This window comes from Mugil cephalus, chromosome 7, assembly GCF_022458985.1.
Source record: "Mugil cephalus isolate CIBA_MC_2020 chromosome 7, CIBA_Mcephalus_1.1, whole genome shotgun sequence".
Taxonomy (NCBI): domain Eukaryota; kingdom Metazoa; phylum Chordata; class Actinopteri; order Mugiliformes; family Mugilidae; genus Mugil; species Mugil cephalus.
This window is the reverse complement of record NC_061776.1, coordinates 23,563,266-23,678,653: the sequence shown is the minus strand read 5'-3', so window position 1 is coordinate 23,678,653 and position 115,388 is coordinate 23,563,266. Positions and strand designations below refer to the sequence as shown.

Sequence of the window (115,388 nt, the reverse complement as noted above, 5' to 3'; positions counted from 1 at the left end):
GTGATTAGTGGAACAAATGTCTGCCTGTCGCATTACAGCTGTTGTTTTGCCGGCCATTTGTAAAGCTTTCATGTCCTGCATGCTTTTCATTGGGAGATCATCGTATTACACGGTACGTGTGCGCATGTGTGCGTAGGTTTGCTTTAAATCAGCAATATCTCCTCGGCATCAGTCTGTGAATGAAATTGATTCCAAACCATGTAGACCGCATCTCGAACAAAAAACAAAAAAGAACATTTCCTCACCACGGTATCTTCTTTCCTACAGTTATATGGAAATTGCGCTCATTTATATTGCTCTGTGAAATATGTAAATGGGAATTATACTGCCCTGTTGGTAATTTGCTTTCTTCTGTATCGCTCCATCTCCATCTGCCTGTCTCACAGTGAATCAACTTGTCAGAGTTTATCTTTGCCTGCCATTTTGAAAATTGCCCAAACCTGTCAATTTTAGAGACAAAGAGATGGATGATTCAGGCACAAATATATTTCACGCAATGACAAAGAGCTTGTGTCTACATCTGCGTTGGTTTATGACTCTTCATTTGAGTTTCTCTCGGTGCTGTGATTCAAGAAATAGAAATTTTCTACTTGAAGGTTTGGGTCTACGAAGAAACGAAGTGGCAATAAAGACAAGTGATTTCAAGATCAGAGGTGGAAAAGGCTCAGTAGCCGGGTTGGATCCAGTGTGCTCTCTCTTTGATATGAAGGTGTTTTCATTTACAAAGCAAGTTGAGAACATTCCTAATTACAGCCAATCCCTATGGGAGCAGCTGCAAAGGGATGAAGGGTTTTTATTCAAACACAGGGGTGTGCGCGCGCACACACACACAGCCCAGAGAGATGCAGTCTTCCAAGGTTGCCCTCAGTGCAGTACTAATGGGACTGCGACTAGTTCAAGTGCACTTAGACAGTTGGACAGTGTAGTGAGTGGGTGTACAGAAGTAATTCTTCTGCTCATCTGGGGATTCAAACTGGCAACCATGACATTGTAAGACAAACTGCCTTGCTCCCAGTCTGCTTAATAAGGTTCTTTTGGTTTTTATGGCTGGAAAACACACCTTGTTAGCAAAGTTTATAGACCAATTTATGTGCAAATAAAAGTGTGTGCGCACTGCGCATGCATACAAATAACCCATACATTGTAATTTACCATTTGTTGCTTCTCCTTCGAGGTGAAATGGAACAAGTTAGGAGCAGCAGGACGTGAAGAAACATGGAGAAAGGAGCCCTATGCTCTTACAGCCATTTGAGTGTGATGTTAATTATCCTGATGTGGGTCGAAATAGGCCCGTGCTGGCCCAGAGGGGCTAGAGGAAGATCATTAAAATCTGAGCTCAAACACACACACGCTCAGCATCACAAAGACATGCAATTACACACCAACAAACGTACCTGTTCAGGCATGGCAACCTTTTCACATGTAACTATATGTCAGTGCTTATTCACACACAAATGCATGTGCGTGCTCAAACACACATGTACATAGCCATTAATCAAGCAAAGTGAAATGTGGGTCAGCGTGGTTTTAACTACTGCGGAGTGTGATTAGTGAGTGATCAAGTCATCATCAAAGGGGGCACGCACCCACAGAGACCCATGCACGTAATTCTGTGATTCTCCACCAGGTTTGGCTACCACGGCCTACCCCAGGTGGCCGTAAGCTTCAACGGGGTGCATTGTAAGATTGTGATAGAGCAGCTCTATTCGCAGAAAAACAACAAAAACAGAAATTGCTTTTCAATTGGAAAAGGAAAAAAGAAAAAAATCCACAGTGAGTCTGCTCTGACATTTCAACAACAGCTATCTGGTGCAATTGTTAGACTGTGGAAAGCATGTGAGAAGAAACATCTTAAGGCTTAGCTAAAACTAAAATAAAAATAGCGAGAAAAAAATGAACAAATGTGTATAAATAAATAAATAGAAAACAGCAAAATGTAATAAACCTGACTAAGATAGTTTAGTCATAAGCAATGAATAAACTGCTCAAATAGTTGCCTGGTCACTATACCAGGTAAATAGCTATGGATCTTTAAAAGCAACAAATAAATTGAATAAAAAGTATTATTACATAAATAGCTGCTAGACATAAGGTAATGTTGCCTATAATGTTAAAAAAAATTAAAGAGATGCACATACAAGATGGATAAATCCACAGATAAACAGCTAAAATAAATAATTGAACTATATTAATTAATCTAAAAAATATATATATATAGTTGTGATCTATACATTTATCATATAACACATCACATCATACATGTACGAACATATGCAATTTTACATGCTACCTTATAAATAATAAATTCAGGAATGTAATAAAGGCAGTAAAGGCAATATGTATGGTGTAGATAAAAGTAGACAAATTTTGTTAATTTCTGCTGAAAGCATCATAAATGGATACAAGACAGAAAAGGTAATTTTAAATAGTGAACTCTTTGGCTATAAATAGTGTGCCTTATTTTAGATGTCAGTTGTTTAAAGCTAATTTGATACTGAAATATGTTGTTAAGCTAAGTTGCTGATATAGCTAGCTAAACGTTTTAAATGTTTCGTAGTTAGATTAATTGTTGAAATGTATCCCACTTATGGAACGCTAGTGACCATTATGAACATCACGAAAAAAGGGCTTGCATTTATACTCTGAACATGACAGATGGTTCTAGAGTTACTGGGAAAGCTTGTGCACAAACAACATAAAAAATAAATAAAAGGGAAGCCAACCAGAGCCAACGCATGTGGCGCTCCCCCTGGTGGCTGGTTGCACAACATGCGATGTAAGCGAATGAGCCAAACTAAAACGTCAAACTTCATGTTCATGTAAATGTTTTCCAAGGATTGCATCAGTCATTTTAAGACGGTCTTACCACAGTTTTGTCCGTTCAACTATGCACTTCTCCTGGTGAGTTTAGTTTTCAGCAGTTATTTTGATGCTAATGGCAGGACGTTATTTGCATAGTCTATATAAGGTGCCACAGTATTATACAACACAGAGAATTGGCCTCCTTTCTAAACACATGTTCAAGAGAGCGCTTCATTTGTACAAATTGCTGAGCAATCAGCAGCAACGTGGGCCACCAGAGTGCCTGAAAATAAAATGTAACCTGAATGTAACCAATTCATCCTCTCGCCCACAAGCAGTAATGAGCAGTTGCCACCCGCTAGGACTGAACAATGTGGTTTCACAGGACACTGAGAGACGGCAGTTCAGCTTGGACTCACTTGCCCCAGGTCAGACAGAGAAGGTACTCTTTTCAACTCCTTCCGCCGTTTTCCACCCGTCGTCACAGCCGGAAATATCAGCCCGAGCGTCTCCCTTTCCTTTCAGCAACGCTGCATGGAGGATCCGCTTTAACACGCCCCTAACATTTCATAATAAAAGACAAGGCTGCTGTCCGTGGTGCTGAAATCAATCTGCTTCATTCTGATGTGTTGTTTCACAATAAAGCGACGGACATTGCAGCTAAAGTTATCTGGAACAGTCGGCTCCGGGCAGCCGGGAAACCCAGCAAAATATGTTTTGAAAGTGAATAAATGAGAATAAAGAAACTAAACATCACCCTCTTACTCGTGCACAAAAAAGGAGAGAAACAGGGAGATGGAGAGAAAGGGGGAGGGAGTCCATTCAAGCACGGATAATTAGAGGAGTGGGTCACTGTCGGAAGATCGCATTCGACGAAGGCAGGAGGAGAGGGGAAAGCGAATCAAAGCCGCATAACAATATCAGAGGAAGGGAGACAAGAGCCTTAATCACCGGCGCTGACGCCCAGCCTTGGCAGATGCGAGCAGTTCCCTCCTCCAGCTCTCAGCGTCCAATTACAATGGACGAGCTGAGCCTGTGCGGACTGTGAACCGCTGCCCAGTCAAAGAGCGAACCGGCCAGAGGGAGGGAAGCGATGTTCCAGCGCATCTCCCTGCAGTGATTTCAAGTGGGATTTTTTGATTTTTTATTTTCATTGTTATTATTCAATTTTTATTTCTAAATCCTCCGAGCAAGTGGAAAGACTGCTGCCAGAGATTAAGAGTGCGCAAGGAAACGGTAGGTCGCAGTTGTGTTTTGTGGGAAAAGGGGACAGTGCGCGCCTGGGATAGTAACACTGAGGGTCCTCACATGTTGTTTGTTGGCGACCCCGTTTGACATGTGATTCATTTTTAATCCCAAACCAAATAGCTTTTATTTGTTTTTGTTTTTTTGTTTTTTTTTTTTTTTTTTTTTTGTAATAGCCTGTATGTTGAATTGGTGATCGTCCGCGGTGTACTTTAGGAGATTACAAAGATGCGGTGAAACAACAGAGGTACATTTTTATTGATGCTGGAATAACCTCATGAATGGAGTTAAGATGAAATGAAGATAGCAGCGGAGGGCCACGAAGCCACAACTGAATGGCAGTACTTCCCTAAATGAACTTTACAATTAATGACCTGAATAAAAGGGAAATATCTGGATATTTACGAGTAAATAAATGAAGTTGATGAAACAGTATTACTGAAGTTTTTAGTCTATTCTCTTTATGAAGTGCAATACACACAACTCTTTAGATTCTTCAAACTGAGATTCCCTGTGAAATAATAATAATAATAATAATAATAATAATAATAATAATAATAATAATAATAATAATAATAATAATCTATGTCATTATGATAGAAGTAAAATTGCTGTAGTGATTTGATGCCTGATCCTTTTTGTGGTAGTATCATAGTGGCATGGGAAAAGATAAAAACACTGGATATAATAGCGTACAGCACAGCAATATCTGTATGACTTTAATATTAACCACATATTTGTGAAATGTGCCACCCTAAACTCAGCTTTGACAGGGTCATCATACTGACTGCATTAGCTTGGGCAGGTGTCCCTAATAAATGGGCCACTAAGTCCATATAAATAAATAATGAACCATACAGCTCGGCAGCACCCGTAACAACAGCCTTTGTGAAGCATAATAAACGCCTGCCTAAAAGCGCCGGAAAAGAAACCCTTGAGAAAATCTACCACCGTCACATTAGCACCGAAAAAGTTTGCCAAATAGCACCTGGGTCATCCTATGGAGTAACTATATATATATGTATATATTACAATAGTTAAAATCACTATTGTACAATTGTAGTGACAACATTTTAGAGGCTATGTTCACTGCAGAGCCACCTCACATTGATGATAGTGAGGTGTTGGGATACAAAAAAAATGAAGCATGATAAGATCACTGCTGAGCACAGCGCACACCCTATAGGGATCTGGCAGAAGTATTACAGAGACACTACAGGAGATGCCAAGAGCAATATGGTATGATTAGGTTACGATAGCTTACTATTAATAATATATTTCCCTACAGGAAGACCTCCATGTCCTCTCCTTCTGAATCTTCAGCATCACTGTTCCTTCCCTAATGTTGTAATGCACGCCCCTCTGGTTAATTGCTATTCTGCACATGAAGCAGCGTGGAGTCAAACAGCGGGCCCCTAGATAGGACCTCATTTGTTTAATTCCAATGGTGGGGAATCTGTCTTGCATGGACAGATCTGTGTGGACAAGTTGACTTTTTACGCCTGCAGAGATGTTTAATTTTTCATCGACTGCTGTCTGCCAGACAAAGATGACTGAAATCTCACTTGGCTGTAATTGTATAGCACCCTCAAATTCCAACCTGACTTGGGAAAGATATTGGCAGATGGCAAAGATCAGCTGAAATAAGAAATGCATGAGGGTGAGGGTTACAGATAACCACAATATAGGCATGTCACAGTGTAATTTGACATACGTCTGACATCCATCTCTTGGAGTCAGCGGATGCTGTCACTTCCATGGCAACAAAGAAACATAATTTATGAGGATTCAGTAGATCCTTCTGCAGACACCACTGCACATCCAATATCACAGAAATGCAATATAGTAAGATGATAAGAAGTCGTTATCGAAGCATCGTCATTTTATTTTTGGACACACGCTCCCTTTCCCACGCACTTCCATTGCTGCTTGAGTAATACCTGCACTTTCAACCGAACTGCCATAAACAATATTTACAATTCAGATTTACCCATCTGGAACATCAGGGGGAAATGCAGTAATGCAGCAGCTTAAAAGAAAACAGAGCCAAATAAAAATCCAGCCATGCAAGTACTTTTATTAAAACTGGGAGAAATATTAAAATGGAAGAGAGTGTTCTGCTTTTCAACAGAGGAGGACGCAGCTCCCCTTCATTCATCTTCCAACCTGTCCGAGCTCATCAGTCCCTTGCAACGTGAAACAAACATTTACTGGGCAACTGTCAAATGCAATTGGTGTGTGTGTCAGTGACAGACAACGACTGACAAAGAAGAAGAGGGCTGCAACCAAACTCATGAAAATGCATTATAAATAATACAAATCAAACCACTCATTCTGCTCTGGCATAATCAACTGGCTCATAAATTCTGCAGACCGTCAGATCAGGCTACTGTGAGAGAAATTGCTCTGATCGATTGCATCAACTAACCTTGACTATTACAATGGACAGGCAATGAGACAGGGAGAAAATTGGCATTTGAAAAGGGGTGAACAAAAAACACCAGTAAGCGTCAGACAGGTAATGTTGACACAGAGACTCTTCTGAAGAGGGAAGGGCAGAGAACACTGACAGTCACGTTTCAAAAGGTGACACAATTTATGAAACTGCTGCTGACGTGTTTACCAAAAGCATGAAAACAATGGGTGACAAAGACACGCATACAGAAACACAGACATGGCTGATGTCTCATTATTGGTTTCTCGGAATCTGCCTTATTTTTACTTTAAAGAAACGGTTGAGGACACATGGGGAAATAAGCTTTCTTGCCAAGAGTGAGGTGAGAAGATTGACACCACACTCGAACATGTACTGTCAATATTAATCTAAATCCACAGTTAGCTTAGCTTAGCATAAAGACTTGGCAGGAAACAGCAAATGGCTGCATGGTTTTTCCCAACCAAAAATATTTTTTGTTTCTTTTTCAAAAAACAAAACATTTCCTTTCTTTATGCTAAGCTAAGCCATCTGCTGCTTTTCCCATATAATGAGGCACCAGTGATTTACCTCTCTGCAAGAAATCCATTCAATGTATTCTTCAAAAACATTTCCCTCCAGTACTTTAGGATGGAATAGATGGGAGAGGTCCTTTATTGCTGTAGAGAGGTATGCTCCAGTCTCACAACCTAATAAGTTCTACAGTGCTCTGCTAATTAGCCATTAAAGATCTGTTATAATCAACTAATAAAAGCATAGCATTGGGTTGTCATGCTGTGAAAACATTCAGCTTGCTAGCATTCATCCCTTCTCTTTGATGACTAGCTCTTAATAAATGGAACCAGTTGCTTTTCTAAAAATTAAAATCTTTTTTCTTTTTCTTTTTTTTTACAACCTGGCAATGCAAAAGTTACTCTTAACTATTAAAAGCGTTAATAAGACCACTAGTTACAACAGTATGTCTTATTGAAACAGACAATCACAGTCAGTTTACATCACATACAACCTAAGTTAGTCACAATCACTGAAGGTATAATTATGTAGACTGCTGGAGAACCAGTAAATGTGCAGGAGATTTTGTCTTTATCTGTGTTCTAGTATGAGGGAAGCATGCTGAGAGCTGTTTCATAAAATGTGTTCTTTCATAAAAGGTCAGAAAATGGAATAATTCTTTTGCGATAGACTAATTTAATTTTTATTTATAAATAAATTCAGTACTAACAGCAATAAGATTTCAGCGCATAGTGCTGTAGTTGTTTTGAAGTCATAGATTTTTTACACAGCATTTGTTGCTTCTGTTTCATCATGCACATACAGAAGTGCCTTCAGAGAAATGGAAAGCACGGAGCAGCAGGGAAATTATGCAAGGCTACAAGAGGTTTAAAATCTCTTTTTAAGCTTTCAGCAATCATAATGTAGCATTCCAATCACCCCCTCCTAAACAGCGAGGGCATCAAATTTAAATCTTATGTGGAGAAGACAATATTGATTATGAAGCCATACAGTTGCCACCGTGCTTTTAGTTCTTGATTATGAGTCACAAATCACACTGAGTTGAGAACACACCAAGACTTGTCGAACCTGAGGATAGAAAAAATGGTGTCAGCCGTGCCACTTAGCGTTGGAGTGCTGCTGTTGGCTGCAAAGCGCAACTGTCTGTAAAGCAACAAACTAAATTGCATTTTCTGGATGTGGTCGAGCCTCCGTGCATTTCGTATCAGTAACTTTTTAGCTTTGCTTTTTTAGCTGGTCAGCTTACAAGGCGAACAACAGTTTCTCCTATACATCACAAACAGACATGTCACAGCAGTTTATCAAGTGAACTTGGAAAAATCTGAGATTTATGGAGTTTGCCTAAGTAAGGGGAGACCGAGTGAGGGTTTTAGACTAAACACTCCACTGGGAGCTGTGGGAGAGTGCTGCTGCTGCTCTGAGGGTTATTCTGCTGGAGGCAGCCTGACAGTGAGCTAGACACACGCATGCACACAACTAGGCGATCTCAGCAAGAAGCAACATGCACTCATTTACTCTGTTTCTCTACAACACAGACATTCACGAATGCCAGCCAAATCCCATCTGCTTTCATGGTGAAAATCAATGGCTGCAGAGCCCAACTGGACAGAGTGGTAGTGGCAAAATAAAGAAATCAATGCAGACTTATTAACTGAGCAGAGCATCCCTTACTGCGGATGCAAAAATATGTGCGAGCGCTTGCATCTGACTTGGCCTCTGTTTGGGAATGATGATGGCTGCTGCTGGTTGTGGGCAGGATTTGTGAGCGCATAAGCACTTGCGTGTCTTTCTCTGTGTGTGTCTCTCATTAAAGAGTATGTGTTCCTGAATGTTGGTGGCTGGTGCTTGAGTACAAGTGCTACATTGTGGGCGTGCTCTGCATGCTCATGAGCGTGTGTTTGTGTGTTTTTTTGCGCACACGATCGAGACTGTCTCTCAAAGTCAGCGCGTTACTCTTGGGTTGGTGCCACATTATTGTGTGTTTGGTGCCTTGGCCTCAGTCTATTTGTGGACAAAAGGATGCTCTGAGACAAATGATTTAGCACCTGTCAGTCAGAGCAGAAGGACAAGAGATGAGAAAAGAGAGAGGTCAGACACTTGGAAAAGGGAAAATGATGGAGGCTTTTCAGGGAAACCACGAAGGGAGCAGGAGAGAAAAGGAGAGACAGAGCAAAGGAGAGGAAAAAGTCGAACCCAAAGAAAGAGAAATCGAATTGGACCGAAAGAGAATTTACGATTTAGCTGCAGGTCATCATATAACCCAAGTGCCTGTGAGCAATTTTCAGCAGGAAATGACAGCTTCTATTTCTGCCGAGTTGTTTGCCTAACGCCAGCTCGCAGGAACACTGGCTAGCCTTCGGGCCCCGCCAGCCGACCTTCCCTCATCACAAGAGTTACCATAACAACGGATGAGGCCGACCTGCACCAGTGGCAGCGCAGGGATGTGAACTTTCCCTCTCCCTCCAGCACTCTGGCTGTCTGCTGCACCTCCGACACATCAACACCCGCCCTCCTTGAGAAAATAAGGCAAAATTCATAGCAGAGCGATGGGGCACACTTTTCCTGTAGTGAATGTTTGGTCAGCCAGGCTGTGATTGTTCAGCAGTGAATGATTTGTTTGGGGCATGGAAACAAAGAGCTGTGTCAAGAAATAAAGCAGACCATTCTAATTTCACAAATGCTCAAATACACAAACTCCTACCCAATCTGGAGTCCAGAGCAAAATGATGTTTGCGGATACGTGTGCGGATGCATTTTAGGAGGAAGGTGCTGATGGTGAATGCTGAACAGGCTTTGCGTGACGTGGGATTCATTAGATTTCCCTGGGCATTTGTTGACTGACATCTGCCCTGGCGGGTGCTCTCGTTTGACACTCGGATATGTGCGCACAACTTTAAGCTCTAAACATCCTATTTACGCATTCCACACAGTCAATAAAAATATATCGCTGACCTCGTTTTATTCCACGCCGAACAAAGCATCTCTATGGAAATGTCGACAGCGCCGAGAGCGGCTTAGCTAACAAGCATCTGATTGTGCAGATTACGCGTGTTCCACCGAGGATTACTGAGACTGAAATGAACAAATTGACCTTTTACCACTGAAATCCCACATCAGCATGACAAAAGATGACAGTCAAGCACAGTGAGTGCAGTCTGAATCTGAAACAGTGGAGCATATACTGTACCATAAAACAGCAGTCAGCAGCAGCATTATTTAAAGAGCTCCCCTGTTTTATTTTGGTCATTGTTCTCTTTCAGCTTGCCGAGCCTGATAACTCCACATGCTGTCCCTGGAATGCGCGTCTCATCAGGCTACAGTAACCCTGCATGCTCAGTATTATTGGCCGCTGGGATCATTATTATTTTTCTTTTTTTTTTTAAATAGAGTGACACTGAAGTGAACAGAGACATGAAGCTATTTCCTCTACATGGCAGGGTGTCATTCGCATTGATGTTGAGCTTCCATTGAAAGAACAAATACTGTATCAGACTCTGCATCCTGTTCTGTGTGTGTATTCTTAGCCGAGGACAGGCGAGTGTCTTCCTCTCCGGTTCCCTCCTGACACTTTTCAAGCAAGTCAAAGCTATTTAGAAGTCATCTCACTGTGAGACGTAACAAAAGCTCAATGACAGACCAAGGCCTCATTCAAAATTCAATTTCTGTGCTTTCTCTTTCCAACAATAGAAATCCATAATTTCTCTCCATGCTTGTTTGGAGAGCTCTGGAGAGGAAATGGCATGCTTTCGTTAATAAGTGTCTCTCTATTTTTTTGCTGCGAGAAGATGATTGAACAGCTTATGTAGGTCACATTGTATTAATCTTTCTGGCTATCCTCTTAAACGCACGCTAAATCAAACATGCAATATTAAAATTCAGTTCATTGCTCATTTGCCTAATAATGCAGTGTGACTGCACCGAGAATGACTTCTCAACTGGGATGGCGATAATATAGCTTAAGCATTAAATTACTGGTCTGGATTATAACACCACAAATGGCACATGCTTGATGTCTAAGTGTGACAGTTCAAACGCCCAGCATACTAAATATTTATCTGTTTATTTCGGGGACAAGACCCCTTCAGAAGTTTAATGAGCATGTGCACATCCTGTTAATCAATAAACTCTTCGAATCACTCAGAGCCAGATGTAAATGCTATCAATTATCTGTCTGAGTGACTCCGCAATCTTAAACAAACTCGAAATTTCAGTCAAAAAGTCAGACAAGCTTAATGGGATATGGAGGCGAGGCTAGGGTGCACATGAATGTTTTATAAGAATGTGAGACTTCAGATTGGATCAATTAGATGTTTGTAGTGGAAGACACTTCTTCAGGATGAGGCAGGCAAGCGTACCTGCTGTCACTGGGGCAGGATGGCGGGCATTTCAACATGTAGCTTATCCCCAGGGTGTCTTCATGTGATCTGGTGCTGATGAGCTATTGTTAACACCGCTGGGCTACATGGTATTGGTCTGAAGACATTTTGAAATGAAATGTCAAGCGTTACAATAATCTCTTCTGGGCTGTATAGTAAAGAAAATAAAAATAAAAAAATAAAAACGCACGGATGAGTCGCTCTGGGATGGGTTTGTGTCAGTGTACACGCATTGCTTTGAGGCGCAGAAAGCCGCCGGTGCTGATGGTTGAGATGATTAGAGCTGCTTAGCACTTGAGATTTTCCTTTGAGGAGGTAAATGTGGTTTCGAAGATTACATGGTTCAAAAGAGAGCCTCTGTTCCTTCACACGCCTGACGAACACACGTGTGTATGTGTTTGTAAGACAAAGAGAGAGGGAGGACAGAACTAGAGGGAGGTTGTGTTTGCGCCTGCATTAAACAGACAAGAGAGAGGTCCTTGAGGCAACCTGCACATCTTTTATCACATCTTTAATTAATTGAAGCCCATAATAGAAGTAGCTACCATTGCACTGAAGAGACGCAGCCAATTTGAAAACGGACGCAGATAAAGAGATACACATATGTTCTTGTGCCATTCTGCAGTCATCTGCACATACACAGCACTTCTGCAGCTGTCGGCTTATGTTTGTGAATTAATACACTATCATGAAGGCTTGCTGTTGTGTAACTGACTAAGTGGCTTACAATATCTTCTTCTTTTTCACTTTCTTTCCTCAGGTTTGTCTCTAAAGGCCTACTAAGAAACCAACATGACCCCCTTGTGGTTCTGCAGACTCCTCCTGATCATCCTAGCCTTCAGCCCTCCACTGTCCCTGGGATGTCCCTCCAGCTGTCGCTGCTACAGCCTCACAGTGGAGTGCGGATCCCTGGGGATCAAAGAAATCCCAAAAGGCGTCCCTTCTGTCACTGAGGTCTGTTGGCAATTTGACAATAAGTTAGGGCACTACATGCCATCGCATTGTGTCTGACCTGTCTGCTCACATCAGTGGTTTTCAGTTGATTTCCTCTCTGATCCATTCTTATTAGCCTGAAATGATTGTGGTTAATCAATTCTCCGTGACCCTCTTTGATGTAAGCCTGAGGGAGGGGCTGAGCTGTTGACTGTGTAATTATTCATTCTTGCTCAGAAAGTGACTCTTGCACACCCTCTGATCATCTGTTGAGAAGATGTTTAACATTACACTGTCTTTTCCTCTCGGGTTCAGGCCCCCCAGCATTACTGCGGCTCATGAATATTAATAAAAAGCATGTCCCGTATAAATTGTTCCATTAACCTCAGTCACCAGGTCTATCTCATCTATCATATTTTACCTCACTGTCCTGTGGTTTCCTCTGTGAAAACAACATAGACGAATGGCTGCTAACTATCAAGCAGACATCCGTGCACTGGGGACAAAATACAGGAAGGCCTCCACCTAGAGCTTCAGTCAATCTACAGTGTTTCGTTGGAATATGTTTACTGTGATTTCTGCACATATTTGCAAGAGAGCTGAACCACAAAACAGGAAAAAAAAAGCAGTGCGGCCCACATAGTCATTGTTATGATCATTTCACATTGTTTGTAGTGCTTGCATTAGCATACATCCAAAGCTCTGTGCATCACAGGGAAATAGTTTTTTTTAAGTGGGCCTGTACATTTTTCTGCTCACTGAACACAGGTCTGCATAAGGCCATGTTCAATTTCCTCCACAGAAAACAAAGCACCAAGTCAAACAACACATTATGCCATGCTTATCCTAAATCAATGATTTTGTGATCACTCTACTAATTTCATTTGCCCTGTGTCCCAAAAAGACTATCTTCCTCCAGGACAATGCCATAGTGCAAATACGTCTTCAGGACCTCACTCGCTTAGGAAGCCTTCATTACCTGTACCTGCAGAATAACAGCATTTCAGCCCTGGAGCCCGGGGCCTTTCTCAGCCAAGGGCAGCTGCTGGAGCTGGCTCTCAATAGAAACCTCATCCACCTGGTCACCCCTGACATTTTTAGGGGTCTAGAGCACCTCCGGGTCCTCTACCTCGCCGGCAACCAGATTACTAGGGTCCAGGACCATACCTTCAGAGGACTGCAGGTATGACTGAGATGAAGGAATGATTGATGAGTGAAAAGGGTTAATAAACACTTTGATTTGAGTGAAATATGAAGAAATATGGGATGTTATTAAACCCCTACCATACAGTAATGCAGTGATGACTCACATTTCTTTGACTTTTCACACATCATCTGCATTATTTCTTCTTGCTGTCTGCAGCGTCTGCAGGAACTTCACCTGCAGGAAAACAGTATAGAGCTGCTTGCAGAGCAAGCTCTGTCTGGCTTGTCATCACTGGCCCTGCTGGATCTCAGCAGGAATCACCTCCGCACTCTGGGAGCCTCGTCCCTCAAACCGCTTGTCAGCCTGCAGGTTCTCCGAGTCACAGGTAGGCAGAATACTATGACCAGCAAGCCATAACAGATTGATGTCAAGGAATGGAAGTGCCCTTTAACATATTTTACACATCCAACTATTTCAGTACGCTTACAAAACCAACAATCTAGCAGTCACTTCACACTGTGATTGTGTGCGTGACTGTGTGTGATTGGTGAGCTGTAGAGAGGTGTCAAAGGAACCAGGGATTAAACTCTGAGCTGAGCTCCTTTACTATTTCCATATTTTTTTTTTCACTTTTCATGTGAAAAACCACCTGTGGCACTATAAATGTCCTTTGGTGAGACTGTGACTGAAAATGTGCAGAGCTTTTCTGTGTTTAAACATCTGCCCTCTCTGTGTGACAGTTCTCTTTTCACCCTGCCATCGACTGGTCATTTGGAATGATTGATATCATTGTTGATTTTCATCATGGTCAGACAACAAACCATTCTGACTAAATATACCCCTTGTTTGGCCTCAAACAAAGTTTAAATTGGTGTAAACAAAAGGTCCAGTTAGCTTCTTTCAGTCTATCGGATGATCAGCGACCTATGGAGCTTGCAGAGTGGTCATGGACGTGTTAACAAATTCTCATCGTGTTTGCTTAAAAGTTTTTTCTCAACTCTGAAAACACAATTTGATTAACCTCGGTTTAACCCATTCATCCTTGTCTGTTTCCATTTATCTCTTCCAGAGAACCCATGGCGCTGTGATTGTGCCCTTGGCTGGCTAAGGACTTGGATCAGCAAAGACGGACAGCGCCTCTTGAGTTCTGCAGAGCAGCGCCGTCTCATGTGCTCAGAACCTCCTCGCCTCTCTCACCTCAGCCTGGTGGAGGTTGCTCCCAACAGTCTGGTCTGCATCCCTCCTGTGGTGCAGCTTGAGCCAAGCCACCTGACTGTGCGACTAGGAGAGAGCCTCCGAGTGTCCTGCCAGGCCTCTGGATACCCTCAGCCGCAGGTGACCTGGAAGAAGGCCTCTCATGGTAAAGCCCAAGTGTCACCTCGAGGCCTAGTTCAGGAGCTGGGACCCAATGGGGAGCTGTTCAGGCCTGGGGCTGGAGGGGTGGTGACAGCCTTGCCCAGTGGTGGAGGAGTCAAGATGGGAGGAGCCGGAGGAATCCATGAACTTGTGCGTGGGACTGAGGAGGGCGGCGAGAGGGACAGCTTTGATCCAGACATGGGCAGCGGCATGCTGTTCCTCAGTAATGTGACTGTAGCACATGCTGGCCGCTATGAGTGTGAGGCCTGGAACCCAGGCGGAATTGCCCGTGTTACCTTCCACCTGGCTGTCAACATGTCCGCTTCCTCATATTCATCCCAGTTCTGGCCTCGCTTGAATACACATTCCTATATTTCCTCTTCGTCTAACTCATTATATCAACCAGAGGTTCTGGATGTAAGCCAGGAGCCGCTGTATGAGCAGGACAGCATGGACTTCAGTGCCCTGGGCCCTGCCACACAGACTGCTATTGCTGTTGGCATCTCATTGCTGGCACTAACTGCTGTGCTACTCTTGATTATGATCTACACCCGTCACCAGCAGTATCAAAAGGAGGACAGTGGCTCCTACTGTACCAGCAAGGAAGAGAGCATCCTCTATGTGAACGACTACTCTGATGGACCCACCACCTTTGCACAGCTGGAAGAGTACCGCGATGACCATGGCCATGAGATGTATGTACTCAACCGGGCCAAGCCCGTCGTTGGTTCCACTTCATCAAGGTGTCCCATGATGAGTGGCTTTGTCCAGCAGAAGGGTATGAAGGAGGCTCTCCTGGACCACGAAATGGTGCAGACACTCACAAGATCAGGGGGAATGGGGCTTCGCAGAAACCCCGCAGACGGAGGAGAGGGACCCCTAACGACGGACCCAGAAGAGCTCTTCCTCAGTCAGAGTCTCCTCTTTGGCTCACAGGTTGCCTACGAGATTCACTGCTAAGGGAGTTTTTACATAGTGACATGAAATGAAGTGCTGATGGACCCAATTAAAGACATTAAAGGAAATCATCTCGGTGCAATGATTTGAAGTATCAGATTATTATCTGGCCTACCAAAAGAGAGGAGAGTGTCTGTCAGCAGTTGCTGGGGGGGAAACCTGGATCACAACCGGGCTGCCAGTGATCCTCTACTGACTGATTGTATGACATGATGTGTCAGGGGGCTGAGCAGTGAGTGGAGAAAAAAAAAAACAAGTGAACCATACCTTTCCGTCTTCAAATCAACCCTTTAAAGATCATTTTAAGTGGCTGACCTTATCATAAATGGTTAGTATGACAGTTAAATCCTCAGAAGAGAGGGTAAAACTCTACAGCACAGCGTGGCTAATGGTCCGTGTTTTGTACTGGTTTCTCTCTTTAGGTTTCATTTTCCATGTTTTTGTCTGTGTTTTTGTGTAAATATAATGAAGCTAATTTTCACTGTGAAGTACGTTTGTTTTGTGGACCCTGCTGCAGATCATATTAGATCTAAAGTTATTCTATTACAGAAGCCGCATTATCATATGTGTGTGTGGGTGGGGTGGGTGGATTTGCAGAAAAAGGCACAATCTGAATGCAACAGCTAGTCTTTTTTTTTTTTTTTTTATGTCTGTACCATAGCCTTGTATTCCTTGATGTCATGTTTGTTTTTTTCTACCAGTTATTTGCAAAGCTAAAAACAAAGATTTCTAATGCCTGAAATTGAGTCTATGAAAGCATCCATTCCATGAATATCACCCTGTAACAACCATACTAATGTGACTATTGTACATTTTGTCTTTGGTTTCTGCATAATAAAATGTATTTTAAAAGAGCCTGCGCTTCTCTTTATATAAGATCAACTGGTCACTTTAACACAGCTACTGGCAGTTTTATAGACTCACGGCGCACTGTATAGTTTTTATTCTCTTATCGACAACCCATGAGACATTGTAGATGGGAGTGAAAAATATATCTTTCTACCCATACTGTAGAGGTCAGGTCTGTGAGAAGTCCGTGGTTCATAAAGTCTGTGGTTCATGGTTCTATCTTAACTACTTGTCTAAGATAGAAGAGTGCTTTTGGAAATGTGGTTTGAAAAGGCAGTAATCTGTGCTTCACACCAAACCCCAGATATTGATTTTAAGTTGAAAAACATGTCAATATCCTTTTAAAATGGCTGCTATCAGAAACTTACTCCTATAAGCACCGTATAGCATCAGCACAATGTCAGTATGCAGTATGTACTGTTGAACACTGAGTTTACCAAGAAAAGGTGGTCAGTTTGATGGACAGATAAAAGATCAGTTCAATTTCTCAGGAAATACCCCAGAGCTCTGTCTATATGTCCCCCCCAGTAAAGTTTCATGTGTAGAAAGGGTTTTTGTCACAGATACATAATTGTGGAGAACGGTGAGCGAAGAGTCATGTGTTTCAAACCCCACCGCAAACGCCCACCAGAAGCTATTGCCAAAGAGGGTAATACTGAGGCCAATGGTGTATTTAGTTGCATAACAGTATTATAAGTAAATCACATCTACTTTTTGATTTTGTGAGCACGACTGCATCACAGTAGTGCAAGATACAGCCACAAAACTACAATGGGAACTCATGGGTCAAAATGTCAGCGTATTAACTGGCGTTGCAGCTCATTTGATCCCATTCTAAGAAGGACTCTAGTTTGGCTGAATAAATTATTGAAAAGTCAAATAAAGGTCTGCCATCTTTATCTATATAAAAGCATCAGATAAAAGAGGATTAAATGTATGCTGGTCCAGTTATGGTCCAATTATGTCAAAAAATTTAACAATCAAGTGTTCCTACTTGTAGAAGTCAAAGGATTGCAGGCTGGGATAGGACTTTGAGTTCCACACATAGTTAGTTTGAGGCAACAAATGCACACAATATTATGGAAAGGCTCGGAGTGTAATGAATGCTTCCTTATCATATTAAGAGAATAAAAAGTGCATTTTCTGTATTAGCGCAGAACACAACAAGAGAGAGCGAGCAGCTATTTAGCATAGCTCAACATAAATACTGCAATAAAGGGAAAACAGGAAGTGTGGCTAGTTTTGCTCAGATGAACAGTGTGTGCACTGACTGACCAACAGCAGCCTTCCCACACACAGCTGAGCTAATACAAAGGAGAAAAACAGAACATTACCCCTGCAATGGAAAAGAAGATGTGACTCTTCGACCGACAGCCCTCACAACACCTTCTTATTACAGCTGAAGGTGTATCATGCACCCTATCTTACACAATGCCACGGAAAATTATCTTATTCCAGCTGTCCAGTGAGGCAAATGGATTTCCTTTGTGTCTACTGTGATACAATTCTCAGGCTGTGTCATTACATGTCCAACAGAGCCCAGCTTACAATGGTTGTCAGGGGCACAATGGATTTGGTACATATAAGTAAGCAGACTAATGTTGCTGCAGCTGGCTGAGTCTTACTTTCTCTGTATGGCTCACAGCAAGAAGACAAAAAGGCAGAGCCGTGTATAGGACAGCACAATAATTGCGAGGCAAATCCGAACGTGGGAAAGCTTGCCGCTTGTCGCTTGTCTTTCTCTTATTTTGTCAAAATCTCTGAAGACAGTTGGTTTTTTTTTTCTTATCGCACCTTCTCTAATCACTCCATAATATTTTCCAAGATCCCCGCCGGTGTACCTGCAGGCATATGCTGTTGATGAGAGAACTCCATAATTGATTTAACAGCCAGAAGATTATGCAAAAATAATACTAATGATAGCAGTAACATGGAAATCGAGGTTTTAACGTGCTGCCGCTGCTCAAAGCAACCGGACTAAATATCATGGTGCAGGTTTTACCTTTTTTAAAAGGCACTGGCAGTTTGCAATTAATCGTAGGTCATTGTTCATGTGTAACTGGATCCATCACCCATTTTTCTTTTTTTTTTTTTTATGCAGAAGAAACTTTACGGCTTTCACATTTAAGATTCAGGGGCTGAATATATCTTTTCTAAGATTTTGGGTGAGATTAGTACTTTTGGGAACTTTCAGAACTGCTCAAGGGCAGTGTAGGACAGATGTCAACATTCAAATCAGAATTCTTAGCATTAAGAAATAAGAAGCAAGGAAACGGGAACACAGCTACACATTACCACCACGATATAAAATGAAAGCTGGGATGTTTGAACTGTCAGACTTTGGTTTGACTTTTTAAACCTGAGCTCATCAATCAACATGTGGAGTGAGGATGCTGCAGAGAAGAGTGTGAGCTCATGGTTCTCATACTGATGCTGCTCTTTTTTTTTCATCTTTTTTTTTTTCACCATGCTTTCAAGTATCTGTTCTCATCTCTCTTCGAACTTCAACACAAGGGAATGAATTTCTCTATGAGGTCAAATATGAGATATCTGGGACTGAATTATTGATGCATTTCCACCTGGCCTCTACAGTGACGTTTCCAAGAGGAAGGGTTTGTACAAAAATTCTTTGCAATGTTACATGTCACTGCCTGTGCACAGATTTTAGTTTCACATCAATGCAGCTTTGATGCAGTGATGAATGATGTTTAAATTATGCCTGGCAGTGTGAGGTCAGTCAGATCTATTCATATTAAACAGTTTTATTAATATCAGAGCAAGGATGGAAAGCGTGTGTGCACCTGCAGAGAAACAAGTAGAGCCAGCAATCAACCCCCCATGCATCGATTCAAGTCCTACAATAATGGTATGTTTTTTAACAGTACTGTTTGATTATAATTCGAACATATGGTTTGGCTTCATTTTAGTTTTTTGTTGTTGTTTTATATTCAAGGCATGAATTAAGAGCATGAGATTTCTCGCCCAGGATTATATGACTGATTAAAAATAATATTTTTTTTATATCAGCACTTCAACTGTGAAAAAGACAACAGGTATAAAAATCTAAGAAACAGCTTTTTTTCCCCACCTACAGGGTCAGCAGGGTCCTGTTGAAAAAAAAAGTACGTGAATTACGCTTTTGCTTCATATCTGACATTTCATCTTCTTCAGCTCTGCTGTCTCTTATTATGATGGACCCCAAACATCACAGTAATTGGTCACCGATGGAAAAAAGAAAGAAAAAGAAAAAAAAGCAGCTATTAATGTGATGAAATGCACATGAAATCAGAGCAGTGCCGACTTGTTTATAGTCAGGTCATGTCTCATGGCTGCTCATTACACATATTATGATATTTATTTGTTCATATCATATCATAGTTATTTAATTGTAAGCATTGCTGCCTTCCAATGGGGTGGTATTTACCATGTTCACAAGGAGAGTTCATGCGATCGGCGCCTTCGTTTTCCTTACATTGGGCTCTGTGGCCTCAAGATGCCATGCCTTGCCATCTCTTTAAGACTTATGGTTAATGTTACGACTTAAACACCAATAATTCTGTGTACAAGTCTTCCCATGTCATGACCATGAGCTCACAAGTCCCATTTGAAGGCAGCATTAATCACTCTGCATTTCACAATTATCAGGGATAGAATCACCTTGTATCAGGTCTTCTGGTTTGTATCATGTCTACATGCTGCATTTATGATTTATCTGGATGCATCTGTTTGCTTCTGCTATCCTCATCCTCTTCTCCCCTCGTCTCTGCTACGTCTTCATCTCCTGTTTTCTATCCCTCTACCTGCCTGCGCTCAAACTGATGTGTCTCCACATAATAGCTGGGTTTCGACTGTTAAGAAAAAAGAAAAAAAAGAAAAAGAAAAGCCCTAAGGGGTTGGAATTGTATTATTCTTGAAATAATGTAGCAATGATTTATTTATTTTTTTTAACATTACCTTCCTGGCAAACATGCAGCAGCATGTAGGTGTAATTGGTTTGCAGCTATAAAATAATTTGATAAAAATTAAAAATTTAAAAGAATATTTTGAAATTATACTTACATACTCAGTGTGCGTAAATGTTAAACTATGTGTAACTCAGTGTAACATGTTATGTTCGAGGCTGGGTAGTTAACAATCAATGCTAGCTAAATTAAGCCTGCCGTAAATGTTCAGCTGAACCAGAAAACTAGATAAATAGTTGAAATGCTTTAAGTATTGGAAATAATTTGATAAATATTTTTGCTGAAGTCCTTTCTGTGTAAAGTTTGCATGTCCTCCCTCTGGGCTTACGTTCTCTCCAGGTACTCCAGCTTCCTCCCAAGCTCGAGCAGCATTGTTGGTCGTTGGGTGCATTGGTGGTTCTAAATTGGCTGTAGGTGTGAGTGTGGTTTTCTGTCTCTCTGTGTTAGCCCTGCAATGGACTGGTGACCCGTCCAGGGTCTACGCCACCTCGTGCCGAGTGGCAGCTGGATTAGGTTCCAGCCTCCTTGCGCCCTCTAGAGGACAAGCAGAGAAGCGTAGTGTCAAATTTTCTAAAATTTCTAAATAATCTAAACAATTAGTTAAAAGCAATGGTGAAAAAAATCCTCCCATGGGGTCCCATTGCATTTAACTACTGATGTTTTACTGACGTAGCAAAATTACCAGTAACCACTAGTTGGTTGCCATTAATCGGTTTGGCAGCCTCAGCTGCAAAGTGAACTACTTTAAATTAATCAAAAATAATTTGACCTATCACAATAACCTGAATAATAATAACTATTTAATAATCTGACGATTTAAATTAAGGTCCTCTCTCTGGGAATTCAGCTACTGTATATCCCTAAATAGACACCTGGTTCCAGACAGAAGGCAGCATGTGTCTTGATCGCTAGCGAAAACACAACCTTACCATATCGCTCTAAGAGAACAATCTGCACAATTTGCAGCCACATTATTGAAACTGCCACAAAGGGCCAGCATTGCTGCATGGAACATGATGTGATGACGACAGCCGAACACTGTGGTTGAATGTGGAAGGAAATGTCCACTTCTATTTCAGGGCATTTCCCTTTGCAGGATGTCCCCTAATCCCACCAATGGACAAACTACCATTGGCTAAAGGTAACGGATAAAATGTTGAACTGTCCATCTGACACTGTGAGAGTTACTGTACAAGTATAATATAGAGACCTTACATATTTTCACTTGTCATAGTAGGAATAGTGAGGCAAATATTGTATAAAATGGCCCATCAATTGTACCAATAACCCACCAAGGTGAGGCTGCATTTAAACTGAGTCGTGTTTACAGTGTGCATGGGAAAAGGTGGATGGTAATTTATGCTGCTTTTAAAATGGAACTTGTGAGGTTGCGATCTGAACATGTGAAGATGTGTACATGAAACGCTTTGGCCTCAAGTGGTAACATTGATGATAAGGTGAGAACACAACTGCTTGGCAACTGTTGTTGTTGGGGTAAAGCTATTAATGCAGCAATGTATTGAACAAAGACTAACATTATATTAACTCACCATTTACCTCCACTATTTCTGAAAACATCAGCAAACACGTGGACTTTTCTCAGAAACACAGAAAACACAACCCCATCTGAATGCAGCACAGATAAAACGCAGTTGTGTATAATGTTATTAATTACACCTGTTCTTTTTCCTTCTTTGACAACCCAAAAGATGTTTTTTGGAAAGATGTGAATAGGGAACTGAAATTATGGCATTACCTCTGGGATAGCTTCTGCTCCCTAGTTTCATCAACTGCAGTTTCATTTAGCATTGATTTCACTGATCTTTCTGTAAAATAAAGCATTCAACATTTCTTAAGGCAACGAGAAACTGAAAGCTTAAAAAGACATTACTTTTCATCTGTAAAATAAATTACTACGTGCATGAAGAAGTGCACGATATGTGTGTAAATCTTCATCAAATTCACCAACAGTCCTCTCTAATGTTTGTAGTTATCTAGTGAAGTTTGTCTCAGAGGAGGGATAAAACATGGAGACCACAGGGGTCTCTTTAAAGTAAAAATCTAATTTATTGATGAAACTTGAATAAAACCTCAATACCGTGTGACGTGTGAGAATATGTAAGTCTGTATGTGCCCACAGCCCAGTGAAGAGAAGAGAGAGCCTGAGACTGCCTGCTAGTGATGTGCAGATCAATACTGAAACATCGATACCTCTGATACCAGGTCTTTATGCTCTAAAATTGATTCTCAAATCAAAATATCAATACGTTATATACGCCAATCATTCGAGGTAATCTAGGAACACAGTGGAAACTAACTGAACTATTGAGTTGTGGCAACACAACCATCCTTGTCAAACACCTCAGGTTAAACCACAACACAGAATACAAGGCATTTATGATGAGGTGGACAGAAGAGGAGTCTCAGAATTAAGTTTTCATTTCATAGTACTTAAACAATAATTTATATGAATGGTCTTATTATTATTTTCACATTTTTTGTGTGATTGTGTCCTCTGGTTTTTCTGTTGTTGTATTAGCTCGGGGCTGAGACCATTACCTCAATGTACTTATGAGTTTAAAATAAAGAAATCAATTACTCTGATGTTTTGTATTCTTCATGAACCTGTGATTTGAAATACACTACTTTTTTTTTTTCTTTTTTTTTAAACTTTTGTTTAGGTTCACCAGAGACATTAGGGTGTATATTTACACAAAGTATTGGTATCAGATCGGTATCGGCGCTACTAGCCTGAATTTTAGTCAGTATCAGATCAGAAAGGAAATCGGTCTTATCGAACATCACTGCTTCCTGCCCCAGTATTTATGTATCGTCAGTAGTCAGGGAAAACAGCAGGCACCCTAAACAGGAGGTACGCCTTCAGGCCCAAGGGGTGTCGCACATTATACATCAGTAAGGTTTGGTTTCACCTTGACTCTCAGTAACATCCTATTTAAAATAACTGATGGTGAACGGATAAATGTCTAATTGCCTTTGTGGCAGTGATGTAAATGATATTCCAGGAGCAGCGTCCTTTGTCCCTCACCGTCACGGTGGTTGCTTGCTTCCCATCATCCTCCTGGCAGGTCAGTGTTATGGAATGAAAATGTGAATAGCTCCATGCATTTGTAGACCTCAGCAGCGCTTCTGATAAGTACCGAGACACTGGACACAGAACAAAGAGGCTGCTTTTCTCTGCACCACTCAGTGCAAGGCAGCCTACCAATATAAACATGTCAAAGATAATGCATATGTTTCAATAAAGGTCAACCACATCAGTTTGATATATTTATTTACATAGTCCAATATTCTGGACAATTAGATTGAGATGACTGGGTTTGAATTGATTTAATAATAAAAAAAAAAACACTAAGAAAATGTTATCATGTTGCAGAGAATCTCTATAATCTTTCTAGAGAGCCAAAGGCATTAAAACAGTACATTTGAGAGAAGTGCAAGAACTCACTCGTTAGTGGCAGCTCATTGTGTTGATCCGCCACAAGTTTTCAGTCATTTAGTGAAATATCTCAACGGCCACAAGATGCGTTTGATGGAAAAGATTAAACATAAAAACATAAAGGTCAAAGTAGAAAGTGTCCAGCGGTCTGCAAATAATATCAATACAACACAACCAGTATACAAATCAGTAATTTTTTATACTGCTCTGAGGTATTTGACAGATATTTGTCAAGTAACAGAAAGCCCAAATCAGATGCATGAGCAAAAGTAGTAGCAACAGGAGATTATACAGCGTAAAGCCATTAAGCCAACCAAGCAAAAGCTCCAGTGCTGCACACAGCGTGCGGACAAAAGCGGAGACTTTTTCCAAATAAACCTGCCAGAAAAAGCAAACGGTCAGTGTTGCAGCAGTTTTACAGCAAGCACAGAGGCCAGCATGACAAATTGAAACAAGAGGACCACAGCAAGTCCACTGTTGCAGAAAATAGCAGTCCCTAGCTGTGCAAGAGCTGTACTAATGATAAGTCAGAGGAGAAAATTACTGTTTAACATAAAACCCATGGGCATCATCTGCCTCTAAATTACTAAACTCCCCTTAATATCCCCTTATGCATTAAGAGCAGGTCAAAATTGAGTTGTTGCACTGATAAATTGTACAGTGCCAATGGTTCTATAGAGGCATGAAATAGATATTGATCCCTGTGTGTGCCTCTACTTTGTTCACCATCTAGTCTCTGGCAGAGGGAGGCAATTATCTCACAAGACTCCACTCATAATTTGGTTAATTTTATGGCAAACGTTTGTTCATAATAAAAGTGCAGTGTGGGTTTTGACAAATTCAAAAGCCCGGTCGCAAGACAATTAGCTGTTTGCGTGCGTTAGGCTGTTTAATCCGTCAAAAGATGCCGCATCCAGCATCTGTGTGCAGTCTTCATCAAGTTAGTCGTCCTTCTGGAGCAGAAACATTTTACTATGCAAATTACCATTATGAGGTATTGTAATACATATACTATACATATATATATATACCTGATAAGATTCTGAAATCCAACTTTAGCAGCGAGCACACTGTTAGGCCTTCACGTCAAACTTGTCAAAGTCAGACACAGAGGCTGACAGAAATAAAGCGTTTCTCTTTCTATTTCCAAAATTCCATGAATGTTTTACTGACAATTGATTTGTGTCATTCAAGGGCATTTCCTTGCAAAAAAAAGATATTAACTGGACCAGACGCTGTTTATCAGTTTCAGAATTCACTGGTGAACAAAATTATAATTTATTCCATTAATCCCAAACAAAACTATGCAACATATTTGCTGCAGGAAATTGATTTGCACCAATCTAGTGTCAAATTATGGAAAACACTCAGACTATTTTTGCTGCGAACTTTACTTTTTCCTGCAAAGTAGAGATAGTGAGTGTCGCACGCATGATGGGGTTTAGCCTACCCTCAGTGACCGTCGTTATCGCTGCGCATTTTCTCCAGACGATGGGAACACAATGCTGCTTGACCCAGTTGGAGCGCATTGCGGGAATGCTGCTCCATACTGGCAATGACATTTAAAATCAAAATCCTCATTGTGGAAGGAGCTGAACCCTGACGTGATCCCACTGGTAAATGGTCAAAACAGTCCCTCTTCTTCTGGGGTTCTCCATGACCGTTTCAGCTAGGAATCAGCTTTTCTGCAGCTGTCAAAGACAACAACCTTAACCTTCTATCACACATTAACACAACTCTAAATAACCGTCTGCAACACAACCTTATTGCACTTCATAATTAAATTATGTGGTAACTAATTCAGCTGCTTATTAACAGCCTGGTGTACACACAGTATGTATAGAGAATGAATATTTATGAATGACTGTCTGGCTGGATGGAGATTCAGGGGTATGAGTCAGCAATGACATTATGCAACTTAAGTTCTTTTGCCTCACAAATCTTTTGTACTGCATTATTGGAAAGAGGCTCTGATCTCGAATAACTTATGCAAAGGGCGTTTTGTGGCACACATCGTTATGGTTACGAACCATTCAACACACCCAGTCATAGCTAATTGGAATACTTGCTTCTGTTTTACATAACGCTGCAAGAGATGACATTATACCCATGTGGCAGAGACTAAGAACCTTGCGGTTGACATAATGACTTTTTACCAGATCTACACACCACTGAATGGTGTTTCTCTGGCCAGCCTCTAAGCTCAAGGATGTACTTTCACACTTTCACACTGGGAATTATGATATATAATTATCTAGAATTATCTCACACCTGTGTCCTATATATCTATCTATATGTGCAGTTCAGTTTAAATTCTAGCAGGGCCATGTTGTTATGGCATGTCCCTGATATCATGTGATGAGCATCATGCCACTTAAGGCACATTTTGCGTGCAATGCCAAAGCATTTTCCAGGGGCAATCTCCAACACACAGTGTTAATCACGGCTGATTTAGCAACACTTGTAACTGGTGTGGTTTAAAGCTGCAGCTGACAAAACTGTGAGGGCGAACGATGTTTAATCACGACGTTAAGTAAAGAATTCAAGCTACAATCTGTCCTTGCTCCATCGTTCTGTGAACAGCGGTGATCCGACTGTATGCCGCGCACAGCGTGATTTGGGAGCAGCAGGGAACAGGGAAAGCAGGTGGTTGGAAGTGTGCGGAATATTTCCTGCAGCCCTTCATCTAACAGCTCATTGCGACTGCTCGTTTTATCACCTCACGAAATATTTCAAAAAGATCCACTGTCAGAAAATGCCAAAAATGATTAATGATAAAGGGAAGTGCTAAATTCACTGAAAAACACATTAAGTTTGCTCTGTCTGCTCACCCTAACAATTTAAATGCTTTTCATGTGAAGCAGGAAATGTCACCTGTTGTCTCAGGAGAGTTCTGCATTCAGATATCTGGTTACAGAGAATACATTAGGTGCATTAACAGTAGATAGCTTTTTTTCCGGTAAGGTCACCACAGACATATATATGAAAATATAGAAACATTACAATATATTTATGAGTGGGACATGGGATCAGACACCATGTGCTACTTCCTTTCACTAAAAATAGTGACTCAACAGACGTTTATGTAAATTAAAATATTTAAGTTTTTCGTGTGTGATTTGTGGGCTGGAAACACAAAAGGCATACTGATACCAAGCTCTTAGATGATACCAGGGGGCCTGAGCCGCTTGATTTTTTTCCCGGCATCCTAGCAACATCTCCTCCATTTCCACTGATCGTCTCTTTAATAGTTCATGTCATATAGAGTTAATATGTTAGTGTTTTGTAAGGCGTATCGTCCTTCTAAGGTCCTCCCTGTGTTGGAATTAGTTTTCTTTGTGTATCTTTTATTTCTCAATTTCTCATTAATGAAAAAAACGTCATCCTTTTGAAAATATAATAAGGCAGGCCATTGGTGAATAGGAGGAGAAAATACTGTAGACTGTAAGAATAAAACCAAGAAAATACATCTATGCGGTTCAGATTTACAGGGCTAATGATATTCATTATTTCCTTTGCACAGTGAAGATGAACACTTTCTTTGTCAGACAGGAGATATTTGTGCTCATTCTGGATCATATGCTAGGTATGTTGAACTCTGTCTTTTATGAAGCATCTTGTATCTGTCTCAACGTGCCACACTATTTCCACTAAGCCTCAGCTCTGTACAAGAGCAGCGAGAATATTACACTATTTTTTACAGGAAAAAAAAGCTGTCCATTGGGACCTTGAAAAAAAAAAAACGTAAACTACATTCCCATTTTCCCCACTACTAGATTCTTCCTGTAAACACCAAGCAATCTAAATGATAACTGTTAAAGAGTGCAGCGTGAAATCTTGTCTGAAGGTGTGTTAGCAGAACCATCCTGTGCCCTTCTCTGGCCTTGTCATACTCAGTGGATGGGAGGTTTGCTAAGTCTCAGTGGATTTTGTTGTTGCATATAATCTGTTTACTCTGTACCATTTCATTTAGTTTTATTTTTTTTAATGTACCGTTACTATAGAAACACTGAGGGAAATGATGCCTCTTTCTCCATGCAGTTTCAATTCCTTGACAGAGTAACCGAACCAAGACACAGTGAAAACAAAAAATGAAATCCTGATTTACAATATGCCAAAATTAATTGATGATTAAGTTCTATTTAGTGGTGTTAATGGAACTTTGTAGACATCAGTTTACCTTTGACTTATTTTTATCCCCATTAAGAAGCCTTCTAATCCTCCCGTCCACTTTAGTCTGTGCAAAGGTGCAGCGGTTAATAGGGACCTGGTATGCTCTGCAGCGCTCGGCCTTCATGCCAATTGTGGCAGAGCGTAGAAGAGTCTCATCCTTCAGCCTGGCCCTCCATGTTTCCTGCTGATGCCTTATTATCTGCAGCAGCTGCGCACAAGGTGAGTACAAATGTATTGATTGTTGATGCCTCTCAAATGCCAAGACTCCAGGGAACAGTCACAGAAGTGTAATTTCTAATGCAGGTAGACATAAGTCAGAATCAAAATGTTTTTGCATTCAACGAAACACACACACACGCACACACACACACACACACACACACACACACACACACACAAACAAAATGCCTGAATCTTATGGATAATTAAATGCTGTTCTTTTTGTCTAGAGCTCTGCACAGGGACAAGCACCCTCATTTTTCAAACTGCGTGCGGCGTTTGGTCAGAAAACAAAGAATCTTTTTTGAGCATGTATCCACACACACACACACCATCAATGCATAGTGGGAAGAACATATTTCATACAGGGTTGACCTCCATCTAGTGGCAGAATGGCTTCAGCTTCACATGTATTAAGATTAATGATGGAGTTCCTGTAACACAGAGGAGACAAGACAGTAGTGAGCCTGAACTAGATTACGCTGAGCTGCGGACAGTAGAATGGAAAACAATAAATTATCGTGGAACATAAGACAGAGCAGAATAAAATAAAATAAAAGTGTGATTTATGGAACAAGCCAAAATTGAAATAAATTGTCAAAAGTAGGAATTGTGATAATACATAATAAAATAAAAATAAGACATTAAAATAAGAACACGACAGTTTCATAGGCCTTGATTATTTCCTGTAAAATTTTGCAAAGTTAAATTGAAACTGTATGAAATAACAGTTCATTTTATATTTATATATGATGCAGCAACTTCTCTTTTAGCTGGCTCGCTCTAATTTAATTTTAAATTTCACACTTGTTTGGACATGTTTGTCTAATAGTTCAAGTAGCTGGACGTGACCTGTCGGACTCAAAAACAGCCTCATCATCCCACAGGCTGTGGGAAGTCTAAACACTCTCCCCACTCCAGCTGCTCCAAGGACCCACTAATCTCCGCAGCACTAACACACAGATACCCACACACTCAAAACCTTATGCAAGCCACTTTCAAACTAAAATGGACATTAGCACTATACACATCTGCTGAACAGCTCTACAGCAATGCACATTCATTATTCAGTTAAATCTTCCTACTCATAGAAATTCAGTGTTGTATGCATCTGGGGCACCTTTGCACAGCCTTAGATATTCACTTTACAGTTTGATTTCCTACTACAGAAAGTTGTTAAATAGTATATATTCATTCATTACCCATAACTGCTTATACAGGGAGTTGATGCCCACTAACTCACTTGGGTGCGAGGCGGGTTATACCCTGGACAGGTATATAGCCAACAAACCTGTATTTGGACTGGGAAGATGCCAGAGCACTGGTGGAAACAGGAACACAGAGAACATGCAAACTCTGCACAAATATATATATATTTATATATTATATATATATATATATATATATATATATATATATATATTATATATATATATATATATATATATATATATATATATATATATATATATATATATCTAGTTTGCAGTTTTAATGAGAAGTGTATGCACAATATGCAGTTATGATAATAAAATTAGCATGGTAGTAAAACTTGTTATTGACTGTGTCATGTGTGAATATATGTAGCAGTGGTACAGAGAGAAACTGTCTTTCACACCTCACTATCTTTTCATTAATCAACATTCAATCTTTAATTAAGGTTGGAAACCTCTTTTATGAGGAAGGCAAGTGCAAATTGACCACCAGTGTATTACTTACCAGCATTCTGTACCTGCAGAGGGATTTTTTTTTTTACAGATGCTTAACACAATTCTGTTTCGTGTGATTCAAACTCTGCGTCAAACAGAATCTGGTTCACTCTGCATTTCCTGAATAAGCTTCTGTCAGCATCAGCAGAAATGGTAACCTTTGGACTATTACCACCAAGTGTTCCCTATTCTTGCATTGTTGTTGTTGGCTCCAGATAGCCTGACCAGATACCCTGGGAACCAGAAGCTGTTTTCTAAAATGCTAAACATGCCTATTGAAAAGAATCAGTGATACATTGCTGCTGTTCACAACCAAAATTAAAGCACCTCTGTCCATGTGGTAGTGTGTGCAGGTACTGTATATAGGACACCACAAAGGAATATTGACTCTTAAATTTATTATTTTTTCTTCCTCTAGTGAAGGTGAGCCAAACATTAACATCAACATTTTCAAGGTCTGGTTGAATCTTGGCTCCACAGCTGCTGTGCCTGTCTCATTAGCCCGTTCAATTTAGAATTCACATTGTTCGCTCTTCAATATAAGAACAGAGAGTTCAAGCATGAAATGTGCTGTAGAGCCTTTTTCTTTCTGAATTAATTTTTTTGTGAACTCCCTTTAATGTATTCTGTCTCCATTAGTTTCGTTCTTTTCGTTTCGTTTCCTCTTCAAATAAGTACATTTCACAACTCCGTTCACATTATTTGCTTCCTTTTTTCCCCCCCTCCCCAACGCTTTTTCGGCCCACGACTCAAATGCATTAACTAGCCATTTTATGGGGATGTTATAACTTAGCACTGCAGTTTAGATATATTTTCACAGGGAGAAAAACGTTCTTCTCAATTCAGCCCTATGGGCTTTACCAGTAGACATCTTGCATTTAATAATCCTTCCGTTTGGATTTTGCAGGAACTAGCTCCACAATTTTTGAAGTGATTGTTTTGGATTAATAAAGATGGAACACATTGAGGAAAGGTTAACTGAGGAGGTTTGGAGTTACAAACATTTATAGGACTCTGCTTTGGTGCCATTGTTGAAAGTGAAGCAGTAAGTAGAAACAAACATTAACCCGACTGGCAAAAAAAAAAACAAAAAAAAAAAAAAACAGTGCCAACTAGCATGAGTACACAAGTATAAATGGCACACACTGGCATAGATAGCATGCACAGGTTACACCATTTATGTCCCACAGAGGTATGACCTGGACTTTAGACTTTACATTGTGTCGATGTTACAAAAGTAAGGCTCTCAGTGTTGCATCCAATCCCTAGGTGTGACAACCCCACTTCAAATAAATCAAGGTATTCCATAAATTTTGGGGCCTAGAAGACGTTTTTGGATGCCAGAGAGTATATGGTGCTATGCTGCATTGATAATGCACCCATATAACCTTGCCTTGTCTTAAAACACATCAAACTAGCAGCTAGCAATTCAAAACAGTTCACTATACAATACATCTTTCAAGGGAACACAAAAACTCTTTCTGGTCATTGTTCCATTAGCTAACACGTCTGACATTGCGGTAACATCGTAGCACTGACTGGTCCAAAAAACTTACAGTTTTGTTCTTTCACTCAGTCAGAGTGCTACATAACGCTACCACGGCTTTGCTAAGAAAACTCACAGACATAAACTGTATTCCCTGTAGTATTAACTAAATGTCTTCAACAAAAGCCATAGAAGATGATCAGAAAGTTACGACCAGATAAAATGAAGCATTCATTTCCCTATTTAAATAAAAATCCGATGTACAAAGAATGAGTTCTGTGTGTAATTTCTTACAGCCAATTTATTGAGTCTAACTGCAATGTGCCATATTCATCTTACAGCAGCCCTATCTCATGAGCTCCGCTGACTCTGCCGTTTGTATACGGAAAGTAGCAAAGCAAAACACAGTTCTCTTGAGAAATGGTATGATTTGTAATGAGATAATGGAAATACAATGCATATTCTGTGCAGTAAATGAACAAAAAAATTTACATTCACTGACAACGTCCACTGGAGAGACTTATATCAGAACACAACTTGGGAATCCCTGTTAACGAAAACAACAGTAGAACCCACGTCCTCTGAATGCTCCTGTGAGAGAAGAGAGAAAAATGAAAACTATGACCACTAATCCTTAATAATGGTGTTTTTAAGCTGTGTCTAATGCAATAGTGTGAGATACTGGATAGTCAGGGAGACTTACTTTCATAAGTTTAACCTGTCTCAGCATGGGATCCTTATCTAGAAAAGGATAATTGTTGGATATTTTCTTACTGTCCTCAGACATATTTACAATATAGTTAATATTTGAATACTATTTAAGTGACAAGTGGCCTTACTGTGCAGTTTCCAAAGCTTTCTTGCTAATATAGTCAAGCCCGTGAGGAGCACAAGAGATGAACACACCACCATAGCCTCCAGCATGTGACTGAAATACAAAGTACTATGAGTAGTAAGTTCAGCTTCAACATCCCTTTTGAGGATAGAAATTGTAAAGAATTGCTTAATTTGTACCTGTGACTGTTCCAGGTCTGCTGAATGATGGATTTGGGTGTAAGCAGGTACACAATGGACTGAGTCACTGTAGTTGCGGATGTCACAGGCACTGAACCTGGAGGTAGAGATATAGAGCCGAAAAAATGATGCACTGTGATAAGCCAAAGAGTGTTTGTAGCTCCATGCGCATATGAGTTCATAACAACGATATTCTTGATAGGTGGCATGTGGTAATCGATACTCTGTGAAGCTGGAGACCTGAGGGCCCCATTTGTCCAAAACAGCTATTGATCTCTAAAAGCTATTTCTTCTTATTTCAGCAGATTCATGCTGGCATGAAGAAAAGGTCACAGAGTAGCAGAATTCTGCTTATTTTTTATATCTACAATGGTTGATTAAAATAAAAGTGGCAGAACAAAGAAAACCGACGAAATCTTGGTTAAGGGTAATAAAAAAAAAATTTTTAACTTCTCAGTATTTTTAGCCATGTTGGCAGGGAGAGAGTGCATTGATCACTTTGTTGGCAAGTGCACCATTTTACAATGAAACACATACATCAGGGATCGGGGGTAACATTATAACCACCTTCCTAACATTTTGTAGGTCTCCCTTGTTCCTCCAAAACAGTTGTGAATCATCAGAGAATGGACATGGGTCTTCTAAAGGTGTCCTGTGGTGTCTAGCAGCAGAATGTTATTAGTTAGGGGTCTTTGGGTCCTATGGGTTGAGGAGAGGGGCCTCTGTGGGTCATCCCAAGGATAACTGATCAATTTGGGATCCAGTGAATCTTTGAGTTGTTCCTTAAGTGTTTTTGTGTGTTTGTGTGTCTGCGTCAGGCTGCATCCTGCTGGGGATGGCTGCTGCCATCAAGGAGTGTCATTGCTATGAGGTGAGATTGTCTGCTCTGATCTAGGTGAGTGCATGTCTAAGTAACATCCACATGAATTTAAATTTTAATAAAACAATATATATTCCCTTAATACAAGAAATATATGAAAGAACAATTTGATTTTTAAACTGTCAACCTACTGGTAGTTCGTCGTGGTGTGACCAACACATTCACAGGTATTTTGTCCTGCCCTGCAGAGCACCAGTACCAGCCAGTATCTCTCATGTGCAGATCCTTTAAGGTTACGGTGAAAGCCTTATTTCTGTCATCGCTGATGGTCAATGAAGTGTCTTCATAGCTCCCCTCAGAACCAGTCACCTTACAGGAGCTCAAGTCACCACTGCGACACCACTTCTTCTCACTTTTTCTGTTGGTAGGCAGCCACAGTTAGAATGTTGACTGTCCGCCAGCATTTGACTTGGATTAACGATGTTGAATAATCCTATTTCTAGACTTAACAATTAGGAGTATAAATGATCTTATTGGTAAAATACTAATAATCATTAAAGGAAATTCAAATACCTGTGTCCTTCACTGTAGAGGCATTCAACTGTGACACTACTTCCCTCCTCTCCACTCACTCTGCTGTTCACGATTGACATACCTGCAGAATTCATTGTCAAAATGCATGAAAATCATTTTTACTTGCCCTTGAATCAAGAATGATCAGTTCAGAGTCCATCAACAGCTCACCCTGAGTGACCTTGATGTGGGTGAAAGTGGCATCATCTGCGTTCCACATTCCACCTATCTCCACACCACACATGTACCAGCCCGCATCCCCCGCCTTCACGTTGCTCATGGTCACTGTGAACACCTGCTGGACGGGGTCATCAAAGATGCTCACTTTGTTCTTGGTCGAATTGATCAAACGGGGGCTGTCAGTTCGTGCTAAGCTGGAGCAGAATTCCCTGGTGCTCCCTTGACACCAGTATTTCACATTGCTGGCGTACTGAGGCTCGTAATGACACGGGACTGTGATGGATTCACCCTCCAAGACTGCAAACTCCTTCACTGTGGTTACTTTGCAGAGGATGGCTAAATGAAAGTGGAGATGAGTGGAGAGTGGAGATGAGTATTGAACACCAGTTTGAACTTTCAGTCATGGCGCAGAAAGAACACTTCTTGGACTTATCTGTCAAATTGCCGGAAGGAAGCCTCAAGCACCACCCGTGCACATTTACGGCTTCCATTTCCCTTTGTTACAAAAGCCATTTCTTACTTTAACTTCCCTCTCCATACTTCTAATTCCAAAATTGGATTATCCCTCCATAATGCACAAAATAAACATCAAACATACTGTGGCCAAGGGGCAAACTATACGAAAGCTTGGAAGAGTATCAAAAACACAAAAGCTCCCCTCGGGCTCTGGCAGAAAACAGCAGCAACAACATCCTTTCTAGTCTGTCTTTAACAATGATTAATTCAGAAAAGTAATGAAAGAGTAAAGAGAAGTGAAGCATGAAGAGCATCTCACATTGTAGCAACAGCATTTGGCAAAAGCACAATAAAGTGAGGGGGCGGAATTAATCATCCTCTTTTTTTTTTTAATCAATTATGCAAAGGCTTTTTGCACAACTCGTGTAATCAGATGACATCCGTTGTCATAGTTATTACCTGGGATCCATGGTAACAGGAGCGTGAGCATGAAAAGCTGCGACATCTTGCAGCTCCGGGTTTGAGGCGAGTGAATTCCTCTTCCCTGGGAAGGCTCTGTTCCGCAGGGTCAGATTCCTCTTAGTCACGTGACCACAAGTTAGATCCAGATGTTAAAGATGTTAACCATGTAGGTGCCTGTTGAATATTAATGGCTCTGTACTTTTAACAAGCATCTAGCTCAGTGAATTCTCTGGAGTGCCGGTGTTAGACATTTGGATGATCGTGCTGTTTGGGATAAACTTTTTAAATGTTATATTAAAAGATGCGAGAACAATGGAGAAAAACTCATTTTAGAATTTAGTTCTATCATCTTTCTCGTCAAAAGTTAGAAATGACAATTGATACCACTAACAGCTGTTAGCTAAGCTACAGCCAGAGGCATGGTCTCTAACATTAGCCAGTATAAAGACCAGAGAAAACTGCTATTCTGGGTCATGTACTTGTGCCATTACAGCTCGCTAATTAAGGACGCATAATATTACCATTAAAACCACAACTTAAGTTTTGCACATCTCAGTTTGTGCCTACATTGCACATATGCTAAGCTTTTGGATGTAGCTCTAGGGGGACTGTGTCTCCGTACGTAGCATAGAACACATTAAAGTTGCATTCATATTTAATTCTCAAAAGGACATTGCGTCATCATGTTTCCCAAAATATGAAACTGCCACTTTAAGGTTTTGTCTTGCATGTTAAAGCATGTCACACTAAATCTAAGCCATCTTTTTTTATAACCTACTCCCCTAGTCCAATTCATTTGGCAGACAACTGTGAAATTGCTTAATTTTGATGCCTGGAAACTTTGGACTTAGCCCAGTCTTCATTTGACGGATTAAGCAACTACACAGAAGCCCCTCAGCCACTGAATTAACATACAATTATTGCAATCCTCTCAGGTTTCTCTGCGAAAGATGCCCCTGAAGTCAACTGCTCTATTTTTTTTTTTTTTTTTTGCTGTTGTTGTTGCAGCTACAAAGGCTTCCATGATCATCCGTTTCCTGGAAAGATTTCAGCAGATCAGAGAAGGGAAACTGAACTTTTTCATTTGCCACTTGAGGCAGATGGGAGAATCGAAACCTAACATAATCACTCCACTGGGTTACACGTCTGTTAGAGGTGATTTCAAACATACATTTTATTCCCTCCCTCTGAGAACATGTGAAACTGATTCAATCACCATCTGTCTGGTTTTCCGAGTGTTTTTCTGACGCTGTTTTAAAGTCTGATTGTGAAATGTCTTTGTATTTGTGACGTTAACCAACTTTGCTTCCATGTGGTTCAGGGAAATGGTGATGATGCCTCCTAATGTTTGTTTTTATCATTGGGATTTTACTGTATTGTAGTTTCACAGTGATAACAGACTTAATAATAGACTTAATAATAAGCACACAGTTAATGACTTACATTTACTAATGTATTGTAAATTACTTACATACATGTAAATGCACTCTAAATGTTAGCTCCTACTTTAAATTAATTGTCTGTGTTGTTAATAATGCATACCGTTACGTAGCTACAATACTTGGAGTATTTCTGCAGAGTGGTACTGAGCTACCTTTAGTTGAGTAAAGGATCGTTGTGTATTTTGTGGTTACTTTTACTGACTACAATGATGATTACATTTATATTTAATATACACAAGTGTTGGGACTGCCTTTTTGGTTTCTAATAAATCGGCACAGAAGGCAATTCAGATCTGACCTTTCCAAGAGAAATCTGGGATGCCAAACTTGACGACCTATTTTCCATGTCTGAGAACATTTCATTTCCTATTCAAACTGGCCCCGCGCATTCACACCCTAGCCAAAACACAGCCCCAGGTCACTGCATTCTGTCACCAGCGTAAGCGAGGACTCGCTCTGCGCAGTTCAAAATAATTTCGGAGGAATGCCATTTCCAGAACGAGTGTCAGAAGCGCAACCTCTCTTTAGTCTGGGGCACAGTATTCTTGCTTTGCCCTCTCTTTTTTTCTCAACAGATGGCAGCTGGTACTGTGGGGAAACACATGTTGGAGTTATAGTATTCAGCTTAAAACATTTGATGCAGTCAGCATAGTTGGAGTGGTAGTTGGAGGGTGGTCAAAGAAATATCTACACCATTTAATCAACTGAAAGCAGAAATACTGCTGAGAAAAGGTCCTGTATTCAAATGCTGTAAATACATGAATCATTCATTCGAGTATGTAGTTGTGTTATTGACACCAATCAGACATAACATTATGACCACCTTCCTAATATCGTGTAGGTCTCCCTATGTGCCTCTGTGACGGTTGTGACTCATCAGAGAATAGACATGGGTCTTCTGAGGGTGTCCTGTAGTGTCTGGTAACACAATGTTGTTAGTGGGGACCTCTGTGGATTATCCCACAAATATTTGATAAGTTGGGATCTTGTGCTGTTCGGCTGTTCGTAAAGGATTTGTGTGTGTGTGTGTGTCTGTGGTTTTAATGTTGTGGTTGATCTGTGTATGCTATTTCAGACTGTATTTATGGTCATTTTAAATATTCTGCAAAGTTATCAAAGCAACTTTTTGTGGCCCAAGTTAGAAACTTCATCAATTCAACACACACTTAAGAGCCAACTCATACGCTTTAATAGCAGTATGTTCGCATTCCTATAAAAGAACTTTGTCAGAGTTGTAGTAGCCCCCATAATATATCATATCCAAATTGCAAGGGTTTAAAAGTAATTGGACAATTTGGCTGCAATCCATTTTCTGCAGACATGACTAAAGGCAGGAAAGAGCAGGATTAGAAGGAGCTGAGGATGTCTGAAGTCGCGGTCTGAGCAAGCATCAGCAGAGATGGCTATGAGTCTTCAAGCAGTCTTTAACTGCTAAAGATTTGCAACTAAATATAATGACTTTGTCTGGGTTTATGAAGATAAGGTCAGACAAAATCTATCCAATTACTTCTGAATGCGTAAACTCCCCCTCCCCCCAAGTTTGTTCAAGGGGCAACACCTCTCACACAGATGTAATTTTGGCATGAAATTTAAGCTAAACTCAAAGTGAAGATAGTTGCCTCATTAATACAGTATTCACTATTTTCCATCAGACTGAATTCGCTGAAGCAGAGAACCCGAGAAAGGCTGGACAGAGGCACAATATGGCTGAGTTCAATGGATGTTGGACTTTCTCTCAAGTAATCAGTTCTAAATCTACTAAACATGAAAACTCATACATGACAAATGAAGCTGCAAAGTCAGCAAAAAAAAAAAAATAAGGGATATTTGGAGATGTACTCGCTGGTGTATACCATCTGTTTTGTGCCAGATATGAGGCCTGCTTGCATTAAAAAAAAATTAAAAGTGCATTCACATTCATTATTTGCATGTATCAGGGCAGGATACACCAATGCAATAGTCTAAATGCTATGATTTTAAATTTCTCCGTCTCAAATAACAGATTCACAATTCAAAATAAATTTTAATGGAAACTAACCACTATTCAAGAACTGCTCCAGTATTCACAGTGCCACCATTACTGAGGTTTTTTTTTTTATTATTTCTTGTGTGTCAGTGCAAAAAGGGAATGCTTTACAAATGTCATCATTAAAAAAAATGAAAAGATTTCTTTCTTTTTTTTACCATTTTATCTGTGTATGGCAAGTCTAATTCAATTAATAATAAGTGATGGCGGGTCCAAATCAGCGGCACAAAAACAGACGTAGCATCACGTCTTCAGGGGGAGGTTTAATAACATCTCTGGTCGTGATCTGTGGAGAAAATAAAGCAGAGGTGGTTGGGTTAGTGGTATAGGGGTTATGGAAGTCGTTATTCAGAAGCAGCAACAGCGAAACAAGACAATATGGTGTGCCCCCTGGTAAGTGGTAAAATTCAATATCACTGGGAAAGCAATATGTGGCATCACGCAGACGTCCTTAGAGATACATCTTATCACATGTACTATGTCAAGCTATTCTGCAGAGAATGAAGTGAAGAACTGAAAATGACGGTTAATGTGACTGAAAACACCCGGAGGTGCATTTTCTTTTATATCTGTTGTTGTCCTCTGAAAGGCTAGACTGTATAGCCATGGATACATATCACCGATCTACACTGGATCTTTCTAGAGTTTCTTATATCAGCAACTTTCCAATCTAAAAAAAAAAAAAGAAAAAAAAAAGCTTAAAGGATTCTGCTTAGGCACCAACACTGTAAGTACCTGACATAGGAAACTATAAGCACCATTATTTATCCATAGGATTTTAGTTACCGTATTTGTTGGATTTCTACTACTGATTTTATTGATCTTAGGAGCAGTGATTTTTATGATCGATTATTATGTGCCCATGATCTTATTGTTTCCTTGGCTTGTTTGTTTATTAGACTGATTGCCTGTATATGGGATGCATGTGGAAAATCTGCAAATGAATTGCACTGTGGGGATAAATGAAATTCTGAGTGTGAATTATATATCTAAGAGACCATTAACTGGATCAAAAACTAACTACAGAAAATAATAAGCAATGAAAACCTGATACTTGGGGTTTTACAGGTTAACAAATATATTGGTGATAACAAACCTTTTCAGCTAGGCTGTGGCAACGGCACTGAACTAAATGGAGATGTTAATTATCCATCTCAACCCATCACAACTCATGGTTGAAATACACACCTTCTGGGAGAAGGATGGACGCCCATATCAGCCGATGAAGTTCATCACAACGAGATGGAGGACGGTGTGAGCAAATAGGAAGTCAGCGAAGGCTCTCTCCGGGGAGATAGACAGGAAGTCTCCTTTGTTCTGTGGGTTGATCTGGATACGGAGACACACTGGAAGAAGATAAAGAGGATTTAGAATGAGTTTCTTTGTTCTTCAGTCCATAAATAACCAGCAGTTGAACTGTCCAGATTTTACAACAGGAATAAACATTTTTACCACGGTGTATAAAAAAAAATGATTTTGATCTCTACAGCAAGTCTCCTCATTTATGACAATTCTATGGGAGGTGGATTTTATATATTGCATCCATTTAAATGATATCAAGGCTTAACGTGAAGCATAATTATGGCAATGGTTGCTTTGGAAGACAGGTGGATGCCATCTCTAGTTGCTGCCTCTCTACCTAAGCATCACTCTCGAGCACCCCATTTTTACATTTACATTTGCAGTTGGTAGTATAGCACTTAAATCATCACAAATGTGATGGCTTTCTGATGATTGCATTTATAGTTTCTAAAGTCTCTGAACTGAGACTAAAGAACTGATAAGGTTTCCATGGTTAGATTTGTAGTTCTAACAGGTGGCTCGAATGTAACCATTGTATTAAATTCAAATGACAAAACCACAAAACCTGGAAAGACAAGACATGTCCCAGCAATTAAAGTGCTGTTCAAAAGTTTTCAGTCGGTATGAAAAAAATGCTGCAAATTAAGAATGCTTTCAAAAAATAAAAGTAATGATTGTTTATTGGTTCATTTTTTTGTCCATATAGCCATATCTCAGCTCTAAGGTGTTACTGTCGTCTAATGGGGGAATGGCCACTGAAATAGTTAGGTTACTACATTGCGTTAAAAGTTTATTACGCATCCTGGTCGGTTCAAGTTGGGGTTTCACGTGCTGCTGAATGGAATTACATTTTATATCGAAGAGAATGATACTCAAGCCTGTCCAAACTTTTGCCTGTCTAAAATTGAGATTTTGTATTAAACTACAATAGTTTAAGGTTAATGTGGCGAAATTTGCAACTGCGTTTTATATTCATGTAGTGAACACTTAGAGATTAAGTTTGTTGGTTTTATGTTTAATATAACGACAGCTCGTGTCCCCATTTGTTTTAGCATAGTTAGCTAACGTGTGCCAGTGCTAGCTCACTAAAGGGCCACGACTTCTGCAACAGAGAGCCGTCAAGTGACGCACTGAATGCCGCCCTGCTATATAGAACAACATTTAACTAAATAAAGATTTACCTGCGAGAATGAAAGAGCCAACACATGAGATGAAGCCCGACAGAAAGCTATTGAATGGGAAGGTGCCGACGAGGAGACAGTACAGGAACTGCAGCGCTCCTGTCAACAAGATGTACAGCAAATATGCGTCCACCACTTTCAGCTTGTTGGGCGTCGTGGTGGTGTACTCCTCCAGAAACCGAGAGATAACAGATATGACCGAGTTCGACATGATTTTGCGTTCTTGGTTGTATAAAAAGGGTCGAGTTTTGCACGGGTGTTCTTCCTCAGTCTAACGAGTGACGTGTCCTGACCAACCGGAAGTTACTCGGTGTTGCAAAGAATATATTCCGGGTACCTCGGAACTTCAAGCAAGAAAAAGCAAATAGACGTTTAAAGGGACTCTTGGCGCCACCCACCGAAGAACACAGATGTGTAAAAATTAGTTTGATGATCTGCTACGTCGGTACTTTGAAATGTAGTTGTGTCAGCTGCATTCTTGTCGCTAATCAATGTACTTAACACCAGCCCCTTATTTTTAATCAATCGTGTCTGACGAATGTGGTTTTTCTTCTCCGGTTTTGAGTTTTACCAAGGGTAACACATGCCCATATACCGAGTAGTGTGTATAGAAGCAGCAAAACATCAAAATAATACATTTATTACATTTATTTGAAAAGAAACTGTAATCTAATACCTAGCCAGACCAGAAAAGATGAAAAATACGTTATCAGCTGACTCTCAACGGCCCGTTCACGATACGCATACGACTAATACGAGTAACACGTTTGGCTTTCTGATGATACATCTTCACGAGAGACGATCTTCGTGTTTGATCAGCTGGTGTAGGAATGAGCGAGTTACAAAACATTGAAAACCAGTTTACACAAAGGACATAAGTGTGATTTAACAGTGGACGCCGACCCTATGGTTAACAGCCTCGATTGAACTGGATATAGTAAACGGGATATGTCAACGAATGGATCCTGCTACAGCTACAATACCGACCGACTGTGAAGCAGAGTAAGTAACTTAGATAGCCGAGTAGCCTACCTTTCATAACACCGACTAGCTTCACTTTTAAAACTGTCTTTAAAAGCTGAACGCTCGTTTATCGGGCTCCCTGTGAAATATAACGTTAACTACTCCAAGGATGCGCGGTGTCATTGTATCTAAACCTGTGTTTAGCCCGTTTGGATACTACATGTAGCCATTTTCACACTGTTTGACTTAATTGTTATTGTGTACATAACTCCCAGGAAGGGAAAACAAAACAGTTATTTGAAATTTATTTTAAAAAATGCGCAATTGAAATGCTTAACTAAAATGACGAAAACCCATTACCACTTAGGGGTATGTGACACACACAAAAAATAAATGAATAAATAAAAGTATGCGGTAAATGACTGGATGTTGAGACTTTCAGTATTAAAGGAATTGAAAGAGTAGCATATTGTATTTAATAGTGATAGTTAGAGAAGCAGGGAGTCAGACTTTTCTAAGTGACTCAGCAAAACTGAGCTGCATTGTAGATTGGCAAGCAGGTGAAAGGTCTAGTGGTGTTTCCTTGTGTATTCATGGTGGAGGCAGGATTGTGCTTCCAGCCTGTTGCTACCTCCAGTCAGGCAGGTAGTAGTGGCTGACCCACCCCCAGCTTGCTTTACACACCCTTTTTTATCTTCTAATAGAAAGCGTAAAGATGTTGCTAAGTCATTATATAATGAGCGGTAGTAAAAGGTCACCAGGGTAAGTATGAACCACTCCCATCACTTGGCCCTGATTTTGATTGATAGTGCAAGGCCTTTGAAACATGACTCCAGGCCTTGTAGTGCTCCTGTGTTATCCATGCAAATTGTGACAACACTGTAACCTCGGACTTGCATCAAAAGCACTAGCAAAGTTCATTTGCTTTACCATCTCTTCACTCTTCCTATCTCTTTCTATCAATGTTGTCTTTGTTAGGTCAAGTTCAGTCTGGAGCTGGTGGCCTTCCTGGCGGCCAACCTCCATGTCCCTGTTGAAGACTACAGAGTCCAAGATCCTTGCCTGTAAGAGTTTCTTGATGTATTCACTGTGATTATATGATCATCAGATGCGTGCCAAAGCCTCTAATCCCACTCTTCTATGTCTGGTCATTACTAGGTATTCAGAATGACCTGTGGGCCAGGTTTGTGACCCTACCAAACCAGGACCGAATATGGACTCTGACCCTCACCAACAAGATGCTTCGCAAACCTGCAGAACAAGGTGCTGACCTCTGCCTCCTTCTTCCCAGTCTTTGTTTGTTTATATGTTGGCAACAGCAATCCAACAGAGCTGTACTGTAAAGGACGACTTAAAAGAATTTTTTTCTTCTTTCTGTTTGTCCTCTAGCACGTAAGACACCCTTAGTGATGGTGCATGGTTTTGGAGGAGGGGTAGGACTCTGGGTCCGGAACCTGGATGCTCTCAGCCGGTGGAGGCCTGTCTATGCCTTCGATCTCTTGGGCTTTGGCAGGAGTTCCAGGCCTTCCTTCCCTTCAGATGCTGCCAAGGCAGAGGAGCAGTTTGTTGACTCTATCGAACAGTGGAGGCAGTCGCTAGGTCTGGAGAACATGATCCTGCTGGGACACAGCCTGGGAGGATACCTGGCCACTTCCTATGCCATCCAGTACCCTTCGAGGTAATAGTAGTGACGACACTTATAAAGTAAACATTGGGACAGTTACTGAGTATGTGCAGCTGTAATTTAGAATTGTTTGTTTGAGGATTAAAGACTTTGGTTAGATGTCAGTAAAGGCTGAAACTTGATTTTAATCAACACATGGATTGCGTCATATTGGATATATACCAGGCTCATGAGCGGTTTGACATTTCAGTAAATGTAATCATTAGATAGCACCTATACAGGTGTGTGTTGTGTATATATACAATGACTGGCAGTAGCTGGCTAGCTTTGCTTGACACCAAAACCCCTGTAAAGTTTACTGAGATTCATATGTGTCGGTAGGCAGATTTTACTACCTGTGAACAGAGCAAGGATAGCTGGCTCTTGTTTCCAGTCTAATGTGCGTATCTCCCGTTGATCAAGGATGATCATTCTGCTTGTTGATACAGAGTGCAATGATGTGTCAGATTTGTAAAACCAGTTACAAATCGCAGGGCACAGTGTCCAGAGAGCATCAACAGGTGGCTGAACCATGCATATACAATATCACCATAATCAAGCAGAGGGTAACTTGTTTCAGTTAACGCCTCTGTCATGATACTTACCTGTTGTTGTTGAGGGGGGCTTAGACTTTCAATTCAATTCAATTCAGTTTTATTTATATAGCGCCAATAACAATACAAATCGTCTCAAGACGCTTCACAAAAACCAGCCTGCAACCTCCAGAGCAAGCCTGAGGGCGACGGTGGCAAGGAAAAACTGCCTTTTAACAGGAAGAAACCTTGAGCAGAACCCAGCTCATATGGAGGGAAACTTCTGACTAAGACCAGCCAGGTAGAAACAGAGAAGATAGAGAGAAAAGAAGAGCAGGAGAAACAAGATAAACAAACTTCTGTCATAGATACATACATCAAGCGGAAGGAAACATATAGGGTCTAGTAATATAACACATAGCTGATGATCTGTGACAGTTTGTGAGTATAACAGGAATCATGGGCAGGTTGGTGAATTGTTCATCTAGGTAGGAGTGGACAACTGGAGGAGGCCATGATGACTGGGACAGATGTAGTTTATGGAGCTCCACAGGTCTGATACACAGCACTCCAGACCATGAAGACTGGGCTGGTTGATGTTCCCATGTGGAAATCCTTTTCCATAGCCCGTCTCCATTCCACTAAGTCCACCCCAGTACAGCACAGAACAAGACACACTGTAAAGGACATGAGAGACACACATTTTTAAAACAGATCAAACAATATCAAACATTTAGCCGAGTCCACACTCTGACCCATTTAGCGAGGCCTTTTGTGCACCTCAGTGCTGTGTATCTTCTCCCTGAGGGGAGTGGGGGTGTGATGTCCTGTTCTATTGCAGTTCTATGTACTGTTGTTGGGATCTGTTAGATTTGGTGTGGGGAGATAGAGTATTCTGGGAGCTGTGGTGGTTATGTGTGTGTATCTGGCCTTGTTTTTAACATATAACATGTTGAAAAGGCAGGTGGACGGTACAGGAGTACAGGAGTATGGATTGGATCATACTTTTATATAGCAGCAGCAGCAGCAGGAGATGAGACTAAGATGGGAGGGTAAGGAGAAGGAGAAAAAAACACAAACAAGCAAGACATGTGAATATCCCAACTGGGCCTTTGTTAAAGGCTCAAAATGATAACCCAGAAACTACAGAAAGGAGGAGTACAACAAGAGGAAGAACACTGTCATCCTCTGGTGTTTCAGAGAAACTCGGGAGAATTTTCAGGAAACACCGCTTTCCAGTTTATTTCAAACCCAGTAATATACTTAGACAAAACCCGGTCCACCCCAAAGACAAAACACCCAGGGCATGCGTGTCCCAACACAGGAGAGCCAGCTCATCAGGGAACGACTCAGTGGTCAACCTACACCTGAAGGACAAAGGACACCCTTTTGAAGAAACCAACTTCAAAGGACAGGGAGGACAGATGGTTTGAGAGATTAGTAAAGGAAGTCACCTATGTCAAAGTGTAAAAACTTTCACTAAAAGATTGAGATTTAATCTGCCGTCTATGTACAATTCAGTCTTGACTTCTGTCCCCAAGAAGTTTCAGCGACATTCACACCTTGAGACTGGAGCCTCTGATAATTGATTGTTAGAGCACCATTCATAGAGAAAGGGGACAGGTAAGTATCCAGACGTTAATGGAAATTAGTTGCACCAGTTTCTGGTCGTTTACAGGGTTTACAGAAACATATGCTCATTTACATACAATTTGCATTGGTCCTCATTCAAGGCATGCATGAGACCTTGACTGCAGGAGTGTGTTTCAGGTTCCTCCCACAGTCATAAAACATACTTGTTAGGTGAATTAGTGGTTCTGGATTGCCTGTAGATGTGCATGTGAGTGTGAATGGTTGTCTTTCTCTCTGTGTTAGCCTTGTGGTAGACTGGAGACCTGTCCAGGGTGTACTCCACCTCTCGCCCAATAACTACTAGGATAGGCTCCATCCTGCGACCCTCTAGGGGACAAGCTGTTACAGATAATGAATGAATTATCTGAATCTTGTGGATATATATGCTATCCACGTTATCTGTTAAAGAACGTGGACCCCTCCTAATACAGGTGTTCATAATATTATAATAATCATTTTGTTAGTTGATTCCAAATAAATTCCAGTTAACATATATTCTGCTGTGTTTTTTTCAGAGTGTCCCACCTTATCCTGGTTGACCCCTGGGGTTTCCCTGAGCGACCACAGAACCAGCAGAGTCAAAATCAGAAGTCCGAGGAGGTGAAGAGGCAGTCCCCTCCTCGCTGGGTGAAAGCAGTTGCAAATATTGTTTCCTACTTCAACCCGCTGGCGGTCATCAGAGCAGCAGGCCCATGGGGTAAGGAGCGCAAATATCTGTCTGCTGTCACTCTGCGGCACAATTGTGGCTTTCCCCCCATCTCACAGTGTGTCATCGACTCAGGTCCAGGCTTGGTGAACAGATTCCGTCCCGATTTCAAAAGGAAATTTGAAGACCTGTTTGATGATGACACTATGACGCAGTACATCTACCACTGTAACGCACAGACTCCGAGGTATGAGGGGAAAACATGTCAAAAATACACGTCTTAGAAAATGGTGACATCTTCCAGTTCCTTCAATTTTTCTTTCTCTGCGTCCTCCCAGTGGAGAGGTGGGTTTCCGGGCCATGACGGTGTCTCTAGGCTGGGCTAAGAGGCCTATGCTGCAGCGGGTTCATCTGCTGCCCCCCTCCATGCCCGTCACCATGGTATACGGAGCACAATCCTGGGTGGACAGCTCGTCTGGGGATGAAGTGGTCCAGATCAGGAGCGAGGCTAACACCAAAGTACTGGTGAGTAGACATACAAACACTGAAATACATCGAGACATGGAGTTGCATACAGATCATTCAGTTATGAGTCAAAAGTGTGCAGAACTGCTTTGAATGACAGTGATTTTAATAAAGTAATTCAAGTAGAAACCTCAATATGGCTGGGTCACGTTGCTGTGTGTCCTTATTTGTTCCACTGCAGCTGATAAATGGAGCGTCTCACCACGTGTATGCTGATCAGCCAGAGGAGTTCAACAGAGTGGTCGAATATATATGTGAGTCCGTTAACTGAATGTATGTCGACAGCTCATAGTGATGGTTTTAGTTCTCTGACTTTTGCATGTGACACATGACTTTAGATTGGGGTAAAACTAGGCATCCTGAGCGTGAATGTGATTAAGTTCTGAATCATAAATGATTATTATTATTACAGTGAAGCTTTTTGCTGATGTTTGTTAGCCAGTATGTGTTGTGTTATCAGTAACCTTATTTGAAACAGGATTGGGTTCATACATAGTACAAAGTGAACTACTTAATCCTCCACTATATATTGTTGCTTTGTCATGTATTATAACTGAAACAGATACATTTTTATTTATTAGGCTACTGACCAGCCACATCACTCCTGATCTATTCATTGACATGTGCCTGACATAATGTTGTCTGTTTTTTTTGCTTTTCTTTTAAGTTTTTTGTATTGTATTAAACAACTGTTTTATACTGTGTAATCAATAAAAAGTTTAATTGTCAAACTACCTGCATAGGATGCACTTAATGACCCAACCAGTAGAGGGCAGTAACAAGCGTTAATTTTTCTAAGGTTCTGTCAGTCTGTCAGAGGTGGCTAACAATGCATGAGTAAGTAAAAGTTTCAGTATCAGAGTTAGAATACACTTATAAATGATAACAGCTCAGTAAATCCATTTGTACTTTTAATGCTAATCTGTAAAGTACTGTAACAGACAAATAATTGTGAAAAGTACAAATCTTGGTATGGGCAAACTTACATGGAACATCTGCTTTAAAAATGCTGTACTTAAATACAGAATTAAGGTTAGTTGAAGTTATTATAGTCCATCATTACAGTTATTGTCAATTTTTTTTGTTTGTAGCTCAGTTGAAGAAAGAAATCAAAAGGTAAAAACAGCAGAAGAAAAAAGTACAAGCCATGATTTCAAGAATCAAACCCAGTAGACTGATCCTATTTGTGTACTTCTTTAGCTAAATGAACTCTAAAGATCTCCTTTCAATCAGCTTGCCCAGTTCGTCATGAAGGGTGCACATGAGTGCCTGCTACAGGACCTGGCTCAGTCTACTCCCTTCCCCCCGGTCGGTCCAAGCCTCCAGGGCTAATTTTTCCCTTTATTTCTTGTTTTCAATCAATTTTGCCCTGACTAAACGTTGTGTTTGTTACACTGTACCAGTGTATTCAATCGAATAAATTAAGTGGCCATAACTTAGCTTGTGTCAACCTGCTGTCTGCACTAAAAACAAGCTTACAGAGATTTAGGATCGAAAAATTGGACCAACCCATTGTTTTTTTAGTTCAATCTCCTTAGAAACAGTACACGCTAGGATTAAGCGTGTCGTTTTTTCAACTTTTGCCCATGCTCAGATCAGTCTGCTTCTACTTACCACCTTTTTACTTGTTTCATTTGAACTCTGAGGAGAAAATGTATTAAGTGAGTGGCGATTATCCGAGCTTGTCAAATTGTTTATGTATTTAGCGCATTTGGAATAAAAACTTCTCCATGCACATTTTTAGACTCGTGAGTGGAAAATGAAAGGATGCCCATCAGACAAAGACCATTCGGATCAAGATGTAGAAAAGTCTATTTAGATTATTTGAATGGGTGTAATTACAAACTGAGAGTGAATCAAGAGTACATCTGATGAAACACTTATTACACATCTTCCTGGGGTTTTTCTTTCTTTCTTTCTTTCTTTCTTTCTTTCTTTCTTTCTTTCTTTCTTTCTTTCTTTCTTTCTTTCTTTCTTTTTTTTACAGTTTAAGCAGTGGGCTCAAGCTGTTCCCTCCTCCTCTGAGTCTGTGGCTTTCTGGAGGTGAACACATACTGTAGCTCTGTTAAGGGTTTCATAGACACACACACAACTGCAGAGCGTAGGTTTTCCATCTGTACAGGAACAAGGCACACAACAATAGACACACATAGAAAGTGACACTCTTTATGTAGTTTTGTCTTCAAAGTCTCAGAGTGGTGCTGGGCCAGAGTTTGAAGGATTTACAAGCCGTCCATTTTCTTCATTCTGTTTACTTATATGAAAAGAATAAATGAATCAGACTAAATGTGACATTGGGAACAAAACACTGACACACCTATGGTTTAAAGTGCTTCTGGAGAAGTTGAAAATGAAATGTTAACAGAAAATGCAGTTTTAGACTACACAACAATCTCAATATTTACCATCTCCTCACTAAAATTGACAGGATGCATAAATGTCACACTGAAAGATTTAATATCAAAACAACTAGCTGTAATGTAATGGAAGTGACATAAGATGCAGCCTTCTTCTCTACAGTCTTCAGGCTGGTTGACCTCTTTCCCGTTGAAAAGCAAGACAATTCTCACCCTCCTTTCCCCACCTTCTTCCATTACTCTGTGGTCCAGTTGTGATGCTCACATGCCGATTCTTAGTGCTGTCAGCGGTGTACAGGTTTCAGCATGGGTAGTCTGACTGGTCTATGTCTTGGCAGCACAGTACGTGACAAACTTTGATACACTGTGTACTCTGGCACCTTTCTATCAGAACATCATTAATCATCAATAATAATCAACAATAATCCTTTGTTTATTGTTGCCGCTTCACCTTGTTCCTTCCTTGGACCACATTTGATTGGTAACACGCCACAGGAGCTGCAGTTTAGAGATACTCTGACCCGGTCGTCTAACCGTCACACTTAAACTTGCTTTAATCCTTGCGCATTTTTCCTGCTTGTAACACATCAACTTCTGCCCACTAACAGATGCCTTGATAAAGAGATAATCAGTGTTATTCACTTCACCTGTGAGCGGTCATAATGTTATGTCTGATTGGTGTACATAGTGTTCATGTTAGATAACAGGGGTATTGTCACTGATATAATTATAATAATGATATGTTCTTTATGAACTCATCACAGCTATCCAGATCGGTGCAGTGAGGAACATAAGAGTTTCCTATGGAATATCCCAGTTTCATTCACTGCTTTTGCGTAGTGCCTGTTAATACACGAGTCACCCTGAGTGACGAAATGTGGCAAAGGTGTGTCACCCGCCTTACCTTGCACATCTGGAATTAGCCATGATTAAGTAAACCGTGTAAAGAGGACCAAACCTTTATATGGCAGACTGCTGCAATAAGTGGTTCTCTCTGTAGAGGTGGGATTACGTCATCCCATCCTCCCTCACCTCTAACCAGTAAGGGCTTGTCTAATGATGTATTGCAGAAAGTGACACTTGAAGACATGTTATTGTTTTAGTTTTATTATTGATACAGCATAGATGATAACAAAAAAATAAAATAAATGATATAGGTAGATAAATAGTATAAGGTTATTAACATAGTTTCCTTCACATTGTACTTTGAGTGCTGAAGGTAAAGAAACTAGACAATGTTAAAGCTGAGGTGACTTAAGGCCACTGAGGTCTGTTCAGATTTACATGTTTACTGCAGTAGACAGCAGGGCCGATGACAGTGTGAGTACATACAAATTAAGGTAAAACACACACCAGAAATACAAAGCATCATCCAGAGAGGAACACTTTGCATTTGAAAGTAACATTTCATTCTTAATGAGTGCTAATTAGTTGCTTTTTAAAATAAAGGAGGCGCAGGGGACTTTCCTATTTTAATATGTGTGTTCAATTGGTATGAAATACACCATAAATGAAGAACAGGAAATAAAAACCCCTAATGTATCCCTTTTTTTAAAAAAAATGTCAGCACCAACTTCAACTTCAGATCTTTCCCTTTCCCATTCATTCCACAGCCTCCCTTCATTTGAGCCATGTGAGCTTCATGTTGTCTGAATACTTTTCACATTATGACGAGCCATAAGAATATATTGTATTTACACAAAATGGTTGGACTTTCTGAACCTTCACGTGCTTTGTTCAGTGTCTTGAAATATTTTATAATATTTTAATACGACAGCTTTATGTGTTCAGGACACAAATACTTGGTAACACTAAAGCTCTTGGTTTTTCCTAAATACTGTCGCACACTTCTCCACAGCAAGGCTGATGTTTCAACAGATATTATTTAAAGTTAAAAAAATAATAATACTGATTATGCTACAGTTGTCTATTCATAGTTTTAGATTATCAAAGATTTCACCTAACTGAGACAGTTTAAGGTACGTGGCACACTTTATATAAGAGAAAGTAATTGCTATAGTTGCAGCACTCCTATTTTTCAAGAACAACAATGTCAGCCACTCCATGCACTTGTGTGAGCTGTTTACAGTCGAGGGAGGCCACCAGCTTCCTGGTCCCGGGTTGAATGGGGATGAAGTGCTCTGTCACTGTCACTGTGGAGTGACTGCCGACATCACTGAGGGGAGGAAGGAGGAGAAAAATGTTAGTCGAGGCGAGAAAATATGTAGGGGAGAAATAGACAGGCAGAAGATACGAGGAGGTGGTCTTACCCTATAACCACTTCATGGCCCTTCTGAAGGCCCAGGCCCTCCACTCTGAACACCACGTCCTTCAGTGTGCGAGGCAGGGGGTTGGTGAAGGTAATCTTGGCTGCCATCTCCTTACCAACCACAGCTTCTCCCACAGGCTGTCAGAAGACATAAATTAGTCAGGAGGGACAAAGTAAACCGAACAAGCTTCTCACAAATGAATTCATGCAGTTACAGCAACCTTAAAATGCTAATTATAAAATTCTAATAATAACCCTACCGCGATGATGAGGTCAGGTGTACGGAGCCTGAAAGTCGTCTGGTTGGCCAACACCTGCTTGGTCTCAGTGACTCTTCCAGCCAGGGTCAGCATCAGAGCTGCCTGGTCCACCAACTGGTTCTGGTACTGCTGATAAGGCAGGACCCACTCAATGGTCTTCTCTGTGGGGGGAAGTAAAGGGATGTGGTAAGTATACATTTAATTGTGCAAGTCATCCTTATTATTATATGAATGCTCTGACATTTGGGAATATGTGATGGAAATGAAAAGGTCAACAACACTATCTGTATGGTATATGTTAAACTACAGCCAGCATCTTCTTAGCTTAGCGTAGTTTAGCATAGCATAAACACTAGAAACATACAGCCTGGCTTTTTTTATGTGTGTAACTACACGTATAGCTACTGATTGTAACTTCAAAAGGCCCCTAGTAAAAACAACAGTTTGGCTACAACCTTTTCATCTGATGTGGCCTACTACAGCGTTTCATTTTAGCATTAACCTGCTGGAATTTCTTTTTTTTTTTGGCACTTGTCAACACAACACTGTTATACAGCATTATCACCTATTAACTTGAGAACACATGGTTTACATGGTTGATGATATCCCTTTTTAGCATTAGTGTACAAAAGGTTCAGAGGAATGAGAGTGGAAAAAAAAAAACAAAGTTGCAGGCCTTAAAAGCAACGGGTGAAAATTCTCTGTCACGTCTTTCACATATGACGGTTTAATTATTTGTGAAGTCTCTAGAAGTGCAAATTGATTAAAGCTCAGAAGAAATCCAACCTTCATTGGGCAAAAGCTCCACATGCATCTCGTCCTTCTTGATGGCGTTCTTCAGCACACCAGTGTAATACATGACAGCCACCTGGCTGTGCAGCGTTGTCCGGCGGGGCTGCGAACTCAGGTTCTTCACCACAATACTCAGCTGAGCATCGGCTCCCATCGTGGGGCCCTCACCCTCCATCTTCACCTCCACACACACATCCTCTGCTGCAGGTGTGGAGTAAACATCTGGCTTGCTGCCATAGCGACTAGCAGTCTCCACAGCGATGCGCTCTTCCTCCGAACCTGGTAGCAATAAAAGAAGGAGGAGGTGAGTGCATCTCATTAGATACAGCTCAGTCTTTCCAAACAAAGCAAACTTGAACATTGTACAGACATGTCAACAAACACTACTTATCAAGATAGTATCTGTTAGTGTAGAAATGATTCTGTCTGGTTCTTGGATAGCAATAAAAGGCAGATGTGCAGTTAGTCAAGTAAAATACCCCATCAGTACCTTCTGGATGTTTGTAGAGGTGTGTGATGTCTTCCCTCTTGTCTGACCCCACTGCTTTGGTGCTTATGCAGTGGCCAACAGCTTTCTTCTCACTGTGGATCTGGCTGAAGGTACCATCAAAGTTCCTCTGCCAGTAAATTTTATCACTATTGACCTGAAAGAAAAAAAGACCAGCTCAAGATCGGAGTTCATGAGACGTTCAGCCAAAATGTGCATCAGACTTATTATGTTATTCTGTCATTACAAAATGATGGGATTCAATTCTGGTTTTGCCTTGGTGATCAAAAAATGAATCGTATGTAATGCTACAAGAAAACTATTCCTGTATATCTATTATATGTTTGCCTGATTTCCAGCTCCAAGACCACCTTTGGAAATCCTAAATATTCAGTTTGGAAATGCATGGAATGCAATGGATAGGAACAAAATAACAAAGACGTCTTTTCCAGTGCTCTTACCTCAGCAAAGACAAAAGGCGTGTCGTGTTTGAGGTAAACTTGGCCAGAGCGGATGGCGTTGACAGAGGCAGGGCCACAGCGGAAGGTGCCCTGGCTTGTCTCCTGAGGAGTGGAGTCGACGGCCTGCCAGCCCCCGTTTCCAGGAGGCAGGTCTGGTCTGGCCATCCAGCAGTCGTTCCATACGTGGAAATTCCTATGGGTAGATAGGGTTTACGTGAGTAATTTGTTAACCACTTCTATTGGTCCTTTCAAAATGAAATAAAAAAAATAGCTTGGCATGGCCGGAGTTTTTACACTTTTACACAAGGTGAACTTAGCACACTTTTAGCATATCTAAGGGCGTTCTAAGGACACCAGTACCACTAGATCGGAGATAGCCATCAGATTAGTGAGATTGAGAGTAGATCATTGGAAGTGCTTGACGTCTCTGGGGTTTAAGGTTGGAGGGAATGATTCGGAGCAGATCTAAATATACGGCACATTCCTGAAGTACTGTATGGTTTAGCAGCAGGCCATTTTCATAGCAGGGTGCCCTGACCGTGCACACCTCCACATCTTACCAGACAGAGTCATTGTTGAGGACGTCGATCGGCTCCATACTCTCATCAAAATACACATCTGTTGTGAGGGATACATCAGTATCATGGGCAGACTGGAAGTTGGTCACACTGCGAGCAGGTATACCAAGACAGCGCAGCACTGAAAAGCAAGACAGACACACATAGATGAATAAAAACAGAACTGTCCTTTAATATTTGAAAATAATAAATTTAGCAGATAATAATACTTAAAGAATTTCTGCAAGGATGACACTGGAATGGTTCCTTAGTGTGTTATTATTCTGGTTGAATGAAAGCAACACATGGGGCTCTATCCGTGACAAAAGTAGGAGGTATGACGGGAATGTCTATGCGAGTTATTTTGGTTATATATGAGCTAGGACGTGCTATCAGGGGCACCGCTATGTGCTAAGGTCAGCTAGCTCTCATGTGAGGCTCCTTGCATGCACAAGCAATGAATGAAGTGTTTTGTGATGGAGTAACAGTTAGAGCTAATGAAAAGGGCCTGACAGACAGAGAGCCATGCTCACAAACATTTGGGAACTGGTAATTGAATTGAGATGACACTAGGGAAGTCTCTTGGATATTCTTTGTGGCTTTTTGATGTGCACAGACAGAACACACACATAATGTACGCTCCCTTCTCGTGCCAGAGAGCTCTCCACCTCCCGCTAAGCTTCAACCTGTCTCCATAAACACATCCTTCTCCTTCACCCTTTCTCTCACGCCAACAAGTGTGTGCGCCAACAGTTCCTCACCTGTTGTAGTGACCCCAGAGAAGACCCAGCACTGTCCGTAGGACACGGGCGTTCCATTGGAGGAGTGGTATTTCCTCAGGATTTCCACGCTGCTGCTCCATGCGGCAGGAGACACTCCATCAGAGTAGTTCCCTGACCAGTTCCCAACCAAGACACCAAAGTCATCCTGAGCGTTTATCTGAAAAGAGAATCAATGAATTTGATTAAGCATTCAGGTTGGTTTGCTTGCAATGATGTTTTTTCTTTTCTTTTCAAAAATCCTTGCTACAGACCTGAAAATAACAGTGGATAGTAAGACTCTTTTTTTCCATGTTTTGATGCTTATTAACTCACCATAGCAGATATGACTCTGACCACATTGATGGGATCGCCTCGACCAGACGGAGGCATGTCACTTTTCTCAAGGATGAATAGACACGCATCCAGTACTCCTTCATGAAACTGCAGCAAAGAAAGGGGAAAAAAGACTAAATTCTACAATTAAACTCCTAAAATGAAACTGGAGACTGAGCTCTATGAGAGTATAGTGGCAGAGACACCGAAATTATAGTAGGAACTTTGTGTTTGCAAAGGAGCGTCTTTGTTGCGAAAGATTTTAGGTCATAGCCATAGTGATGCAGCAATTTAGAGAATAATCTTGTCAGCTAAAGTTCATTTCCAATGCTCTGTACTGAAATGCCAGAAAAAGATTGAATCCTTGCTGTTTTCACTCTTAACAAGTACTACCCTTGTAGTCAAAGCCTGCTATATTTGTTTCCTCTGTGACATTGTTTTCCACAAACCTTGTAAAAACACACAGTTGTTCCACTGTTTTTTTTGTGTGTGTTTTGTCCCACTTACGACAACCGGCAAGTATTCACTTATGGACCAAATGTGGTCTAATGCTAGCGTGAATTGTCAGCTCTTCCATAATACAGGCATAATACATACAGCTGCAATAAAACTGTAGTGTTTGGGAACCAGTGTTAAACAGTAAAAAAATGGAACATACAGTACAACCTCAAGAGTGGCAAGTCTTAAGATGATGTAACAAGCTACAGCATGTTTCAGTCACATCTTGTTTTATGTATTCCATACCTGCCCAAAGTTCCATGTACGGGCACCGATCTGTTTCTCAGTGCCGTAGTAAATCCTCCCAGTGTCATTCAGCACATACTCCTTCCTCTCTTCCTCGTCATCCAGGAACACGGTGTCCTCTGCAATCAAATGAAACACATTATTGCAATACATCTCCACCTTTGAGAGTAGTTTATCCAGCACTGTACACACGTTCTTATTTTTCTATGTTATAACTAAAGTTCAATCCAATTAAAGCATCCTTGGCACGGAATACAAGGAAACCTTTGTGTGTAGGCCTTTAGGAAGAGTTTGTCTTCCTCCCTGTCTGTGAAAGTGACCTCTCCAGTGACTTAACCACTTAAGAATGTGATTTCTTTTCACATTTTACAAGAGCATGTCCCACAGGCCAGGAAATGGTTAAGAAACACAATGACACCATGGACCTTGCAGTGGGGCCACGCATTTGTGGGAAACAGCTTGTTTTGTGTGACATCAGCGCTACAGACAAGGGTGTGCCCCTCTCGTAGGAGCTTCACAAATCTTTGTATATCCTCTCCTCTCCCTTTTTATCCCTTGATGTCGCAACCATGACTACCCGTGGGTGGAGAAAATCAACTTGACAAATAAAAAGAAAAGGCTGGCTGTTTTAGAGTATTTAAGATAGGCATGAGAAAAAACAAGTGGAAGGAAGGGGGGGTAGACTGAGAGAAAGAGGGGAAGTTATGCTTGGAAGAGAACAGGGCGGAGGAAGAGAGAGCGAAGCACAGCATAGTGTCTTGAGAGTTTACAGGAGAAGGCAGAGGGAGTTGAAGCTGACAGCATCTTGCAGTTGTTATAACTGTGGTTTTCACTTCTTACTGAAAATTCCTGAGAGGAACTAACACACAGGAGGATATGGAGGAGGAGGCCAGCAGAGACGAGAGTGATGGGGTTATCGAGTGAGGGTGAGGTCAGCACATAGCAAGACTGGAGCTGGGTGGGAGAGGCATAAAACTGGAGGAAATACACATGGAGGCAGTAAAAGCGATGCCGAGGACAGGCTGCCAGCTGCAGGGATTACTCTGAAGTTGCCCCGTGGCGTTTTATACAGTAATTGTAGGATTTTGACTTTTATGAGCGTGAGGCAGAGATTGGTCTCGGGGAAAAAGAGATTGAAAGAGGGAAGAGGAGATTGGGCACTCTGCCAAGAGCAGCAAACCCATAATGAAAGACGGACAGTCTTCCTTATCAAATCCAGATCCACGTTTTGTTTTGTTTTTTATTCTGCTGCGTTGCACCTCTTTCTGTCAAATATCCTGTCTGGATAATTTGCAAAACTCAGGCAAATAGACAATGGACCTCATTTCCTAATGCTTTCTTTACTGAATAAAAGAATAGTACACAGAATAAAAACTAAGCCGACCTCTGTTTGCTTTTTAAATATGCCAGAAACAAGAAAATACTGATAAATCCCACCAAACCTTTTCATTTGTACATAAGCACCGTTTCAAACACAAGGAACTACTATCTGTTGGTCAAAAAAGACTGTAAAGGTAGTAAAAACAGCTGTACCAAATATACCCATTTGCCAGTTCAACAACAGTACTGCACTAAATCCTCCGACATGACTGTTAACTAATGTTGAGTTTATGTTGAAACTGCATCAGGAAAGTGGTAATGCTCATTCTAGAGGATGTAGTTCGTGTTTTCTGTTATTTACCCTAGCCTCTGACAAACAAAATAATAGACATATGTTTCAGTACTACTTAAGGGTCATTACTGTGGTTATCACAAAGAGTCCATATGAATGGCCTCCTCCTCTGGTTTTCAGAATGTTTCATTGTAACTGGAAATTTTCAATAAGGATTGAGTTCACAAGTTGTGACATGTGTGCTGATATTTTCATAAATGGTTGAATTAGCTTTCCTTAGCCAGACTGTTGTTACAAGAATATAATTATGGTAACATGCCATTTGGATTTCATTAAGAGGCATGATTCAACCCATACAGAGATAAAAACATCACATAAAGCCTATCCAAATGATTAATTGCCTTCACAGACCTGAGCTTAATCAGTTCCCAATGGAGGGTTTCCAGACCAGCTCTCTACCACAAATCCTTTGTGGGTGTGGGAGGTAAAGGCTCCTAGACTCCAGCAGTTACCTATTAGCACTTTTCTCACAACCTCTGACTCAGCCAAACAGTTTGAATGTCATTTTGTTTACACAGCTTCCCATGTGATAACCACAAGCCCACGAGTTCCATTTGAAGGAATCATCAGAAATGCCTTTTAACAGCAGCTAGCATGTGTTATATATCAAGTTAGCAATTTGGTACATTTAAATGAGCATTTGGGTCACATGTTCTGTGTGACAATGTTCACGTTTATCTTATTGTTGCAAAACTTAAAAATTAGCCTTCTTCTCTCCAGGCTAAGTCAGAAACGTAACTCATAACAAGTGTAACATTTGTGTGGACTAAGTTGGAAATGTGCAGCAGTATGGAAAACTGTCAGTTGTGCTCATCTGACCTGGGAACACTTTGCCTATTCTGACTGCTGAGTTAGCACAAATGTCACAGCCTCTCAGCTGTCTACACTGTGTGGAGATTCTATACAAATGGACTTTCTCTTTTATGTTTTTACGTACAATGTACTTAATTTACTAAAAAAAAATGACTATAAAAAATTTTTGAAATTGTCAAGAAGTTGTGCAGAAACTGTAGGTTTGTTTTTTTAAAATCTCCTTTTATCGCGTTTCCAAGGTCACAATAATTTATGTATAAACAAAAGTTAACATCGATATCTGTACAGACACTTTATAAATGAGGCAGCTCCATATCTCTTTTATCTGACAGACAAACTATTTTGATGTTAAATGTAGCTGAAAGCACTGCTTACGGGCCTAACCATGTATGCCAGAAATCTTGAATGGGAGCCAGTGGAGTTACATAACTCCAACAGTCACACACACACTCATGCTTTGGCTATTTGATAGACAGCATGGATTCTGCTGGCCTCCCTCACCCACGTGCAACATTGTATCAGGCCTCCTCTCAGAGATTAAATGACTAAACAGACATTTGTTATCAGATTGATAGCAGTTCTAGGAAATGAGCTGCTCCAGATTGTTTTTCTCACAGAGTTTTTTTTAAAGTATTCTATCTCAAACTTAACATTAATCCAGACAGTATATATAACACCACCTGTTTTTCATTTCTTCATTTTTACTACTCTTATCACATGGCCATGACTCAATTTCTTTCTGTGCTGTTTCGTACATTCCTGCCCTCAGTCAATGTAAACCTTGCTCCCGGTTCCCGCTCCACTACCAGCTTACCTTCACACCAGGGGTTGAAGAGCATGGTGACAGTCTTGCCGGAGTTGTGAGTAGTTGCAGCCCCGCCTTTCAGAGTGCAAGTTGTCACGGTGAGCCCATAGAGCCCAATCACAGCATCAGCCGGAGAGTTGACGGACAGCTTGATCTTGTTGCCGTTCTGCTCTGTGATCTTTGCCTCCCAACATTCATCCTCCAGGTGCTCCACTAGTGGAATGATGGCGTGGGTGCCTTTAGACACCAAAGGCAAGGGTCCTGCACGAGAGAGGTGATATTGTCAGACACACACTGAATGGTGCACAAGAAAACACGAACAAAACGCAAGTACAAAAAAAGAAGAAGCACCAAAAACATCAAAGATTACAAATCAAAGACAGATGTACTGCAATTTCTCTCATGTTCTGTCTTAGAAGGGACTGTACCATATGCTTTTCTGAATTTATGTTCACATTTCTACCTGATTAAATTAAAATTTCGACATTGTGCAACATGCATTTATATGTTTGCAAAACTGTATTTAAGGACATTAATAGCACAAAAGTACAGGAGATTGTTGCTAGGATTAACAAAAAGCAAACACATTCTGAAGCATTCTTCTCATTTCCAGCTTGGTTGCATGAAATTAAAATGGAACTGCTGTAAATTACAAGAACAGTAAATATTTAAATACAAAATTTAATACAAACTTGAAATAAATACTAATACTTTTCTTTCAGTTGTCTGTAAAGATAAAATATATTTGAAAAACATTTTGTGTCATCTGTGGGACTGAAAATGCAGATCTCATTGCAACATGTAGTTAGACTCGAGTTAGAGTAATTGTTAGTCTGATCCAGAGGATGACAACAATAACAAAGTGCAAGACATATGCATCGCAGCCTTTGACCTGGCTATGCACAGCTTCTCTGAGTAAACACATTTCTGAGGCTTGGAAGACCTTCATCACTGCACCACACGCACTTCCCTGTAGAAAGCGAAGCACAATTGTGCTTGTATTGTTTTCCCTCAAGCTAGATGAAGATGTACTGGATGCACCCTGTGGCACCCTGCTGGGTTGCCATTTGCTGAAACAAGTACGGAGTTGAAGAAACCATTGTTCTCCATCTGACAGCATTCTACCTCCGTCACCTTTTAGGGCTTATTCAAAAGGAAATCAATGAAAAACACTAAATCTTTAAATAAATCATATAATATGGATGACTGCTTTTAGTGCACTTTTTTGTGCACTTAACATAACCTTTCCCCAGAAAATAATGGTTATTACATCCTGATGAGTAAGCCTGAAAGTAAGTCAGATACTCCCTTACAATAAAGCCTGTCTAAGCAGCAGGTGACATAAAGTCACTTCTGTGTGGTGATGTAATGACCATTTATTCCCAGCCATGCAGTATGAGGCCTGCAAATACCAGAGGGAGGTGTCCGGTGTCCTGGGGTCTGGAAACTGTTAACGCTGTGGGCCAGTGGGTGGAATCCAAGACTTGTGGTGTAGCTCTGGCTGAAGAGCTGCTCGATTTAAACATGGCAGCTCTGCATAGCATTTTTACCATGTTTCCCATACTCTGAACAGTTAGTGGCTTGACCCTTTGTGTTTACATGTGCAAGTATGATTGGTAAAAGGGGCACTCAGCAATTTTACAAATGCTCATGGATAATGGCACTCATGCTGTGAAAACAGTTGTAAAATGCCTTCAGAGAGTCTAGAGCAGCGGTTCCCAGGATTTGTTTGTATTGTATGACGTATAACACAAACTCATTAAATAAGCCATTGAACATATTTATCCACAAAGCTAGCATTAGCTGTTTCAGTTGTTTATATAGGCTATTACTTTTAGCTAACAGCTATTCAATACTTTATCTTCTAACTGTACTTAACTATTTCAACCATTGCCTACACTTTATGCTAACTTAGCTATTTTATGATTCTATCTATTCTATTCTATCTATTTAACCAATACTTTAGGTAACAGCTATTTAAAAACTATTGCTTAGATACACTAAGCTGTAGTATTTCAGCTGTTCGTTATTTCATCCTCCAACATAGCTAGATGAAATATTTATCGACTGCTTTCAGCTGACAGCTCGCTATCTTTCAGCCACACTTAGCTACTTTAACCTTTTATTTATCCATTTTGATAACTGGGATGTTTAATATGCTTTTCTATTACTGCTATTTATAGGTATTCTCACAATTTCCTGTCCATTAATTTAGCCACTGTTACTTAAGGCTATAAACCACTTAACCACTGGTCTTCTTATTTCAATTGTTCAAGTTACTATCAGTACGTTTTAACTATTTCACCTTTTTATTCTTTACTTTTATTCTTTACGTTTTACCTTTTCACCATTTGCCCATTAGGCTACTTCACTTGCAGCGAATTTAGACTCTGATATTGCACAACAATGACTTTTTTCTGCCTTAAGCCATTTGATGAAACACAGTATATGTTCTAGGATATACATTCATTCTTGGTCCCACCACCACTTTGTAAAGAAAGAGGAGACTTCTGGACACCAACACTATTTCTTAACCATCTATATGTGTCTCGTACCAGTTTTTAGGTCCAGGTGCAGCTTATCGGTGTCAGCATTGAATGGTCTGTTTAGCTCCAGCTCCATCTGGAAGGTCTGTCCTCTACGGATGATCAACTCATCGCCATGATACATGTCAGTGTGATGCTCCCGTCGATTCTGACCCGTCTTGGAGCTCAGAAGGTCCACCGAACTCACCGACAGTTTAATTTCTGAGAGGAAACATAAGTATGTGACTGTGATGCTGCAGCCAATGGTGTTTGTTGAAAATACATCCTTCCTTTATGCACAGTGTAATAATCCAAAAACTTTGCATGGAGCTGGACTAAAATTATTTTTTATTTAACTGTTAAATAAAAGTCAGAGACATTACCTTCCATTTCCTTTGCCTCTCCATTCTCAGTGGGCTCTGGGACCGGGGCCGGGGCAGGGTCAGGGTCAGGGGTCAGGATTTTGGACAATTCTACCTTATCTGTAATGTCACGAGAAGTGCTATTCTGGCGCTTACAGCAGCACGGGCACATCTTCCTGAACCAGCGACGGCAGCCTCCCTCCTCCTGCTTCTTCTCTCCATTCTTGTGAATGGTCAGCTCTACCCTGGTGGGGGGCGCTGCTCCAGGGAAACGCCCAATCTCTGATGTGGCTCTCACGGTCAGTCGCTCACCTGGCATGCTGAAAGACAATTCACAAAAAAAAATAATCAAATTTTTGTACCAAACTCAGGACAGTTGTGGAGAATTGCAGTAACTAGTGGTACGAGGTCATTAGAGAAGCGCTGTGCCACAGAACATTTCATTCTGATGTGAAAATCCAAACATCTCTCCAGTTTTCTATTCTTTGTATCTCTCAATCAAGAAACAGTAATTACAGTTTTATTTTTTTTCTCCCACAATAACCACATATCTCATTTGGAACTGACAATTTCCCAAAGCATTCTAGGGTATTTAGCTGTTCAGCCCTACTAGGTACATTCCCTGTTTGATTTAACATAACTTCTTACAGCTGGAATCCATCTGCTGCACCCCAGCTGCAGCTGGAGAGTAATGTTGTTTTGGCGCTTGTTGTGTGTGCACATACGCCGTGGGGGTAGGTGTACAGTACTCGTACACCATGTGGACATTTATCAGACTGCCACACCCCAACCCTCACACACTGCACTAATAACCACAGGGGAATAAGATCATTTGTTTCACTGTAGATAAGCATGTCCTTCCTCCCCATCCCCACATTTTTAGCTCGGGTTCAAATGTCAGACACTGAATAGGAATGCTGGGAAAGTGAAAAATAAATAAACTGTTGAGGAGACTTAGATTGCTGAAAGGCTGACAGAGGAGGATTTCCATGTTACCCCCTCCCCTCTCTTTTTTTTTATTCTCTCCATCTGCATCTTGTCTCAATCAGAACATGAAAGCCACAGAGGCTGCAGGGCTCGCATGCAAAAATAAATCTATTTTGCCCAAACATTTAAGTGCCGGTGATTTTTTTTTATTTAGCTCTCGTAAACCACCCATGAATCCCTAATGAGTTGCAGTAATGTACACAGTCAGGAGAAATACAGCATTGCTAAGTAAACATGTAAAGGGGAATTATTGTTTATAGAGTGTTTGCTCTCATTTCTACCAACACCCTTTGCTGAGTTTCATCTCCCTTAGTGCTGTTGCCACTCCTGAAGCAGTAAGGTTGCACATGTATACGTATCTCCAGCTCTAGTTCATTTTATCTATATAAGTTCAGCTAATGTTATAATCAATGGTAATCATAATAATAACAATACATTGACTTGACAGACAATTGAATGTTAAACGACTGATGGTAAAACTAATTAAAAGGAAGCTAGCTAGGATGAATGGAGAAATGTGCAGTGGTATTATAAAGCACAGCCACAAATGCAGCAGATAGATTTACAGTGCAGGTGCAGGAAGTTTTTGCCATTTTTCAGTCAGCACCTTGGCTTCCACTCAGTGTATAAACAGGATTCAGTAGCACAGTGAACCTGAAACGTAATCTTTAGTAAAGCTGAAGATATGGTCCTTAACTTGTACGGTAATGTTAGGTTACGTCAGTAGGGTAGTAGTAAGTTAGAAAGCACACTTTTGGTTTGGCTGGCTGTCACCACTGTATATATTTCATCCTACAGGGTATATATTTGTTCTAGTTTTAAAAACTAACTTTCAGCTTTACTTTTAGCTGAACAGAGTGGTGGCTCTTGAATAGCAACATGAGGTGTCATCTGAAGAATCTTACCGCACAATTCACAGCAGCAACAGTCTTTGATAAAGGCTGCTTTACCATTGATTTTCATGTTTAAATATTTGCCCTTAGGAGGCGTATCAAACATACAGATTCAGAGAAAAAAAAAAAACAGTGATAGTGAAGCAATGCGGCAGAGTTCAAAGAGCAGGCAACAGCTGAGGAAGAGGTGGTGGGGAGGCACACCTCGCGGTTTCAAAGTCTGCAACTGAGAAGAATGTATGTGTGTGTGTGTGTGTGTGTGTGTGTGTGTGTGTGTGTGTGTGTGTGTGTGTGTGTGTGTGCGTGTGCGCACGTTTTACAATATGATACGTGACATTATGTTAAGCTTCAGAGTTCATCTGCTGGTCGGAAGATTTCCCCTCCCTTCACTGGTTTCCAAATCATCACAATTCATATGAACTGTGAGCAACAACAATGGACCAAATCAGCTTTATGTTTTGAAACGTGGTCTCCACCCTAAACTGAAGTCACTCCCTGACCCTGTAAATTCTAAAGAAAAGAAAAGAAAGAAAGAAAGAAAGAAAAAGAGGAACTAAGAAAGTAAAATACTCTATACGTTTATAGACATTCACAACCTTGTGTTAATTTAACTTCTGTTTCGATACCAACTTGCACTCGTGGGAGCAACATACACAGTTAGGATGTCAAAAGCAACGTGCAATTGACCAAAAAACACAGGGAATATTGGCTCTTTCAAAATATAAGAACTGAGCAAAGGTATTTTGTTTTTTATTTTTATTGCGTTAGCAATTTGTGTCAGCGTTATCTCACCACTGCACCTAGGTGGCCCAAAATTGGCCAATTAAAGAGAACCACTGAACCCCTTAAAACCATGAAAAGCCACCCCACAAGTCTATTTCTTGGCAGCTTTGCTCTTCCCTCACACTTTGATGCACATACTAAAATGGGTCTCTAATACAGGCATCAGCCAAGCTTGACACACACACACACACACACACACACACACACACACACACTCACACACACACACACACACACACACACACACATTTCATTTCCTGTGTGTCATGCCCATCCCTCTACAGTTCTACAGTCAGTTTGTGTTGGTATACCTTTACTGGCTCCTTGAGATAAATGCAAAAACAACAACATCAGACTTCCATAGCTTTTTTGTCTGGTCACGTGGGTCTCATGTAAAAGTTGTTGATCAAATTAATAAAAATAATACTGTAATGTTAATTTGTAAATGTAAGAAAGAAAGAAAGAAAGAAAGAAAGAAAGAAAGAAAGAAAGAAAGAAAGAAAGAAAGAAAGAAATTGTCAAATGCACACCCTGACAAATGGAGTGACTAGCTGATTGGTCACCAACCCACAAGGCTGAAGACATGGCAATGCCTAAACTAAGTGATTATGGTTTTAAGTGAACTACGAAAATGCTTATCTGTAGTTTAACTGTTGCTGGAAACCAACCAGATGTGATGCCAAAAAAAAGTTTCCCATGTCCAATAAACTTCACCAGAGTTGCAAGGCATCAAATGAAAGATGGGTGCTGGTGTTAAATATGTGGAACAAGAGCAAATCTTAAACTGTCCCGTTAAAAGATGTGAGCGTCCCTCTATCTGTGAAGAAGCGCCAGCTGCAGAAAGTAACCGAAAGCAAAAAACCGCTACCTCATGCGCGCACGAATTTACATGTGTTTTTACAGAACAAAAAGAGAAGTATAAAAGAGTAGTGGGCTTACATTATCTGTGTGGTTTCTTCTTTGGACCGGTGGTGAAACTTCTGCTGCGCCTTGAGTAATTATCGCTTAGTCTATGAAAAAGTTTTGAAAACTTTACTATGGTCTTGCTCTGCTCTTGGACCGGAGTTCTTAAATGCGTGTCCTGGAATGTACTGCGCCACTTTAAACTGATACACACCCCTCTTCCTCACGGCTCAACCCACCCGCCCCATCCTCTGAAATGAGCTGAAGTTCCCCACTCCCACTACGGGGTCCTCCTCTTAGATGCGCTTTGAGTCACAAAGCGCATGTATCATAACCAATGTTTAATGGTGCACTTCGTAATAACAGACGCGTAGAGGAAGAGTGAGGAGAGAATGGTAGTTATGCAATCCTTAACACTACTTTTTTCCGACACAGGAAGGGAGTGGAAGCTGGCACAGAGTGGAGAAAGATAAGGACCTTATGCTTGAATTTAGTTAAAACCAGTAGCCTTAATGTCAGCGTTAAAAACCAACCAACTTTTGCACATGTAAGTTCAAAGAACTATTAATACACTATAAGACAAACTCATCCAAATAATACATGTTCCAGAAACTTATGACCTTTGGACCAAAATAACCACAATTTGGCTGACATGTGCTTATTCTGTCTTGACTCTTCGGTCCCCTTCCAGTAAACCCTGTGTTGCTAGATCTCACTTCCTCTTTTGGTTCTTCACTGGAGATTTAGACGTATACTCAAATGACCCATTTACTCTGACCTCTGATCATTTCAATATTCCTATTCAAGTCACACCATAAGCTCAAGCCCCCTCATGACAAGGCCACGGTGAGAAGTCATGATTTGAAATGTAGCGTCACAGTGCCCAAACAGGTATGTATTTGACTACTCAGTAAAATCAAAAGATGATGAAATACTGGTTTTATGCTACCTGCTTCATTCAAAGTGCACCAGCAACTTTGTAGTTTTCCCAGGGACCCTAGCTAGTGAAGTCATGTCTGATCGGTGCTGACGATGATACCATGCAATCTGAAGCACAGATGCAAATATTAAAAAAAAAAAAAAAAAAAAACAGCCTTCCTTTATAGTCCCAGTTGAAGGATCATTGTAATAATCTGGTAGAGAACCTGTCTCCCAGATCATCTCTGAGGCTGTGCTAAGGCTTTGCAATAAAAGTTAATATGATTGCCATGACAATGCTAAACTGCACATATTTGGCAGGTATACGGTTTGCCATCACCATATTAGTTAGGTGTAAGATTTGGCTAATCTTCTCTAATTACCACTAAACCCAAAGAACAGCTGAGGTTTACACTAATGTCATTGGGGTAATTTTTTACAAGTTTCTAACAATTCCAACAAGAGGGACAACTTGGATCTAATAATGGTACTAAAGGACAAGTCAGTGAACAACCAAATTAAACATTTCACTGCAGTTTGCAAAATAATCATGATAGTTAAACTCAGGGTGGATGAGAAGAAACCAGGGTATTTCCAAATTGCCTATACAAAAGTACACAGTGGTCCACACTCATATTTTTGAGATTTTGGTGTGGAGTGACTTTTTCCTCAGTTCAGTCACGTTAACTGCTATGATGCTGCATGTGTTAAGGTTTGCTTTGTGCAAGGGGTGGCTGAAAGATAATCAATGCTCTGTCAGCCAAACAGATGAAACTGTCTATTCTGGTGCCGCTGGATGGTGCACTATCTCTTGCCACATGGACGAGGGTGAAGGGTCAAGGAGTCTGGGTCCCAGCGAAATGTGGAGAAGATGTTGGTGGCAACGATAAAAGTACCATATGGCACAAATACAATACAAGTTTTAAATTCTGTCAAGGATTTACTGTAAAAACAGGAAACCATCTCATCTTTTTTTTATCTAGTGACTATAGGTTTACACATAAATGGGACAGAGCCCATGATAATTATTTTGCTACATCTGATGATCTCATGTCATTGCTGTTACCAATGAAAATGTCTACTGTGAAAAGACAATACTTGAGTGAATAGTTGATATTTTGTCAAATGTATTATTCATATAAATAATTTGTATATAAGTTTTTCACTTAGAGCCATGCATAAGTTATTTTTCTCACGACTATTTGTATTTGTGAAAAATGCAGACCATTTATTGTGGATGCTGCTGGCTTGACGCTGGTGTGATAAATGGCTCGAGCAGCATTTGCTGCTTCTGCCGAACGGTGGGCGTGAGAGGAAACACAAAGGTGACTTGGGTTCTCCGAGGATCGGAGTATAACAGATGAGATAGGGTCCTGGCTCTCACTATGCATGGGAAACCAAACAGCCAGCAGTGCGCCAAGTGAAGGTTCCTGACTGTGAGAGACACGAAAGTGTCTCACAGTATGTACAAAGTACCCTTTAATTTTAACTAAGCACAAACAAATATAGCAATGCAACAAATGACTGCTGTTTATTATATGTAAAAGCTAATCAGTATGCACATGGATTTTTCTCTGCAAACATACAGTGGTAGACTAATATTACCACTGTGCCGGGGAATGTCAGTGAGAATAGCTCTGGTATGTGCTGTATTGACATGTCTCTGTTAAATAATAACCAAGTTCCTCTGACGTTTTCTGTAAGGACGAACAGAAAATTCTTATTATTTAAAATAAAATTAAAAAAAAAATGGAAAGAAATACAGCAGGTTCCATATGTCCATGTGATGCAAACGTCACCATCAAAACAACGAACAATCATATAAATACATTTTAAAGCAGGACATTAAACTTATAGGGTGTAACATGTTAATTATTATTATTATTATTTTAACTTTACACTAGGCTAAGCTAAGGAACTATTTGTTGTAGCTTAATTAACAGGCAGCTTTTGCACACATGGATGAAATGGTTAAATAAAAGTAGTCTACCCAAACAAATGAAAATAATACACAACACATTAAACTGACATGCTAATTCATATTTTTTTTTAATCTTCCTGCTAGGCTACTCTAAGACAGGCTACTTGTTGCTTAAAAATAGACATAGCCAGCTTAGCATCAAGAAAAGAGAAAGCTCCCCTTTCTCCCAGTTTTCATGCTGCTTTTTTTTTTTCTGTTAACCAGTTACTGACAAACTGCAGATGGAGCCAATCCTTTTCTCTCATTCATGTTAAAGTATATTTCCCTACATACTTCATTTACTGTAATAAAACCAGATTAGCTAACATACTATTTGTTATCAAATGTAATGTCAGTCTTTTTTCCTCTGATTCCTCAAGAAAATAATCATAATTTGAATTATTATTTCAAATAATTTAGGGGAAAAAAATAAAATAAAAAATTATTTAGGGGAAAATTTCACAATCACTCATTAGTGGCAGCGCACTTAACGCTCAAGAGTTTAGCTGTTGACCTGAGCCATGACTCATAGCCGGGTGCAGCCTCTGACATCAAGAGCATTTGTATTTTACAAAAGTGTGTTGAAATTTGTCTGATTACGTGTGTGACTCTTAGTTTAATCCATTACATCGTTCATTCAGTTTGTTGGACGGGGTTTGATTCATGCACTGCTGCAGTTGCTCGGGAGATGAGCACAAACACACAAAGCCAACAGGAACTCTGCTGCTCGATAAGTGATTTATCTGTTTCACAGACTCTGTGCTCTTATCTCCCTGTTCTTGCTGATCTAAAACAAAAAACAAAATCACTGAAGCATGTAAATATTCTCAACTATGTATTAAAGGCAGGGCTGTGTGCTTTCTGATGAAAATGCTTTTTTTTCTCAAAACCATAACTGAATAATTTACTAAAGAGCGCACTAAAATAGATTTTCTTATACATTTTGTCAGGCGTTTCTTAACATAGTTGGTTGTACTGAGAAGGAAAATTCTCAGAATATAAAAGACATCATACATTAAGAAAGATTACCCATTAAAAAGATAGATAGATAGATAGATAGATAGATAGATAGATAGATAGATAGATAGATAGATAGATAGATAGATAGATAGATAGATAGATAGATAGATAGATAGATAGATAGATAGATAGATAGATAGATAGATAGATAGATAGATAGAATTAAACTAATCTAAATAATGAGTAATTGTGGTGCTCTTATGAATCACTTTTCCACCTCACTATGAACTTGGTATGCGTATTATGTGAGATTCAGTAATAGGGTATCCGCCCTTCTTCTGCTTGAATATTTACCTGTGGAAGTAAGTACATGTTTCCGCTCAGATTACACAATGACGACATCTCTTACCTAATTCATAGTTACGTTCTACACCCAAAACATTCACTGTAGAAAGGATTTTTCACTCGAAGCATATGCCACAAGTATCATAGTTTTGGATCAAGTCCCACTGGAGAACTTAAAATTTTGAGAATTGTACAACATGTACGACCAATTAGTCTATTTACTTGTCCAAAGGCAAAAAGAAGAAGTAGATGAAAGAATATAATCAAAAGAGGTCTTTAAACTGAGCATTACTACACCCACACCTTATCACACATATTCTAGTGTGTGAGTAAGGGTGGTACATGGTGTTAAAAAAAAGGTTGCATGTCTTCATTTATTTATTTATTTTTTTAAAGAGTCACACGCCCAATCCAGACCTTTTCTTTGTCACTGATAGCACCCACTGTACTAGTAAAATGACCATACTGCCCTCTGCTGTAAAAACCTTAGTAGCTTTCAATAGCAGTAAAAAGTGGCCTAAATTTAAAATTGAACCAGATTTTTTTTAAAGGGTAAAACTGAACAGTGAATGTTGCAAATGTGATCTGCATTGACCTGAAATGTCAATTTGAATACGTTTTAATGAATTCATTATGCCTAACGTACTGTTTATTGACTATAGAATCCATTATGTTTATTTATTTTATTTTTTTTTATATTTGTTTTTAATCCCATATCACTTTCAGGACATTGTTATTCAAACGGCCAATAAAACGGTAGCGAGCATTTGTTGCTTTCTGGGGATTACGGTGGAAAAAAAGAAAAAGAAAACCAGGAAACGAAATGTTTCCAAATACTACGTCATCACTGCGCGTCACTTCAGGTCCGTGGATCTCACATGTGAGTATAGCTTCAGTTGTCTGCCACATACTCTGCTTTTGGTGAAACATGATTTGTATTTTGAATAAACCAAACGTCTCAATTCACGGCTCCTTTACCGTTTGTCAACCCGTGTGTATTTGTTTGGACAGATACAGAGATACTTTGTCTTACAGCGCATGGACTTCTCGTTTGTCTTATGGCCGAACTCCATGAACTGAATATGCCAGTTTTATTTGCCCTCACTTATGTAGACCATATTGACCTCGTAAAACATGATAAAGAACAATATTCGAATCATCAATGTCCAGCGTATCGGCGTACATTGATGTTACCTAACAAATTTACACCCCTTATTTACATTTGCGATCTAACAACCTCACGCTAACTTTTAGGCACTGAAGTGCAGATACTGAGATATTTTTCGTGGCTGTACTAATAGTCTTCAAGGTTATTAGTACCGCCACGAAAAAAAGCCGCTGGCTAAGCCAGTGCATATTTTCAACCAAATGCGTGCTGTGTGATGAAATGATTCATATCCTAATGTTTCTTAATATGTACATATGAACACATTCTGCACTCACTGCTTCTGCATGTCTGGATAGATGCTGCATTTTGGTCCCTTGTACTTAAACTTGTGTAATGGCATTTAGTTTAATCCACACCAGTTTCCCCTTTCAGCCAGAAGATCGAGGTGAACAAGACATCCTACTCGTGACTTGAATGAGTTAAGGTTTAAAATATGCTGGCCAAAGCAGAGGACAAAAAGCCACAGAAAGGAGGAGGAAAGAAAAGGAGACACACTGGTGAAGATGGAGGAGGTGGAGAGAGGAAGAGGAGGGGAGGCGCGGATGGAGAGAAAACCCAGGGAGATGGTGGCAAGAAACGACTTGACGCCCTGAGTGTGGGCTATTTCCGCAGAGTCGGAGAAAGACTCACCGAAGGCTTTGAAGATAATGAAGAGAGAGGTGAGAATGATTATTTTTCTGGAGATCTGAGGAATGTACAGCAGGACCCATCACATATTGTACTACATTAACATAATAAGACAAAATATGTGATTGGGCAGCATGATATGGAGAAAAGAAAGTCCAGGACTTAGGAATATTGAAAATCCTCTGCCAGTTTGTCTGGAGCTGTCACGCAGAGAGGAAACGCTGTTACTGAATATTTAGGTAAATGTTGAATTATTTTTCATTTTCTTATTCCAGCTTAAGAACTAATATCGAATTCTGTTTGTCTCTGAGCATGCAGTGCATTACACTTGAGATAAAACCTAAAAACATCAATGTGCAAAATATATCTGTAATTTACCATTCAAAAAAAAGGATATCATTTAAAACATTTACACAAAATCTGGATGCCTTTGTGAGAAGAAACTTGAGACGGAGAATTTCAAAGTCATGAACAACTTCAGTGATCTCTGTGTAAAATGACAGTAAATCTTGATGGCAATAATGTGGGCCAGGAATTGAAAAAAAAGATGGGGCCGATCTACCTACAGATGGTGAGACGTACAACGTTTACTAGCCCAGTTTTTCACAACACTAGGCTATTCGCTCCAGAAGAAACAAGTTTGATTATTTACAGAAGAAGCAATCAAATAATTCCTGGTGCGTTCAAAGAATTTTCTGGACCGTATTGTGTTTATTCCCAGTACTCAGTGTTTTTTTGACTAAATAAACTTCCGTACGTATCACCCTAAGCTCTCAGAGAGGGCATAGCTCTTGCTGTTGCTGTCAGTGTAAATGTGTTCAACAGAGTTTGTAAGCATGACACACAGTTTCACCTATAGCCTTCAAAATTCTTATGTTAGTCAAGCAGCTGTCATTTCCTGTTATTATATCCTGTCATATATAAAAAAGGAAAAAGGAGAAGGAGAGTGTGGAAATGACATATTTTAAAGTGACTGTAATTACACTTACTGTAGATTGACTTGTCATCAGTTTCCAGTCTCATTTTTTTCTGAACTCAAGCAGCATATTAAGGTGATCAGTTCATCATTTGGCCACAGGATGTGACATTCAAACTGGAGCAGGTTTTAGTCTGTGCTTTCTGTGAAACTGACAAAGTCCTAGTCCAAATATTGCCTTGAGAAAATAGTTTAAATGAGCTGCCATGATGCCAGTTGGATGTGACAGCTCCCTGCGCTGACCTTGAGATACTTGTCTGCATGTTGCAGGTTTGTTGCATCACTTTATCTGAAATATAACAGACAGGATATTCTGCCTCGGCGCGTGTCAAGCACTGCTAAAGTTCTTTTTTTAAGTCCAGTCACTGTAACCTTGGCCGTTACTCTCTCAACCTTTTTCTGTAGAGATGTTTGTGGAGAATGTTCTCACGGAAGTCAAAGGCAAGGCCGCGCTGGTGGCCATGGACCAGACGGGAAGCCTCACTCTTCAACGGCTGCTTACACTGTCCAGCCTCGACCAGGTGGGGGAGGTGCTGGCTGAGCTGGGTGGCGAATCGGGCTCTGAGTTTAAGACGGTTTCTTGCGACCGGTGTGGGGGCCATGTGGTGGAGAGTGCCGTCAGACAGATGTCCAGGTGGATGGGTAAGCTCTGTGGAAAATCAGTCGTATACTATCACTTTTCAGGTAGTTAATTGGAAAAATCTCTCATCACCAGCTGTGTTTTTTTTTTTGCTGTCCTTTTCAGAGTCATCTGCTAACACAGAAGAAGAAGAGGAGGAGGAGGAGCGCTGTGGCGTGCTGGAGGCCCAAGTGTTGTCTTTGAGTCAGGTTGTGAGAGACAACAGCGCAGAGTTCATCAGACACGTTCACGGATCACACGTGGTCCGCACTCTTCTGCACGTGCTGGGAGGCTGCATCGGACCAGCTCGCACCGAGGCTCGACCAGGTAAACAAACACACACAGATAATCAACGTACATCATTAAAGTATGTGTGAAGTTAGCCACTAGATACTACTTTTTAAATGTTCCCGCTGCATATTGAGACCAGACCCATAGCAGAGGGAAATATTCCTTTATCTGCATTTCTTAATCTGAGCAACTCTACGGACAATTGAGGTTAGCAACTTATATGAGGTGAGCACTTGAAAACACAGATGGTGCTTTTATAAAGTGATTCTGTTGTGCATGACAGTTTTAATTTTTTTATTTTGCTGAAGAAACGTACGGGCTTGTCCTAATGTTTGTAGACACACAACACGATATATGCCTCGTCATTTTCTTTTCTCTGTTTTGGAAGTTGTGGAAACCACTGGCCTAGAAGAAAGCTATCACTGGTTCTGATAGGCATGGTTTATGCTGAACGGAACTCAACTCTGTAGCCTCAGTTCCTAATAGTACAACAGTGACGGGACATTTAAAAAATTCCCCTCCCACTTATTTTCTGTGACATTTGGTACAGAGTCACTCCACTGAGAAATTATTGTGCTGCTGCAAAGATCTGCAGGCCAAACAAATTGCTTTTGTGATGAAGGGGAGAAGAGTAACCTCGCTGTAGTTGTAAGCGTCATCTGAGCATCATGGACTTGAATTTCTCAACAACAAAACGTCCCTGATTGCGTGTAGCACTGTCTAGTTGCACCAGCTTATGTACTGGAAATAAAAGAGAGAGACATTAGGAATCAGGAGCTCAACGTATTGAGAATATCTTCACCCTGAAATAAGTTTTCCCAAATGACCGTTTTGGACAAGAGGTCAGAACACATAGAGTAAGCTATGTTTAAAACATTATACCTAAAAATAATAATAATAAACCAAAAACTCATTTGTGGACACGCGTTACTTATTCAAGTTATGTTTATTAACATGAACTGACACTGAGTTTAAAGATTTAAAGACTGTGGAAATGATTAGACATGTTTTTAATGCAAATTGTGGTTTTAACGCATCCTAACTGCTACGATGAGTGACACTGTCACCTGCTGTCAGGTACCAGACAGAGGGAGAGCCGTCTGAGTGGGTGATCAATGTAGAAATTAAATTATTTCTTCCTTCTGGTTTGGGTTTTCACCTTGGCTAATTTTTCCTCAAAGAAATCCAGGAAGAAAATAAAGCTTTTGATCTTCTGGCTTCAGTGGCAGCACTTTGAGGTTGTGTCAAAGAGGCCACAGATATTTTGCCTTTAAACCTTTTCTCTTTGATATTTTTGTTTCTAACCAGGTGCAAAAGAACGCAATGCTGCCCCTCAGCTGACAGACTTTGAGATCCCAACGTCATTTTGGTACGAGCTGAAAAGCCTCACAGAGACCTTGATGGAAGACGTGAAGCGTGAGTCATCTTTCATCACTCCTTCATCCCTGCCTTAGCAATTTTTATGTTACCTGAATGTCGCGTTTTTATGGTCTGCGTTCCCACAAAGAGATACACCCACTTATGCAAGAGGGTCACAGGAAAGGTGTGTAAATAGGCAGAATTAATGTTTTTTCTGTCCTAAATGGGTTGCTGCTGCTACATACACACGTTGTGTGGCTTTTTAAATGGAGAAATAAACACGTCTGGGTATCGTATTTCCACAGTATTTTACCTCTATATGGAACATCTTTCATGTGGCTTTTCTTTCATCCAGCTCCACTCCGAGTGTACTTTTTAAATCCATTCAACATTCAGGCCTGATGGTGCTCAGAGTCAGAGCTTCAAATGCGAACTAGATAAAAGTAAATGTATTCATAAATAGCAAATAGTCTATCTGAACAATGTCTCAAAACATCAGTGTCATTATACTATATTTCATCAACATTATACGATTATTTAATAATTTATTTGTTTCTACATTAGTCTTCCACATTTATTAAACAGCTCATGTATGATTTTGTATATTTCCAAATAACTTTTTTTCGTGAAATGAAACATGGAAGACGAGACGGTATTTCAGCTTGTTTTAGTATCACTTTATTTCAGGATCTTATGTAATTTTCTTTCTGTGTATTTTAGTTTTAATTTCTGCCAGACACTGACAGCATAGCCTCCATCTTTTTTTCTGGACAGTGCTGACATTTTCCTTGGAATCTGAAAAGCATTTAGTACTAGTCTAATAATTCCCAAGGCCCTTAGTGGCAGTGTGTGATTGAATAGAACGCTGTTAAGCTGATTTGATAATTTATATGCTAATGTTGAAGTGGCATCATCTAGCACTGCAAGAGCTAATTAAAAAAAAAAAAAAAGATTTTAAAAAATGGTTAGTAATTCTTATAGACAGTCTCAGTCTGAGCTAAATTATCTATCAGATTGCCAATGCTACAATATGGAGTATGGATTCCAGAATATGGTTTGCTTATTTTTCCATTTTTATAGTGTAGACGGATGTTAAAACCATGACACAGACGGGGTTATGTAGTGATTAAGAAAGTCAACCACATAAACCAAATATGATTTATATTGTACGCTCCTCAGTGTAGTCATCATCATGTCATCAAGTCGGTGAAAAGTTAACTGGTGGAAAGAGGAAGAACAGCTGTAGTTCATGTTATGGCATGATTCAGCAAGGCACTTCTTGACATCTGGAAAATATCAAGAACTGCAAGTTCAGTCGCACAAACGATCAAACACCAGGATGAAACTGGCTCTCAAGAGGACCAGTCTAAGAAATGAAACTTTACACTCCTAACATAACCGACTGATTGGATCACTCTTCAGCCAAACTTGATCTTATTTATTCCAGGTCTGTCATAAACCAAAACATCTTCTTTCTCTTCGCATCAAAACTGCCAAAAAAGAAAAAAATCTTAATACTTAATAAATTTAACACAGTCACGGTCCACATGTGATCTCTGAGAATATTAAAAGGCGTCCCTTGATTTCGGATATGCCCAGACATCAGTAACAATATCAACTGTTCAAAGAAAGGATATATGTAAAGGATATACGGCTACTGAGTGTGACCAAGGGGAAGAACTGCTTTGGGCCAGAGGCACAAGGAAAGGACGTAAGGGCATTGGAAGTCAGGCGTGAGAGTCTTTGTCAGACTCGGAGAAGGTCAATGTGCATGTGCAGCTTTCCACCGTGAAGATGGATAGGTGATTTATTCAGAACATCAAGGCACCAATAATCCAGCATGATTGCAACAACATTATACTGACATACAATCTCATGTGGCTTGAGCTCCGCGTGACAGGTTTGATTAAGCTAAAATACATCTCCAGGCTCTGTAATGGCTGTTTGACCAAGAACTCAGAAGGAAGTAGAAGCGGCCACCACCTCAGCTTATGTGGGAGCTTCTCTTGGGCTGTTGGAAGAACTGGTTGTGAGAGTGTGTTCAAACTGGCATCAAAGCAAAATGAGCTAAAATTTAAAACACAATTTATAACTGTTGGCTTTTCTAAATTAACAATATTAAATCTTGAGGCAACCTTGGCCTGCTGTCCAGGGACCCCAGGGTACCCCCAACTTTGAGATATTCCAGGAGTTATCTGTGTTTGATGATAGTCCTGAAAGAAACCATCACCTGAATGAGTAAGAGCCTGACTGGAAACGGGGCTTTTAAGCCACTGCTACAGGGCACCCATAGGTTGGTCTGAAGAGGTCTCTCTTATGTTTCCAGTCGGCGTGACAGATGCTGTCGCCAGCGCAGTGTTCCAGACCATGTTGACTGTGTGTCACAGAAAGCGACCCAAACTCTGCAAACAGCTCCTCAAAAGCATCATGGAGTACCTGACGAGTCGCAGCGCTGCTCCTGGAGTTAGGTTAGAGACAAAACATCAATGCACTTAAGCACTTTGATGTGATGAATGCTGGTTCCTGGGAACATTTAAATGCTGGGTTTGTTTTCCCTGCAGTCCTCTTCTGGTCTTTCTGAAGGACCAGGCCTCCAGTCACCTCATCGAGATGGTCATACAGCTGGCCCACAAGCCACTTCTCCGCGACCTCTACAAGAATCACCTCAAGGGTCAGCTGGTTGACCTAGCCCTCCATCCCATCGCCAACTTCCCTGTACAAAGACTAACGGCAGCCGCTGCCAAACACAAACTGGTAGGTCAAACGTTCGGCGTTGAGCACACGAGAACAGCAATTTTGTAATTTCTGTGGATTTCTTCAATGGTTTCCTTTCTGTTTTCCTCTGGAAACAGTTCTTGAAGTTGTTTGATGAGCTGATCCAGGGTCTGGAGGCCATCTTGGCCGCAGGTCACATGGGTGTGATCGTCCAGCTGGCAGAAAGCTGTGCAGAAAGTGAAGAGAAACAGGGCGAGATGATGCAGTGCCTCCTCCACGTAAGCTTTGAAGAATATTTTATTAATGGAATACAAAGGTTCATGTGGATCTTAAGACAGTCCAACACTAGTATTAATTTTTCCCTACTGTTTTATAAGTGAAATTGACGGCTACTTAATGTTTGATCTGATACTGATGTGTTGGTCTTCAGGCTTTCCACTGTGCTGAGCCTGGCTCCCGACACGTCAGCTGCCTCCCTCTCTTCATGTCCCTGCTCACCTATGACGTGTATTACCACTCTGACTCAGAGGGCAACATACAGACGGAGGTAAACAACCAGAGAAGTCTAATCACATTATTTGTAGATGGACTTTAATTGTTGCCGTTGACATTATAAACGTAACAGCAGAGGAAAAAGCGCTTGTCCCTGAAGTCCCAGTGAGGTACATCTGGTCTTGTTTCTAGGTCCCCCTGTCCTCCATCTGTTACCACGGCTCCCGCCTGGTCCAGGCGCTGTCGAAGTTTAAGGATCGCTCACTCCTCCTCAGCAGCCTGCGCACTCTGAGTCCAGCTGACCTCCTCACACTGGCGTGTGACCCCGCAGGCAGCCATGTCCTGCAGGCCCTCATCACCACCTCCAGTGACAAGGGCAGGGGCAAGATCCTTAAGAGGCTGGAGGTACACGCGCAGTTGTGTTAACATGCAAACCTTATCGTTTTGATTACATAAAAATTACTACAACAAGCACATGAAACATTAATAATGTTTTTTCCCAGGGTCAGTACGTCAAAATGGCCTGCTCCAGGTTGGGCAGTCGTGTGCTTGAAGCCGTGTGGAACAGTGCTTCAGTCAGTCAGAGGCAAAGCATCGCACAGGAACTAGGTAATACTGATACACGTTTATGACACATTTCCTCTCAATCACTTCCCTATTAATGACTCCCATTTATGTGTCTCCTCCCTTTCCAGTTCCAAACGAAAGCCAGCTGAGGTCAGATCAGTTTGCACGTCACGTGTGGGCCAAATTTGCCCTCTCCCACTTTGCACACAGAAGAGCCCACTGGCAGGAAATACAGACCGGCGAGTCCAAGAAGCGGAAGCTTTTCAATGACATTCTTGCATGAAAAGTATATATTTTAGCTATTATTACATTTTTTTCAATGTAATTGAATAAAATAAAATAGTTTTTTTATTGTAGTGATTTTAAGCTCTTTATTTTAAATGCTGTTTAGTCAGACATAGAAGATATTTTTCCTGTTGGATGTATGAAGCAGTTTGACCTGTAGGGGGCACTGGAGGAACATTTTCCCATTGCCTAGCTCTGCAATTGAGTGAAGTAACACCATGTCAAGATAAGAGTCACTGAAACCCAGCACAGCTGCTTCTATAGCCTTTTTTTTTTTTTTTTTTTTTTTTTTTTTTTAACTGTGCTTTGTGCTTTGATTTTGCTGGGGGAAAACTGTTTTGGTCAAATACATTCATTGGGAAGGAGCCTTCTGGTAGTCACGCTTCCTTATAATTCCTTAAGAGGCACAAACAAATTTAGGCTGTTGGAAAATTGATCTGAGGCACAGCAGTGAGCTGCTTTTGTCACAGAACACATTTATTGATTGGGAATTGATTTGAAGAAGGAAGGCATTTATTTGGTAGGTGCTTGTATTTGGAGAGGGCAGAATGTGAAGCGACAAAGCAAGACAGCATGTCTCGACGGTGTATTACCCTCAAGGTAATAAATGATGCTCACTTTGTGCAAATTGCATGACATCATAGGTTTCTCTATTTCGTATTTTCACTCTCGAATGAGTACCCATCACCAAAAATGACTGAAACAACATGTTGTTTGCATCTGAGCCACATTTACTGAATGGCTGCACCCACATTTGGAGGAAAAACATTTTATTCACATTGCCAGGTTTTTTCAACTATTGAGGTACATCGTATTTGGGGGTGGAAGTTTTGTTAACCCACCACTTAAGTATGATGCTTTAATACTTAAGTAAAAACACTTAAACTTTCATTAGTTGTGCCTAAAGATTTGAAAAACCTAGTCTCTGGAGAAGAATCTTGTTTTGAGCCAGTGGACCTTCTTGCAGCATATAAAAATGATTTGTCCTCTTTGCAAATATGCTATTTCACGGTCTACAGGTCAGGCAGCTTTGAAATGGGCACATGTTCATATTAAGATCAAATGACTCGGGATCCAGTGTAGGATGGATGTGTGTCATTATATGCTGGCAAAGTTTTGTTGGTTTGTATAAGTTCAGGCACACGTACATTTGGATCAGACGGTAAAAATAGGCTGGCAGCACTTCATGTAACATCTGCCAGATTTAGTCTTTAGTTACTTTAGAGTATCACCTTCATGCATACATACGACGTTGGATGAGTACACAATAATGCTCTTCCGTAGTGACACCCCACAAAATAATAGATGTTAGCCAGATACAAGTATTGATCTCGATTAAGCTCTCTGTCGCTTGGTATCACAAAGTAAGTGAAAGAACTCACATTTTCTTACTTTAAAAAAGGGTCCTTTTAAATGTGTGATTGGTCCATTTCTGGTTTTACACTCATCCACTCTTAATTCTATTTGATGCGTTGCACAGTATCCAACATCAATGCTAATCCCCTTATTGAATCTTGTTTTAATCTTGATATACTTGGCAGTGCACATGCCTTTGGTGACCTGCTATTAATCCACATTACTTAAAGAGTGCGTGGAGTATTGCGTGAGGGATTCAGCCCATAAGCATTTCAATTTGTGCCTTCTTCGCCAACTCGTTATTACAATCACCAGGCCTCACGATTCGCTGCAGGTTTCCTGCTTTGACCAAGCCAGTTTTTAATTACAAGTGTCTCGAGCCGAGCGTGATATTCAGATGGTGGTGTGGCTCTTCATCGCTCCTTTTTGTTGTCTGGGTTATTACAGCTCTGTGCGTGTACTGTGTAATCGGCTCTGTTGAGACAAAGCAGGGGAACAATGACCTTCGGGCCATGATGAGATGTTGTTCCTTGAAAACAAATCACACGCATTCCCGGGGGATTCAGGATTCAGGAGACACTTCCTTTCAGTGCTGCCCCAGTGTATGGCCGTCTCTGCAGCCTCCACATGCCCCGGTCTATCCCCATATTTCCTCTTGCTTACGTGTCTACACCCACACCTCAAGAAAATATGCATCTCATTAGTTGCGCACAGTGCTTACTGAAAATAGTCTTCCTTTGGTGAAAAGTGAGGAGCAAGTTCGACAGGCTTTCACTGGCACACAGTGGGTGTTTTTTTTTGTCTTCTAAGCTCCTTCTGTCTTGCCTGCTCTCAAGAAGTATTCTTTTGCCCGAAAATCACAGTATATGCCCACAGAATGAGTCAGCGACAGAAAGACAGAGAGAGGGAGGATATCTGTCACGATTTCAGAGACTGATACGGTGTCACAGAAACAAACTCTATCATATTGTCCTCAGTTCCGTCCTCTTTTTTTCCCGTGGGCTTCTGTGTGGCTGTCAGAGGTATGCTATGATCTGACAGCTATTTGACCTATTAGGGTGCGATAAAATCCTTTGTGTTTTCTCTTCTGAGCGGCAAACTGTATAAACACCAGTTTAAAAAGTCACCCCTTCTGTGTCGCCTGTCGCCATCCGCCTCACGTTCAGCTACTGGGGGGGGAAGTAAGATCAACCAGAAAAAAAACTCCGCTTTCAGAAATCAACATAAATATAGGACATTTGAGATGCCAAAGGACTCCAGGACTCATCGTCTCCTTGACAACAGTCTCCAAGCAACCATTACTCCTCAAAGCATTTCTCCAACCCCGTCTCTCCCTCTGAATCTCTCGCTCTCTCCTCAACCCCTCTGTCTCGTTGCCAGTTTGCCTCCTTCTCGAGAGTCTTCCCTTGTAGCCACTCCGAACCAGTGTCAGAACCTAAAAGCACAGCTATCTGAGGTGATCTCATGTGACTGGTCGTTGGTTACAGTGTTTTTTGCTTTTTAGCCCAAGGCACTTCTCTACATCTGCTAAAACTTGGGTGGAGCAGAAAGATGGGAGTTGTTTTTATGGTTATATTATTTTCATCTGTGGCATTATGTTTTATAGAAAAACACCAAAAATGAAGTGAAACACTTTTACGACATATAACCAATATTTTTGGTGTGCTAAAACATCATTAGTTGAGTTAATGCATGATAAGATATTATGTACCAAATAGACTACATGGAGAATTATGTAACTGGATGTTAGTTTAGATCTAAACTAAGTGTTGTTTTATGGGCTGAATATCCATAAATAATCCATGTAGCTGGCTTCATTTCTGGGACTATTCCAGGTAACCAGCCCCTGCACAACTATTTTTAGATGTATTTTTTTCATTCAAGGGAGAAGGTAATACCCTAAAGATCACAACAGCGTTTTTGTTTTTTGATCAAACTGCATGGAAAGTTTTATCAAACAGGTATGAGGTAAAGTGTTGCCTCCCTCTTCTTGTCATGTCCCCCTTTTAAGCCCTGCCATCCTCACTCCCCAGGGCATAACTCTGTTCCAGTAGGGAAATCGTGAGATAACAAGGTTGACTTTAGTTTTTGCACACAATGGCAGTCTACTTTTTTTCACATTTCTTCAAAATACTTTTATGTGCCAAGCTTTGTGGCTAAATCGTTGTTACCAGCATCAGAGTACACATGGTTCTTCCAGCAGACCTTTCGACTTGTCATGCAAGAAAAAGCAGAACTAAAAATATTAACGCCTCAGTCCCAGCAATTACTGCAACACTATGGTGATTAATCCCATTTTTAGATTGTTTGACAAATCAAAATGTATGATGTGAAAAGGTTCTATTCAGTTTGATTTCCCTCTCACCATGTACTGCCTACTGAAATGACTCTGTGAAATTCTATGTGATTTCTTTGTTAGTGCCATTGTGTATTACATACTCATAGCATGAGTGCATAATTAGTACAATTCATTATGGATAAGCAGTCAAAAATGATTAACAACAAAATCAAATAATGCACTAAATGGCCATGTTCAGTTTCTAAAATTAATGGATAAATGGTTGAAATTGTTCAAATAATTGGTTTAAAGTAAATTATATATATTGAACAGGAAATGAACGGTAAAAATGAAATGGTCAAAAGTAATTATTGAAAGTGTTGAAATAGTCACATAATAACTAATGTGTTTGAATTCAAAGGTCAGTGCTAAATGGCAAACTAAAAATAGTTAATTATTAAAATGACATAAGGAGCTAAAATGTGGAGCTAAAGGGAACACATATTTGAAACGGTTATCTCTAGCCATTCAAATAATGGCCTAAAAGTGAATTATAGTGAAATATGCAGTGAAAATAACTGCTGAATGATTAAAGTACACTCAGTTGAAAGCTATGTGATGAATGTGGTTGAAATAGTCTGAAAGTTATTTGCTTGGCTGGAATGATTAGAGGGGAACAACATGGTTGAAATGATTAGCTAAAAGTGATAAACCCGGTTGAAATAGTTAGCTAAAGATATTAACATGCTTGAAATAGTTGGCTAAAAGTGATAAACATGGTTGAAATAATTAGACAAAAATCATAAACATGGTTGAAATGGTTAGCTGAAAGTGATAAACATGGTTAAAACTGTTAGCTGAAAGTGATTAAATACTTAGTTTAAAGTGATATACATGGCTGCTATAGCTAAAAGTGATGAATTTGGTTTGGTGTCAGTGCAGTGTCAAAATTATAGACAGACAGTTGAAATTGGCAGTCAAACACAATGAAAAGGTTAAAATAAATATAAGTAATGGAAAAATGTAGAAGGCTAATGGTCAAAAGCAATGGAGTAGCAGAAAGCTAAAACTATGCATTAGTGCAGTCCTATAAATGCAAACTTGACTAAACTGACCAAATACTGACACTTTAGAATAAGTCGTAATGAAACTGTCCAGGGTGATGTGGACAAAGGTGTAGGCTACTTCAGTTTATCTGTGAGAGACTGTGAGGCTACAACAGCCACAAAAGAAATTAAACCTACTGAAGACGAATTTTGTTTTGTTTTTTGCATTCTCCTCATTAAGCAAGTTATTCATCACATCTTCAAAAAAATTGTGTGTTCTATATACATCTTGAAGTCAGCCCACATTGCTTGTCTTGGGTCATATTATATCCTGATACAGTCTATTTTAAACCTGAGATTTTGTTTCAGACGCACAGTGTTGACGCTGCATCTTTTTGCTGCTTAGTCCTAAATGAGGCAAGTGTCCTGAGACTCCGGTGAGTCATTCGAAGGCCTGTCAAGGCATCCCTCAACTTAGATTTAACAGCTGTAATGAGACATTCACTTCCTAGTGCAGTCATAAAAAATGACAAAATGCTCACAAAGTATGTCAAACAAAAATGTATTTATTCTCAGTGGTAAAGACGAGAGTGCTCAGTAGACGGTGACGAACAAGTGAGGATGTGCCAGTGACGCCGCCACACTTGACGAGATATTGGAACAACGTTTCCAGAACGTTCTTTTTTGGGTCACCTGTGTGGCCAGCCCCCACAGAATTCAGTCCAAACACACAATAATGCCAGTGGGTAAAAAGAAAAACAAAAGAAATCATCAAACAGCCACAGGTAGATTAGGTTTTTGTCTTGTTTGTCCTCCTGTGAATCAAGAAAATCCCAGTGCTGTATGACTCAGCTTCAGCTGAAGAAGAGTTCAGTCTGGTCATCCCTGCTAATGTCTTTATAGCCATGTTATCCTTTGCTTCACATCCTACGGTAAAGGGTTTTTTGCGCTGGATGCTCAGGGTGCATTCAGCGAATATATGGCTTGGGTGCTGATGTTACAACCTTGTTTAAAGTCTCTGGTGAACATTAATGGTATCATCAAACATTTCTTAAAAACAGCATGGGACAGAAAGGGTGGTTGGAGTGTGGGTACTCTGGGAAAAGATGTGCAGAGAAGTAGAATTTCTACAAATAATTTGCCATTGAAGTGGCATTGCTAGAGATATATACTAGCTAGATTGTGCATTAGCTGTTGGCCACTGAGGTACATTAAATCCAGGGTCAGTCACAGGGTAACTGTGAAACCTACAGGGTCATGTCTTCGATCGTCTACTCTGCATGCTATAAAACAAGGTCTATAATAGGTATACATTAGATTGCTATCAGTTTCTACGTATTCAGTGCGTGCTACTTGGGTGTGTGTTCATTTGTGACCCCTTCCTCCCTCTCACTGAACCACATTGAGCATCAAATCAGCGTCCCGATGTGCTTCTTTCGCTAATTTTCTCTCTTTTTTTCTCATCGGGTAATACGTGCTTGCAGCTTCACCCAAGCCAGAGGAGCTAATCAAGCTTGCCTTACCTTTTTTTCTGTTTATCTATCTCTCTCTCTCAAAATTGGTTTTGCTTATTGGTTCAGTGCTGCAATCCAGGCGGATGTCTGCTCTATCGATTAATTTTTTTCTTCCCTTCTGCCCTGACCTTTTTCTGCCACAGTTGAATTTCTCTCCTATAGACCTTGTGACATTCCCACTCATGAGTATTTTCCATTATCTTCTTGTCTCTTTTTATCATTTATTCATCTCCATTGCAAGATCCTTTTCATTTTCCTCCTCCGTCTTTTTCACCTCCCCTCCCCCATATCCTTCAATCTGGTGTGTGTGTGTGTGTTTGTGTTCATGTGGAATGTGTTTCTTTGCCTTCGTGTGTGTGTGTATGTGTGTGTCACAGTGCGCTGAGGTCGTGGCAGGAACGGGACTTCTGTCGGAGGATCTTGCTGCCGCGGTGACGGCTCATCTCCCTGTAGCGACCCCGATCTCGTTCCCGGTCTCGGCCGTACGAGCGCGGCACCAGCCCGGCCAGGAAGCGCTTGGCCCTGCTTGTGAGGCTCTCCCTGCGACCTGACCCGGGGTCACCATCTGTCCAGCCGGGGCCCACACAGTCGCCTCTGGCAGCCCTCACCGCCGCCTCCAGTAGCTCGTTGGTCCCGTGGTCTAAGGAGGCTGAGAGCTCCAAGTACAGGCAGTCGAACATCATGGCGCTGGATTGGGCCTCTGGCGACAGGGAGAAAGAGCATAATTTTAGTAACCTTTTTAAACAGTGATCATTTTAAACAACCAGGGCTTCGCACAGTGGTAGCTGCATTTGCCAATTAGTGGAAGCAGTTTCAAATTTACAGTCCTTAGATCATGAAAGCAGCATGTTAACCACCCAGCTGCTGTGTGATGGGGATCAGCACAAGATCAGCATCGAGTGCTCACTGCTCTGCTGCTGTAAGGGAGACTCAATCAGCTTCTTAAGTGCTTGTCACTCCTGTCACACCAAATTGTGACAAATTAAATCAGTCTACAGCGCCTCACTGTGTCTGTTTACAACTCTTCTGAAATCTTGCCTCAAATATTTGACAATGAAAGAATAAAGTAGACGGGAGGCACTCTTTTTTTTTGCCATCATAAACTCAATAAGTTTCTCATTGAGAATAAACATGAAGATTGGCATTGATCCTAGAGATAATAATGTAGTGAAAAAGAGCATTTATGTGACATGTTCATCACCAACAAATGAAGTTTGCTCGTCATCGCTGGAGGGGGATCTGCTGATGTCATGAAAGCCATGTGATATTGTTGAAGGTTAAGTGGAAAAGTAAGTAGACCTTGGCCAATCTGTTCACATCAAGGAGTATGAAACTCTATATTCTGATGAAGAAATATGGAAAGCTTTGATAAACGGCTGTACATCCTGATTAGGAACATTCATGTTAATAGAACAAAAGCTTTTTTTAAAGAAAATTGTCTGAAGTCACACATCAAGAAACTATTTGCCGTACAGACGCTTATGAACATATGTGCATCCAATTTTCTGTGTCATTTTTTTCGTCTGTTTAGTCATTAATATAAACACAGATGGATTTCTGTGTTTAGACTAAATGATTTACTTTTAACTGCGCTGTTAGGCCCTAATGATTATTTTGTATATTTGTCAAATTTGACAGCGTAGAGAGGGACAGAGGGAGAGACAGTTGTGGCTGAAAGGCTTAATGCCTCCAGTAGCTCAGCTGTATAAGCTCAAATCTCTTGGCTATAGCTCAGATGGGGAAATGGCTCCGATCTCAATGTGACTCCTGGATAAGGACAGGTGACTGAGCGTGTTGTTGACAAGGCTCGGTATCTCTGCTAAAAGCTCCCTTCTGTCCCTGGTCAAACAAGCCAGCATGATAAGGAAAGCTGGCAGATACAGATCATTCTGCGACGAAATGGGCTTCATTGTCAGCTCAAATGGCTTTTTTTCCCCCCAAACTGTACTTCACCTCTGCTCCTCGCATAGCCAATATCTGAGAGCTTACAGCTGTGTGCTGAAAAGGTTTTTAAAGCTTATTATTGGCGTTCATAATCACAGTATGAAAAAATACTTAAAACGACTGGCAGCAGGAAGAGGCCACAGTCGTACATGAATTATGTGTAAGTTATAGAAAGACATTTTTTGTTGAGCGTTAGTTCAGACAGTGATTTTGAGCTCAGGTAGGGATAAAAATGCCAACGGTCTACTCACAGTGGGACCAAAACACAGCACAAAAGTAAAGCAAATGGAACAAGATAAGCACTTGAAAACATCAATAAGGGATGACAAGGGAAAACTATGTGGCTGTACTTTTAGATTGAACATGCCAGAATTACTGAGTAGCTCAGTTTTTGATTAATTGCCCTACTTTTTCTCATTTTGTCATTTTCAGCTGGCAAGTTGGAAAGGAGAATAATGCTTCCACTCATACAAATGTAAACACGGATAATTACCTAGATGGTTCACTGTGAATGTGTGTATCAACTTTGGCTCTTTGTTGATATTACTCTCCATGCAATTTTCAGGTAATGGGGTTTATTTCAATCTCTCTTTATTCAGTCGTGAGACCGTCAAGCTGCAATTTTATATTCTCATAGTAAAACAATCAAGATTTAAGTGATATAACTTCATCATCTGCGTAGGGTAGAAAAAAGGGAAAGTACAGCTAAACATGATTATCTCAAGTCTAGGTCCACTCGCTAACTATTAAACATTCTGTTTTTGGTGAATGAAGTTTGCACTGGTTCACATGCGCACTAGTAGCATGAAAGCTACCGTGGTGGAAATGATTAGTCTGGAAGTAAGAAGACACGAAGGGCTTAGGGCGCTCAGACTTCAAAATAGTTCTTTCCTCAGGTTCTCTATTTTCGACAGGTGAAGAGAGAGATCAAAAAAGGGAAAAGATTGCAAAGGCATTCTGTGGTTGACAAAGTATAAAAAGCCTTAATCTAAGCATGGTGTGGCTCCATGTGCTTTTAACCAGTTTCGCCACAGAGTGCCTTTGCATTCCTTTCTCCCTTTAGTCTGGAAGTAGCCTGTAAAAACTAAAACAATTAGCTAACTGTAGCCTGAAAGTCATCACGACAGCAACTGCCTACAAAATGCTTGCAGCTGAAAGTTGGTCTGGAGTCACTCTACTCTGAACTGAGTATGCTCTGGCAAAGATCTGTCAGGCTAATCAAATTTATGAGGTGATGGACACAATAGTGACAGTAATGCAGTCATACAAGGCACCTGGATTGAAATAGTCAGCTATAAAAATGGCTGTTGTTGCTTAATGTCACATTCTCTATCACTCTGATTGGTTGTATGACTATCCAACTAACTACAGTTTTTCCTCTCTGTCGTCTGAAGCTGCCTTATAATGAAATCCCGAGGGAGTATTACCTGACTCACATTATAAACAAAAAAATTGTCAGGCTACATAAGGCTTTTAATTATTTGCTTAATAGGAAAACATTAGTGCCTAATAACCATGATTTTTTTTTTGGTCTCTGTGGAATAAATACATTCAAGGAGGGACAAAAACATGGCAAAGCAAAAGGGTGAGTTGTTTAAACAAGGCTAGTACCGTTGAGAAATGTAGCCTGTCTGTTGCCCTATGTTTCTCGCTCTCCCCACTTGTAATTTTGCACCTGTTTTCGGGGCCTTTCTGTGTGGAGTTTGCATGTCCTCCCTGTGTCTACATGGGTTCTCTCCGACACTCCGGCAATACATGTTATCAGATCATTTTATTAAGGGTCCATGTAAACTGCTATGTTGGTACCTCTAATCAGAACGATTTCATTGAATAAAATGTTCTCTGTTCAAACATAAACACTGAGATAAATCCATTGGCAAAGGAGTGAACACCCTAGCTGAAGAGGTTGCATAGGCCCTAGTCCATAGCAAGACAATTGCATGAAGGGAGGCTACAATATATGTCAGAGGGAAAAAGCAGTAAACCAGAATCGTTACTGAAAAATATCTACAAAAACAGTCAGATTGTAGAATAACAAACCATGGGCAGATACAAGGATCTCAACTGAAGGTGACTCTTACTAATATTGTCTGAAGCATGCTGAGCTTCCTCTGTTCACATGGAAATGAATCTGTACCTGAAGGTGATTTACTAAAGCCTCTGTATATTAAATCTACTCTACTCTACACAAAACATTCTGAATTGCTGACATTGCACCGTAACCCGTTAGTCTGGCGTTGGTGGGACTGCATTAACATAGCATGAATATATATTGTGCCAGTATTACAAAGGCATTACAGAAAAAAAAAAAAAAAGACATAGATTTGATCTGGGTGTAATAATCCAACCGCACAACAGCTGTCGACCCGCTGCAGTCTCGTCTAATAGAGTATGAGATAAGAGCTGGACAAAACAAGGCAAATCCCAAACCAGATCAACAGGATCACACTAATACCTCTGACAGCTGATTGAATCACCTGTTAAAAGAATGTTTGGGAAATTAAACTGAAGAGGAGAGGGGAGCAGAAAATGAGATGGGAGGGGGTAGGATGGAACGGGAAGCGAGAAGAGGAGGTGAAGAGTGGAGAGCAAAGGAGAGCAGGAGGAAGATCAAAAACAAGAGGGAGCAAGGAGAGAAGACAGGATGATGATAATGAGTCAAGGCAAGAGGAGACAAGGAAAGAAGAACAGAACAGGACATAAGAAGTGAGGAAACCTGAACAAGGCCAACTAAGAGAGTACAGGGGAGATGAGATAATGAGAAGAGGTGGAAAGGAACAAGAGAGGTGAGGAGCGTATGTGAGGACAGGAGAAAGAAAGAGAAGATGAAAGTAGATAGGAAAACGAGAGACGAGGCGAGTGTGGAGTGGAACTGATTTGAGGTGAGGAGAGAAAGAGAGGGAGAGGGGAGGAGAGAGGAATCAAAGGATGGGATCCCAATATGTTCGCTGACAAGAAGAAAAAGAAAGAAAGAGGCAGATGGAGTGAAGTGATAGAGGATATAAAATGAATAGGGAGAAACTTGAGTCACGCGGAAAGACGAAGGGAATGCTGAAAGGAGCTGAAAGGCAAGATGGCTGATGAAACGAACATGAATGGGAAGAGGAAGGAAGCCAAAAGAGGAGAGACAGAGAGAGAGAATGTCGACTCAGCAAACAAAGGCAGAGTGCATGCTAATCAAAGCCCAGAGGAGCAGGGCCACACCACCACCACCACCACATTGAACCGTGGATAAATATGTTGCCAGTGTGACCGTGCGTGCATCACAGTGTGCTAAGGATGAAGAGAGATGTAGCAAGAGGGGGAAGGTGAGAGATGGTGGAATAAAAGTGTCACTGTACATGCCATAAATAGATTTTACGACTTCAGCACTCTGGGCCTGGTCCGGGGTTCTTTAAGGAGAAGTGTTAGTTAGTCAAGCAGGCCAGTCAGCTTCCTGTCAGGCTCAAATATCAGAAATAATACATGGGGTCTGTCCGGAAAGAACATGAGAACGTTCTTGTCAGGCGCCGCGGGAACGGAGATGGAGCATTTCCATATCGCTGACCACATTGGGTTGTTGTTGTTGTTTTGGTTTTTTTTTGGAGAAGAGAGAATATGCTGAGTATAGGCATCATTCATTCCCTGCCTCCCTCCCTGCCTCCGTCCATCTGCTCGTATCATCAAGCGTACGCCGAGCAGTGACAGAATTTGAGTTGACAGCAATGTGCAGGCACCAGTGTGCGAAACATTTTACACTTGCTGCCTCTGTTTAACCTGAAAAACACACTTGATGAGCTCCTAAATTGGTTCCACTGACATCTCCTTCCAAACTGTGCAATATCAATGTTTGCTTTTCCCAGAGTCAAGTTAAAACATGCTTACTAAACCCAAACATCAGGATCAGTGTCTTAATGTTGTTATAACTCTAATAATAATAATCCTAAATCATACACTTATTCTGATTCCTTGAGGAATTCGTCTTGTTGGGATGGCAAAGACCAATTTTAATAATTTCTTGATTGTCACAGAGTGACTCTTCCAACTTTCTGCTTCAGAACTTTTATGAATGGGGGGAAGTTACGCAGTCTCCTACTTCATTTTCACTCTAAAAATACATTAAAGCTGCATGTTTGCATTTTTGGCCACTAGGGGGCATAAGTACTACAAAACAACTCATCCATAGCTCCCCGTTAAATCATCACCTCAGCAGAGAAATGGATGGGCAAACACTATCGACTCTTCAGGCCTTTCTTTTTAATAACATTTAATGATTTACAAAACTTATGAAGCTACAGTGCGGAACGTCTGTCATTGAGAGCAGTTACACAAACACTACTGAGTCATGTGCACCATGTATGCCGACAGGGTAGAAGCCCTTGTCCACTATGTTGATCACTTACTTTTGTAGATTGTAATCCTTCCCCATACCCTTCAAAACTGTCAACCTGCATAACGCTTTTGTCTGACCGTCCTTAATGAAGTGATCATATTAGCAAAGTATCACTTATTACGTACCTAGCACACGCCGAACATTAGCATCTCCAACATGATTCTGCCTGTTTCTTATAACTGTGCCTCCGGCTGAGCTCCTGGGCAGAATACCAGGGCGAACTAAAGTCTGGCAGAGACGGGTTCTCAGTCAAACAGAAAATCATAAAAGATGGAATATGCACTTCATAAATAACTAAAGGACTAAAATCTGATGACTTGGAGAGACCCGGAAAATTTAAAAGGAGAATAAAATAAACTTTATACAATGGTGTTCCATAAAGAGGTTCCAATCAAAACAGTGATGCTTGACAAACCCAGTGTATGTGAGAGTAGACACAGAGCCTCCTCATGCTAAAACATCCTCAGACAGATGGTCTAAGAGCCCGAAAAGGTTCATTCTAGGACAGAAATATAATCCCGCTCCCAGAGCACACACCACCACACGTTCAAACAATGTGCCTCACATATCTGTTCAAATTGCGGCTGTCATTCATGCACACCATTCTCACACATTTGCCCTTCCCCGTGTCGCTCCTCTTCTCCTCGCCTCTCTTATCACAGCCCTTGCTTTGAAACAGCCCAGCTGACATCGGGCATAGAGAAGACGGAGAAAGACGAGGGTCCTGCCTGTTAACTCGTCTGATGTGTTTATGTGCGCACCGCCAGTTGTGCGCATATGGCGAGGACAAACATACATAAAGATAGCAAAAGCAGTGGTGTCCTGTAAGGGGGAGATAGTAGGAATGGAGATGTGCCATCTGGAAGACAAAACAAGAGCTGAAACAGCCGAGGGACTCGCAGAGAGTGGATTCATTTACATAGAAAATACAGAGAAAATTGCAGGGAGGACTGTGAAGTTTTTCAGCAGGAGCCACATATACAGCGCAATAACAAATTTCCAATCAAGGTTAAACTGTAATGTCACTCTTTCATCCTTTGCAGCTGCCATCCATCACTCTGCACCCAGTTTCTATTTGAAACATAAATGAAATTTAGATAATGGGCTGGGCTGGCAGAGCTCCATAAAAACTCTCTTAGAAAGTCCGTCAAAACTCTAACCTAACTGGATTCAGTGCAGAACTGTGTGTTTCTTCTTCAGTGGATTCATTATGCCAAGTCTTTGCTTCAGTGTTGCTTGCCAAAAATGTAAGGCTTACTGCCCAGAAGTGATATTTACTGAAGTACAGTGAACTCTTACATCTCTTGGATTTATTTATTTTTATACCGTTACTGCACCAAAGCAGTCTTACCACATGCTTACAAAACGTCCTATTCCCTGATGTAATTTTTGCTGAATAATCCCTCAAAGTACGGGCGCATTTGACCAGAATCTATCTGACATGGATTACACATGACATTTAGTTTGTAATATTTGTGTTGTAGAAACGCTACGTGCAGCACTTAGAGGCCTGAATGCAGCAAAATTCTAATGTCACCGTGATAATAAGCTCACCCATGCTGTATTTACAGGGACACAAGGATTCCACTAATAATCTGAATAAAAAGCGCCATCGAAATAAAGATGCCTCGTGTGACCGCCAAAGAGACTGCCCTTGATCTGGCCTGATATGAAGGGAGAGGGTTGGTGTAAACCCTTGATAATCTGATCAGAGGGAAAAGATCAGCAACTAATAACCATGTAAACATTTCATCTCACTGTTTGTCTCTAGATGGAATAAACAAGTTTGCCTTGTGCGGGGTAAACGTCACGTGACACAGCGAGTATCCAAGAGACACAGAAACTGGGCGTTTAAAAGGACGAACAAAACTGAATTAGAATGTAGGACGTGTCTGTTTTAGTCCCTCTTGGTCATGAAAAAAGCAGATTCAACGCTCCACAGAGGGCAGACCACCACATCAAAATCTTATCAGATCATTTTGTTGGAAATTCTGAGGCTGGTTTCAATCTGATCAAAGTTCTAAATATATCTAAATACAGCCAGTGGCAATGCTGACGGGCTAATGTTTCACTAGTTTAATGGATTAGCCTCCTTACATTTCCTTAATTATAACATACGATGGCTGAGAGTGATGGGGATGTCCTGAGGTGCTTAAATGATTGTGTGTGGCAAATTTATAGGAAACTATTCCAACAGACATTGCACACAAAATAACAAATTTTTCTATACTATTCAGGGATCATCAAAATCCTCATACTGTGACTATTTATCATCGTTATCAATGACTGTGTCTTTGTGAATAGAAATGAACGAATGGCAACAACTTGGCTCCCGTGTGTTTTAAGCCGGTCCCACAGAGCCGAAGAAGAAATAGTTTTTGATTTTTATCCAATTGGGTCAATTTGCAGATTTGTGATTCAGCGTGGTAAACATAAAAACGGCAAGGGAGTCAACGTATGTGATCTCAACCTGTTCCAGACAGAATATGTTTCCAGCCCTCTTCAGCAACATCGGATGATAGAATTCTCTTCCCAGGAGGACTTTGAAACGGAGTATTTATTGTAAACAGTGAAGAAATTGATTTTACTGATCAAAGATAGATCCCTCAAGAGCGCTTCTAATGGAGATGATGTCAGCCTCCAACAGGATTCATGGTAAGAAAGCGGAGCAGAGAGACAGATGAACAGATGAGCCAAGACAGAGAAGAGGATAAATAGGAGGGAAAGATGAGTAATTGTACAAAGCACACTGTCATTGTTCTCTGGGGAGAACATGTGTGTGTGCGTGTGTGCCTCTTGTCCATTATAACCAGTAGCAAAAGCATCAGTTTTGAACAGATCACTGTAATCACAAAGAAAAAGTTCCACTTAAGATTTTTCCTTATGATTAAAAACTAACCACTTACAGAGCCTGCCCCCCCCCCCCCTTAGTTACTGTTGCTATGCCTGTCCAGCTTGCTGTTAATTCAGTATATGGCTTGTTACGAACACTGACAGCTCAAACACTAGAAATTCCCATTCATTCAAAAAATGCCATGGGTCAGTGATTTCAGAAGGAAGTATAGACAAAACATGCAGTCATCAAATTTGTCCACTGAACAGTCTGGCTGTCCCTAGCTAGAAAACTCAATAGACATAGACTGAAGCTCTATGGGCATTTCTCAACAATGTGTTTGGTGACTCGTTTCATGTGTTCATGACAATAAAAGGCAGTTTTGCTAGGAAGCTAACGCAGGCATGTGTGTGATAACAGAAAGTGCACACACCTAAAAATAAAACGGTGGCAAAGGTAACGATTTTAGTAAGTCGCCCTTTAGAAACATTTGGGAGCTTTTCAAAAAGGGAAAGAAAGAAAGAAATGCTGAAAAATGCTTGGTTAGTTTTAAAACCTTACACAATGGTGAAGTCAGATTGCATCACACGCTTAACACGAAACTTCACAGATTTCTCTTCGGTTCAATCCCAAACTTTAAGACACGCCACAGGACTTAAAGTAACAGTGTAACACACACTAATGGTCGTTATTTTGATTTTTATGCCAGCTCAGGTAGCACTGAACGCACAACACCACGTGGCCTCATGGGGAAGCAAATATAAGCATAAATAAGACTGCAGTTTAACAATTTTGCTGTAAATCTACTAATCCAAGCTCCAGTTTAGTAGGTGGTGGCCTAGCAGGCTGGTTCACCAACAGGGTTGCCAGATCAGGTAGTTTTGTGCCCAGTTGGGTGGTTTTAAATTAACTTTTGTGGATAAAAATAGAGTTAAGTGGGTGAACCAAATTAGGGCTGGTTTTGGGATTATTTTGGCAGTTTTTCTAATGACTTTTTAATGCTGATTTGAAGAGCATTTACTCGCTCCTGAGGCAGTCAGACTGCTGCAGACAGCCTGTTCTGCAAAGGCACGATCTGACAAACTCTGTTTGTGTAAAGAGGAAGATACCTAGTATTTTGATCAGTCTGTCTTCACACAACAAGCAGTGTTTGGTACTGTTGACTCTCTAAAGAGTAGAGAAGCTCCACAGGCCTATCAGTGAACTACATGACGTGTAGCTACATGTGATGTGGTTGCCTGCTGCTTTTTAGCTGTACGATTTAAATGCTTTGACTGCATTGATTTGCATGATAAACTGCACCATGTGGTTAAAGTACTAGGCAGAATACTGAGCTCATGATTGTTGGCGACTTTGTGCGAATTTTTGGCCGGGATACCATCAGCTGTATCTGGCAACGTCGCTTACCAACTGTCAAATCAGCCAAAAGAAGAAGTGGTAGTAGCAGAAGAAAGACTGGGACATTTACAGTTGCTTGAAGACCTGAAGACAGAGGAGGTTCGGAGAACTGAAGCGTGCCTACCAGAGGAAGTTAAGGGACCGGCTGCAGCAGAGCAACATCAGCAGAGTCTTGAAGGGCCTTCATATCATCTCTGGCCATGAGGGAAATAACCAGCAGCTTCGGGAGGACCAGAAGTGGGTGAATGACCTCAATATCTTCAACAACGTCTGCCCCTCCCCCCTCCAGTGCCTCTTCTGCTGCAACCACTACCCTTGACACCCACTATGACCTCCTCCACCCCCAACTCTACCTCTCCTTTCTGACAACACACCGCATAGAACCACCCTGCACCTCCACTGCTCCCTGTCTACATCCATGGACCCACCATTACTATCCTGGCTCCCTTCCATCATCTGGAGAAATTGTTGGATGACTCTGCAGTCGTCAACTTATGCAGGACGAGGAAGATGGAGAATACAGAGGACTCATCCGAGACTTTGTAGTCTAGTGCCAGGAAAACTACCTTCAGCTAAATGTGGGTAAAACCAAGGAGCTGGTGGTGGTTTCCACAGAGACAAACACACACCACACACGCCAGTGAACATCCAGGGATTGGAAGTAGAGATAGTGGACTCTAATAGGTACCGTGTTCAACTGAACAAAAAAAGAGATTAAACTGACTCTCATAGGGCACTTTATGATAAAGGCCAGGACAGACTCTACCTGCTAAGGACACTTAGGTCCTTCAGAGTGAAGGTGGAAATACTGAGGACCTTTAATACGGTGTGGTCTGTTGAATCAGCAGCATCTAAGCGGCAGACAAAAAGAGACCAAACATAATGGTGAACAAGGCCGGCTCTGTTGAGGTGGAAGGTGATCGGAGGAGGATGGCAAAGCTGTCATTCTTGATAGACTGATAGAAGTCCTTCCTTCCTGCTGCTGTGAGGCTGGTCACCCAAGGAACCAAGAACAGACACACACAGGACCATCTCAACACGAACGGTAACATCTGTATTATCTGTGCTATAATGCTCTTATGTTTACATATATCTTTATTCTCTCAAGTGCGACATCATCAACGTCTATTGTATTTAATGTTTACTTTTTAAAAATCGGACTAAAATCTAAAACGCTGTCCCCTAAACTGCGTGCTGCTGCAACACTGCAAATCTCTACACCGTGGGATAAATAAATGATTATCTTATCTGATCTGTATTCTTGTAGACTTGTTTATCTTAATGGTTGTGTAAAGCACCGATGTAATCACCCCGACCATAAACCCCACATAAATATATTCAATATGAATCACGGCTCTGTAAACGCCTCACATACTTGAATAATTCACACCGAACCTTGGTACCATGAAAGTTATGGATAGTGTTTCCCTGCAGATTCTCAGCTCTGTGTGTAGTGCAAGACAGGGCTGCTCCAGCAGAACCAGGGCCACGATACTATGCTAAGTGGGATGTCACCCACTTTGGGGAAAGGCTGATGAATGTGCTAGTGTGAATTTTTTTTTTTTTTTTACATCTTTAACCTCAAAACCACAAAGTGTAGTTAAAAAAAAAACTGATGAAAATCTCTGTTAAAAGCAGAGCTTTGGCAAACAATCGCTTTTGATGTTTGACACATTACATTCCAGACCAGAGTCCCTCTTTCAACCTACCCTCTGAACTGATTTCACGGGAACGGACAAGGTCGCTCTTGTTGCCCACCAGGATGATTGGTGTGTGCGGCTGCGACTCCCTGAGAAGGAGGCGGAGCTGGGCCGTACGATGGAAACTTCTCCTGTCAGTCACTGAGAAGACCAGGATACACACATCACACTGCAGAGTGGACAGGTCCTGGGGATTCAAGCACACACACACACATTGCATGCATTATACAAAGCACACCTTAGTGGAGCAGATCAGCATGCACATGGAAAGCAGATTCAGTGACAGTGGGTGTGGATTGTCAGGTAATTAAGACATGTTACACAAGATTCCTTGATGCCATCCACAAATTGACAACTTGTCCTTGAAAAACAATTTTAATCCCTTGTCCTTGTCTGTGTGTTGCTGCTTTGCCATTGAACGGACATCGGTGTCAATGCCAAGCAGACGGCACTCACATTTGTATCATGAGAGGACGCAGAGGAGGCTTTGCTCGCCTTGATGGTGCACACGTCACGCTTCACTTTGAATCTCCTGACCCTCTTAACAGTGACCACCAACATCCCATTGGGGCTTCCTGTCACAGAGGCTCAATTAGGCCGAGTGGCTCTAGCAGAAGCAGCAGCTTGTAACAGCCTGGGACCATCTTTGTCCCCGGTCGCTTCCTCTCCCTGACTCAGTCGGCTGCATTTACACTGGACTAAAGGTGGCTCAAGGGTGCAGCGTGGGCCACGTCAAGGTTCCTGCTTCGGCACATTTGCATGTGTGAGTTTACATTCGTTTGTACATTTCTTCCTTTTAATAAAGAGGAGAAAATCAAGCCAGAAATCTGAATGCCAACCGAAGAGATCGTGTCCGGAGGTCACTCGCTCCCAAATCCACCCTTAGCTGATCACTTGTTGACCTAATTATTTATCACAGTCTCAAAACAGTATCTTGTCCATCTAATATCTGTGCTCGGTCTGCTACGAGGTGGGTGATTTAGAGACCATATTTCTTCAGGGTTTACTCAACTGAATTCTCTGTGGTTGTGAACTGCAATGTAAAATGCAATTTTGGATTGAATTCTGACCACAGCGTCTGCCTCCAAAACAGTTGTGACTCATCAGAGAATGAACATGGACCTCCTGAGGGTGTCCTGTGGTGTCTGGAGACAGGATGTTGTTAGTGGGGGTCTTAATCAGTTTGGGATCTAGTGAATTTGGAGGTCAGGTCAACACCTTGTGCAGTTCTTCATGTTTTTTGAGTTTTTATTTCTTTTTTTAAAACCGTTTGTGTCTGTGTCAGACTGCATCCTGCTGTGACTCTGCTGCCATCAAGGAGTGTCATTGGTATGGGGTGGGGATGTCTGGTCTGGTCTAGGTGGGTACTACATGTCTAAGTAACATCCACATGAATTAATGACAGGTCCAAGTTTCCCAGCAGAACACTGTATTGTCTTGGACATAATGTTGTGGCTGAACGTGTGTAAATGTGAAATGATTACATTTGTCTGTAGGCCTGTGTGGGGTTGAAGAGGTTAAAACAAAAGACATTTTATCTTAAGTTGAAGCGGCACAATCAATACAAACAATTTTTCTGCCAAAGACAGAAACCTGAACCAGACTCCACAGTCTAATGCCAGTCAAAGTCACATTCTGGAATATGAGTCACATTATGAAATTATCTTTATACAGGAGCTACTGCTTTATATTCAGTAGTTGTTGTTTTGTTTTGTGAAGCACAGACTATGGCTGTAAAAACAGTGCAGTGTTTTTCTGTTCAGTTTGTATAGAAGAGTGCCATAAACTAAAGTTTATATAATAGTGTTAGTTTTAGAGATTGTTCTCCTGACATTACTGTACACTGAGGGCCTGTTGACTGGTTTAAAGTTAAATCTATAACTTTCCATTGGATTATTTATAAACATGACAAAATCGTACCCTACAGACCCACTAACACAATCATGTTGTATTTTAACTGGAAATAGGACATTGAATCCATAAACACCTGCGACTGAATCAATATAAAAACACGTTATTCCCAGATAATCCAATCTTCCTGCTCGCTTTGGGCTTCATGCTTCGTGTGTTTGTACAGTATGTGTGAGTGTGTGGACGCCCTTGCCCTACATCCACAACCCTGGAGATAAATTTGTGCCCTCCAGAGAGTTTCAGACGCCTGAAAAATTCACATTGTCTAATCCAGCCAAGCACCATCAGACCCCGGAGCAGGAAATCCACGTGGAGTGCCCTGGCACTATGTCTGTTTGATGGAGCACAGGAAAAGACAAGGAGAGGATAAGAGAGGGGGAGGGAGCCACTGGCCACCTGTCACTGTCCAACCGGATAATGAGGAAGGTAGAATAGAATCAAGAAGACAGACACAGAAGAACGGAGACAGGGAAACACTAATCTTTGTAAGCAAAGGAGTACAATCCCGAAGTGGACATCGATTAGGAACGTGATGGAGCGCTCCAGGAGGAGAAATGTAACCAAGTGCATACACCTCTCTATCAAACGGAGGCAGAGCAACTCAGGACTCTGCCAACTCTCCCTTTCTCCTTGTCTTGCCTGTCTGATTAAGCAGCTCCCCTGTGTTCACAGAGAGCAGGCCATCTGTCAGTACCTACTCCTCCCATACACGTATTCACATGGACTATGCAAAAACAGGGCACACAAACAGAAATATTCAGATCATCTACAAATACAGTGCTCACCCAGCATTCAGAGACATATTAATGAAACCATCGTAATAACAAGAGGTCCATCTGGATGATTGTGACATTATTTGTCGGGCTTAACTTGACTATTTTCGTCATGTGTAGTGCCTTGTACCTTAACACAATACAGCTACATAAACCGACGAGCCATAACATTATGACTGACCAGTTATAATCACTGGTCAAACATTGATTATTTCATTGTCATGGCATCTGTGGAGTTTGCATGTCCTCCCTGTGTCTGCGTGGGTTCTCTCCAGGTACTCCGACTCCCTCCCACTGTCCAAAGACATGATCGGCTAAGTTGTGATTCTAAATTCTAAACTGGCCGTAGGTGTGAGCGTGGTTGCTTGTCTCAATGTGTACTCCACCCCTCGCCCAGTGACAGATGGGATAGGCTCCAAGTTCCATTCAGAAATCTTGCGGTGTGTTCATGGTCTGCGGTGTGGTCAGTGTCTATCAAAAGTGGCCCAAGGGAGGAAAAGTGTTGAACCAGCGACAGTGCAGCCAAGGCTCATAGATGGTCGAGAGGATCGAAGTCGTGCGGTCTGACCCAACAGATGACTGTACACTGTAGCTCAAATTGGTGAAAAACGTTCATGCCGGTTCTGATAGAAAGGTGCCAAAACACATTAGCAATGCTACCTGTCACCTATCTGAGGAACATGTTGGACCAGGATGCACCCTGTTATCAATGGGCGAGTGCTTGGTCTGCATCAGTGTTCAGGTGATAGTTGGTATCAAAGTAACCTATCGGTGGTTGCAACCGCTTGGAGCTTGGACTGAAAAGGCTCTCGGCCGATTGAGGTCAACCTCACAGAGTCAGCGTGTAATGTGTGCAGATAACGGCTTCTGCCTCCATTTACCATTTTCCAATCTGAAAACCTGTAGAAAGTCTATTATAGTTTAAATCATATATAGTAGAGGTTAAATTGACAAAATTATTATTGTGTGTGTGAGAGAGGGAGTGTATATAAAGATTCCTTTGTTTTAATTTTTCTGAACACTGTACCTAAGAGTCTCATGCCAAGATTGTTGCATTGGCATAAATTCACAGCTGTAATATTGGAACCTGATTTATATTCACAGCTACACTTACAATGCTGGCTCCATATTGGAATTATGAATAAATAATGGCCTTATTTTTGGTGCGCGGGTCTTGCTTTGGGCTACATCCTCAGTTGACTCGTCCATCTGCCCCGTGCTGTTGCCCATCATTTATGACTCTTATACTTTCTCACAAAAAAATGATTTTCAAGCATCACACAAGTGAATATATACTAATGTGAACTGAGGTGGACATTTTTCACTCCATCAAAATTAAATGGGGACATTGTAACTTTCATAACCAAAAAAAAAATAAATAAAAATTGTACACATTTTTAAAATGTATAGCTCACAGTACAATCTGACGATTTATCTGGTCTAAATAATGTAAAGCGACTCACCAGGCAGGCTTTTTATGGCTTCATTTTTCAACATTTCCTGTTTCTGGCAGAGATGTAGATAAGAAGAGCACATCCAATAAAAGCTTAAAGAGAGCATGGTTTGGAGCCCCATTTCTTTAATCATGCATCATACAGACGTGACTTTTCCTTTCTGAAAAACAGGGAGAATATTCTCAAAGCTATTAGCGGATAATCAAACACTTGAATCTCTCTTGAAGCAGAGCTTGCAGAAATACGACATGAACAAATGGCACACACGCTACATTCTGTAGTCATTTTTTCAAATTTTAGTGAATAAAATGTAGCGTGGAAACTGTCACCACACCCTTACATTGATTACACCATCAGATCTATAAAATTTATCAGGTTTTTAAGATTAAGTGCCAGTGATTAGCACCTCCTTAGGGAGTGACAGATGAAAGCTCTGACATCTGAAGGCGGCTGGTTGCTATTTAAGTGTGAGGACTCTTTGAGACCTTTAGAAAAAAAGGTTGTGTTCGCGTCTGGCAGAGGGATTCTAAAATAAATCTTCCCCCTGGAAGAAAACTCATGTATTAGTAGCATAACAACAAGCCCAAAAGAAGATCATTACATGCTAATAGAAGTGTCACCGCAAGATCTGCAGGTAATTCTTGAAATTATATGTACCAAAGTGCAATCAGAGAGAGAGCACACGTTTGCCCAGCTCGGCTGCCGTGGCAGGAAAAAAAGCCCCCGGAGCATGCTGTTCAAAAAGAAACTAAGCAAAACTGTTTGTCAGTGAGCCTATAGACAAGGAGCAGGACTTTAAGGACAGTGTACTCAGGATAGATAAACCACAAACAGAGGCATTTGCCCCCAGGAACAGTACACATGTCTGGTCAAGGACAGCTTTTAAAAAGAAATCTGTGAAAGCAGCGAGGGCTCTTTGCTGTCACTGATTCAACAAGGTTTTCATATCAAAGTTAAAGTGAGGCCATCTGTCCAAAAGTTGAAGTTAAACTGAAAGACAGACCTTTGAATATGATAGAGATCCCTAAGCGCACTAGCAAATCCACTAAGGAATGGCTCAGAAAGGAGAAATGGAGGGTTATGAATATAATTTTGCACAGATGGCTGATCAAGAATGTCAGCAAGCTGATGTCAGAGACTAGTGAACAATAATGCAAACGCCTTGACATTATTATTGCTAAAGGGAGCATTACAAACTTTTGCGTGCAATTTTTGGTGGGATTTATGTCTAGAGCCTTTATCTGTGGGCAGTTTCATAGAGGGCCCAGTGTTGTTCAGATTTGTCATATGTTGATGGAATGCACTGCTGAACTGGAATTGATATTAATGTAAGTTTTTAACCCTGTTTTGACAGAAACAACATATATTGCAACACACACATTAGCATGAACTCACACATTTTCTGGAGCCCTGTTCTACATCAGCAACCATTAAGAGTGAGGACAATGAATCACTTATCAGGCATGATTTGCATAATATGTTGTGGCTCCGTGAGCACTCAGACTATTATTCTCCCCATGTGCGGAAACAACAGCAAACACAGCATTTGGCCCTTTTTTTTTTTTTGGAGAGTGCTGTGCTATATGTGGTCCTCATTATACAACATGGTCCTCACTGCCTGGAACCCAGACCCTGAGCAACTGCCATCTATTGGCTGCAAAGTCGTTTGCTTTGCTGAACAAGATACATGAGCAAAGCACCTTATGGCCTTTGGATGGAAACAAAAGGTCAAACACATCATCACCTGCTTTGGAAAAGCGTGTGCTGAGATAAATACATAGGCGCTCATGCTACCATTTGGCTGTATCAAAAGTAAACACGTGCACTTTGGAAACATCTGCTTCGTTGGATTGTGTTCTATCTCTCTGTCAGGCTGCCTGTCAGAGCGCAGTGAAAAACGAAACAAAACAAGCAGATCAATAAAGATGCAGGGGTGATGAATGCGGGGAATAAAAAAAGACTGGAAAGGCGGAAGGAAGAGGAGCGAGACAGACGAGCACCTTGCTTGATTGCTAAGTCAAAATCTGATAATAGGATGACTGGGCTCAGTGCAGATGGAATGCTGAGTAAGTGGGTTTACTCTGTTTCTACACTTCTGCTGCCTGAATACAATGCTTAATTGAGGAGACGTATTACTAAGGACGTCTGGCATGCCCCGAGTAAACCAAACACACATCTGCCCACATACACATATAAGTGGTCTATAAGCAGAGCACCAGTGACCGTGAAGGACCCCGTTGTTGCTGAATGCAAGTGACATTACAGCACACGCTACAGACTGTTGCACCACGCATATTACCAGGAGAGTGCTGCACACCATGTATAAAAACCACACAAAAGGAAGGTGTAGTAGTGAATGTCTCCTTATGACCCAAATTCAAGGTTTAATATGTCGACATGTGGACGCCCCACTACACTGAACTCTCCATTAGAATATCTCCCTAACCATTTCAGGGATGCGGCTCTGTGGTTGACCTCTGAACTGAATGTAGTGGAAGGATAAAAGAGGATTATTCTCTAGGGCACAATACCATATTAGTATTAAAAACATTTTCTAATCTAGAATTAGAAGGTTTTATCGGCACAAAAACATACTCCCAAGACTATTATTTGACAATGAGTGGACTAAACTGTCATTTACAAAAAGTGGGGGAAAAAACAGGTTTTACTCCTTAAATATTTCCTTAACTTGGTTCTATGAGATTCCTGCTGCCGATCAGTGCATTTCATTTATTGCATAGAATGCACACACAAGGACCAATCAAGTCCTTGGTTCCAGCGTGTACATTCTTCACTCCTCATTGAAACCATTTCATTTAAATCAGGGGTGTCAAGTACATGGCTCACCAGAGGGCCCACAAGAGGGATACATCTGCAAAGCGTGAAAATGACATAGAAGACATTAAGTGCAATTATTCAATAAAAGTAACTGTTAATCATAATTTCACACAGTGTTTTAATAAGACTTAAAGAGACCCAGAGCAAAACAGCAGACAGCAATGTGCTGAAAATGCACGTATTTTTCTTGGGACATTTCAGGGCGTTGATAAAATGTTTTGTAAAAGTAAAGCGTACTTATTTGCAGTAAAACACAGAGAAAAGTTTTGTGCCATTGTGTTACTGTCGGCCCACTGGAGATCAGATTGGATGTAGCCCATGAACTAAAATAAGTCTGACACCACCAAGTATATAAATGTTAATTTATTCCATTAACTGTCATGCTAGCTAGCTAGCCCACAAATATCAGTTACACAGATTGGCATGTTAAGGCAAAACCATGCTTAATACTGTTTTAATATTACTGGAATGTTATCAAAACATTACATTTTTTCCACTAGCTCTCATGCTAGAGAGTTAGCTTACTGTTCTAAAAAACACAGCTAGCTATTTGACAGACAAAGGCAGCAGCTAGTAACTACTAATAGCAACTACTATAAAAGTAATATTTTAGTGATGCAAAATACCATGCTTCTAAATGGGGTTGTGTATATATTTTGTGAACTACACTAGATATTTTTGAGGAAGAATATTACTTACTGAGTCAGTAAAAATCGTATAATGTGGCTAATTGTCACGGCGTTTTAAACATTTAGCTGCCGTCTGTGCCCAAATACATTAAACAGTCCCTTCAGAGTCGTTAGTCGTTAGTTAGAGGAAACAGTCTTGAACTTTTTCATGAAAATGAAGACACGCACAGGACCGCTGCCACCCAGGCAGCAGCTTCTTCACAGCGCTGTAAGGCTCGACGCTCGAGACTCATGAACAGCAATAAGTGAGATAAATGTTTGAGGCTGTGCAATCCACCGTGCAATTTCAAATGTGTAATTTCTGTTCAGTACTTGAGACTACTGTGCAATACATATCCATGACAAATCTACCTCTCACACACATACACTTTGACTGATAATATAAATATATACAGTATATTCCTGCTGCTTTGACCTATTTATTCCCGTCAAGTTGTTGTTGAGTGTTGTTGTTTTTATGTGCTGTGTTTTTCTTATCCACGCCGTATTGTTTTTATACTGTCCTACTGTCGCACACAAAACCCCACGGGGGATGACGTTAAACTCTTGTTGCACTGCGTGCAAGGACAATAAAGGCATTCGGATTCCGACTCTGAAAATAATGCTGCAAGTGGTGTGCAGCTATTAGTAGTTGCCATCTGCATTCTGCCTTATCTCAAAAACTTGTAATAGGATTTTCCATCCATCATGTATAACTGCTTATCCTTAGAGGGTCACGGGGGCGGCTGGAGTCCATCCCAGCTGACACTGCGGGATACGCCCTGGACCGCCAGTCCTTAGAGGGCTCACACAAAGAGAGGAACAACCATTCACGTTCACATACACACCTAGGGACAATACAGAATCACCAGTTAACCTACTTAACATGTCTTTGGTTGTCTCTGAAGGTTCTAAGAGACCCAGGTCATGGTACAGCCACAAGAACAAGCTAAAGCAAGCCAAAAAAAAATAAAAATAGGCAACTGAACTTGCTGGGTTTCCTGAAGGCATTTCACCACCCATTTGAGTAGCTTCCCCAGTTCTAAGACTAGGAGAGTTGGTGTGTGGGTGTTGCCAACCTGATACTCGCAGGACTAGGGTCTGCAGTGACCAGATACTCACCTGTAATTAGAGGAGTCGGGAATCAATTTCGATTCTGTTTTCATTCCCCAATGAATGGTGCTAAAACCCTTCATTAGCAGTGCAGTGGCCCTTGTTTCAGAGAAAACCAATGCAGGCACAAGGAAAACTCCACACAGACAGGCCCTAGCCCACAACCTTCCTCGATGTGAGGAAACAATGCTTACCACTGGCCCACCGTACCATAATAGGAATTTGTTTATATGTATATCTTTAATCCTCAAAAACAATGCAGAAACTTGAGTTTGGTTCACACAGAGTTTTCTGCACTGGTAAAAGGAGTAGCTGCTCCCAACGGAGACTAAGACAAACAAACCAGCTTAGGTAATAGCTGATGAGGATTAGGCCGACAAATGAGAAACTGTAAATAGTGCAGAACGACCCTCTGCAGACTGCAGAAGGACAAACAAGAAAGCAGAAATGTCCGAGGAGGGGGAGTTCCTTCCCAGGATATGATTCAATGCAAAAAATCTGTCTTTGTTCCAAGAGCCGGCTGGCTGAATAATGTTTTTTGCCTCCTAAATGAGCAAAGAAATGTGGCCTCGCCATCATTTTCCTCCAAATTACATCCTGGGCATTTCCTCGGACTTGCCTTAACAAAACAAACAATCCATAGCTTAAGGGGCAGCAGAAAACTCCATTCACTGCGCACTGATTAACACGGCAGGCCCGCATTTCTCCAGGCATGAGGGTGCACCTTTTAGTTGGCTATAATAAATATTTTAATTTCAGGTTATCAATTAATAATGGAAACTCCAAGACTCACTCACTTCAAATAAAGTCAGACGTGCGCAAGCACTGGGACGGACGAGCAAGGCATGAAAAAAAAAAAATGCAAGGATCACCTGCACAGAAAACCCAACTTGCTGTTTAAGAAATGTATCAACCACCAATGTCAGTCTAAAGATAGAGGACGGGCTGGGCTGGCTAGGTCAAGGCCAAGTGTGCCAGTGTTTCTATTCTGAGCACATTGATGACTTATTTAAACCATCCTACCCCGTGACGTCAACAACACTCGCAACGTCCCAGCGTCTGGCTGAGCAGACTCTCAGCCTTCTGTGCATGTGTGCGCTGGTGTGCTTTACACATTTGACCGTGGCCATACAGCGTGTGTGCACACCCGGGTCTGTATACACAATCAACTTACAGTAAGCTCTACCTGGGGTTTGTTGTGCGCTGCTTGTGTCCTGCACTGGAGTTAAGGATAATTACAGCCGTAGCTAGACCTTCATCAGCAATCAGCTGTGAGGCAAACCGACAAACACTTAAAGGAATGATTGGCGAGTGAGAATATAACATCTTTTTTTTTTGGGCAGTTTATATTGCAAGGGAGTGATGAGGTGCTGACTGGGTGAACCAGAGAGAACGGAGGAAGCCCCACAGCCTACATGGTCAGATGCTGACTGTTCTACCATGATCTTATGCGTGAGTGAGTGATTAACTCAGCCCTGTATGTTTGTGTGTGTGTGTATTTGTGTGTGTGTGTGTGTCTGTTCATGTTGCTATGGTAACTTGAGTGTAGGTTGGGTTGCCCCACAGAGAACACTTGCAGCATGTTACAAGGCCAGAAGCCCTGTCTCTTGGGACAGTGAGTGCTGGCAGTGCCAGTTCAAGGCCAGGACACGTGTCAGGAGGCTGGATGGCATCTGTCTCTATACCTAAACACGCACACGTGCAAGCCAAAGGACAATTTTACGAATGTATGTCTATCTACGCGCATTACCGCAAAAAGTACAAAAACATGAGTTGCCGAGTGGGATGTTGTCCAGCCCTCCCTGCCTCCCACCCCCATTACTGACGGCCCTGGAATCACTCCAAGCTTCCCGCTGGCCTGCGTCTGTTGCTTCAGCCTTAATGCCCTGCCTTGTATTAACACGAACAGAAAAACAAATGTAATTAACTCTCAGCAAGATTGAACCAGTGGAATGAGGTGAGCAAACACACACAGGAAAAGCCACAGAGTGAAAGGAGGTTTTAAGAAGGAAGGCCTTGAAGGGTAAATATGAGCTTCCTGTGGGGTTAAATGTTCATTTAATATCAAGGGGAGGGGCAAGAATGCTCAGTGGACATCTGGAATAGGATGAACCACATCATAATATTATCAGCCACTAATAACTGCATGCTTTTTGATTTTGCATAATGTACTCAATGTCACACGGAGCACTTTCTCCTCTGATGCCTCTGAACTCTCTGATGCCAGGAGGGCCGTATTAACTCAGAGCTCAAAAGTCTGACGATGCGGCAGCAATTCCAGTCCTCGCCAAAACTTTGCTGCTCGCGGTAGATTTGATTGGAAACAAATAACGTTAACAAGAGTCTGATTTCCACTTTTCCGAATGAGAGAACTTCAAGGGGCTTAGGCACAGCGAGCACAGCTGCTCCTGCAGGATTCTCTGTACGGCGTAGGACGCACACACACACACACACACACACACACACACACACAATGTACGCGTTATATCTAAATTACGAACACACTATTTTTTTACACTTGAAAGAACACAAATGATTTGCCAATCACAGAGATCAAACAAATGGACTTTTTTCCCTTTTGTGACTGCAGGCAAAGAACGTCAGAACTCGAAAATCTCAGTCACCAGAGCAGGAAGACAGTGGGAATTGGTTTAGTCTGTGCAAAGCAAATCGTAAAGAATGAAAACTTGAAATGAGAAGCTTACCTGTTTCCAGTTGTCGTACACGATGACTTTGCTGTCCTCGTCGTCCACCGTCACCGTGCACTCGTAGCCCTCACCTGCGAGCAAACAGCCATGTCACACACATGCACACACACAATATCAACGGCACAGCACACACTGTGAGAGAGCAAAATACGATGTGACCGCTTGCATTGTAGAGATATGATCCCAATGTTCACTAAAATAAGTTGTCTCAAGCGTGAGCGGCCGCCTCGAAACACTGACAAGCCTTAAGAAATGTCCTTGACCTAACCCAGAAACCTTTTCTGTGAAGAGTTTAAATAAGTGGGGTTGTGTTTACGATGACATTCTTACACTTCGCTTCAAAGGACAAGGCTGGTGATACATGTAAGTTTGTTACTGTCCCAGGAAAGGAAAGCCATTAGCCCATTTTCCAATACTTTTTGACTGCCTCACTCTGAATGTGGGTCACCAATGGCCTATACATCTTCAGTAATGTACCAAGACGCCTGCCGCATTTCTTGAAGCAGGACTAGGTAGTGCATTTAGCTTGAATTATTTTCAGTCGCAGATTAATACCCATTTGATGCGCTAGTGTGAATATGCAGTAGGAGAACAGTGAGCATGTCACCCAGTGCATTTCTAGAGTGTTTTTATAGTTTATAGACAACAATAGAGCATTGTTGCACAGTGAAAAACAATGCTCTTATATGGAGCCACTTGTTGGTAAAAGTACCATAGAATAAGAACTACAATAAGACAAAAGCTTTTATGATATTTTTTTCATATAAGAGCTTTTATCAGCTCTTTATTTTTTTAATATCAACAAGAGAAACTCTATATTTATTTAAAAAATAATAATAATCATAAAGGGACTCATGCAACCGTACTTTAGATATACTGGATGTACAGGACCTTGAGCTGACTATCATTACATCCTTAGAAAATATATTATCTGTAATTGCAAGGTAGTTTTTAAAAAAATACACATTAGCCCAAGACTGTTTGAATTAGATTAGAGAGGCCACTAAGATGAATGAGATGTCTATTTTAGGGCACAAGCACACCACATCTCTTGGTGTTAATCAGTGCTGTCTTTTTACTAGTAATTACAGCACTTGGCGAAGGCACACATTGGTCGGTAAGGTGTTACTTCCCTCACAGCTGATACGGTGCTGGAGCATCTGTTCAAAACTATCACAAATGTGTTAATTAAATAGGTGTTGAACAGTATTTTTTTTTTTTAAACTTTGCAATTTGGACATGTAGGACATAGAATAATTTAACACGCCACATGAATCTAACAGGAGCATCCATTTATGATGCATGAATCAAAGCGTGAAACATGGACAATGAATACTGTATGCCTTGAGTCAGGAGTGAGTTGGCTTTATGCATGAGGGAGATCAGTCGCCTTGGTGGCACTGACTTATTGATTGGCTGGTTGAAGGGTTGAGGATCAGAGCTGGTTATCCCCGGTGTTGTGGGGAGCTGTTTGACAGACAGACCCATTGAATGACAGGGGCCTCAGGGGAAGGAAAGAGAAATTAAGATTTTTTTTTTCTTTTGTCGCTGGGGAAATATAGCCAATGATAAGACACCAATAACTGACACATATCCACTGGGTAGCTGAGGAGCTCACATATCTTTCTGTTAATTATGAATCTACAACTATACCATATGGATAACTTAGCTTTGAATAAAAACTAGAAATAGTGAAAGGCTGCCTTAAAGCTGTCTTATATCCAAATCTCTTCTTCTTCTCTACATGCTACCTGGTTCCTCATCTAATTGCTTTAAAAAAACACACTGCTAAAGGGCAAAGTTGAGCCAGCCTACATTAGTGTTTACATGAACTGATTCCAATACTGGAGTAGGAAATGATACACTAATCTCCCAAGTATTTTAAACTACATGTGAGAAGCCTTGAAACTATTATAGGGTTTACCAGTCACAATACCATGCTGCACATGCACACAAAAAACACACTCCATCAATCCCTGCCCAGGCCTTTACCACATGCTTGTGTCTCAGAGTCTATTGAGAGGGATCTGTCCGACTGCCCGGCCAGAGACAAGGCCAGCGACGACTTGCCCACGCCATTCTGTCCGAGAAGAACTATCCTCAGTGCCCCGCCGTGGCTGTGGTAGACTGACTGGGCAACAGCCGACTGGCTGAAGGATTCATCCCGAGGCACCTCTGTGTCACTGATAGGCAACGTGGCAGGCTCCTCCAAGCCCGGGATCCAATCACAGTCCTCAGATACAGCCTCTTCCCTCCGTAGCTGATGTTTAACAGGCAGGGGTGTGCTTCCTCGCCGGAGAGGGGGCGCCGTGGTGAGAAACATACTATACTAGAATGAAATTAAGACAGACATAAAAAGAAAGACATATGTAATTTCAGATAAGCGCCAGCGGGTGTGACAGCATGTGATGTTGTCGTCTTGACTACACTTTAAAAGGCTTCTGATCCGAATAGGTCAGAGGTCCACCTGGAACACCTTCTATTCTAGTAAATATTATCACAGGAGAATAGGGGGAAGGGTGTTTCCATTGTGTAAATGTATGTGTCCTAAAGAAGAGGGAGGTGATAACATTGGAGGTGAAGCAGATATGTGCCTGTGTGAGAGAAAGATGGTGATGAAGACACGTGTAAAAGGCACAGGGTGAGGTGGCGGGGCGGTGATATGACAGAGACACAAGGAAGAGGAAGCTGCTGAAAGAATGACAGGAGATAAAGGGATGCGAAACAACAGCAGGTTGATGAAAAACAAGAGGGACTGAGGAAAACGGGCTGCAGATGTGTGGAGTAAGGACACTGGTGTTGTCAGGTGGCTCTGTGCTGCACTGTGCCAATGTAGCGAGTGCAGCATGAAAATAGGTCAAAATCATACAGTCTCAAGCTCCTTCTGTAGTTATTTGAAAAATCTGTGATGGGGTCTGCAGAGGGTTTTCAAAAGAACAATGGTTGGGCTGAGGAAACAGCGAGTATGTCTAAGTGCTTGTGTGGGTTTTGCGGCCACACCAGGTCAACCATAGACGACCCTCATCAATATTAATACAGCAATTAATCTAGCTCCAGCAGCACCACTGGGCATCTGTGGCTCAGAGTCTGTCTGTGGCAAAGCTGAGTAGAGTATTGGCACTTAATTAATGGAGACTGACACAATAACAGAAGCACACTATGGTATGATGTAATCCAGTTCAGAACCACCACAGACCAAAGTCTCACAAACACTGCTGAACATCTCAGGTGAGACTCTTTGCCCTTGCTTTGCTTTCATTAAACAAAATCATTAACTTAACACAGCATTAGTACCAATAGAACACTTCAAAGTATAGTATAGTATAGTATAGTATAGTATAGTATAGTATAGTATAGTATAGTATAGTATAGTATAGTATAGTGAATAGCAGCGCAGTATGAGTTGCATTGTTCTGGTCTAGTATAGTATAGTATAGTATAGTATAGTATAGTATAGTATAGTAGTGAATAGCAGCATAGTATAAAGTTATATTGTTCTGATATAGTATAGTATAGTATAGTATAGTATAGTATAGTATAGTATAGTATAGTATAGTATAGTATAGTATAGTAGTGAATAGCAGCATAGTATATAACAGAGTTGCATAGTTCTGGTATAGTATAGTATAGTATAGTATAGTATAGTATAGTATAGTATAGTATAGTATAGTATAGTAGTGGATAGCAGCATAGTATATAATAGAGTTGCATAGTTCTGGTATAGTATAGTATAGTATAGTATAGTATAGTATAGTATAGTATAGTATAGTATAGTATAGTATAGTAGTGAATAGCAGCAATAGCAGCATAGTATATAATAGAGTTGTATAGTATAGTATAGTATAGTATAGTATAGTATAGTATAGTATAGTATAGTAGTGAATAGCAGCATAGTATATAATAGAGTTGCATAGTTCTAGTATAGTATAGTATAGTATAGTATAGTATAGTATAGTATAGTATAGTATAGTATAGTAGTGAATAGCAGCAATAGCAGCATAGTATATAATAGAGTTGTATAGTATAGTATAGTATAGTATAGTATAGTATAGTATAGTATAGTATAGTATAGTATAGTATAGTATAGTAGTGAATAGCAGCATAGTATATAATAGAGTTGCATAGTTCTGGTATAGTATAGTATAGTATAGTATAGTATAGTATAGTATAGTATAGTAGAATATATCATAGAGACTGTATACTATAGTATAGTAATTGTCCACTGTGTATATATAATATATATATTATGTGTAGCATTGGTGTGAGGTGTGGCTGCTGCTCTTTCTCTCTGTCTCTCATACACATACGCACGCACACACACAAACAAACAAACAAATAAACACATACAGATCCCCTACCCCCTCCACACACTCAGGTAGCTCAATTAGGCTAATTGAACAAGCTAATCAATTAAGCATGCCTTCTTGTGGGCAGAGCTCAGGGGAGCTATACACGCAGAGTGAGCCGTGACCGCGGGCTGAGCCAGTGTGTCAGGGGTTAATCTCTTCCTCTCGCCAGGCTGTCGAGAAACTGGGCCAAACAACAGCGCACAATACAAAATTAATACTACAGGCAATGTTTTTATTCTTTCATCTCCACAACCCAGTTACACACACACTGCCCGCTGCAGCCTAGTTAGTGTCTGTACTTTGGACTTATCCAAAGCTGGTTACTGTACAGCAGCTCTTAATGCAGCCTTCTATCCAAGGTATCTATGGATACCCTATGTACACTATAAACACAGGTCGATGGATCGACCACCGATTACAGCTGTAACCCCGACTAATCACAGCACAAACACCAGCAAACCTTGAACCATGTAACAACTACTGAAGGTCAGAAATAATAAGCCATGGAGGGAAACACAATCATGAGAGAGTTGATATATTATAAGGCACGCAACGCTTACTTTAAGTTGTTACCAAGTACGCACCGAAAGTCTGTGTGTGTAAAAAAACAAACAAACAAAAAAATCACTCTGAGACTGAAGAGTAAGCAGTGCTTCTTAAACTGGATTCCCTCACAGGTCCAAGATATCTGGGAGACAGCCAAAGTGTGCAGCAGACAAATAGATCTCATTGTGTGTGTGTCTTTGTGTGTGTGTGTGTGTGCTATCGTGCAGAGCGCACGAGGTGGGTTTTAGGAGGGAGGTGGAAAATCCGCCGTGGCCTTACCTGGTCAGCCATGGTTATCAATAAGTCTTCTCTTTATGGAACAGGTGCCGTGTGCTTCAAGTCATCGGTGCTGGAAGCGGACCCGGCATCACATTCAGAGCGGCGGTGACACGCGGCACACAAACCAGACGCGCCACGACTCATTTAACGTGATGGTGAGCCTCCTCAGTCTCCGCCGCGTAAAACCCCCCTTCTGGTGACTTGGGTGGAGAGGTGCGGCGCGTGGAAAAAAATAAAAATAAAAAAAAACTGGGATAAGGTGGATAAAGAGTCTAGACCTGCGTCTGTGTTTTGAATTGGAACAAGAGGCGACTTATTAAGGGAAGAAGAAGAAGAAAGAGAGCCATTGGCACTAAAACACATCCCCTCCCCTCCTTTTGGTGTCCCCGCGTCCGGCACTCACAGCGCGTCCCTCCCCACCTCCCGTTAATACCTGCACCTCTCTCCCTCTCTTTCTCTCCCTGCAAAGTGTGTATTGGGGGCGCGTCCTTGGTGTAGTGCTCTTCCTACGGGTTGGGTTGGAGGTGGATGGAGGCGGGGATGGTGATTAGGTGAAGGAGCGTCTCTCACCTCTTTCCTCCAGTGCAAATATCAACCCAGATGCGTTTCTTCAAACGTGTTCCTTTGTCAAACATCGGGCTTGGGCTTTCTCCAGCTGCATTTCGTTCTGGTTTGATGGTCGACGCGCAGGGTTTCTTTGGTCGCTATGAGGGGCAGCGGCCGCCAGAGGGAAGCAGAGAGGTGCGTCCCAGAGAATGTGCTGCCAATGTGGCGTTTGTACTGAGATGGAGCTCGACAATGATGGCACCACCTCATAACTGGAGAGAGAGAGAGAAAAAAAACACATTACTAACGGCTGAAAATGTATTTTATGTTTCACTAAAACAGCGTTGACAGACTTGGTCATCCACCACTTATTAATTGGATTTCTGATTCATTTTAATAAGAGCATAGCTGATGTTATCAATGGGGATACCTTTTTTTGCAGAGTACTGACTGATTTGGGTATACATATGGGGTTTTCACTTTAGTTACTAATGAGGAGCGGAAGACTCAGTCCAGCAGAGACAGCTTGAGGCTGCAGCTGCATTAGACTAACAAGAGGGACCAGCCGCCAGGGACTGGGCTGTTAGGAGAAAACGAAAAGACTGGCAGTGCCTCTGCTCAAATTGTTCTATGACGCAGAAACAGTTACAATCGACTGCCACGATTTTCAGCATGATCTG

The 115,388-nt window shown here is 41.0% G+C and overlaps 7 protein-coding genes across 7 annotated transcripts; 3 read left to right on the top strand and 4 right to left on the bottom strand.

The window, feature by feature from the left end:
- Positions 1–3,450: 3,450 nt before the first annotated feature.
- lrrc24 (leucine rich repeat containing 24) lies at positions 3,451–16,617 on the top strand. Its single transcript, XM_047589595.1, has 5 exons — positions 3,451–4,038; positions 12,131–12,324; positions 13,208–13,486; positions 13,667–13,835; positions 14,520–16,617. Exons 2-5 carry the CDS (start codon positions 12,163–12,165, stop codon positions 15,764–15,766), a joined length of 1,857 nt encoding a protein of 618 aa, XP_047445551.1. The 5' UTR covers positions 3,451–4,038; positions 12,131–12,162; the 3' UTR covers positions 15,767–16,617.
- Positions 16,618–31,901: 15,284 nt separating this feature from the next.
- On the bottom strand, positions 31,902–35,259 carry pigr (polymeric immunoglobulin receptor). Its single transcript, XM_047590746.1, has 8 exons — positions 35,121–35,259; positions 34,197–34,541; positions 34,026–34,107; positions 33,644–33,870; positions 32,633–32,729; positions 32,458–32,546; positions 32,322–32,359; positions 31,902–32,209 (listed from the first exon to the last, which is right to left on the bottom strand). The coding sequence occupies exons 1-8, from the start codon at positions 35,164–35,166 to the stop codon at positions 32,144–32,146; spliced, it is 990 nt and encodes a 329-aa protein (XP_047446702.1). The 5' UTR covers positions 35,167–35,259; the 3' UTR covers positions 31,902–32,143.
- A 3,368-nt stretch (positions 35,260–38,627) lies between these two features.
- dad1 (defender against cell death 1) lies at positions 38,628–41,396 on the bottom strand. Its single transcript, XM_047590179.1, has 3 exons — positions 41,075–41,396; positions 39,780–39,937; positions 38,628–38,877 (listed from the first exon to the last, which is right to left on the bottom strand). Exons 1-2 carry the CDS (start codon positions 41,283–41,285, stop codon positions 39,807–39,809), a joined length of 342 nt encoding a protein of 113 aa, XP_047446135.1. The 5' UTR covers positions 41,286–41,396; the 3' UTR covers positions 38,628–38,877; positions 39,780–39,806.
- A 112-nt stretch (positions 41,397–41,508) lies between these two features.
- On the top strand, positions 41,509–47,770 carry abhd4 (abhydrolase domain containing 4, N-acyl phospholipase B). The gene is made up of 8 exons (XM_047590178.1): positions 41,509–42,076; positions 43,016–43,101; positions 43,196–43,300; positions 43,427–43,715; positions 46,381–46,562; positions 46,647–46,758; positions 46,850–47,036; positions 47,218–47,770. Exons 1-8 carry the CDS (start codon positions 42,033–42,035, stop codon positions 47,305–47,307), a joined length of 1,095 nt encoding a protein of 364 aa, XP_047446134.1. The 5' UTR covers positions 41,509–42,032; the 3' UTR covers positions 47,308–47,770.
- A 2,716-nt stretch (positions 47,771–50,486) lies between these two features.
- On the bottom strand, positions 50,487–66,010 carry tgm1l1 (transglutaminase 1 like 1). Its single transcript, XM_047589731.1, has 14 exons — positions 65,837–66,010; positions 62,256–62,554; positions 61,903–62,094; positions 59,357–59,608; positions 56,058–56,176; positions 55,314–55,421; positions 54,981–55,158; positions 54,223–54,361; positions 53,663–53,855; positions 53,205–53,358; positions 52,709–52,993; positions 51,923–52,083; positions 51,664–51,800; positions 50,487–51,569 (listed from the first exon to the last, which is right to left on the bottom strand). The coding sequence occupies exons 2-14, from the start codon at positions 62,551–62,553 to the stop codon at positions 51,425–51,427; spliced, it is 2,361 nt and encodes a 786-aa protein (XP_047445687.1). The 5' UTR covers position 62,554; positions 65,837–66,010; the 3' UTR covers positions 50,487–51,424.
- A 4,757-nt stretch (positions 66,011–70,767) lies between these two features.
- Positions 70,768–79,153, top strand: LOC125010125 (nucleolar protein 9). Its single transcript, XM_047588497.1, has 12 exons — positions 70,768–70,863; positions 71,524–71,810; positions 73,160–73,396; positions 73,500–73,700; positions 74,973–75,080; positions 77,350–77,491; positions 77,585–77,777; positions 77,876–78,016; positions 78,169–78,285; positions 78,423–78,635; positions 78,734–78,839; positions 78,926–79,153. Exons 2-12 carry the CDS (start codon positions 71,585–71,587, stop codon positions 79,078–79,080), a joined length of 1,839 nt encoding a protein of 612 aa, XP_047444453.1. The 5' UTR covers positions 70,768–70,863; positions 71,524–71,584; the 3' UTR covers positions 79,081–79,153.
- A 5,155-nt stretch (positions 79,154–84,308) lies between these two features.
- On the bottom strand, positions 84,309–114,961 carry rem2 (RAS (RAD and GEM)-like GTP binding 2). Its single transcript, XM_047590381.1, has 5 exons — positions 114,163–114,961; positions 110,981–111,317; positions 108,986–109,059; positions 97,533–97,710; positions 84,309–85,976 (listed from the first exon to the last, which is right to left on the bottom strand). The coding sequence occupies exons 1-5, from the start codon at positions 114,172–114,174 to the stop codon at positions 85,648–85,650; spliced, it is 930 nt and encodes a 309-aa protein (XP_047446337.1). The 5' UTR covers positions 114,175–114,961; the 3' UTR covers positions 84,309–85,647.
- Between the last annotated feature and the right edge of the window lie 427 nt (positions 114,962–115,388).

Excerpts from the sequence above, each read along its gene's own strand:
- abhd4 (XM_047590178.1), top strand. The coding sequence starts at position 42,033 with ATGGATCCTGCTACAGCTACAATACCGACCGACTGTGAAGCAGA. Across the intron at positions 42,077-43,015 it reads CCGACCGACTGTGAAGCAGA|GTCAAGTTCAGTCTGGAGCT; the intron begins GTAAGTAACTTA and ends TGTCTTTGTTAG. Across the intron at positions 43,716-46,380 it reads GCCATCCAGTACCCTTCGAG|AGTGTCCCACCTTATCCTGG; the intron begins GTAATAGTAGTG and ends TGTTTTTTTCAG.
- lrrc24 (XM_047589595.1), top strand. The coding sequence starts at position 12,163 with ATGACCCCCTTGTGGTTCTGCAGACTCCTCCTGATCATCCTAGCCTTC. Across the intron at positions 12,325-13,207 it reads GCGTCCCTTCTGTCACTGAG|ACTATCTTCCTCCAGGACAA; the intron begins GTCTGTTGGCAA and ends TGTCCCAAAAAG. Across the intron at positions 13,836-14,519 it reads GCAGGTTCTCCGAGTCACAG|AGAACCCATGGCGCTGTGAT; the intron begins GTAGGCAGAATA and ends TATCTCTTCCAG.
- rem2 (XM_047590381.1), bottom strand. Across the intron at positions 109,060-110,980 it reads CTCTGAGACACAAGCATGTG|GTGAGGGCTACGAGTGCACG; the intron begins GTAAAGGCCTGG and ends GTTTGCTCGCAG. Across the intron at positions 97,711-108,985 it reads TGTACGACAACTGGAAACAG|GACCTGTCCACTCTGCAGTG; the intron begins GTAAGCTTCTCA and ends TTGAATCCCCAG.
- dad1 (XM_047590179.1), bottom strand. The coding sequence starts at position 41,285 with ATGTCGAACTCGGTCATATCTGTTATCTCTCGGTTTCTGGAGGAGTAC. Across the intron at positions 39,938-41,074 it reads TGGCTCTTTCATTCTCGCAG|TGTGTCTCCGTATCCAGATC; the intron begins GTAAATCTTTAT and ends ATCTTCTTCCAG.
- LOC125010125 (XM_047588497.1), top strand. The coding sequence starts at position 71,585 with ATGCTGGCCAAAGCAGAGGACAAAAAGCCACAGAAAGGAGGAGGAAAG. Across the intron at positions 73,397-73,499 it reads ACAGATGTCCAGGTGGATGG|AGTCATCTGCTAACACAGAA; the intron begins GTAAGCTCTGTG and ends TGTCCTTTTCAG. Across the intron at positions 78,017-78,168 it reads TGATGCAGTGCCTCCTCCAC|GCTTTCCACTGTGCTGAGCC; the intron begins GTAAGCTTTGAA and ends GTTGGTCTTCAG.
- tgm1l1 (XM_047589731.1), bottom strand. The coding sequence starts at position 62,553 with ATGCCAGGTGAGCGACTGACCGTGAGAGCCACATCAGAGATTGGGCGT. Across the intron at positions 62,095-62,255 it reads AGAGGCAAAGGAAATGGAAG|AAATTAAACTGTCGGTGAGT; the intron begins GTAATGTCTCTG and ends GTTTCCTCTCAG. Across the intron at positions 59,609-61,902 it reads GCACCTGGACCTAAAAACTG|GACCCTTGCCTTTGGTGTCT; the intron begins GTACGAGACACA and ends TCTCTCGTGCAG.
- pigr (XM_047590746.1), bottom strand. The coding sequence starts at position 35,166 with ATGTCGCAGCTTTTCATGCTCACGCTCCTGTTACCATGGATCCCAG. Across the intron at positions 34,542-35,120 it reads CCTGTTACCATGGATCCCAG|CCATCCTCTGCAAAGTAACC; the intron begins GTAATAACTATG and ends ACTTTCATTTAG. Across the intron at positions 33,871-34,025 it reads CTCTACAGTGAAGGACACAG|AAAAAGTGAGAAGAAGTGGT; the intron begins GTATTTGAATTT and ends GCCTACCAACAG.